General features: G+C 41.7%; 1 protein-coding gene and 2 long non-coding RNA genes across 4 annotated transcripts in view; 2 read left to right on the top strand and 1 right to left on the bottom strand.

Annotated features, from left to right (window-relative positions):
- The first annotated feature begins 22,831 nt into the window (after positions 1-22,831).
- Positions 22,832-75,314, top strand: LOC142656164 (uncharacterized). The gene is made up of 4 exons (XR_012849599.1): positions 22,832-22,952; positions 24,512-24,626; positions 52,243-52,280; positions 75,166-75,314. It is a non-coding gene; the product is annotated as an uncharacterized LOC142656164 (long non-coding RNA).
- On the bottom strand, positions 58,278-77,123 carry LOC142656165 (uncharacterized). Of its 2 annotated transcripts, none has more exons than XR_012849601.1 (3): positions 77,004-77,123; positions 75,136-75,268; positions 58,278-58,410 (listed from the first exon to the last, which is right to left on the bottom strand). It is a non-coding gene; the product is annotated as an uncharacterized LOC142656165 (long non-coding RNA). The 2 variants fall into 2 exon arrangements; XR_012849600.1 differs by lacking the exon at positions 58,278-58,410 and adding an exon at positions 66,728-67,167.
- Positions 77,124-131,417: 54,294 nt separating this feature from the next.
- The window catches only part of XRCC5 (X-ray repair cross complementing 5), a 39,185-nt gene continuing 35,380 nt past the window's right edge, over positions 131,418-135,222 (top strand). The window contains exon 1 of the mRNA XM_075831026.1: positions 131,418-131,521. Within this exon, the coding sequence (XP_075687141.1) occupies positions 131,418-131,521 (104 nt within the window). The remainder of the gene's footprint in view (positions 131,522-135,222) is intronic.

Genomic DNA, 135,222 nt, shown 5'->3' with positions numbered 1-135,222 from the left:
CGAGTCTTCCGTGGAAGAGCGAAGCAACGGGACCTCAGGAGGCATCATGGGGGAGTCCGAGGGGAAAACACAAAAACGTTCAAGCTGTCGTTCACTGAGACGTCGGTCAAGTCGTACCGCTAAAGCCATAACCTGGTCTAGGGAGTCAGAAGAGGGATAGCTAACTAGCAGGTCTTTCAGGGTGTTCGACAGACCCAACCTAAACTGGCACCTTAAGGCAGGGTCATTCCACCTAGAAGCTACGCACCACTTCCGAAAGTCAGAGCAATACTCCTAAACAGGTCTCTTACCCTGACGTAAGGTCACCAGCTGACTCTCGGCAAAGGCAGTCCTGTCAGTCTCGTCATAAAGGAGTCCGAGAGCAGAAAAGAAACGATCAACGGAGGAAAGTTCCGGGGCGTCGGGAGCCAAGGAGAAGGCCCACTCTTGGGGCCCTTCCTGGAGCCGGGACATAATTATACCCACCCGCTGGCTCTCAGAACCTGAGGAATGAGGCTTTAAGCGGAAGTAGAGCCTACAACTCTCCCGAAAGGAGAGAAAAGTCCTCCGGTCCCCTTAGAACCGGTCAGGCAACTTGAGGTGGGGTTCGTGAGGTGAGGGGCACTACCATGGTAGCGTCAGGCTGGTTGACCCTCTGAGCCAGGGCCTGGACCTGTAGGGAGAGACCCTGCATTTGCTGGGTCAGGGTCTCAAGGGGGTCCATAGTAGTGTCAGGGACCAGGGTAGACTAGGTATATGGGCTTGTGATTATGTAATGACGGGGGTAGGGAAACGGACAAGTCAGCCCTAATCTACCCGCCACTCTGTCCCTGCCTACTTGCACCGACCCGCCCTAGGCGACGGGGTACAACTTGGCGGCGGTCCCTACGCTCAGTAAGTGCACGAGACAAACAGACAAGGGAACACAAAGCAAAGGGAAAGGGGCAGTTGCCCACGGCAACACCGTGAGAATCACAAGCAAAGGAGGAACAGGAAAGGAGGTATAAATAGACAGAGGGCGGGAGCTAGCTCCGTCTGGCCAGGCTGCGATAGGCTCTCTCACTCCTAAGCCTGCCATCCTGAGTGGTGGAAGATGGAGTCAGTCTAAGAGACACAGACTCAGGTGCAGACTGATAAACTATGGGAGTAAACACAGAAGTTGTCCTGGCAGATCCTTTACAAACTAACTATATTCTGGCTGATTGGTAATTTTAGGTGGGTTTTCTACAAGATTCATAGCATGTCACTCATGGTATTCTCTTGGAGTCTCTCCTCCCCAAAACGAATTTCACTTATAAATGCCACTAACATGGAAGAAAATTGAATGAAGGAGATGGACCTCGCAATACGTGTGCACCAGTGTCTTGATAATTTCTTCACTTTTTTACCTGTAACTTTGGGTCATCTCCAAAACGCGTGGCATTTCACAAAAGGTCAACTCCCCACTATGTCCAATTCTGGATTATAGACCCACAGACTTAGCCCTGACCAGACAATCCTTCCAATACGTTTTCATTATCGGGAAGCTCATCCATAACCGGAGTCTGTCACTGGAACTTCTAGAAGACGCTCTCGTACAGTTGAGGTTGTCAGAGGCGTAACTTAAAGGGGTATCCGGGAAGTGAAAATTTTATTTTACGGGCTACTAATGAAATAAATTAAATTAAAAAGCGTTACTTGCCTATCCTTGCCCTCGGTGGTCCAGCGCTGACGCTCCAGTGGCAGTTCCGGTGGTTGTACAGGACTGGCACCGAAGCGTCAGCGCTGGATCACCAGGGGCAAGGTTAGGTAAATTATTGTTTTTTTGTTTTGTTCTGTAACCGGACCCCAACTTTTAGATTTTACTATCCATGATTTTCGGGCATTAGGCCCCATGCACACGACCGTATTTTTCATCCATAATTACGACCCTTTCATTTCTATTGGCCACGGGCATCTTTCAGTATTTTTACTGTTGGGCGTCCGTGCTGAAAAAATGATAGAACCGGTCCTGTTCTTGTCAGTAATCACGGCACAGACTCTCCCATAGAAGTCTATGGGCGCTTCCGTATATACGGACGGCTACTGAGGTGCATCCATATACCATCCGTATTTACGGAAGCGTTGCTATGCAACATGCTGATGACATCATTTGAATCCTACCTCCTTTTTTTTTTTTTTTACGGAACCGTGTATACGGATGGAATAGGGATGCAATACGGACCGTATTTACGGACAGTGTTTCGGGATACATGGAAATACAATCGTGTGCATGGGGCCTAAGGCTATGTTCACACGCGAAACAAAAAAACGGTTGTAAAATACAGAGCTGTTTTAAAGGGAAAACAGCCTCTTATTTCCACCCGTTTTTGAAGCATCAAGCGTCTTTTGATGCGTTTTTTACGGACGTTTTTGGAGCTGTTTTTCTATTGAAACAATGAAAAACGGCTCCAAAAACGACTCAAGAAGTGACATGCACTCCTTTTTACGGCCCGTCTGAACAATATGCTGTCTTTCCCATTGAAATCAATAGGCAGATGTTTGGAGGCAATTCGCTTCCGTTTTTTCAACCGTTTTACGGGGCGTTTACGCTGGAAATAAGCCGTGTGAACATACCCTTAGAGCTGCCCTGACTACTCTGACTTGGCAGCGTACGGCAGATATGTGGCAGCGTTCCCCTCCGGTACCGGGTCCCCTGACCTTTTCTGATTAGCAGCTATTATACTGTGAAGTGAACCTGTGCGTGCGGAGTGCTGAAAGGCGGCCGTCACTGTTGCTTATGTTACCCGGGTGGAGGAATGAGCTATGATGAGGGTGATGGGCATGAGAGCCAAATCCCACAGTGATAATCGCAGATTCCCCCTAATACAGGGGCTGGCGAGGCACCAAGTCCGGGCTCTCCGGTGATGGCAGGAGGTGTGAAGAGAGATCTGTGCTGGATCATATCCTGCGGCGGCTCACGAGACTAGAACCTCCGAGGGAAAAATGCTTAAATGGTAATTTCCTAATATAAGGCAATTATTGGAATGAATCCTTTTAGTTGCAGGGTGAAGTATACAGGCTGCCATAAAACAGCCCACAATCTGCACGACAGCCCTGGAGGTTATCTCATTGCTTTTGCCAATTTCAAATCCAAAGTAACCTAAATATTACATAATGTTATTATATATAACATAATAATATAATTACTCTCCTGGCTCCTCCCCATTTTGAGGCTCCTCCCTTATGTGCGGCAGTTTCCTGATAATCTTCTTTTCTCACTGCTGGTTTAGTTACTTGTTGTCTATCATCGTCTGTCTTTGCTGTAATACAAATTAATTCTCTATACACGGACTTCCTGCAGAGCTTGTGCTTATACACAGCAGCCAACCTGAACAAGCAGAGCTGCAGTGTAAAGCATGGGGAGGTACAATGTCTCAGGCTTGAGTCTCTGATAAGACAGGAGATAGATTTTAGACTACTCCAGACTCCATGTAAGTCACATATGTCAATAGGAGGACTGGTAGGGGTCCAGCTACTGAGCCACTCACTGATCTGGAGAATTAGAGGGTCCCCTTTCCTGTTCTGCAATGACCTGAAGAAGATTTAAAGAGATACCGCTCTGACGATACCGGTCCATCACCTCACTGCCCCTATCAGACATCCCTGTGTTATGGGTGAGGGGGCTCGTTCAGGCTTGTAGGCGTCTTATCTGGACTGATGTCTCCCAATGTAAGGACTTGTTATTGTGAACTTGAAGAACTTTATTGTATTTTATCACTTGTGTGTTTCTGTTTGAGGATATTTGACAGTCCAAAGACACCAGCGTAAGAAGTGACAGCCGCAATGATAGGATAAACCGCGACGACCTCGCTGAGCCCCCCACTCCTGTGTATAGACGGAGCCATTCCCATGATAACACTACTTTATGGATTTGCTCTTTGATGCAATTTTCTGATTCCAGCTTCCCAACGTACCTGGGGCGATCACCTGCTGGAGGACGGCTGTGTCCTGAATTAGAAAAACATGGCTGCTTGCTTGTGAAAGCAGCGCCACACCTCTCCATGGGTTGTGCTTGGTATTGCAGCTGAGTAGACATAAAAACAACAATAACGCTATGGCCGATAGAATGCGGCGAATCAAAAACAGGAAACCTCCTGTGGTCCTTAAAGGGAACCTGTCACCAGCATTTCACCTATTAAATGAGCGTAAAAGAGTTAGATCTTCATTCCTCAAGCCTTTTTCTGAGTTCACCCCGCCTCCTTTCTTTTGATTGACAGCTGCTCGCCTCCCACAAGCAGACACGAAATCCCACGATTGCGCATCGATGTCCTGTTATGGTGCGCGCGCGCACAACGGGACACCTAAGCAACGCATGTGCAGTGACTAGATTTGAGGCCCGGATGAAGCAGGGAAGGGTCTCGGATCATACGTGACGGGCGCATGTGCCATAACTCGGACGAGATTTCAGCATTTAGGGCGGGACAGTTTTTGGCGGTGGGCGGGCATAAGAAGAGGAAAGAACGAGACTGACGGATTATTACGCAAAAGGCGCAAAATGTTTGCAGACTGTTATTTACGGTCGGAGGAGGAGTTTAGGAGTAGGGATAACGGCAATGAACTTTTGACAGCAGCGCCCAGTGAGGGGTGAGGAAAGTTTTAGGTGAAATGCTGGTGACCGGTTCCCTTTTAAGGCCAAAATTGCCTCCGTCATTAAGGGGCTAAAGCAGGGGTTTTCCCACAATCATTAATTATCACCTATCCACAGGAAGAGTGATACATTTCTGATCGTGAGGGGTCCGACCATTGGGACCCCCACCGATCATCAGAATGGGCTTACCTTGCAGTTTCTGGGAACGCCAAAGGAATGGCGGGGTAGTGCACATGCTCGGCCACTGCTCCATTCAATTCTATAGAGCTGCCAAAGATAGCGGATGGATGGAGCATGTGCACTTCCACTACTTTGGAGCTCCTAGGAACGGCAAGCTAAGCCTGTTATCGTGATCGGTGGGGGTCCCAACAGTCAGACCCCTAACGATCAGATATTTATCACTTTTCCGGTGGATAGATGATCATTAATGATTGTGGGAAAAATTCTCTAATAAAGCATATTAATTGTATAATAAAATGTTGTGCAACTTTGTTTTCTGCAAATCCTCACTATTTTTAAGACCCCTGCTTGCTGTCAGTGAATGTGAAAACGTTTGTTTACATTTAGAGGCTGGAAATCTGTAGAGACCTAATACTTCACAGATGAGGATTTGCTACAGCTGTATCCAGGCAAGACAATCCCCTGTCAGCTAAACAGTCTGGACTCCAGACTGATATATTTGACTTGCACTGATACATTGTACCAAACTATATAAGGACAGGAGCGAGATTTGTGCTGCTGGTGTGTTTAGCTCCCAGAGGATTGTCTATGCTCTATACAATACAACAAACCCTCGGATGTGAGAAGTATTAGGTCTGTACAAGTTTTCATTCTCAAAATGTAAACAAGAATATTCCCATTCACTGACAGCAAGCAGAGTATTGGGTATGTACATAATCTGAATGTAAAGAATTCTGCAGATTCTCCTGATCATGTGCAGTGTCAGTAGGTCCATTCCCCTCTATAGTGAGGTTGGAGCAGCCGCCCCGTCGTGAGTCACCGCATCATAATGGCTTTTACATTTCATAATCTCGACCACAATTACTGTGTAACTAAATTGAGTTGATCTTTTTGCTTCCTGAAAGAATCTGAGATGAAAACCCCCCTGACCGAGGCCGAGATCCCGTTCAGATATAATAATGTATTTACATGAGACTCCGAAAACAAGAGGAAGAAACAGTCACCGCTATATCCGTATCTATCGTATTATAATAGTTATATATTTATACATAGGGGGCAGTATTATAGTAGCTATATTCTTATATGTATAGGGGGCAGTATTATAGTAGTTATATTCTTGTATATAGGGGCAGTATTATAGTAGTTATATTCTTGTATATAGGAGACAGTATTATAGTAGTTATATTCTTGTATATAGGGGCAGTATTATAGTAGTTATATTCTTGTATATAGGGGGCAGTATTATAGTAGTTATATTCTTGTATATAGGAGCAGTATTATAGTAGTTATATTCTTGTATATAGGAGCAGTATTATAGTGATTATATTCTTGTATATAGGGGGCAGTATTATAGTAGTTATATTCTTGTATATAGGAGACAGTATTATAGTAGTTATATTCTTGTATATAGGAGCAGTATTATAGTAGTTCTATTCTTGTATATAGGAGCAGTATTATAGTAGTTATATTCTTGTATATAGGAGCAGTATTATAGTAGTTATATTCTTGTATATAGGGGGCTGTATTATAGTAGTTATATTCTTGTATATAGGGGGTAGTATTATAGTAGTTATATTATTGTATATAGGGGCAGTATTATAGTAGTTATATTCTTATATATAGGGGGCAGTATTATAGAAGCTATATTCTTATATGTATAGGGGGCAGTATTATAGTAGTTATATTCTTGTATATAGGGGCAGTATTGTAGTAGTTATATTCTTGTATATAGGAGACAGTATTATAGTAGTTATATTCTTGTATATAGGAGCAGTATTATAGTAGTTATATTCTTGTATATAGGAGCAGTATTATAGTGATTATATTCTTGTATATAGGGGGCAGTATTATAGTAGTTATATTCTTGTATATAGGAGACAGTATTATAGTAGTTATATTCTTGTATATAGGAGCAGTATTATAGTAGTTATATTCTTGTATATAGGAGCAGTATTATAGTAGTTATATTCTTGTATATAGGGGGCAGTATTCTAGTAGTTATATTATTGTATAGAGGGGCAGTATTATAGTAGTTATATTCTTGTATATAGGGGCAGTATTATAGTAGTTATATTCTTGTATATAGGAGCAGTATTATAGTAGTTATATTCTTGTACATAGGGGCAGTATTATAGTAGTTATATTCTTGTATATAGGAGCAGTATTATAGTAGTTATATTCTTGTATATAGGGGCAGTATTATAGTAGTTATATGCTTGTATATAGGGGCAGTATTATAGTAGTTATATTCTTGTATATAGGGGCAGTATTATAGTAGTTATATGCTTGTATATAGGGGCAGTATTATAGTAGTTATATTCTTGTATATAGGGGGCAGTATTGTAGTAGTTATATTCTTGTATATAGGAGGCAGTATTGTAGTAGTTATATTCTTGTATATAGGAGCAGTATTATAGTGATTATATTCTTGTATATAGGGGGCAGTATTATAGTAGTTATATTCTTGTATATAGGGGGCAGTATTATAGTAGCTATATTCTTATATGTATAGGGGGCTGTATTATAGTAGTTATATTCTTGTATATAGGAGCAGTATTATAGTGATTATATTCTTGTATATAGGGGGCAGTATTATAGTAGTTATATTCTTGTATATAGGGGGCAGTATTATAGTAGCTATATTCTTATATGTATAGGGGGCTGTATTATAGTAGTTATATTCTTGTATATAGGGGGTAGTATTATAGTAGTTATATTATTGTATATAGGGGCAGTATTATAGTAGTTATATTCTTATATATAGGGGGCAGTATTATAGTAGTTATATTCTTATATATAGGGGGCAGTATTATAGTAGTTATATTCTTGTATATAGGAGCAGTATTATAGTGATTATATTCTTGTATATAGGGGGCAGTATTATAGTAGTTATATTCTTGTATATAGGAGACAGTATTATAGTAGTTATATTCTTGTATATAAGAGCAGTATTATAGTAGTTATATTCTTATAGGGGGCAGTATTATAGTAGCTATATTCTTATATATATATATAGGGGGCTGTATTATAGTAGTTATATTCTTGTATATAGGGGGTAGTATTATAGTAGTTATATTCTTGTATATAGAGGGCAGTATTATAGTAGTTATATTCTTGTACATAGGGGGCAGTATTCTAGTAGTTATATTCTTGTATATAGGGGGTAGTATAATAGTAGTTATATTCCTGTATATAGGAGCAGTGTTATAGTCTTTATATTCTTGTATATAGGAGCAGTATTATAGTAGTTATAATCTTGTATATAGGGGCAGTATTATAGTAGTTATATTCTTGTATATAGGGCAGTATTATAGTAGTTATATTCTTGTATATAGGGGGTAGTATTATAATAGTTATATTCTTGTATATAGAGGAGCAGTATTATAGTAGTTATATTCTTGTATATAGAGGAGCAGTATTATAGTAGTTATATTCTTGTATATAGGAGGCAGTATTATAGCAGTTATATTCTTGTATATAGGGGGCAGTATTATAGTAGTTATATTCTTGTATATAGGAGCAGTATTATAGTAGTTATATTCTTGTATATAGGGGCAGTATTATAGTAGTTATATTCTTGTATATAGGAGCAGTATTATAGTAGTTATATTCTTGTATATAGGGGCAGTATTATAGTAGTTATATTCTCGTATATAGGAGCAGTATTATAGTAGTTATATTCTTGTATATGGGGGCAGTATTATAGTAGTTATAGTCTTGTATATAGGGGCAGTATTATAGTAGTTATATTCTCATATATAGGGGCAGTATTATAGTAGTTATATTCTTGTATATAGGAGCAGTATTATAGTAGTTATATTCTCGTATATAGGAGGCAGTATTATAGTAGTTATTCTTGTATATAGGAGCAGTATTATAGTAGTTATATTATGTATATAAGAGCAGTATTATAGTAGTTATAGTCTTGTATATAGGGGCAGTATTATAGTAGTTATATTCTTGTATATAGGAGCAGTATTATAGTAGTTATATCCTTGTATATAGAGGCAGTAATATAGTAGTTATATTCTTGGACATAGGGGGCAGTATTATAGTAGTTATATTCTTGTATATAGGAGCAGTATTATAGTAGTTATATTATGTATATAAGAGCAGTATTATAGTAGTTATATTCTTGTGTATAGGAGGCAGTATTATAGTAGTTATATTCTTGTATATAGGAGCAGTATTATAGTAGTTATATTCTTGTATATAGGGGCAGTATTATAGTAGTTCTATTCTTGTATATAGGGGGCAGTATTATAGTAGTTATATTCTTGTATATAGGAGCAGTATTATAGTAGTTATATTCTTGTATATAGGAGGCAGTATTATAGTAGTTATATTCTTGTATATAGGGAGCTGTATTATAGTAGTTATATTCTTGTATATAGGGAGCTGTATTATAGTAGTTATATTCTTGTATATAGGGGCAGTATTATAGTAGTTATATTCTTGTATATAGGAGGCAGTATTATAGTAGATATATTCTTGTATATAGGGGGCAGTATTATAGTAGTTATATTCTTGTATATAGGAGGCAGTATTATAGTAGATATATTCTTGTATATAGGGGGCAGTATTATAGTAGTTATATTCTTGTATACAGGGGCAGTATTATAGTAGTTATATTCTTGTATATAGGAGCAGTATTATAGTAGTTATATTCTTGTATATAGGAGCAGTATTATAGCAGTTTTATATTCTTGTGTATAGGAGGCAGTATTATAGTAGTTATATTCCTGTATATAGGGGGCAGTATTATAGTAGTTATATTCTTGTATATAGGGGCAGTATTATAGTAGTTATATTCCTGTATATAGGGGGCAGTATTATAGTAGTTATATTCTTGTATATAGGGAGCAGTATTATAGTAGTTATATTCTTGTATATAGGGGCAGTATTATAGTAGTTATATTCTTGTATATAGGGGCAGTATTATAGTAGTTATATTCTTGTATATAGGGGGCAGTATTATAGTAGTTATATTCTTGTATATAGGAGGCAGTATTATAGTAGTTATATTCTTGTATATAGGAGGCAGTATTATAGTAGTTATATTCTTGTATATAGGGAGCTGTATTATAGTAGTTATATTCTTGTATATAGGGAGCTGTATTATAGTGGTTATATTCTTGTATATAGGGAGCAGTATTATAGTAGTTATATTCTTGTATATAGGGGCAGTATTATAGTAGTTATATTCTTGTATATAGGGGCAGTATTATATTAGTTATATTCTTGTATATAGGGAGCAGTATTATAGTAGTTATATTCTTGTATATAGGGGCAGTATTATAGTAGTTATATTCTTGTATATAGGGGGCAGTATTATAGTAGTTATATTCTTGTATATAGGGAGCAGTATTATAGCAGTTATATTCTTGTACATAGGGGGCAGTATTATAGTAGTTATATTCTTGTATATAGGGAGCAGTATTATAGTAGTTATATTCTTGTATATAGGGGGCAGTATTATAGTAGTTATATTCTTGTATATAGGGAGCAGTATTATAGCAGTTATATTCTTGTACATAGGGGGCAGTATTATAGTAGTTATATTCTTGTATATAGGAGCAGTATTATAGTAGTTACATTCTTGTATATAGGGGACAGTACTATAGTAGTTATATTCTTGTATATAGGAGCAGTATTATAGTAGTTATATTCTCGTATATAGGAGGCAGTATTATAGTAGTTATTCTTGTATATAGGAGCAGTATTATAGTAGTTATATTATGTATATAAGAGCAGTATTATAGTAGTTATAGTCTTGTATATAGGGGCAGTATTATAGTAGTTATATTCTTGTATATAGGAGCAGTATTATAGTAGTTATATTCTCGTATATAGGAGGCAGTATTATAGTAGTTATTCTTGTATATAGGAGCAGTATTATAGTAGTTATATTCTTGTATATAGGGGGCAGTATTATAGTAGTTATATTCTTGTATATAGGGGGCAGTATTATAGTAGATATATTCTTGTATATAGGGGGCAGTATTATAGTAGTTATATTCTTGTATATAGGAGGCAGTATTATAGTAGATATATTCTTGTATATAGGGGGCAGTATTATAGTAGTTATATTCTTGTATATAGGAGGCAGTATTATAGTAGATATATTCTTGTATATAGGGGGCAGTATTATAGTAGTTATATTCTTGTATACAGGGGCAGTATTATAGTAGTTATATTCTTGTATATAGGAGCAGTATTATAGTAGTTATATTCTTGTATATAGGAGCAGTATTATAGCAGTTTTATATTCTTGTGTATAGGAGGCAGTATTATAGTAGTTATATTCCTGTATATAGGGGGCAGTATTATAGTAGTTATATTCTTGTATATAGGGGCAGTATTATAGTAGTTATATTCCTGTATATAGGGGGCAGTATTATAGTAGTTATATTCTTGTATATAGGGAGCAGTATTATAGTAGTTATATTCTTGTATATAGGGGCAGTATTATAGTAGTTATATTCTTGTATATAGGGAGAAGTATTATAGTAGTTATATTCTTGTATATAGGGGGCAGTATTATAGTAGTTATATTCTTGTATATAGGGAGCAGTATTATAGCAGTTATATTCTTGTACATAGGGGGCAGTATTATAGCAGTTATATTCTTGTACATAGGGGGCAGTATTATAGTAGTTATATTCTTGTATATAGGGGGCAGTATTATAGTAGTTATATTCTTGTATATAGGGGGCAGTATTATAGTAGTTATATTCTTGTACATAGGGGGCAGTATTATAGTAGTTATATTCTTGTATATAGGGAGCAGTATTATAGTAGTTATATTCTTGTATATAGGGGGCAATATTATAGTAGTTATATTCTTGTATATAGGGAGCAGTATTATAGCAGTTATATTCTTGTACATAGGGGGCAGTATTATAGCAGTTATATTCTTGTACATAGGGGGCAGTATTATAGTAGTTATATTCTTGTATATAGGGGGCAGTATTATAGTAGTTATATTCTTGTATATAGGGGGCAGTATTATAGTAGTTATATTCTTGTATATAGGAGCAGTATTATAGTAGTTATATTCTTGTATATAGGGGCAGTATTATAGTAGTTCTATTCTTGTATATAGGGGGCAGTATTATAGTAGTTATATTCTTGTATATAGGAGCAGTATTATAGTAGTTATATTCTTGTATATAGGAGGCAGTATTATAGTAGTTATATTCTTGTATATAGGAGGCAGTATTATAGTAGTTATATTCTTGTATACAGGGGCAGTATTATAGTAGTTATATTCTTGTATATAGGAGCAGTATTATAGTAGTTATATTCTTGTATATAGGAGCAGTATTATAGCAGTTTTATATTCTTGTGTATAGGAGGCAGTATTATAGTAGTTATATTCCTGTATATAGGGGGCAGTATTATAGTAGTTATATTCTTGTATATAGGGGCAGTATTATAGTAGTTATATTCCTGTATATAGGGGGCAGTATTATAGTAGTTATATTCTTGTATATAGGGAGCAGTATTATAGTAGTTATATTCTTGTATATAGGGGCAGTATTATAGTAGTTATATTCTTGTATATAGGGGCAGTATTATAGTAGTTATATTCTTGTATATAGGGGCAGTATTATATTAGTTATATTCTTGTGTATAGGGAGCAGTATTATAGTAGTTATATTCTTGTATATAGGGGGCAGTATTATAGTAGTTATATTCTTGTATATAGGGAGCAGTATTATAGCAGTTATATTCTTGTACATAGGGGGCAGTATTATAGTAGTTATATTCTTGTATATAGGGAGCAGTATTATAGCAGTTATATTCTTGTACATAGGGGGCAGTATTATAGCAGTTATATTCTTGTACATAGGGGGCAGTATTATAGTAGTTATATTCTTGTATATAGGGGGCAGTATTATAGTAGTTATATTCTTGTATATAGGGGGCAGTATTATAGTAGTTATATTCTTGTATATAGGAGCAGTATTATAGTAGTTATATTCTTGTATATAGGGGCAGTATTATAGTAGTTATATTCTTGTATATAGGGGGCAGTATTATAGTAGTTATATTCTTGTATATAGGAGCAGTATTATAGTAGTTATATTCTTGTATATAGGAGGCAGTATTATAGTAGTTATATTCTTGTATATAGGAGGCAGTATTATAGTAGTTATATTCTTGTATATAGGGAGCTGTATTATAGTAGTTATATTCTTGTATATAGGGAGCTGTATTATAGTGGTTATATTCTTGTATATAGGGAGCAGTATTATAGTAGTTATATTCTTGTATATAGGGGCAGTATTATAGTAGTTATATTCTTGTATATAGGGGCAGTATTATATTAGTTATATTCTTGTATATAGGGAGCAGTATTATAGTAGTTATATTCTTGTATATAGGGGCAGTATTATAGTAGTTATATTCTTGTATATAGGGGGCAGTATTATAGTAGTTATATTCTTGTATATAGGGGGCAGTATTATAGTAGTAATATTCTTGTATATAGGGGGCAGTATTATAGTAGTTATATTCTTGTATATAGGGGGCAGTATTATAGTAGTTATATTCTTGTATATAGGGAGCAGTATTATAGCAGTTATATTCTTGTACATAGGGGGCAGTATTATAGTAGTTATATTCTTGTATATAGGGAGCAGTATTATAGTAGTTATATTCTTGTATATAGGGGGCAGTATTATAGTAGTTATATTCTTGTATATAGGGAGCAGTATTATAGCAGTTATATTCTTGTACATAGGGGGCAGTATTATAGTAGTTATATTCTTGTATATAGGAGCAGTATTATAGTAGTTACATTCTTGTATATAGGGGACAGTACTATAGTAGTTATATTCTTGTATATAGGAGCAGTATTATAGTAGTTATATTCTCGTATATAGGAGGCAGTATTATAGTAGTTATTCTTGTATATAGGAGCAGTATTATAGTAGTTATATTATGTATATAAGAGCAGTATTATAGTAGTTATAGTCTTGTATATAGGGGCAGTATTATAGTAGTTATATTCTTGTATATAGGAGCAGTATTATAGTAGTTATATTCTCGTATATAGGAGGCAGTATTATAGTAGTTATTCTTGTATATAGGAGCAGTATTATAGTAGTTATATTATGTATATAAGAGCAGTATTATAGTAGTTATATTCTTGTATATAGGGGGCAGTATTATAGTAGTTATATTCTTGTATATAGGGGGCAGTATTATAGTAGATATATTCTTGTATATAGGGGGCAGTATTATAGTAGTTATATTCTTGTATATAGGAGGCAGTATTATAGTAGATATATTCTTGTATATAGGGGGCAGTATTATAGTAGTTATATTCTTGTATATAGGAGGCAGTATTATAGTAGATATATTCTTGTATATAGGGGGCAGTATTATAGTAGTTATATTCTTGTATACAGGGGCAGTATTATAGTAGTTATATTCTTGTATATAGGAGCAGTATTATAGTAGTTATATTCTTGTATATAGGAGCAGTATTATAGCAGTTTTATATTCTTGTGTATAGGAGGCAGTATTATAGTAGTTATATTCCTGTATATAGGGGGCAGTATTATAGTAGTTATATTCTTGTATATAGGGGCAGTATTATAGTAGTTATATTCCTGTATATAGGGGGCAGTATTATAGTAGTTATATTCTTCTATATAGGGAGCAGTATTATAGTAGTTATATTCTTGTATATAGGGGCAGTATTATAGTAGTTATATTCTTGTATATAGGAGCAGTATTATAGTAGTTATATTCTTGTATATAGGAGGCAGTATTATAGTAGTTATATTCTTGTATATAGGAGGCAGTATTATAGTAGTTATATTCTTGTATATAGGGAGCTGTATTATAGTAGTTATATTCTTGTATATAGGGAGCTGTATTATAGTAGTTATATTCTTGTATATAGGGAGCAGTATTATAGTAGTTATATTCTTGTATATAGGGGCAGTATTATAGTAGTTATATTCTTGTATATAGGGGCAGTATTATATTAGTTATATTCTTGTATATAGGGGGCAGTATTATAGTAGTTATATTCTTGTATATAGGGGGCAGTATTATAGTAGTTATATTCTTGTATATAGGGGCAGTATTATAGTAGTTATATTCTTGTATATAGGGAGCAGTATTATAGTAGTTATATTCTTGTATATAGGGGGCAGTATTATAGTAGTTATATTCTTGTATATAGGGAGCAGTATTATAGCAGTTATATTCTTGTACATAGGGGGCAGTATTATAGTAGTTATATTCTTGTATATAGGGAGCAGTATTATAGTAGTTATATTCTTGTATATAGGGGGCAGTATTATAGTAGTTATATTCTTGTACATAGGGGGCAGTATTATAGCAGTTATATTCTTGTACATAGGGGGCAGTATTATAGTAGTTATATTCTTGTATATAGGGGCAGTATTATAGTAGTTATATTCTTGTATATAGGGGGCAGTATTATAGTAGTTATATTCTTGTATATAGGAGCAGTATTAGGGCGGGTTCACACATGGCGGAATTTCACTTAAATTCCGCTGCGGACACTCCGCAGCGTTAATCCGCAGCGGAGCCGTTTCTCCATTGACTTTCACTTTAATTTAGCAGTGTTCGTTTACACGATGCGTACAATTCCGCTGCGGAGCATAGGCTGCGGAGCGGAATTTGGTGTCCGCAGCATGCTCTGTCTGTTGCGGAGCAGTGGCGGACTCATGGCGGAATTTCTCCATTGACTTCAATGGAGATTCAAAGTTCCGCAATGAAGTCCGCAGCTGTCATGCACATGTCATGTGTGCTGCGGATGCGTCTTGCTTTTTTAACTTGACATTTCTTCATTCTGGCTGGACCTATGTATTTCTAGGTCTACAGCCAGACTGAGGAAGTCAATGGGGCTCCCGTAATGACGGGAGCGTTGCTAGGAGACGTCTGTAAATAGTCACTGTCCAGGGTGCTGAAAGAGTTAAGCGATCGGCAGTAACTGTTTCTGCACCCGGGACAGTGACTACCGATCCCAATATACATGTATCTGTAAAAAAAAATGAAGTTCGTACTTACCGAGAACTCCCTGTTTCTGTCTCCAGTCCGGCCTCCCAGGATGACGTTTCAGTGTAAGTGACGGCTGCAGCCAATCACAGGCCAAGCACAGGCTGCAGCGGTCACATGGACTGGCGCGTCATCCAGGGAGGTCGGGCTGGATGCCGAAGGAGGGACGCGTCATAAAGACAACGGGCGGTAAGTATGAATTTCTTTTACTTTCACTAGGGAAAGTGCTGTCCCTTCTCTCTATCCTGCACTGATAGGGAGAAGGGAAGCACTTTTCCCGCAGTCCGCAGCAGCTAGTCCGCATCAATTTTCTGCACATTTTGTGCAGATCCGCAGCCGTAATCCGCAACCCGGATTAGGTGCGGCATTGATGCGGACAGTTGCGGAGGAATTCCGCCATGTGTGGTCATGCCCTTATAGTAGTTATATTCTTGTATATAGGAGCAGTATTATAGTAGTTATATTCTTGTATATAGGAGGCAGTATTATAGTAGTTATATTCTTGTATATAGGGGCAGTATTATAGTAGTTATATTCTTGTATATAGTAGAAGTATTATAGTAGTTATATTCTTGTATATAGGAGCAGTATTATAGTAGTTATATTCTTGTATATAGGGGGCAGTATTATAGTAGTTATATTCTTGTATATAGGGGGCAGTATTATAGTAGTTATATTCTTGTATATAGGGGGCAGTATTATAGTAGTTATATTCTTGTATATAGGGAGCTGTATTATAGTAGTTATATTCTTGTATATAGGGGGCAGTATTATAGTAGTTATATTCTTGTATATAGGAGGCAGTATTATAGTAGTTATATTCTTGTATATAGGGGCAGTATTATAGTAGTTATATTCTTGTATATAGGGGGCAGTATTATAGTAGTTATATTCTTGTATATAGGAGCAGTATTATAGTAGTTATATTCTTGTATATAGGGGCAGTATTATAGTAGTTATATTCTTGTATATAGGGGGCAGTATTATAGTAGTTATATTCTTGTATATAGGAGCAGTATTATAGTAGTTATATTCTTGTATATAGGAGGCAGTATTATAGTAGTTATATTCTTGTATATAGGAGGCAGTATTATAGTAGTTATATTCTTGTATATAGGGAGCTGTATTATAGTAGTTATATTCTTGTATATAGGGGGCAGTATTATAGTAGTTATATTCTTGTATATAGGGGGCAGTATTATAGTAGTTATATTCTTGTATATAGGGGGCAGTATTATAGTAGTTATATTCTTGTATATAGGGAGCAGTATTATAGCAGTTATATTCCTGTATATAGGAGCAGTATTATAGTAGTTATATTCTTGTATATAGGGCAGTATTATAGTAGTTATAGTCTTGTACATAGGGGCAGTATTATAGTAGTTATATTCTTGTATATAGGAGCAGTATTATAGTAGTTATAGTCTTGTATATAGGGGCAGTATTATAGTAGTTATATTCTTGTATATAGGGGCAGTATTATAGTAGTTATATTCTTGTACATAGGGGGGAGTATAATAATAGTTATATTCTTGTATATAGGAAGCAGTATTATAGTAGTTATATTCTTGTATATAGGGGGCAGTATTATAGTAGTTATATTCTTGTATATAGGGAGCAGTATTATAGTAGTTATATTCTTCTATATAGGGGGCAGTATTATAGTAGTTATAATCTTGTATATAGGGGGCAGTATTATAGTAGTTATATTCTTGTATATAGGGAGCAGTATTATAGCAGTTATATTCCGTGACTGAAGTTGCTCAGTGTTTATCTGGACTACACTCAGTAATTGATATGTTGGTATCTGTCTTGTTGGGGTAGCTGCTATAAGTAATTGCCCCTGTAATAATGTTTGGACGCTGTAATGTCCCTCTGTCTGTAGGGGTGTAATTAGACAGTAATTTCATTTTCACAGCTGTGTGTAATGAAGTGGAAGCCGTTCGCTGTAGATAAAATTGTATTGACACATCTGTTAGTTACAGCCGCGGTTTACATATTATAGGGAAACCATATAAAGATCGTCCCCTTTTTGTTAATTCTTATATGGGCCGGTCCTCATATAGTAAAATCTGTCACATATCTCGGGAGACGCTTCATTATGAGTTGGCAATCAGTGATTACATTGATATTATTTAACATTCCCATGCTCTGGAACACCCCTATTTTGAGAAAAATGTATAGCTATGTTCATCCTGAGCTTGCTGATTCATGATAGTAAGAGCTAAAGACTGAGTGCTGAGGAGAAAAGTCAACAGTAAGGGTATGTTCACACAGCTTAGCAAAATACGTCTGAAAATACGGAGCATGTTCGGTCCGTAATGGACGGAACGTATTTCGGCCGCAAGTCCCAGACGGAACACAGTGCAGGGAGCCGGGCTCCTCCCATCATAGTTATGTACGACGCTAGGAGTCCCTGCCTCGCTGCAGGACAACTGTCCCGTACTGTAATCATGTTTTCAGTACGGGACAGTAGTTCCACGGAGAGGCAGGGACTCCTAGCGTCGTACATAACTATGATGCTAGGAGCCCGGCTCCCTGCACTGTGTTCCGTCGAGGACTTCCGGCCTAAATACGTTACGTCCTTTACGGACCGTATCCCCTGCAAATCATTTATATATGAACATACAGATAGTCTGATTAATATATGAAAAACTGAACACATCCATGGGTATTTATTGGTTAATGTGGGGGAGTGGGGGTATTTATGAGCCATTTAGAGCCACAGTCCATACACAGCAGGGCATCATTTGGAATGTAATATAATAAATACATAATATAAAATAAGGAGAGAAATAACTGATCAGTCAACAGCAGCGTATAGACTGTTTCCGTATCCTTTTGCATGCAGTGTACTAAATAAATAAGTACATAAAAATAATATATAATAAGAATAGGCATCTCTTCTGGTAACTGATCAGTCAACAGCTGCTTGTTGATGGTTTCCATGTAGTATCTTTTTCTCCATACTTCACTGAGAACAATAAAGATATTTATAATATTATATTATAAGACAGAAATGCTGGATTTCACATTTACTGACTTTACAGTCAGCTGATTAATGTTGTAGTGTCACTTTAAGAAAATTGAATGAAGGACTTATGGGAAGGAAAGCAGCTGGGCCGGATCACTGCTTATTATGTCCTTGTAGAGAACATTCATTTTGGTTCCTTGTTGAGTAATCTTCATAAATCATATTTTCGTACTTCTGCAAAATCGCAGCACTCGTCTACTACCCCACAATTTTTCTTTTTTTAAAGGAGTATTTTAAATTGAGGAATGTTGTCCATGGTTCACACTGTGTCCAGTCTTTGGTATCTAGTGGTATATGCAGTGTCCAGTTTCACTAACAATCTATACTGATGTAGCAGAGCTGAATCTATCATTCATCTGCATTGTTATTGATGTAGCAGAGCTGCTTCTTCCATTCATCTGCATTGTTACTGATGTAGCAGAGCTGCATTTGTCATTTATCTGCATTGTTACTTATGTAGTAGAGCTGCATCTGCCATTCATCTGCAGTGTTACTGATGTAGCAGAGCTGCATCTGTCATTGTTACTGATGTAGCAGAGCTGCATTTGTCATTCATCTGCATTGTTACTGATGTAGCAGAGCTGCATCTGTCATTCATCTGCATTGTTACTTATGTAGCAGAGCTGCATCTGTCATTGTTACTGATGTAGCAGAGCTGCATCTGTCATTCATCTGCATTGTTACTGATGTAGCAGAGCTGCATTTGTCAATCATCTGCGGTGTTAGTGCCTCATGAATAGGACAATGGACTGGGTTTTTTTCTGCAGTCCTATGTAAAACCCACTGAAACAAGTTGCTCCTATTACCACAAATTGTGCTAAATGACCAACTCTGCTCTGCTACATCTCTAAGGTGAGCTTATAGATGGGGGTCATTCAGGTAAAAAGTTAATAATATAAAGGTCCAGTATTATCAGTAACCCCTGCCGTTCCTGTGGTATATCACCCCCCTCCTGCGGTTTACAGCGTGGTCTTTCCCATTTCAGCTGGGATCCAGATGTCATTAATAAGGGAAATCGGAACCAGAGAACTTGGGTGGTCTCAGACAGGACAGCGGAAGGGGAAGGCACTGGGGGGGATACAAGGGGTGGGATTGTCCTTTAGCCTTTAATGATTTCATCGAGTAGTTTCATTGAATAAAATCAGAGACTGAGACAATGAAACGCAGCGATGGGCTCCGGTCCAGGTGCGCAGGATACAACCACGTGAGCTGACACTCATTAACCAGTGCACTGCCGGCCTGAGATTATTATGCAGATGATAAATCTGAAGGATGCGAGGACAGAAAAAAAATTAAAAAGGCTCTGCAACTTTCCAAAGGTTTTTATGCTTCAATTCTTCGCTATTTTCCAGTTTCCTGCTTGCTGTCAGTGAATGTAAGAATTATTGTTTATATCCACCGTTTTGAAAATCAGCACAAGCCTTTTACTTCTCACAGCTGAAGCTTTTCTATAAGGGTACGTTCACACGCAGCCTAAACACTGTGGAACGTCCGTCCGGGTTTTTAGTGCAGATTTTTTGCAGGGTATTACAGTAGAAGCGAAGTGGATGAGATTCGAACAAATCTCACCCACACGCTGCCGAAAAAAACCTGCAGAAAACACGCGCGGAAATTTAACCTGTGGTGCGGATTCTCAATCTGCAGCACGTCAATTTTTCTTGCGAAAACGCTGAAAAATTTCCAAACGGAAAATCCGGACAGCGATTCCGCAGGGTTTACTGGACTTGAGCGAACCCTTATTGTATCCAGTCTAGAAAATCCTCTGTGAACTAAACACCCTGCACTCCGGACTGATACATTTTATCTGCACTGATACATTGTAACAAACTATCTTAAAGCCTTTCCCTCCAAATGTAAAAAATGTCCCGTAACTATAAATTCTCGATTCATCCTCTAGTCTCCGGTCTAGTCTCCGGTTCAGTATGGGGAGGGCAGATGACCACCCCCTGGAGAGCTGTAATGGGGGCTCTTTGGATGGTTTCTCCGCTTTTCCATGGCCAAATTTTTAATAAGGGATTTGCTGAGAATGCAAGAGACTCCGAGGTGGAGCTCCATTGTCCGGCTGAGGGTAACGCCACACGGAGCGGCCCTGACTGTCGCGACGCGGCCAACAACCACGCCGGCACTATGTTTGGTGCGGCTGCCAAATACCCTGTTATTGGCCGCGCCTTAATGCGGGTAGAACGCCACTTTATCTGCAAAATCCTGCGGCCGTTAATTAATATACCCTTTATGGCCAAATGATTTTGCAGGTAATGAGACATTATACCTGCAATTACGCGCGGCCAATAACGGGGTATTTGGCAGCCGCACTGAACATGGTGCCGGTGCGGTTGTTTGCTGCGTTGCGACTGTGTCATGGCCGCTCCGTGTGGCGTTACCCTTAGGGCATGACCACACATGGCGGAATTCCTCCGCAACTGTCCGCATCAATGCCGCACCTAATCCGGGTTGCGGATTACGGCTGCGGATCTGCACAAAATGTGCAGTAAATTGATGCGGACTAGCTGCTGCGGACTGCGGTAAAAGTGCTTCCCTTCTCTCTATCAGTGCAGGATAGAGAGAAGGGACAGCACTTTCCCTAGTGAAAGTAAAAGAAATTCATACTTACCGCCCGTTGTCTTTATGACGCGTCCCTCCTTCGGCATCCAGCCCGACCTCCCTGGATGACGCGCCAGTCCATGTGACCGCTGCAGCCTGTGCTTGGCCTGTGATTGGCTGCAGCCGTCACTTACACTGAAACGTCATCCTGGGAGGCCGGACTGGAGACAGAAACAGGGAGTTCTCGGTAAGTACGAACTTCATTTTTTTTTACAGATACATGTATATTGTGATCGGTAGTCACTGTCCCGGGTGCAGAAACAGTTACTGCCGATCGCTTAACTCTTTCAGCACCCTGGACAGTGACTATTTACTGACGTCTCCTAGCAACGCTCCCGTCATTACGGGAGCCCCATTGACTTTCAGTCTGGCTGTAGACCTAGAAATACATAGGTCCAGCCAGAATGAAGAAATGTCAAGTAAAAAAAGCAAGACGCATCCGCAGCACACATGACATGTGCATGACAGCTGCGGACTTCATTGCGGAACTTTGAATCTCCATTGAAGTCAATGGAGAAATTCCGCCATGAGTCCGCCACTGCTCCGCAACAGACAGAGCATGCTGCGGACACCAAATTCCGCTCCGCAGCCTTTGCTCCGCAGCGGAATTGTACGCATCGTGTAAACGAACACTGCTAAATTAAAGTGAAAGTCAATGTAGAAACGGCTCCGCTGCGGATTAACGCTGCGGAGTGTCCGCAGCGGAATTTAAGTGCAATTCCGCCATGTGTGAACCCGCCCTTAGACTCCACAGCGATTATGTGACCGTCATTCAAAATCAATGGGGCAGATGAACTAAACTGTGTAAGATTAAGGCCCCATGCACACGACCGTAGGTTTCATCTGTAATTACGGATCAGGTAATAACGGATGAAATTGCGGACCCATTCATTTCTTTAGGCCACGGACATCTTTCCGTATATTTACAGATGTGTCCGGGCCGTAGAAATATTCCACAAAATATAGAACATGTCCTATTCTTGTCTGCGATTGCGGCACGGACTCCCCATAGAAGGCCTCATGCACACGACCGTATTTTTTCACACCCGTAAATACTGGCGTAAATACGGGTCCGGTGTCACACGTATTCCACCCGTTTTGCACCAGTATTTACGAACCCGTGCTCGTAAATATGGGTCCGGTGTCACACGTATTCCACCCGTATTTACGAGCACGTTTTTGGCAGCAAAATAGCACTGCACTAATCGGCAGCCCCTTCTCTCTATCAGTGCAGGATAGAGAGAAGGGACAGCCTTTTCTGTAATAAAAGTTAAAGAAATTCATACTTACCGGCCGTTGTCTTGGTGACGCGTCCCTCTCTTCACATCCAGCCCGACATCCCTGGATGACGCGGCAGTCCATGTGACCGCTGCAGCCTGTGATTGACCTGTGATTGGCTGCAGCGGTCACATGGCCTGAAACGTCATCCAGGACGTCGGCCCGGATGTCGAGAGGGACGCGTCACCAAGGCAACGGGCGGGAGACCGGACTGGAGAGTTGTCGGTAAGTATGAACGTCTTTTATTTTTATTTTTTACAGGATAGGGGATACATGTCTTGTTTATGGCAGAGCGGGGAGATACCTCCCCGCTCTGCCATAGTTTTCATTGTAGTCCCGGCGGTAGTTACGCCACTGGGCTGTGGCCTGCAGACCGGGTAGTCCCCTGACCTCGCCTCACCTCGCAACGCTCCCGTAATCACGGGTGAACACACGCAGCCACCCATGATTACGGGAGCCCCATAGACTTCTATGGGATGCCCGTGCCGTTATTACGGCATGAAATAGGGCATGTTCTATCTTTTTTAACGGCACGGGTACCTTCCCGTGAGCAAACGGGAAGGTACCCGTGGCTAACAGAAGCCTATGAGCCCGTTATTGCGGGTCGTAATAACGACCCGCAATAACGGGTGTTTTTACGGTCGTGTGCATGAGGCCGAAGTCTATGGGCACTTCCGCAATTGGGGACGGCTACGGTATTTGCAGATCCGCATTTGTTAATAAAAACCCGTCCGGGTTCCCACAGGACGGATACAAGGTGTAAAAATCACGCAGCGCGTCCGACCTGGAACCCGCAGGACTTTACGGAGCGATTTTTCAGATGGAAATTTGACTGTGGAAGAAAGCCGTTAATACTTGCCCCCCCCCCCCCCCCTCCTCTGACGTCTGCTCCGGCCTCCTTGGGTGATGTTGCAGCCTGTGATTGGCTGCAGTGGTCACATGGAGGGCGTTCTGGGTAAGTAAGATTTTTTTTTTTTTCTGGCATTGTGAATTTTGCGGCGTAAATGCTGCATTTACGTCGCAAAAGTCGCAATGCTTGGCTTTCTGTTGCGTGTTTTGAACAACATTGAATTCAATGGAGAAAACCCGCAACGGAAAATCAAGACAAACGCAGCAAAAATTGACACGCAATTAAATTCCGCACCGCAGGTCAATTTATTAACGTTTACACTGCGTTTTTTCCCCGCAGCGTGGACATGAGATTTTCTAAATCTCATCCACTTTGCTGCTACTGTAAACGCTGCGGAATCTCCACACACAATTCCGCTTCGTGGCGTGAGGATTCGTGACTGATTGGCGCAGCCTTGAACTTGTGTTTGGCCTTGAGAATTGTGAATTTCTATGGGAAAGACTTTGCTGCCCTCTGCTGGACATTAGGAAGACGGCATGGCCAGCCAGACACCTCCGCTCGTTATATACTCTGTATAAAGTTCAGTAAACAATAGACGACTATTAATAAAATCCTATAACGTGAATTGTAGCAGAGGTAGAGTATATACAAGGCATTGTCATGGGTAATGAACTACATCTTCCAGAATGCAATACTTTAGCTGCTTTTGGTGTATCTATGTTGGTATAGCAGTGGCCTGCAGAATTTTTAATGCAGCTTTGGTTGTGACTGGAGTATAAAACATCATTATCTGTGCATACTATAGTATTTGCAAAGTTCTAGAACTGCAATATGATAAGCGAATCAATAAAGTGACTTGGCGATCGCGGTTGGTTAGAAGTTTTTGTCCGTTACGTATAATAAATTTTGACCGTTTTTTGTCGTCTTTTCACAGCCTGAAGATCTGGAGGGGCAGAACTGTCACACGTTCAAAATAAAGAACTTTAAGAAGGTGAAGTCTTGCAGCGTCTGTAAACAGGCCATCACCCGGGAGGGCAGCGCTTGTCGAGGTGAGCGGAACGGGACTGTGCCGACTTTCTGAAATGATCAAAACTTATCAGCCATAAAGGGGTTGTCCAGAATTAAAAAAAAATGTCTGCTTTCTTCTGAAACAGCGCCACCCCTGTCAACAGGTTTTGTGTAGTATTGCAGTTTAGCTACATTTACTTCAAAGGAGATGAGCTGCAAAAACAGACACAACCTATGGACAGACCTTAATACTTTTCACAACTGAGAGTTGGTTACAATTGTATCCAGTCTAGACAATTCTTTATACGTCACAGCAGAAATGGATACAATTGTAACATACCTGCAGCTGTAAGATATATGAAGTCTGAACTGGTTTTCAGCCCCTGTATGTAAACCAGAATTTCCCCATTCACTGACAGCAAGTAAAGATGTTGAAATGGTGAGGAATCAGAACACGAAACAGATTTGTGTTACTGATGTATTTAGTTCATAGAGGATTGTCTAGACTGTGGATCTCTATGGGTTTTCAGGCTTTGGATGTAAAAAGGAATGCCTTGATTCACCAACAGCAAACAGAGATATTGAAATGGATAGAGAAATGCAAAATATATTCGATTGCAGATCCCATTATACGATGAATCCATGACTGATATAAAACTGATGTTGATCGACTTTACTGACTTGAATGGGGTCCATCAGGGATTTTTTTCCACCCCTGGTGGCCCGATGACCAGTGCCCGTCTATTATTGGGGTCTTCTCATGACATTAGATAAATCCTCGGCTCATTCTTACCTCAGGTGGAAGGTTCAGAATTAATGTGGTTATTTATTCGTCTTCCTAATAAGATACAAAGTGACTGGAGATGTTTCTATTGTAGTGCACCCCTCCTCCATTATTCTTGCACGTGACCTGCGGATGCTCAATGTACAGTGAATATCTTGTAGTGGTCGCTACGGCTGCTGCAGGAGGCCACCGCCTTGTAGATGATGAATGGCGTATACCAGACAGGGGTATATACAGTATGTCTGTGCTCCGAGGAGAGGAAGGGGACATCACTGGCGCCATAACCATCTTTACCTCTCGGTGACCTGAGCCCCGGGTGACTGTCACCTTGTCTATGAGACCTGGACTTGTCTCGCCCGCTCAGCGCTGCGTCCTCTCGGTTAATAATAGTCGCAGTGTGAAGCTCAGGAAGTCCCGTATCAGGACCAGATATGAACCAGCGCCAGGTAAAGACTCAATATCACAAGCGTTTCCTCCAGTCGGTCAAAGTTCAGGTGTTCAATAGTGATGCCCCGAACCACACACAAGACCCATTCTATTGAGATTGTCCTGGAGCAATGACACTGACACTCAGGGTAGAGGATAATGACACTCGGGGTAGAGGATAATGACACTCGGGGTAGAGGATAATGACACTGGCACTCGGGGTACAGGATAGTGACAATGACACTCGGGGTAGAGGATAATGACACTCGGGGTAGAGGATAATGACACTCGGGGTAGAGGATAATGACACTCGGGGTAGAGGATAATGACACTCGGGGTAGAGGATAATGACACTCTGGGTAGAGGATAATGACACTCTGGGTAGAGGATAATGACACTCTGGGTAGAGGATAATGACACTCTGGGTAGAGGATAATGACACTCGGGGTAGAGGATAATGACACTCGGGGTAGAGGATAATGACACTCGGGGTAGAGGATAATGACACTCGGGTAGAGGATAATGACACTCGGGTAGAGGATAATGACACTCGGGGTACAGGACACTGACACTCGGGGTACAGGACACTGACACTCGGGGTACAGGACACTGACACTCGGGGTACAGGACACTGACACTCGGGGTACAGGACACTGACACTCGGGGTACAGGACACTGACACTCGGGGTACAGGACACTGACACTCGGGGTACAGGATAATGACACTCGGGGTACAGGATAATGACACTCGGGGTACAGGATAATGACACTCTGGGTACAGGATAATGCCACTTTGGGTACAGGACACTGACACTCTGGGTACAGGACACTGACACTCTGGGTACAGGACACTGACACTCTGGGTACAGGACACTGACACTCGGGGTACAGGACACTGACACTCGGGGTACAGGATAATGATACGGACACTCGTGGTACAGGATAATGACACTCTGGGTACAGGATAATGATACACTGACACTTTGGGTACAGGATAATGATACACTGACACTTTGGGTACAGGATAATGATACACTGACACTTGGGGTACAGGATGATGACACTTGGGGTACAGGATAATGACACTTGGGATACAGGATAATGACACACTGACACTCGGGGTACAGGATAATGACACTTGGGGTACAGGATAATTATACACTGACACTCGGGGTACAGGATAATGACACTTGGGGTACAGGATAATTATACACTGACACTCGGGGTACAGGATAATGATACTGACACTTGGGGTACAGGATGACACTTGGGGTACAGGATAATGACACTTGGGGTACAGGATAATGACACTTGGGGTACAGGATAATGACACTCGGGGTACAGGATAATGACACTTGGGGTACAGGATAATTATTCACTGACACTCGGGGTACAGGATAATGACACTCGGAGTACAGGATAATGACACTTGGGGTACAGGATAATTATACTGACACTTGGGGTACAGGATAATGACACTTGGGTTACAGGATGACACAGACACTTGGGGTACAGGATAATGACACTTGGGGTACAGGATAATGACACACTGACACTCGGGGTACAGGATAATGACACTTGGGGTACAGGATAATTATACACTGACACTCGGGGTACAGGATAATGACACTCGGGGTACAGGATAATGACACTTGGGGTACAGGATAATTATACACTGACACTCGGGGTACAGGATAATGATACTGACACTTGGGGTACAGGATAATGACACTTGGGGTACAGGATGACACACTGACACTTGGGGTACAGGATAATGACACTTGGGTTACAGGATGACACAGACACTTGGGGTACAGAATAATGACACTTGTGGTACAGGATAATGACACACTGACACTCGGGGTACAGGATAATGACACTTGGGGTACAGGATAATTATACACTGACACTCGGGGTACAGGATAATGATACTGAGACTTGGGGTACAGGATAATGACACTTGGGGTACAGGATGACACACTGACACTTGGGGTACAGGATAATGACACTTGGGGTACAGGATGACACACTGACACTTGGGGTACAGGATAATGACACTTGGGGTACAGGATAATGACACTTGGGGTACAGGATAATTATACACTGACACTCGGGGTACAGGATAATGATACTGAGACTTGGGGTACAGGATAATGACACTTGGGGTACAGGATGACACACTGACACTTGGGGTACAGGATAATGACACTTGGGGTACAGGATGACACACTGACACTTGGGGTACAGGATAATGACACTTGGGGTACAGGATAATGACACTTGGGGTACAGGATAATTATACACTGACACTCGGGGTACAGGATAATGATACTGACACTTGGGGTACAGGATAATGACACTTGGGGTACAGGATGACACTTGGGGTACAGGATGACACCCGTGCTGTTTTCGATGATATAATTTTCTTCTCTGTGTTTTACATTCGTGGCTCCTGCGCGCGTGGTTCCGGAGCGGTCAGGGAAGATAACATTAGGGCCACATTTGCTTTAGTTCCGGATGATTGACTGGAAACCTCTTCCCTTCAGGTCACTAATTCTCTGTAGAGTAAAGTTGCTATTATTATTATTATTATAGGGTCTGATTTGGGCCTCGTTGATCGGCACTCGTTTCACAAGGAGCAATGATCAGTGATGTACGGGGGGGGGAGGACGGGGACGACATTGTCACTCGGATCGCTCGTTCCTGTACAATACCGTCATGTCGGCAGCACATCGCAGGTTTACACAGGTAGCGGCGCTGCCGACGTCCATCATAATTTCTGCTGCATAAACAATGTGATCAGCCAATGAACGAGCAATCATGTGATCGCTCATTTTCCAATCATTGGTCCGTGGTAAAGGGCCTTTAGGGTTTGTTTACACACAACGGAATTTCTGCAGCATTTCCGTTGAAAAACGCAGACATTCCGCTGCAGCAAAAACACACTATTTCCTGCGTTTTTTACAGCAGAAAATAGTGCAGATTTTGCGGCGTTTTTTATAATGTTGGGGGATGGTGACCAATCCTCTAAAAAACGCCGCAATTCTGGACACTTTCCACAGCAGGAGTTGACGTGCTGCGGTCCGAATAATACGCACCACAGAACAATTTCTGCTCTGAATTTTTCCGCGGCGTGTGAATGAGATTTGTTACCTCACCAACTTTGCTGCTTTTGTATTCTGCTGCGGTTTTTCCGTCCGAATTTCCATCCGGAAAAAACATGGCAATTCCGCATTATGTGGACGAGCCCTTAATGTCCAGCTCCTTCTCTTCTTAGTTTCCCCATTAGGAGATCCGGGCCATCCAGCACATGGTGGTCACTGGTTGTCACGGCGTCGGGCATCTTGGATAGAGGCACAACCCAGCCGATCGATGGCCATTTTTCCCTAGGACGGAGCAGAGGCAGCAATTGAGGCTCTGAAAAGTTTCTTTGAAAGTTTTCTTTTATTACTGCTGCAGTTCTGCTTTTCTCCACTATGTGTCACTGTTTCTCCTATATTTGGCTATATGGAGACGTGCGCTGATCCTCGGTGGTTCGGTGATGTCCCCCATGTGGGTGACAGAGTAATTAGCAGCACAACTACTTTTATTGTGTCTGTGGTAATACAATGATTGATTCTGACCAGTAAAAATCTCTTCCACGGGTCAGAGATTCTTAGAATTTTTCTGGCTGATGGTTTTAGAAATTCCAATTTTGAAAACAAATGACCACATTCCTCAATTAAAGGCTATGTTCACATTCTGAAAGGCATTTTTTTGTATAAAAAGGTCAATCAATGTGATTTGGTGCAACTTTATCATTTAGTTTTTATTAAAAAATTATTTATACTTATTGAGATACAGCTACTTTGTAACCTGTATATAGAACAGCTGTATCTAAGCTCTAAATCCTGCTCCTGTCAGGTCTGCGGGACTGACGGGTTCAGTGACAGAGGGTCCTGCGCGTGTCTGACATGCAGGATCCACCGTAATCGATCACATCTAAGAACTTATATATGATATTACAGGTGGGTCCTGCGTGCATGGACGATTTTAGACCAAGTGTGGCCCTGGGCAAAGTTAAAGTCGGGCCCCAAATGCTGAATTACTGTATCAATAATGCAATCAAATCAGAAGGCGGTGTGCAGAGAACTACAGCTCTGATTTCTAGCGCATCCAGGAGTGTCGCAAACCCCAAAGCAAATGTCCCCCTCACACCAAAAAATTATCTATATACAAATAGTTATTAAATCATACACTATATATACACCACTATACCAGATGAAATCTTCGCCCCATACTGTTACTGGACACAACTATAAGACCAATATTGGCAATAATAACACAATGTAGGGTCCAAATAATACCGCCACACCATAACCACATAGTGACTGCATAATACCCCCACACCATAACCACATAGTGACTGAATAATATCCCCATACTGTTACTGAATAATACCACCACACCATAACCACATAGTGACTGAATAATACCCCCATACTGTTACTGAATAATACCACCACACCATAACCATATAGTGACTGAATAATACCCCCATACTGTTACTGAATAATACCACCACACCATAACCACATAGTGACTGAATAATACCCCCATACTGTTACTGAATAATACCACCACACCATAACCACATAGTGACTGAATAATACCCCCATACTGTTACTGAATAATACCACCACACCATAACCACATAGTGACTGAATAATACCCCCATACTGTTACTGAATAATACCACCATACCATAATCACATAGTGACTGAATAATACCCACATACTGTTACTGAATAATACCACCATACCATAACCACATAATGACTGAATAATACCCCCATACTGTTACTGAATAATACCACCACACCATAACCACATAGTGACTGAATAATACCCCCATACTGTTACTGAATAATACCATCATACTGTTACTGAATAATACCACCACACCATAACCACATAGTTACTGAATAATACCCCCATACTGTTACTGAATAATACCTACACACCATAATCACATAGTGACTGAATAATACCCCCATACTGTTACTGAATAATACCCACACTGTTACTGAATAATACTACCACATCATAACCACATAGTGACTGAATAATACCCCCATACTGTTACTGAATAATACCGCCACACCATAACCACATAGTGACTGAATAATACCCCCATACTGTTACTGAATAATACCACCACATCATAACCACATAGTGACTGAATAATACCCCCATACTGTTACTGAATAATACCACCACACCATAACCACATAGTGCCTGAATAATACCCCCATACTGTTACTGAATAATACCACCACACCATAACCACATAGTGACTGAATAATACCCACATACTGTTACTGAATAATACCGCCACACCATAACCACATAGTGACTGAATAATACCACCATACTGTTACTGAATAATACCACCACACCATAACCACATAGTGACTGAATAATACCCCCATACTGTTACTGAATAATACCCCCATACTGTTACTGAATAATACCTCCACACCATAACCACATAGTGACTGAATAATACCCCCATACTGTTACTGAATAATACCTCCACACCATAACCACATAGTGACTGAATAATACCCCCATACTGTTACTGAATAATACCACCACACCATAACCACATAGTGACTGAATAATACCCACATACTGTTACTGAATAATACTGCCACACCATAACCACATAGTGACTGAATAATACCCCCATACTGTTACTGAATAATACCACCACACCATAACCACATAGTGACTGAATAATACCCCCATACTGTTACTGAATAATACCGCCACACCATAACCACATAGTGACTGAATAATACCCCCATACTGTTACTGAATAATACCCCCATACTGTTACTGAATAATACCGCCACACCATAACCACATAGTGACTGAATAATACCCCCATACTGTTACTGAATAATACCCCCATACTGTTACTGAATAATACCGCCACACCATAACCACATAGTGACTGAATAATACCCCCATACTGTTACTGAATAATACCACCACACCATGACCACAGTGACTGAATAATACCCCCATACTGTTACTGAATAATACCACCACACCATAACCACAGAGTGACTGAATAATACCCCCATACTGTTACTGAATAATACCCTCATACTGTTACTGAATAATACCCCCATACTGTTACTGAATAATACCTCCACACCATAACAACATAGTGACTGAATAATACCCCCATACTGTTACTGAATAATACCACCACACCATAGCCACATAGTGACTGAATAATACCCCCATACTGTTACTGAATAATACCTCCACACCATAACCACATAGTGACTGAATAATACCTCCATACTGTTACTGAATAATACCACCACACCATAACCACATAGTGACTGAATAATACCCCCATACTGTTACTGAATAATACCACCACACTATAACATCATAGTGACTGAATAATACCACCATACTGTTACTGAATAATACCTCCACACCATAACCACATAGTGACTGAATAATACCTCCATACTGTTACTGAATAATACCGCCACACCATAACCACATAGTGACTGAATAATACCCCCATACTGTTACTGACTAATACCACCACACCATAACCACATAGTGACTGTATAATACCCCCATACTGTTACTGAATAATACCACCACACCATAACCACATAGTGACTGAATAATACCACCATACTGATACTGAATAATACCACCACACCATAACCACATAGTGACTGTATAATACCCCCATACTGTTACTGAATAATACCACCACACCATAACCACATAGTGACTGAATAATACCACCATACTGTTACTGAATAATACCTCCACACCATAACCACATAGTGACTGAATAATACCTCCATACTGTTACTGAATAATACCACCACACCATAACCACATAGTGACTGAATAATACCCCCATACTGTTACTGAATAATACCTACACACTATAACCACATAGTGACTGAATAATACCCCCATACTGTTACTGAATAATACTGCCACACCATAACCACATAGTGACTGAATAATACCCCCATACTGTTACTGAATAATACCGCCACACCATAACCACATAGTGACTGAATAATACCCCATACTGATACTGAATAATACCACCACACCATAACCACATAGTGACTGAATAATATCCCCATACTGTTACTGAATAATACCACCACACCATAACCACATAGTGACTGAATAATACACCCATACTGTTACTGAATAATACCGCCACACCATAACCACATAGTGACTGAATAATACCCCATACTGTTACTGAATAATACCGCCACACCATAACCACATAGTGACTGAATAATACACCCATACTGTTACTGAATAATACCTCCACACCATAACCACATAGTGACTGAATAATACCACCATACTGTTACTGAATAATACCGCCACACCATAACCACATAGTGACTGAATAATACCCCCATACTGTTACTGAATAATACCACCACACCATAACCACATAGTGACTGAATAATACCCCCATACTGTTACTGAATAATACCACCACACCATAACCACATAGTGACTGAATAATACCCCCATACTGTTACTGAATAATACCACCACACCATAACCACATAGTGACTGAATAATACCCCCATACTGTTACTGAATAATACCACCACACCATAACCACATAGTGACTGAATAATACCCCCATACTGTTACTGAATAATACCACCACACCATAACCACATAGTGACTGAATAATACCCCCATACTGTTACTGAATAATACCACCACATCATAACCACATAGTGACTGAATAATACCCCCATACTGTTACTGAATAATACCTCCACACCATAACCACATAGTGACTGAATAATACCCCCATACTGTTACTGAATAATACCTCCACACCATAACCACATAGTGACTGAATAATACCCCCATACTGTTACTGAATAATACCCCCATACTGTTACTGAATAATACCGCCACACCATAACCACATAGTGACTGAATAATACCCCCATACTGTTACTGAATAATACCCCCATACTGTTACTGAATAATACCGCCACACCATAACCACATAGTGACTGAATAATACCCCCATACTGTTACTGAATAATACCCCCATACTGTTACTGAATAATACCGCCACACCATAACCACATAGTGACTGAATAATACCCCCATACTGTTACTGAATAATACCACCACACCATGACCACAGTGACTGAATAATACCCCCATACTGTTACTGAATAATACCACCACACCATAACCACAGAGTGACTGAATAATACCCCCATACTGTTACTGAATAATACCCTCATACTGTTACTGAATAATACCTCCACACCATAACAACATAGTGACTGAATAATACCCCCATACTGTTACTGAATAATACCACCACACCATAGCCACATAGTGACTGAATAATACCCCCATACTGTTACTGAATAATACCTCCACACCATAACCACATAGTGACTGAATAATACCTCCATACTGTTACTGAATAATACCACCACACCATAACCACATAGTGACTGAATAATACCCCCATACTGTTACTGAATAATACCACCACACTATAACATCATAGTGACTGAATAATACCACCATACTGTTACTGAATAATACCTCCACACCATAACCACATAGTGACTGAATAATACCTCCATACTGTTACTGAATAATACCGCCACACCATAACCACATAGTGACTGAATAATACCCCCATACTGTTACTGACTAATACCACCACACCATAACCACATAGTGACTGTATAATACCCCCATACTGTTACTGAATAATACCACCACACCATAACCACATAGTGACTGAATAATACCACCATACTGATACTGAATAATACCACCACACCATAACCACATAGTGACTGTATAATACCCCCATACTGTTACTGAATAATACCACCACACCATAACCACATAGTGACTGAATAATACCACCATACTGTTACTGAATAATACCTCCACACCATAACCACATAGTGACTGAATAATACCTCCATACTGTTACTGAATAATACCACCACACCATAACCACATAGTGACTGAATAATACCCCCATACTGTTACTGAATAATACCTACACACTATAACCACATAGTGACTGAATAATACCCCCATACTGTTACTGAATAATACTGCCACACCATAACCACATAGTGACTGAATAATACCCCCATACTGTTACTGAATAATACCGCCACACCATAACCACATAGTGACTGAATAATACCCCATACTGATACTGAATAATACCACCACACCATAACCACATAGTGACTGAATAATATCCCCATACTGTTACTGAATAATACCACCACACCATAACCACATAGTGACTGAATAATACACCCATACTGTTACTGAATAATACCGCCACACCATAACCACATAGTGACTGAATAATACCCCATACTGTTACTGAATAATACCGCCACACCATAACCACATAGTGACTGAATAATACACCCATACTGTTACTGAATAATACCTCCACACCATAACCACATAGTGACTGAATAATACCACCATACTGTTACTGAATAATACCGCCACACCATAACCACATAGTGACTGAATAATACCCCCATACTGTTACTGAATAATACCACCACACCATAACCACATAGTGACTGAATAATACCCCCATACTGTTACTGAATAATACCACCACACCATAACCACATAGTGACTGAATAATACCCCCATACTGTTACTGAATAATACCACCACACCATAACCACATAGTGACTGAATAATACCCCCATACTGTTACTGAATAATACCACCACACCATAACCACATAGTGACTGAATAATACCCCCATACTGTTACTGAATAATACCGCCACACCATAACCACATAGTGACTGAATAATACCCCCATACTGTTACTGAATAATACTGCCACACCATAACCACATAGTGACTGAATAATACACCCATACTGTTACTGAATAATACCTCCACACCATAACCTCATAGTGACTGAATAATACCCCCATACAGTTACTGAATAATACCACCACACCATAACCACATAGTGACTGAATAATACCACCATACTGTTACTGAATAATACCGCCACACCATAACCACATAGTGACTGAATAATACCCCCGTACTGTTACTGAATAATACCGCCACACCATAACCACATAGTGACTGAATAATACCACCATACTGTTACTGAATAATACCACCACATCATAACCACATAGTGACTGAATAATACCCCCATACGGTTACTGAATAATACCCCCACATCATAACCTCATAGTGACTGAATAATACCTCCATACTGTTACTGAATAATACCTCCACACCATAACCACATAGTGACTGAATAATACCTCCATACTGTTACTGAATAATACCCCCATACTGTTACTGAATAATACCACCACACCATAACCACATAGTGACTGAATAATACCCCCATACTGTTACTGAATAAAATCCACTATACAAAGACAAATATTTGCAGCATATAGTGACCATATAATTGTAGATATGCAGGAGTTGTGCAAACGATCTAAGTGATTACAGCACATTTATATCCAGTGACTCACAGGTGATGTTTTCTCTGATTGGAGTCGATCACTTTCACTTTTCTTCTCCATCCGGCCCAGACCACTGTGACGACTTATTCCAGCCGCGACCTGTCTCTGCAGAATTTGACACACAGACATGTTGGTTTCTCGCTTTTCCAGCACCCTCCCCTCCTATACCCCATCCTCTAAACAAACTCATAATCCACCGTGCCCCAGATGGTGGTAATGATCCCTTAGTGCTCGACACAAAAAAAGTGTCCCAACAGTAACTGTGCCCCCACACAATAATAATGCCCCATGTAGATAGCGCCACAGCCTCCCCCGTATTTATCGCCCCGCACACAGCCCCTTGTAGATAGCGCCACAGCCTCCCCCGTAGATGTCGCCGCACACACAGCCCCCTGTAGACAGCGCCACAACCTCCCCCGTAGATATCGTCACACACACAGCCCCCTGTAGATAGCGCCACAGCCTCCCCCGTAGATATCGTCACACACACAGCCCCCTGTAGATGGCGCCACACACACTGCCCCCCTAGTAGATAGCGCAACACACATGCAGCCTCCCCCTAGTAGATAGCGCCACACATCCCCCCTAGTAGATAGCGCCGATACAGCCCCGCCTAGTAGAGAGTGCCCCACACAGTCTTCCTAGTAGATAGCTCCACACAGCCCCCCCTAGAAGATAGCACCACACCGCCCCCCTATTTTAGATACACAGCCCCCCTAAAAAAAATACATTGTACTTACCTAGCCCTCTTCCCGTGACGGACGGAGCGCTCCACCATCTCTAGACAAGTCCTTTCGTAGACCAGTGTTATGCAATAACTTAATTACGTCGGCCTGTGCAGGGACTCCGTGACCTGCAGCCTATACTATTCAATTGTATCTACATCACGAGGACGCAGATACAAGTGAATGTGGCGGTCGCTAGCACCGGGGCCCAACGATGCTAGCGATGCCACCGGGCATGAAGGGGCCTGTGCCATCCCGCCCATAAATGTTTGTGCCAGGCGGCATGGGTCCCCTCATGTCGCGGACCCCTGAGGGAACGGGGGCCCTGGGAAATTGCCCTGTTTAGCCCCCCCCCCTAACACTGGTGCTGCCTCCATGTCCGAGACTAAAGACCCGCGGTCAGGGAACCCGTCAGGTCCACGGGACTGACGGATTCAGGCCATAGCGAACGATACAGCTGCTCTATATACAGGATACAAAGCTGCTGTATCTCAAGAAGTACAAATCATTTTTAATAAAAACTATTTATAAAGTTGCACCAACCACACTGATAATTATTATATATATAAAATTGCCTTTCCAAGGTTTACGTAGCCTTTAAAATCTGCACAAAAGTTTGAATCAAACCTTTGGCTTTACTTCTTTGGAGCTGATTGTTCGTTACATGAAAATGTCTTTTTAGGTCTAAAGCTTTTTCTAGAATTGGGCAGTGTCCTGTTATGAGAGCAGTGCATTGTGGGAGCTCAGATGACCGTTACACTATTAGGCCCTGTTCACACAGAGTTTTTTTTGCAGGCAGAAAATATCTGCCTCCGAATTCCTTCAGGAATTTTATGCAGATTTTGAAGTGCTTGAATGTATTTTTAAGCATTTTTTCACCCGCGGCCATTGAAGCTAATGTTTGGGCAATGGACGAAAAAACATTGCGCAAAACGCTCAGAAACTAGCGCTGTGTGTTTTTCCTGCCGGTCAAAGGCGAAAACCGTGGCACGAAAGGAAATGCCGCTTTTTTTTCCCCGTGAGTGGCCAGAAGCCGCCCGGTAAAAAAACGCCTCTACCTCCCATTGAAATCAATGGTGGGGGGGGGGGGGCGCGGCGATTACGGAAGTTTTATGTCGCTGATTCCAATGCGGTTTTTTTTTGTCCAAATAGGCGCCAAATAACTGTGTGAGCTGACCTGTTACAGTTTGCTCGGTCATATGTCTGACATTGGGGTGGAGCTAAACTGCTGTCTTTTTCATTGTGAAGTATGCAGAATTTTGAAAGCAGCTCTGGATGTGAATGGAGAATAAAGTCATGAATAAAATCAGTAAAGCAAAATATTTGTAAAGTTACTCAAATTTTTTTGTAGATTAGGCTGGAAACACACATTTTAGTTTCTGTTGCAGCTTTTGAAGCAGTTTTTGTGCCAAAGTCTGAAGTGGATCCAGGAGGAGGGGGAGGGGGAGGTATAAATTCTTTCTTTATATTTTCCATTCCTTTTTAATCGACTTCTGTCTTTGTCTAAAAAAAATCTGCTCCAAAATCTGTAACAAAAACTTGATGTGTTTCCAGCCTCCGTGTAATTTTTTTGGTTTAAAGTTGAGATTACGCTCTAATGATCGGTTGTGAATTTCCTGATGACGCGTTCTGTCGGTTTTTCGCTCACACTCGGTATTTCTATATTAAAATCCGTTCTATGAGCAGTTCCTGCCAGTTCAGTGACCGTCTCCCCCGAGAGCTGATTTATGATACAGTCACCTGAGTAACAATGTCACAGAGGGTACTGTACTATAAACCGACAACAGCGCCCCCTGCTGAGTGAAGGACAGAAAAGAAGAAGGGGTCAGGATGACCGCTAAATTAAGGCTAGAGCTCTCCCTGTTATGTGAGGGGAAAAAACAGGCACATACAGATATAACAGAACTCAATTTGTCAAATGCAGCAGAGCTGAGTTTGTCATTTTATCCATTTATGGCGTCTGATGTAATGAGAACTGAAAGTTTAGTTTTCCTTAATATTCAAGAAAGTATTGAACCGATAACTCCAGTCAATAATTTAAAAATTAAACCTCTCCTGTGCTCTTGACTAATTATGTGCCGTAACTGTTTGTTGTCTAAAGTAAACTGTTGTCAGCCATATTGGCTCTTATATGGCTGATTTTTCTGTCACCCGGTCACCCATGGGCTCATTGTCCCTCAGTCTCTCAGATCTCCCTGGCAGTCCATCACAGTAAGAGAAGACCCCCCCCCCTTCCCTCTCATCCCTCTTACTGTGCAGTGACCTGCTTGATTCAGTTGGCCCCTGTAGAGTATAAAACCTGATCTGGTGTCAGTGACCAAATGTTTATTGGTCATTCAGGGAGGTGTCAGACAGTCTTCTCCCTACAGTATAGAACAATGATGATGTCAGCGAGGGAGGAAGTAGCTAACTTCTTTTCCTAATTAGGTTTCAATAGAAATCAGTATAGCTGCAGCCTGGGAGATTTTTGTAGGGTCACGTTTTGCAATGGCTCTTGTTGCTCAGGGGCGTACCTTTAGGGGGTGCAGAGGTAGCAGTCGCACTTGGACTTTAGTACATAAGAGGGTTCGTCGGCTTCTCTGCCCCATAAAGAAGACACCTCTGAGGTTGGGGACTGTTAGAGATTTTGCATTCGGTCCCAGGAGCTTCACGTTCTGTCTCCATCGTTGCTTGATCGTGATCACAGTTTCTGGGGAACAGGCCCTGGAAGTGATATAGGGGGCAGGCTGGAGACCAGGGCTATAAATCTCCATAATGACTGAGGAGATGAAGGAATGTGAGAGGAAAACCTGGCAGTCGGGGGGGAATGTTCTGCAGCTTTGTTTACAAATCCAACTCCTGCACTTCCAAACAAGGCCTGGAATCGGCCGCGCTGCGTGTTCCCTCCACATCGCCCTTTATGGCCTGTTCATCAGACTGCGCTCACGCTTTAACCCCTGCTCTGCTGGAAGGAGCTTGTGGACCGGCCCTACATAAAGGTGCCTAACGTGGGATTCAGGAACAGATTCATTTTGGAGGTGAACACATTTTTCTGCAAGTGCTGTAACTTGACCATAGAAAAAAGAGTTGCATCCACGAGAAGTAATTCTGTATTGAGACACAGAATAGAATTTTGTGACAAATATTTTTTTACTTAAATCACTATTTGGCAACATTTTAATATAATTTTGTGATACAGAATGTAGTTTTGTAACACACAGAATACAGTTTTTTGACACAATATAATTGTCTCAAATGTTCTTTTTGTAACACAATCCAGTGTTGTGCGATATCTATTATATTCTAATGTACCCTTTACAAAAAGCACCCCAAAGAAAATAGGAGAAGTATGGGGCGCTGTTTACACAGAATTCTGTTTTGTGATACAGAATATCATTTTGTCACACTGGATATGATTTTGTCACAAAAATGTGTGTGCCAGTTATCACTATTTTTTGTGAAATTGAATATCATTTTGTGATACGTAATGTCGTTTTGTGATGCACAGTATATAGTTTAGTGACGGACACCACAATTTTGTTACAAATTCTATTTTTGTGACCATGTCCATTATTGTATAAGTTTTTTGTTAAGAGTTTGTTTACAAATGACACCCTATAAAAATAGTGTCTTGGCTTAAGAATACATCTATATTGTTAACATTGTCACCTGGCATAGATCAATCTGCAATTCGGTTTGGTGTACTGGATCCAAAGGAAGTGTCTAAGCTGGCAGAGGCGGGAAGATTTACCCCCGATTCATTACACGGGACGCTGGTCATTAAAGGGGCATACACCGCAATAAATCTGTAGCAATGGGAATGATCCTTTATGTGAAATGTTGTTTCCATTGTTACAGAGATCAGTCGTGTGTGTGTGTGTGTGTGTGTGTGTGTGTGGTTGTGGATGTATTTCTCTCATCTTAGATCTGATATAAAGCTACAAATGTAACAACCAAGTACTAATTGAAAAAATTTCTATACTCGTCTAAACCGATGGAGCCAATTTTCATTATTCAGAAACGATAGCAATCGTCCTTTTAGTATCAGACCGTTAATTGTCATTATTCTGTTACAACAGATCCCAACCATAGACTGGATGTGGCTCAGCCAGTAAGATAGCTGCTAATATCAGGGTATCAGCCTGGAGTCCAGGTCAGCTGCCTACACTGATACACTGTTACAAGCCTAGCAGCTGTATGTGCAGGACTAGATCTGGACAGGTTTTCAGCCTCTGACTGTAAACTTGATGGTTCCTATTCATTGACCGCAAGTAGGGATCTTGATAATGGTGAGGAATTGAAACGCATAGTATATTAGAAAGTGGTAGAACATTTCATTATACGATGATTACGCTTTATTTACATTAAACTGGACGTCTCCTTTAAGTGGGGGCTTTAGAAGTTTCCCAAGTACTTTATTATCTTGACCAATAATATCAGTTATAGAGATTATGATCCCGGGGCAGATCGTTCTATTAACGCGCTACGCCTGTGAAGATGGATACAGCAATTGCCGTCACTGAGTGGATGTCGCTGCAGCTTTCCCTTTAAATGCCGCAGCGGCCGGCTCTGCTGTAAGGTCTTTCCTCACCGGGCAGTTTCCGCACTGAGACCCACAAAGACGGCAGGAAGTTCGTATTGTCACAACCTAAATGGATTTTTCCTCCTCAATGAAAGATCGGAAAGTGAGCGCGCGGCACGGAGAACCTGACAGTCTTGATAACGCCGCTTATCCATTGCTGGCCAGAGAGTGACCTCACCTTTTAACTCCTCCTTTGCTGCAGATCATTAAATCTGCTTTAGGAAAATGCAAATCTGACTGATACAACGTGTGGAACTAAAAGTCAAATGCTCGTGAATAGTGACCGCCTTTTCTGTGATAGTTTCATGACTTCTAGGTACTGATCCTGAGTTACATCCTGTATTATACTCCAGAGCTGCACTCACTATTCTGCTGGTGGAGTCACTGTGTACATACATTACATTACTTATCCTGTACTGATCCTGAGTTACATCCTGTATTATACTCCAGAGCTGCACTCATTATTCTGCTGGTGGAGTCACTGTGTACATACATTACTTATCCTGTACTGATCCTGAGTTATATCCTGTATTATACTCCAGAGCTGCACTCACCATTCTGCTGGTGGAGTCACTGTGTACATACGTTACATTACTTATCCTGTACTGATCCTGAGTTACATCCTGTATTATACTCCAGAGCTGCACTCACTATTCTGCTGGTGGAGTCACTGTGTACATACATTACATTACTTATCCAGTAGTGATCCTGAGTTATATCCTGTATTATACTCCAGAGCTGCACTCACTATTCTGCTGGTGGAGTCACTGTGTACATACATTACATTACTTATCCAGTACTGATCCTGAGTTACATCCTGTATTATACTCCAGAGCTGCACTCACTATTCTGCTGGTAGTCACTGTGTAGATACATTACTTTACTTATCCTGTACTGATCCTGAGTTACATCCTGTATTATACTCCAGAGCTGCACTCACTATTCTGCTGGTGGAGTCACTGTGTACATACATTACATTACTTATCCTGTACTGATCCTGCATTACATCCTGCATTATACTCCACAGCTGCACTCACTATTCTGCTGGTGGAGTCACTGTGTACATACATTACATTACTTATCCAGTACTGATCCTGAGTTACGTCCTGTATTATACTCCAGAGCTACACTCACTATTCTGCTGGTGGAGTCACTGTGTACATACATTACATTACTTATCCTGAGTTACATTCTGTATTATACTCTAGAGCTGCACTCACTATTCTGCTGGTGGAGTCACTGTGTACATACATTACATTACTTATCCTGTATGATCCTGAGTTACATCCAGTATTATAATCCAGAGCTGCACTTACTATTCTGCTGGTGGAGTCACTGTGTACATACATTACATATCCTGTACTGATCCTGAGTTACACCCTGTATTATACTCCAGAGCCGCACTCACTATTCTGCTGGTGGAGTCACTGTGTACATACATTACATTACTTATCCTGTACTGATCCTGAGTTACATCCTGTATTATACTCCAGAGCTGCACTCACTATTCTGCTGGTGGAGTCACTGTGTATATACATTACATTACTTATCCTGTATGATCCTGAGTTACATCCAGTATTATAATCCAGAGCTGCACTTACTATTCTGCTGGTGGAGTCACTGTGTACATACATTACATTACTTATCCTGTACTGATCCTGAGTTACAGGCTGTATTAAACTCCAGAGCTGCATATACAATTCTGTGGTGGTTTTTGGAAACAGTCAGCAGTCTTGTCAATGAACATCCCCATAACATCTTAGCACAGTTCCTACAATGCAGGGGGGCTGTTTATTTCTTCTACATTAAATTACTGTACACGGTTTGGTGTGAAGACCACACTTCCCGGAATACAAGTCCCCAGAAGAAGCGCTGTGCAGACCCTGAACAAGCAGGGCATGCTGGCAGATTTTAGCTTTGTAACCTGCAGAATTGGGAATGTAGACTCTGAACAAGCAGCAAATGCTAGGATGTTTCTGCCTGGAAGCCTACAGGATCGTCATTGCAGACTCTTGTGGGTAATTTTATCTGTATTGGACTATAATATACTTTTTATGTAAATAGTTTGTGTGAAGGTAGACATTCACTTTAAGGTGAAATTATACTTTGATGATACTGAGCTCAACGATAATCAACATTTAATAATTAAAGTATTATTTATCGTGGGTGAAATCTAATATACATGTGTGTGTTACAGTCCCTTTATTTGATATAGGTGGGGGGGGACGGGACTGGACTGCTGAGAGGAGGGTGACACCGTGTCAGGGAGAATAACATCGACCATTGCTTTAACAGATTATTAGTAAGCGGAAACCGAACAAAGACCCCACCTAGCGAGAGCAGAGGAAACGCAACAATGAACTTGTGTTATTTCATCACACTTCACCTCAAAGGATTCTTAAAGGGACAGTACATCAAATTTTTTGGTTTGGTTTGATTTTGGTGCTAAACAGTCGTGTCGCTAGGGTTTGCAATCTGCGGGGACTTTGCCAGGGTTTAGAGGTTTGTCCCTGCTTTCTCCTTACAAAAACAGATACTGAGAAATGACATACATAACAAGTCCCTTATTTATATTCAGTATGACAATTGCGCCCACTAACAGCGTCACAATATAACAGTCGCTAAAAATGTATGGCCTATCCTCAATAGCTGATCGGTCTGGGTCTGACCCCCGCCCCAGCTGTTTAGAAGGAGTGCAGCGCTCGTACGTGCGCTGCTTCCCCTTCTTTCCTACTTGCTCACTGTGAATCATCGACCTGGATTTAGCGGCGATTCACAGGTATTGCAGCATTTTCTCCCATTCGCTTCAATGGAAGAAAAGGCTGCTGCGAATACCTGTGAATCGCCGCTACATCCGTGTCGACTATTCACAGTGAGCAAGAAGAAATTAATGCACTCCCTTCAAAACAGCTGATCTGCGGGGGGTCCCGGGAGTCGGACCCTGTCCCATCAGCTATTGATGGCCTATCCTGAGGAAAACCTCTTAAGGCCTCATTCACACCAGCGGGAATCACGTCCAGGTGCTGTGCGTTGAAACAACGCACAGCACACGGACGCATTGATTTTAATGGGGCCATTCACACATGCGTGATTCTTCATGCAGCGAGAGTCCGCTGCGTAAAACTCACTGCATGTCCCATATTGGTACGTTATCACGCACCTACGCGCCCATTGAAGTCAATGGGTGCGTGAAAACCACGCACCGCACACGGATGCACATCTGTGTGCGGTGCGTTACTTACGCATCAATTCAATCATAATTCTAAAATTCTGGCTGGCTGCAGCCACCATTAGGGGGAGCTCAGGAGTCACCTGTTTAATTTATTGAATTCAATGTATATACAGTATGCAGTGAGCTCCCCCTAGTGGTGGCTAAAAGTAGACCGCATTTTATCATTATGCTCTAAGTCTTGGCAGGAAATTTGGAACTCTGTATCAGAAAAATGGACCTCAATAGGAAAAAATGTAAATATGGTGTGAACTTTAATAATACCAAAGTTACAAAAACTTGGGCAACGTTTTGTTGTCCAGACTTTGCAGGGACTGGAGCTGGCAGCTTGGGGGTTAATTTTTCATGCGCAGATCTTTGTTTAGTTACTTCCGTTGATTAAGTGGAATGTTGTGATTCAATTACAGCTACAATTATCTGAGCTCGACTCCCTCTGCTGCTACTGTACATGTGGAGAATTCCCTGGAGTCAGGTCCTGCGTCACCAGGGACATCACTTAACATATATGGTCCTGTCTCTGGTCCTCGGAGCCTATAATACAGAACAGAAGCCATGTCTGGATGTGACACCCGGGATCCTGGGGAGGACATGACACAGGGATGACTATATGTGCGAGCCTGCAAATTCCAAATCATGACTCCCATCTTGGCGTAGCACCAGGCTGGGGGGCGGAGGGGTCCCACATTAGTCATTCACAGGGGACAGACGGTTTCTATATACAATGGAGGCGTGTACAGGTCATACTCTGTCTCTGACTCCTGCCCTGTACATTTGCTTGGATTAACGTAGATAAAATACACACTAATCATTCCCTAATATGTGTATTTTTGCAAATTGTTATAATTGCCTAAAAACACTTTAAATGAAAGGGGCTGTGGCAGAAATCTATGACCATCCAATGCTGATCTTATACTGATTGTGAGTAATATCTGTATTCTGCTCCAGTACTGCATTCACAATACTATGAGCTTTAGAATTGACATTTCCTAGAATTCCCTGCTTGTTCAGTGTCTGCACAGAGCTTGCTCTGGTGATTTGCATTGTGTAAAGTTTTGTCTATACACCAGGCACTGAGCAGTCATTATGTAGGGGAAACGAATTGCCCCCCCCCCCCCCCCACCTCCACTGCATTACAGTAATTTATGTACATAGTCACTCCACCAGCAGAATAGTGAGTGCAGCTCTGGAGTATAATACAGGATGTAACTCAGGATCAGTACAGGATAAGTAATGTAATGTATGTACACAGTGACTCCACCAGCAGAATAGTGAGTGCAGCACTGGAGTATAATGCAGGATGTAACTCAGGATCAGTACAGGATAAGTAATGTAATGTATGTACACAGTGACCCCACCAGCAGACTAGTGAGTGCTCCTCTGGAGTATAATACAGGATGTAACTCAGGATCAGTACAGGATAAGTAATGTAATGTATGTACACAGTGACCCCACCAGCAGAATAGTGAGTGCAGCTCTGGAGTATAATACAGGATGTAACTCAGGATCAGTACAGGATAAGTAATGTAATGTACACAGTGACTCCACCAGCAGAATAGCGAGTGCAGCTCTGGGGTATAATACAGGATATAACTCAGGATCAGTACAGGATAAGTAATGTAATGTATGTACACAGTGACTCCACCAGCAGACTAGTGAGTGCAGCTCTGGAGTATAATACAGGATGTAACTCAGGATCAGTATAGGATAAGTAATGTAATGTATGTACACAGTGACTCCACCAGCAGAATAGTGAGTGCAGCTCTGGAGTATAATACAGGATGTAACTCAGGATCAGTACAGGATAAGTAATGTATGTACACAGTGACTCCACCAGCAGAATAGAGAGTGCAGCTCTGGAGTATAATACAGGATGTAACTCAGGATCAGTACAGGATAAGTAATGTATGTACACAGTGACTCCACCAGCAGAATAGAGAGTGCAGCTCTGGAGTATAATACAACATGTTACTCAGGATCAGTACAGGATAAGTAATGTAAATTATTTACAGACAACTAGATCAGATTATAGTTCTATATAAACTGTAACTTTGTTTTAGGTGTTCATGCTTTTCATTGATTTATATTAGGACATTCAGAGTCATGTAAAATATAATGTAATTTCTGGGCCTTTCGTTTTGACAAGACGTCCGATACTGGTGAAGCTGGCCGCTCTGCAGCCGTCATTGAGTGATTTCTTAAATTGCAGGAAGTTTCAGAACGCAGCGTACAAGTTACATTGAAGTAACTGGCGCCCGCTCTGCGTGAACCAGAAGGGGCCTGTTCTACCAGTGTGTGCCTGGCCTGTCATGTAAGGAGCGCAGGGCCCAGCCTAACCTAAACTTGTTATTTCCTGTGCGAAATCTCTGCCTTATGTCAGGTGCAGCCACTAAAACCAAGGACAAAGCATGGATTGTGAGGGCAGGACTGCGGCTGCCGTACATGTACAGGGCAGAACACGTATAAGGGGTATTAACAGCGCCCTCAAATATTGTGGCTCTCTTGAAAAATCGATTGAACGCGGCCCAAGTCCTGCTCTGATTACACTTTAAAGAAATACTCATACGTCAAGGAGCGAGGATGAGGGAGCGGTGGCTGGAAGTCGTCCATGGGTTTTCTTATTAATTACTTGTTAAAATCACATTTAAAAGATTTCAGGCCGTGAAATGAATGGAAACCTTTCATCTTAGTCTACTAGGCAGCAATTGGTGTGAATTTCTATTTGATTTTCACTGTCTTTGAGGATGCTGAGAGTTGTAGTTGCAGAAAGGTATTGAGATCCTAGTAGTGGATAGGAATGAGAATCGTCTGTGTATAGTATAAAAACAGACCCAAAAATACAGAAGACAACACAATAACCCAGCTATACAATATCAAGTAAATCCCGTAGTGATGCTCCGCGCCCAATGAGAGACAAATGTAGAAGAAACCACAGGACTGTTCTTTGGGCAAAAAAAAGCTAAGCACTCGAGCCAGGACAAATCATATCAAATTATAAATGTTGTGCTTTATTATCAAAATTCATATTAAAAAAAAAGGACAAAAAGTTCATAATAATCAAAAAATGAAAAAGTACAAACATCGTTCCCAGAAATTCACTGGCCGGTAAATGTGATCTCCATGATGGAATAAGTCAATGTTATCAAAATGCAATATACATGATCTGCCGTAAAATATGGACTAAATTCATCAATACGTAGACCTGGTATAAATTCATGTAATAAATACGATATCAAATACATGGAAAATTACCATCGCAATAGCCAAATAATTGAATACAGTTGACATGGAGCAAAATTGAGGAAATTGGCCCAAAAAATAATCCAGCCCCGTAATAGCAAATGTAGGAAGTGCCCATATAGTGATACTGTAGCCTAATATCTAGAAATGTCCAAACGTGTACATGATATGCCATAGATGTCTCCGTTGGGAATATCCCTTTAACAAAAAAGGTCTTTTTACCAGATGAATCAGAAAATGTTGTTTATAGTTACAGAGAAATAATGGGGGAAAGTTTTCAGCTGCCGAAAGTAATTAATTATTTTTCCTGAGAAATTAGAAATTACTTGTGAAGTGCAGAGGCTCATTCTTTGGCGCGTCACGTCTCTCACCTTATGTATGATCTGAGATCAACATGTCAGATAAGATCCGAGTTCTTAATGAGAATCACCTGTGTATTTATTGTACATGTGATGGATGGAGAATCTCCTGGGTATGGCACATGATGGAATGAGAGGAATGTTCTGTGCATGCTATATGTGTCGGAAATGGAATCTGTATCTGATGAATGAGAATAGTCTGTGTATACTTTGTCATGGAATGAGAACGTCCTGTGTATTGTACATGTGCTGGAATGAATGTCCTGTGTATTCTACATGGGATGGAATGAGAATGTCCTGTGTATTGTTCATGTGATAGAATGAGAATGTCCTGTGTATTGTTCATGTGGTTGAATAAGAATGTCCTGTGTATTGTAGATGTGATGAAATGAGACTGTCCTCTGTATTGTACGTGTGCTGGAATGAGAATGTTCTGTGTATTGTACATGTGATGAAATTAGACTGTCCTCTGTATTGTACATGTGATGGAATGAGAATGTCCTGTGCATTGTGCATGTGATGAATGTAGGATCTACTGTGTATTGTACATGTGATGGAATGAGAATCTTCTGTGTATGGTAAGTATGAAGCAATGAGAATACACGGTGTATGGTTTATGTAATGCAATGTATGTGCTGTAATGAGAATGTCCTGTGTATTGTAAATATAATAAGTATGTCCCATGTTTGGTGTACATGATGAAATGAGAATCTTCTGCGTATAGTATATGTGATGAAATGAGAATTTGTTGCATGATGTGATATGGAATGAAAATCTCCTGTATATGGTGCATGTAATGGAATGAGAATCTCCTGTATATGGTGTATGTAATGGAATGAGAATCTCCTGTATATGGTGCATGTAATGGAATGAGAATCTCCTGTATATGGTGCATGTAATGGAATGAGAATCTCCTGTATATGGTGTATGTAATGGAATGAGAATCTCCTGTATATGGTGCATGTAATGGAATGAGAATCTCCTGTATATGGTGCATGTAATGGAATGAGAATCTCCTGTATATGGTGCATGTAATGGAATGAGAATCTCCTGTATATGGTGTATGTAATGGAATGAGAATCTCCTGTATATGGTGCATGTAATGGAATGAGAATCTCCTGTATATGGTGTATGTAATGGAATGAGAATCTCCTGTATATGGTGTATGTAATGGAATGAGAATCTCCTGTATATGGTGTATGTAATGGAATGAGAATCTCCTGTATATGGTGTATGTAATGGAATGAGAATCTCCTGTATATGGTGTATGTAATGGAATGAGAATCTCCTGTATATGGTGCATGTAATGGAATGAGAATCTCCTGTATATGGTGCATGTAATGGAATGAGAATCTCCTGTATATGGTGTATGTAATGGAATGAGAATCTCCTGTATATGGTGTATGTAATGGAATGAGAATCTCCTGTATATGGTGTATGTAATGGAATGAGAATCTCCTGTATATGGTGCATGTAATGGAATGAGAATCTCCTGTATATGGTGCATGTAATGGAATGAGAATCTCCTGTATATGGTGCATGTAATGGAATGAGAATCTCCTGTATATGGTGCATGTAATGGAATGAGAATCTCCTGTATATGGTGTATGTAATGGAATGAGAATCTCCTGTATATGGTGCATGTAATGGAATGAGAATCTCCTGTATATGGTGTATGTAATGGAATGAGTCTCCTGTATATGGTGCATGTAATGGAGAGAGTCTCCTGTATATGGTGTATGTAATGGAATGAGAATCTCCTGTATATGGTGTATGTAATGGAATGAGAATCTCCTGTATATGGTGTATGTAATGGAATGAGAATCTCCTGTATATGGTGTATGTAATGGAATGAGAGTCTCCTGTATATGGTGTATGTAATGGAATGAGAATCTCCTGTATATGGTGCATGTAATGGAATGAGAATCTCCTGTATATGGTGTATGTAATGGAATGAGAATCTCCTGTATATGGTGTATGTAATGGAATGAGAATCTCCTGTATATGGTGTATGTAATGGAATGAGAATCTCCTGTATATGGTGCATGTAATGGAATGAGAATCTCCTGTATATGGTGCATGTAATGGAATGAGAATCTCCTGTATATGGTGCATGTAATGGAATGAGAATCTCCTGTATATGGTGCATGTAATGGAATGAGAATCTCCTGTATATGGTGCATGTAATGGAATGAGAATCTCCTGTATATGGTGCATGTAATGGAATGAGAATCTCCTGTATATGGTGTATGTAATGGAATGAGAATCCCCTGTATATGGTGCATGTAATGGAATGAGAATATCCTGTATATGGTGTATGTAATGGAATGAGAATCTCCTGTATATGGTGCATGTAATGGAATGAGAATATCCTGTATATGGTGCATGTAATGGAATGAGAATCTCCTGTATATGGTGTATGTAATGGAATGAGAATCTCCTGTATATGGTGTATGTAATGGAATGAGAATCTCCTGTATATGGTGCATGTAATGGAATGAGAATCTCCTGTATATGGTGCATGTAATGGAATGAGAATCTCCTGTATATGGTGCATGTAATGGAATGAGAATCTCCTGTATATGGTGCATGTAATGGAATGAGAATCTCCTGTATATGGTGTATGTAATGGAATGAGAATCCCCTGTATATGGTGCATGTAATGGAATGAGAATATCCTGTATATGGTGTATGTAATGGAATGAGAATCTCCTGTATATGGTGCATGTAATGGAATGAGAATATCCTGTATATGGTGCATGTAATGGAATGAGAATCTCCTGTATATGGTGTATGTAATGGAATGAGAATCTCCTGTATATGGTGTATGTAATGGAATGAGAATCTCCTGTATATGGTGCATGTAATGGAATGAGAATCTCCTGTATATGGTGCATGTAATGGAATGAGAATCTCCTGTATATGGTGTATGTAATGGAATGAGAATCTCCTGTATATGGTGCATGTAATGGAATGAGTCTCCTGTATATGGTGTATGTAATGGAATGAGAATCTCCTGTATATGGTGCATGTAATGGAATGAGAATCCCCTGTATATGGTGCATGTAATGGGAATCTTTGTAGCAAAATAATATTTTAGTCGATATGCTGTATATGAGAGGTTTTAGAATTCTATACTGTATATACATTCACAATATAGAAGGGTATACACATATATGAGAAGGAATAAGAGACTGCACTGCTGTATACGTGGTCATGAATGGAGTTGTAAATGATCGTGTGTAGGAAATAAGGGGATTTTGCTCACTAAGATCATGGTGGATGAGATGAGAAGTGGTGCTGCGTGCAGTATACGGGATATATTGCCATTGCTTTGTGTAGCATGTGCTAGAATGTTAGATTGCTACATGTGATATATATTTGGGAATGTAATTGTGTGTGAGCGATGCAATGATATCCTAATAACTCCGGAAGGGACAAAGATGTATCTTATAGAAATCTCTCTGGAACTGGATTCCCGGGGCGCGTGGGAGAGATTACGGAGCTCGTTTGTCTTTGCTTTAAAACATTTCGTTTGGAATGGAAATGTGAGGCCCCGGCAGCCGAGACTGAAGCATTCACTGATACTGTACTGTGCATGTAGTGCGCCTCACTGACTGTAGTGCCCCCAACAGGCCACACAGGGAAGGAGTTTATTGGGCACATGCGCTAAATGTTCATTTTTCTTGAAGATGCTATTCCAGCTTGACATTCTTCTTTCTCTGTCTTTCAGTCTGCCGACTGTCATGTCACCGCAAGTGTGAAGCCAAGGTAAGAGATCCTTCCATTGTTAACGTGATCATGTCGCAGACCAATAACAATGTCTACACATTGTGTAAAATCTATTCTATCCGTTTAATGGATTTGTTAACTTATGTGGGGTTTATAAATTCTGACATTTTGTAATCGGTTTCTTCCACGTCCTAACATTTTCTGTTTTTATGGGGTCAATGTAATGGCCCATTTTTTCCCGTAGAAGTTAATACACGGAAATTAATTTATGTCAATCAAATGAAGCAATTTTGCAAATCGTCTTGATTAAAACCCTCAGACCGTTTTGTGTGTGCAGCTCCTATGCATACAAATATGCAGTAGGTTATTGCAAATTCCTGTGTGTAGTCAGATCCTGAAGTCAAGTGTCGTCCCCCCCCCCCTCTCTGCTGGTCAGGCTAGTGTTATTAACTCACAGTAGGTCAAATATCCCTAATGAGACTTAGGCATTTTCTCAGAAATCCCAGTTTGACCAGTCATGTCAGCGTGAAAGAGAGTGAGGGCAACTTTACAGGGAATGTCCAGTGAGCTATGAAACTGCACAAACAGGGAACACCCACTCAGCCCTAAACCTGCAGCTCTGCAAGCGGGGAACACCCACTCAGCCCTAAACCTGCAGCTCTGCAAGCAGGGAACGCCCAATGAGCTCTAAATCTGCAGCTCTGCAAGCAGGGAACGCCCACTGAGCTCTAAATCTGAAGCTCCATTAGCAGGGACAGGGCTGGCCTTTGGATAGATGGTGCCCCATGCAAAATTTTCTTTCAGCGCCCCACCTCATCATATAAAATGCCTTTTTTTTAATGCCCCACACAGTAGAATGCCCTTTATAGTGCCCCGCACAGTATAATGCCCCCCACACAGTATAATGCCCCATACCTGCCCCATACAGTATACTATTAATATTTAATATTAAATTATAACCCTTTAAGGACACCGTATTTTGTCCTCTAAGTGTGCCCACACAATATAATGTCCCCTAAGTGCCATACACAGTATATTGCCCCCTGTTGTGCCCCTACACAGTAAAATTTTGTCTTACTGTCCCCCACACTGCATAATGCCCCCTCTGTGATCCCCCACAATATAATGTCCCCCTCCCCTGGTTGTCCCACACAGCCCCCCCTTGTAGATGGTGTCCCTTGTAGACTGTGCCATACAGCCCCCCTGTAGATTCTGCCATACAGGCCCCCCCACCACCCCCTTATTGACAGCACCCCCTTAACAAATAAAATAAAACTTTATACTTCCCGTGACGAACGGAGCTGCTTTACAACCTGATGGGATCGTTGCGTAGGCCGGCGGGATCCAGTGACGTCATCGTGCCAACCCGCGCAGGGATCCTGTTCCTGCGCCTCATAGGCTCCAGGCCGATCGTCCTGACTAGTAAATAGCAGGGCAAGGAGATGCCTCCCTGCTCTGCCGTAGTGTTCAATAGTAACCTCGTCTTTTGGAGCAGATAATATTGAATGTGGTGTCGCTACAGCTGTAGCAGCCATAGCGACTGCTAGTGGCACCACCAGCATTGGAGTGCCTGTGCCGGCAGGCGGCACGGGCCCCCTCATGCTGCGGGCCCCGTAGCAACTGCTATGGCTTCTACATCGGTAGTTACGCCGAGATCAGAGAAGGAGCGCCCGGGCCCGCTGACTCTGCAGCTGCCTTTCAGCCCAGGCGCTCCTTGTCTGCTCTTGGCGTATCTGCCACTTCAGAAACACAAGCAGGGGAAGGGAGGCAGTGCAGCGCCCCCTTCCACCTTCTGTAGTAATGCGCCCTGTGCGGTGGCACAAGTCGCAAACTCCAAAGGCCGGCCCTGAGCAGGGAACACACACTCAGCCCTAAACCTGCATATCAACAAGCAGGAAACACTAACTGAGCCCTAAACCTGCAGCTGCACATGCCTGAGCAAAGTCAGAGAAAACCGTTTTGAACATATGTTGTTGTTTTGTTCATGGGAATGGTGCATATATTCAAGTAAATTTAATCAGCATTTCCCCCTAGTTCTTGTTTCGTTATCGTTACACAGCTTGACAAAATTGGCGTCTAGGAAATCTTGAGCGGCAAAGGCAGCCATACTGGAAAGGACGACTCCTAGTTAGGAGCTATGTTTACCGTGGGTTGTTGTTTTTTATACTTTAGGGATAACACTCTCTAATATATAAAGTATAGGAAAAAGTGGAATTGTGGGTAACTGGTAAAATGAATGGTTTTATACAGATTGATAACTGATACTTGTGCAGAAAAACAGTGAAGAGCTGACGCTTCTCTCGTCAAAACATTCATAAGACTGACAGGAAGTACACTTGACCTGCAGCCTCATTATTAATGTTTAATTTAGCGTGACCCCCTCTGACCCCTCCTAATAATTCTCAGACATAGAATCATCTGTTATGTTCTGCTGGTAATGGATCATTTGTCCAGGGTGTGATTCACACAGTCCAGATTCTGCATTCCTGTACGTCTGTCATCTGATCAGTTCAGAGCTCCGCGTCCGCAGACAACTTTGTTTTGAAATCAGAAGTGTTTGTTGAGTCCTGTGCTGAGGCGCTCCGTGATTGTAGGGGCGCCCCGTGCTTGTAGGGGCGCTCTGTGCGTTCCAAGATCTGTGGGGCATCACACTGGACACTTTAAGAGAGGGCGGAGCAAATGGAAGGTGGAGCAAAAGAAAGGCAGTTCTTTGGAAGATGTATAGGGAGTATACAGCACTATCTGTGGTGCCAGGGCGCCATATGCCAATCAGAAATGGCAAGACGATGCAAGGTTTCCTGCAAAGTAAAACTTTGGATACCAAAATGTTGGCGTCAGATATATTTATAAGATGGTCCAAAATAACGACGTAATGGGGAGTTGGGTCAGATTTACTAAGCTATAACAACGTTTTGGGCACACCATATTGGTTTGATCTAGGTGCTGATGTTTATTCGGGATATGCCTTTTATGTATGTCAGATATGCAACAAGCTTGCGAAGTGTCCTGCAACATTTTGATACATTTTATAATATTGCACAATTTTTGCTAATTCACAAGCAATTACAATAAGGAGTTTCCCTTTTAAATAAGCTCTGTCACCACATTATAAGTGGCCTATATTGTACATGATGTGATCGGCGCTGTAATGTAGATAACAGTGGTCCTAGTAATAAAGCGTCTCTGACACCACATTATAAGTGGCCTATATTGTATATAATGTGATCGGCGCTGTAATGTAGATAACAGTGGTCCTAGTAATAAAGCATCGGTGTCACCACATTATAAGTGGCCTATATTGTACATAATGTGATCGGCGCTGTAATGTAGATAACAGTGGTCCTAGTAATAAAGCGTCTCTGACACCACATTATAAGTGGCCTATATTGTATATAATGTGATCGGCGCTGTAATGTAGATAACAGTGGTCCTAGTAATAAAGCGTCTCTGATACCACATTATAAGTGGTCTATATTGTACATGATGTGATCGGCACTGTAATGTAGATAACAGTGGTCCTAGTAATAAAGCGTCTCTGATACCACATTATAAGTGGTCTATATTGTACATGATGTGATCGGCGCTGTAATGTAGATAACAGTGGTCCTAGTAATAAAGCGTCTCTGACACCACATTATAAGTGGTCTATATTGTACATGATGTGATCGGCACTGTAATGTAGATAACAGTGGTCCTAGTAATAAAGCGTCTCTGTCACCGCATTATAAGTGGTCTATATTGTACATGATGTGATCGGCGCTGTAATGTAGATTAGAGCAGTGGTTTTTATTATAGAAAAACAATCATGTTTGACGGAGTTATGACCTATTAGCTTTATGCTAATGAGTTTCTCAATGGACAACTGGGCGTGTTTTACTATATGGCCAAGTGGGCGTTGTACAGAGGAGTGTATGACGCTGACCAATCAGTGACCAATCCGTGACCAATCAGCGACCAATCCGCATCATACACTTCTCTCCATTCATTTACTCTGCAGATCGCGATATAGCTATATCGTTATGTGCAGCCACATAAACACACTATAACGTTACTGCAGTGTCCTGACTATGAATATACATTACCTCCAGCCAGGACGTGATGTGTATTCAGAATTCTTCGCTAACACAATCCCGACACCACAGCACAGCAAGCGTAGTCTCATTTTAAATGACCGTTTACAGCGTAATCTCGCGAGATAATAAGCGGTTCAGAGTTGAGTTGGTCATTGGCACCGCTCATCATGATATCACATTGGGGCAGATGTACTGATGTGCATGCAGCTCGAATGTGCCGTAATTTGCACCAAAATCAGGCGCATCTTGGCACAGTTTGGCGCATTTCTTTGTAAATCAGATGTTTGCGCACCATTATATACTTTTTAAGTGTCCTAAAAAAGGGTATTACTTATCGTGAAAGAGGGTGGGGCTTACATCATCACGCGCCATTGTGCACCACAAAAACTGGCCCAAAATTGTGTCGCAAACTAAGCGGGTGTTCACACGGGAATTTTTTTTTTATGCGGAAACCACGATTTTTTTGCTGCGAGTGGGAAAAAGAAGCGTCATGCCCTTTCTTCGGGCGTTTCCATCTCTGACCTTCCATTGACATCAATGGGAGGCAGAGAAGGCGGTTTTCACTGTGTTTTATGCTGCGGCGCTCAATAGCTGCGGATGAAAAACGCCCCAAGAAAAACACGGCAAAACGTGTGCAGACAGGTCAAAATGTGCTTCAAAATTTCTGAAGAAATTTGGAGGCAGATTTTTCCGCCTGCATAAAACTCTGTGTGAACAAGGCCTAAGAAGGAGAAAAGTGTCTAGAAGGTCGTTAGATGCGCCAAACTTCTCCTACAACATTCACCACTGTGATGAATTTGGCGCATTTTCTGACTGACTAATCTTTAGACTGTATTAGTACATCTGCCCCAATGTGTTCTCCTTGGTTTTACATAGGACTGCAAGAAACCTACTGCATTATCCTAACACAGAGACTTCTCCTGATGCAGCCCTACAGAATTAAAAGGGGTTTTCTTGCTTCATGCATCTAAAGCCACATAGATATTTACAGACCTACTCACTTCTCACAGCTGAGAGTTTGCTACAATTGTATCCAGTCAGACAATCCTCTGTGATTTAAACAGTCTGGAGTCCAGAATGATAAGTTTTACCTGCACTGATAACCTGGTTTGATACAATGTTTCAGACTTGAGATGAAAAACACGCATGCTCCCATTCACTAATAGCAATCAGAGATCTTGAAAAGAAGGTGCGGAATTGAAATACAACGTCTATTGGGAAGTTGCAGAAAAGCTCTATAAATGACAAATTCAGCTCCACTACATTAGTATAGATATATTTGTGCGCAGTATGTACATGGACTCCTGGCTTAGTCACAGGGGGGTGTTTGTACATGTGGAGCAGTTCTCCAGGCTTTTTCTTTGCAGCGGTCTTCGAGGTTTCCATGAAGTTGTCTACGGCCTCATTCACGACGCGTTTGTGCTATCCGCCGAGCGTATACGTTTTCGACCATTGAAAACGTATACAAACGTGTACCATTTTCTGTTTACATTTGTGTTTTTTTTATAGCGTGTACGTTTAGCAAATACTCATACATCGGTATACGTTTGTCTGTTTTTTACCTAAAAAAAAGTATACGTTTTTTTAAAGTGAACACTGATAGAAAAAAAAAAACACAAAACACGGATAGATTTACTGTATGTAAACGCATGCAAATGTATAGCATTACGTTCGCTTATGTCGTCCATTGAGATCAATGCTAAAAAGTTACGTCGCGTACACCTGTTTTTTTTTAAGTACAGAATATCGCAGCAGACTCCGCTATTCAGTACTTTCAAAAAAACTGCCTTCCAACGTAAACCATGACAAACGTAGACCAAACGGACGCTATTTTGGTCTACGTTTGACCCATTATAGTCTATAAATACGCCGAGCTGTACGTTTCAATACTTTTCTAGTGTTTAAAAAAACGTATACGCCCGGCAGATAGCACAAACGTAATGTGAATGGGGCCTTACCTCCCCGCGCAGTCATCCTGCACCGAACCTGCTGACACACGACGAGCCTCCGACCGGTGAATTGGCTCAGAAAGCCGCCAGTGTCTGAATGCCGATATGACTGGCATCTGGTCAGCGTTACCGAGGAATGGCACCGACCTGTAGGGTATAAAAAATAAAGTGAGACCCTGGGGGGAGGGGGGGGGGTATAAGCTACAAACACAGGGTCTGTTGAGAAGCGGCGACTCCCCCCAAGTTTACACAACGCCGCTGCCAGTGACGGCTCCATCTCCCGTTTCATCCAAGCGGTTCCAAATTAGTCATTTTTATGTTTTTCTTCAGTAAATCTATTTTTGGAAGCTCATACCTTAGATATTTAACTCTTCGACATCTGGAGAGCTGCTTTAAATCTACATATACAGGAACGCTGAGAAACTTTTCATATACTTTTGCTTTGCACTGAACTTGACTAAATGTCTTTTTAAACTCCAGTCACATCCAGAGCTGCATTCAGAATTCTTGGAATGCTGTGACATACACAGTCCGCTTAGCTCAGGTCCTGTCACCTACTACACTCCGCTTCAGTGAATTGGGGCAGTCTACTGTACAACACTACATCTCCCACTATGCACCACTGAAGAGCATCCTCTGTATGGACAGTGGGCAGCAAAAATATGTGACCTCATGTAGCCTGGCAGTCCATAGCAAACCTGCATAATTCTTAATGCAGCTTTTGATGTGACTAGAGCATAAGTCATGATGCCACTCTACATCTCTATAGAATAAGTATTTTAAAGTTATAAGTAGACTTTAACAGTTATATGATGCTCAAAAGGAGTCAAGTGTTATCGAGGGCAACTCCTGGATGATGGGAGTTGTAGTATCTGAGCTAATTGACAAAGTAACCCTATGTTAATGTTATTTTGAGCTCTTACATGTCATTGGAAGTTGTCTTTTAATACTGACCCTTAATATGAATTGTAAAGAAGTAGCAGAGCTAAGGTTGTAGTTAGGCATAAATCATGGTAGCCTATCTGTGGTTTTACATAGGACTGCAGGCAAAACCTCCTGCGTTTTCTTAACGTAGATCGATCATGAGAAGTAAGAGATGCAGCGCCAAAAAATTAAATGACAAATTCAGCTCTGCTACATCTATATGTGTATTCTGCCAAGTGCCTTGTGCAATTAATTGTGGCTTATTTCAAAAGAAACGTTCCTTTTAACGTCTCGCTGCGTTGAGTTTATGGAAAGTCGGGCTCGCAGACGGGACGCAGAGCAAATGCTAATGAATATTTTTCCAGTACAAGTCCGATCTTCCCATCGTTCCACGTTCTAGGCTCCGGCACATGTGGGCGCCACACCCCTCCCCCATCCTTCTCGGGACCAAGTAGCATCATGGCCGACCATGGTCTGTATAATGATGACTGTGGACTCATGAAACATAACCAGGAACATACACTTGGCACGTTGTGAGGCCAAACTGCGCCACCCTGTACATTTACGGAACGCCAGCCTGACTCACAGCATCGGCAGCAGGTCCACGGGACACTCTGTTCTCTCTAAGATTAATTTATATAAAAAGTTTAAGTAGTTTCCATTGGTTTTGGGAGTCTTGGACGCCTCCTGTTTGGTTTCTTGTGAAATTCCTGGATGGTCCCACCCTGTGATCAGTTGGTGCCCATTCCAAAATCCTGCCCAAACTTTCCAGCATTGACTCAGAGCCCATGGAAGAGAATTGTTTTTTTTTTTCTTCTATCGTCCGGGTTCCTGTAAATTCTGTAGAACATCATCCAATAATTGCAGAACAATTTAAGACCCGTCCCCGATCCCGCAAAGGATGCCCGCAAAGATTCAGAAACACCCATTTTGGGGCAAATTTGCAGAACTTTGTCCATTCAAAACCCATTTGTTGGGACAACTCCACACAAATATATAATACTGGTGTCTTCTTATGTGGCAGAGGAGCCTTTGGGACCCCCTCCGGCATCAGAGCCTGTGTGCAACTGATACCTCTGCAAACCCTATAAGCAAGGGGGTCCAAAAATGCCTTAAAGGGGTAGTCCAGTCTTTTTTTCAAATATATCTTATTCATTGTCTGATAAAAAGTTCTTCTTATTTTTAAGATCTCTGCTTGCTGTCAGTGAGGCTGAATATTTGTCCTGACCTCCTTCTGCTCGTACAGTATACAGCTTGTTACAGTGTTACACAGTATTTAAAAACTGAGCAGAGCCGTAACTTTACGCTCTCGGGCCCCAATGAAAAATCTGTAACGGCCCCCACCTACCATGTGCCATTTACAATACTGGTGTCTTCTTATGGGGCAGGTGGCCTTTGGGGCTCCTCAGGCACCAGGGTCTGGGTGCAACTTCTACGTCTGCACCCCATATACACCCCTCCTTCAGTTCTCCCCTAATAATGAGACCCTCTGATCACATGCCCCTCTGCCGGTGTTGTAGGAGGGAATAAGATGTAAGAAGCGGCTGGGGAAAACATTGCGTTCTTATGAAGGATGTAGAGCAGGATTGCAGGAGACGGAGGGTTAATGATGTAGTGTGTGGGACTCCTCATCTGGTAGCGATTAGCGGCTATAAATGCCCATGTAGGGCTCTGCTGTTCTCCCTGTCGCGGGGTGATGTGCTCAACCCTCTGGAGGAAACGTCAGGGTCACTATGGTTATGGGAAACCAGAGGAAAACTTAAATCGTCCTTCTCGTCTGACAAGGCGGGAGCAGCGGCGTCCACACAGCAGCCGGGAGCCAACATTAGGGCTTTGTCGATTCCATGTAATTAGTTTCGGAAATACATAGTTTCGATGAAGAAATATTCATTATATTGCAATTTTCCCTTTTAATATAAAACATGTTATTGGTCATGACCTCTTCTTGATTCATTCCGATATATTGTTTATAAAATCAAGCCAGATACACAGGTTTTGTTGTTGATTATTTTTTCTTTTTTTTGGGGGGGGGGGTTGTGCTTATACACAGGAGCCGGTCAGAATAAGCCGAGCTGCAGAATGCAAGAGGTTGATTTCAAACTAAAACAGATGGTGTAGTTAAGTTGACCTCACTGATCGTAGTTGTGCTATGAAAAGAATAAAATGCAGAGATCTACCTAGAAGTGATCCGAGAGGAACCGATTCATCCACCAGACCCGCAAGCCGCCATTTGGGATACATTAAGTAAATCGATTTCACTGTTTGAGGTTGAAGATAATGGATTAATAGGCCTATTGTATTCTGGTAGCTGCGGGATTAGCGCGTTGGGTGGGCTCTTGTAATTGAATATAAAGACCCCAACTGGCCATAGTGTGTAATATATTTATTATATCATTCTAACAACATTTCCATCACAGATGCCCTCCCAGTACTGCAATAATATTCATACACCGCGTTCCAAATTATTCTGCACATTGGATTTAAGTGTCATAAACATTTAATTATTAGTTTTTCAATGAAACTCATGGATGGTCTTGTGTCTGTGTCTTCGGGCTTTTTGGATCATTGTAATCAATCTCAGACACCTGTGATCATTAGTTTGCCAGGTGCGCCCAATCAAAGGAAAACGACTTAACTAGTTGCCGACACAGGACGAGTATGCTCCTCCTGAGCGGCGAGCACTTCGCGCATTAGGACGAGCATACTCGTCCTGTGTGACAGCCGTCCCTGCCGTCTCTGTGTGTGCGATCGAGAGCGGGGCAATACACAGCAACGGCCCCGCTCTGACAGCGGAGAGGAGAGAAACCGCTTCTCTCCGCTGTTAACCCTTTGAACGCCAACTCAGCTGCTGCAGAACATCATTATACACCCTGGCTGCTGAAGAACATCATTATACATGCCTCAGATGCTGCAGAACCTCATAATACACACCTCAGCTGCTGCAGAACATCATTATACACCCCTCAGCTGCTGCAGAACCTCTTAATACACACCTCAGCTGCTGCGGAACATCATAATACACAGCTCAGCTGCTGCAGAATATCATAATACACATTTCAGCTGCTGCAGAACATCATTATACACCCCGGCTGCTGCAGAACATCATAATACACAGCTCAGCTGCTGAAGAACATCATTATACACCCTGGCTGCTGAAGAACATCATAATACATGCCTCAGCTGCTGCAGAACATCATAATACACACCTCAGCTGCTGAAGAACATAATACACACCCCAGCTGCTGCAGAACATTATAATACACAACCCAGCTGCTGCAGAACTTCTTTATGAAAAAGCTGTGGGCTTTTCATATCTGTGAACCTGAATCTCCCCCTTACTCTTAAAAAAGAGTTTCCGCAGCAGCTGAGGTGTGTGCGCCATAATAAGCTAATGATATTCGCCCTCCTATAAATGATGATAATATTAGAAGTGACCTCAGTGTCTGTGACCTGTGCGCGTGTCCTTAGCCTGCGGCCGTATGCATACACATGGCCACGTAACTCTTTGGTGTCTGATAATCTTATATAATTTACAGTGGGGGGGGGGGGGGACGACATTATATATATATATATATATATATATATATATATATATATATATATATATATATAACCTCCATGTGTGGATCACTTTTTTTTTTTTTTTTATAGCAACAATTAAGATTAAGAGGATTTGTTTCTACAGGACACAAGGCAGGGACAGGCAGAGAACAATGCGGTGATTAGCGGTGCAGGGCCTGTTGTCGTCATGTAATCTGCTTTATCTAATAAGGAAGCAGCGAGTTACCATAGAGCCTATAATGTGCTGCATCACGTGCGCTGGTGGGGTCACCACACTCCGCAAGGAAGCTTCAGATACCTGGACATGACCGGAGGGATTGAATTTGTATTAAATAGATAATGTATTAGTGATGGAGGCCGATCAATAGGAGATCAATAATGTGATGCCCTGCTCTTTACCATTAGCGCACTCAGCAGAGGAGGAGATGTGCGCCCATTATATTATATAGGACCATTACATTGTATATGAAATCACCAACCTGCTGATGCTCCAAATAGGAATCTAAGAGCGTTTATTAAAAGCAACAATAAGTAATGTAATGTATATACATAGTGACTCCACCAGCAGAATAGTGAGTGCAGCTCTGGAGTATAATACAGGATGTAACTCAGGATCAGTACAGGATAAGTAATGTAATGTATGTACACAGTGACTCCACCAGCAGAATAGTGAGTGCAGCTCTGGAGTATAATACAGGATGTAACTCAGGATCAGTACAGGATAAGTAATGTAATGTCTGTACACAGTGACTCCACCAGCAGAATAGTGAGTGCAGCTCTGGAGTATAATACAGGATGTAACTCAGGATCAGTACAGGATAAGTAATGTAATGTATGTACACAGTGACTTCACCAGCAGAATAGTGAGTGCAGGTCTGGAGTATAATACAGGCTGTAACTCCGGATCAGTACAGGATAAGTAATGTAATGTATGTACACAGTGACTCCAACAGCAGAATAGTGAGTGCAGCTCCGGAGTATAATACAGGATATAACTCAGGATCAGTACAGGATAAGTAATGTAATGTATGTACACAGTGACTTCACCAGCAGAATAGTGAGTGCTGCTCCGGAGTATAATACAGGATGTAACTCGGGATAAGTAATGTAATGTATGTACACAGTGACTCCACCAGCAGAATAGTGAGTGCAGCTCTGGAGTATAATACAGGATATAATTCAGGATCAGTACAGGATAAGTAATGTAATGTATGTACACAGGGACTCCACCAGCGGAATAGTGAATGCAGTTCTGGAGTATAATACAGGATATAACTCAGGATCAGTAATGTAATGTATATACACAGTGACACCATCAGCAGAATAGTGAGTGCAGCTCTGGAGTATAATACAGGATGTAACTCAGGATCAGTACAGGATAAGTAATGTAATGTATGTACACAGTGACTCCACCAGCAGCATAGTGAGTGCAGGTCTGGAGTATAATACAGGCTGTAACTCCGGATCAGTACAGGATAAGTAATGTAATGTATGTACACAGTGACTCCAACAGCAGAATAGTGAGTGCAGCTCCGGAGTATAATACAGGATGTAACTCAGGATCAGTACAGGATAAGTAATGTAATGTATGTACACAGTGACTTCACCAGCAGAATAGTGAGTGCTGCTCCGGAGTATAATACAGGATGTAACTCGGGATAAGTAATGTAATGTATGTACACAGTGACTCCACCAGCAGAATAGTGAGTGCAGCTCTGGAGTATAATACAGGATATAATTCAGGATCAGTACAGGATAAGTAATGTAATGTATGTACAAAGTGACTCCACCAGCGGAATAGTGAATGCAGTTCTGGAGTATAATACAGGATGTAACTCAGGATCAGTAATGTAATGTATATACACTGTGACACCATCAGCAGAATAGTGAGTGCAGCTCTGGAGTATAATACAGGATGTAACTCAGGATCAGTACAGGATAAGTAATGTAATATATGTACACAGTGACTCCACCAGCAGAATAGTGAGTGCAGCTCTGGAGTATAATACAGGATATAACTCAGGATCAGTACAGGATAAGTAATGTAATGTATGCACACAGTGACTCCACCAGCAGAATAGTGAGTGCAGCTCTGGAGTATAATACAGGATGTAACTCAGGATCAGTACAGGATAAGTAATGTAATGTATGTGCACAGTGACTCCACCAGCAGAATAGTGAGTGCAGCTCTGGAGTATAATACAGGATGTAACTCAGGATCAGTACAGGATAAGTAATGTAATGTATGTACACAGTGACTCCACCAGCAGAATAGTGAGTGCAGCTCTGGAGTATAATACAGGATGTAACTCAGGATCAGTACAGGATAAGTAATGTAATGTATGTACACAGTGACTCCACCAGTAGAATAGTGAGTGCAGCTCTGGAGTATAATACAGGATATAACTCAGGATCAGTACAGGATAAGTAATGTAATGTATGTACACAGTGACTCCACCAGCAGAATAGTGAGTGCAGCTCTGGAGTATAATAAAGGATGTAACTCAGGATCAGTACAGGATAAGTAATGTAATGTATGTACACAGTGACTCCACCAGCAGAATAGTGAGTGCAGCTCTGGAGTATAATACAGGATGTAACTCAGGATCAGTACAGGATAAGTAATGTAATGTATGTAGACAGTGACTCCACCAGCAGAATAGTGAGTGCAGCTCTGGAGTATAATACAGGATGTAACTCAGGATCAGTACAGGATAAGTAATGTAATGTATGTACACAGTGACTCCACCAGCAGAATAGTGAGTGCAGCTCTAGAGTATAATACAGGATGTAACTCAGGATCAGTACAGGATAAGTAATGTAATGTATGTAAATAGTGACTCCACCAGCAGAATAGTGAGTGCAGCTCTGGAGTATAATACAGGATGTAACTCAGGATCAGTACAGGATAAGTAATATAATATATGTACACAGTGACTCCACCAGCAGAATAGTGAGTACAGCTCTGGAGGATAATACAGGATATAACTCAGGATCAGTACAGGATAAGTAATATAATATATGTACACAGTGACTCCACCAGCAGAATAGTGAGTGCAGCTCTGGAGTATAATACAGACTATAACTGGACATTAGTAAAGAATAAGTAATGTATATACTCAGTAACTCCACGGATGTAGGTTTATTCTATATGTAACATGGTAATCAGATGTGGACATAAATTCCTATTTATTAGTCTAAAAAAGGAGATTAAATTAGACACTTGTTACTGACGTAGTTGGGGGGGGGGGGGGTCACTGACCATTCATCTGGAAATATAGATCTAGTTGGCAGAAGTTATAGGGAAATCCTTCTACAGACAATTACAGATCAATAAAGGCGTCTTGACTCACGTCTGTGTGGAGGGAAGAAAGTCTCGGAGCTCTCATGTTATTACTGACTGTATATACAAACCGCCCATCACTTCCAGTAACCAGGGAAAGTAAAAAACAACCCCCAAAACAGGAGACACGTGGTGTCTGCGGCCAATCATTTATCCCTGTGGAGTATGAAGGTTGTAGTTTGGTGCTGTTTCTCCAGCTAATGTAAATCATTGATAGGACACAGAGCGGTGACTCCCCGGCTGTTGAGAGTTGTTGTTGCACAAGAGCCGGACAGACACAGGTTGAAAGCTTTGGACATAGAGTTTAACGACAGCATGCAACACTTCACCGTTTAGAAATACAATGTACCCGCATAATGTCAACATATTGGCTGTCCATTCCTAAAAATGCCCCCCCCCCCCCAACTGGCCTGTGTGTGAACTAGGCCTCGGTGAAGTTTTGTCTATGTTGACGTAACGTCACGTACATATGTTGTCTAATCACTGCAAAGACCATGGAAAGTGAAGCTCCACCTTTGATGAACATAAATAACTCAAAGGAAACCATCAGCAAGCTGCTGTTTGTGGTTGTATCCTTACTATATCCTTATTATGTGTTTCTGTTTGGAACTTTCTGTAAATTTATTGTTGGTCTGAGTGTAAAGAACAAAAAAAGTCAGTCATGGAGATATTTTACGGAGATGCTGGACTCGACATGACATGGATGTGGGACTTTATACCGGAGCTGGATCCATTATCAGTGTGGGGAATGACATTTTCCTGAATGGGGAGTTCGTTACTTCGGGTCACATTGGGGCCTCTAACTCTTAAAATAAGTTTCCCACAATACCTTTTAAGATCTTAATTCTAAACAAATGCTGAGGTTTTATGCTGAACATCCGACATCAGCATTAATCATCTGATTCCTCTCTGGACGTAGTCCAGGCGATTGTATAACTCTCCGTTATTGCTCTGATCAGACTCCGCGCACTTGATCTCTCAGGTGAATTGTGATGTTTTTTATTTTTTGTATATTCTGACCAGGACAGGATCAAGATTGGTGGGGGCCTCTGGGCTGAGCGTATATGGGGTGGTCCCTATAGGACAAAGGTGAAATTAAGAGTTGTACTGCCATGATGCCTGTGCATTGCTCTGCCGGAATAATATCGCCACACATGCCGAAAATGCAACAAACGCAATGCCCACATAATAGTACCATACAGTATTCAAACAGTGCCCACATAATAGTACCTTATAGTACCCAAATAACAGTGCCCACATAATATTTGGGTGCTGTATGATACTATTATGTGGCCATTGTTATTTGAATAATGTATGGTACTATTATGTGGGCGCTGTTATTTGGGTACTGTATGGTACTATTATGTGGGCACTGTTTGGGTACTGTATGGTACTATTGTGTGGGCACTGTTATTTGGGTACTGTATGGTACTATGTGGGCACTGTTTTGGTACTATATGGTACTATTATGTGGGCACTGGGTACTGTATGGAACGATTATGTGGGCACTGATATTTGAGTACTATATGGTACTATTATGTGGGCACTTATTTGGGTACTGTATGGTACTATTATGTGGGCACTGTTTGGGTACTGTATGGTACTATTATGTGGGCACTGTTTGGGTACTGTATGGTACTAACAGTGCCCACATAATAGTACCATACAGTACCCAAATAACAGTGCCCACATAATAGTACCATACAGTACCCAAATAACAGTGCCCCCATAATAGTATCCTACAGTACCCAAATAACAGTGCCCACATAATAGTACAATACTGTACCCAAATAACAATGGCCACATAATAGTACCATACAGTACCCATATAACAGTGCCCACATAATAGTACCATACAGTACCCAAATAACAGTGCCCACATAATAGTATCCTACAGTACCCAAATAACAGTGCCCCCATAATAGTATCCTACAGTACCCAAATAACAGTGCCCACATAATAGTACAATACTGTACCCAAATAACAATGGCCACATAATAGTACCATACAGTACCCATATAACAGTGCCCACATAATAGTACCATACAGTACCCAAATAACAGTGCCCACATAATAGTATCCTACAGTACCCAAATAACAGTGCCCCCATAATAGTATCCTACAGTACCCAAATAACAGTGCCCACATAATAGTACAATACTGTACCCAAATAACAATGGCCACATAATTGTACCATACAGTACCCAAATAACAGCGCCCACATAATAGTACCATACAGTACACAAATAACAGCGCATACAACCAGAACTGTCCCCTTTTGAGATGGACTGCCTTATAAATTCATGGGGTTTTCCCACAACCCCTCAGACATTGAATGGCGCGGCAGTGCAAATGCATGACCGGCGCTCCATTCAAAGTCCCCCTCACTGCAATTGTGCGTTCTAGAGATCGGTGGGTCCCAGTGGTGGAGCCCCCAGCAATCATACATTTATCACGTATACTGTGGATAGGTGATAAAAGTTAATTGTGGGAAAACCCCTTTAGAAGTAGACTGAATGAGGGAGGTGTGGGATAGTGAAGATCGAGCAATGATGGAGGTCTGAGGCATTTTACACCTCTGAGAGCAGCTTATCTCCCGTCAGAACAAAGGGTCCATTTGCCATGGGGGGGGGGGGGGGTCCTAATGTGTTTACTGTGTGTGGGATTCCTTTTGGAGAAGCCCCATTAATTTCCGTGGGACAACTCATGAACAAAGCTCGGAGACCCCAAAAATCTCCTTCTAGAAGCCCAGTAGTAGAAGTTGGGTGACACTTATGGATGCCTTTTGTCAAGTGTATTTTGAATTGTACAACAGAATTCTGATACAGTGTAACAAACAGTGCACCTGTGTGAGCAGCTAATGATCCGGACCAGCTTTCAGTGTCTGGACATAAACAATAATGTCTTCATTCACTGACAGCAAGCCAAATATCTTAAAAAAGAAGAGGAATTCAAAAAGTTCAAGAGCTTTACAGTCTACACTGAATAAGCTTTATTTACATATAAGTAGAAATCCCCTTTAAATGAGCCAGGAAGCCTTCGGTGTCCTCCGCACAGTCACTGGCTTGGCTTGGATACTCACTTTGTGCCTCTGGACTTTTCTTCAGGACCTGACCCTCCGCAGATACAATGTAACAACATTTTTCCATCCTCCTCAAGTGTTTGAGTGGCTACATAAGTGATATCTTTAGTAACAAGTGGGACGCGGGAATGTCCAGAGCTGATACTTTGTGGCACTCATGTCCGGTCATGATTTGGCGATGGGTGGGAGGTCGAGGTGATCGCATTTCTAGATGGACGTGGACTAAACCTCTTTCTCCTGGAATTATTACACCTTGGGGGTGACCTTAATACGCTCCTTCCTTCAACATGTCGTGATGGCCTCCTGCTCCCCAAATGTCCATGGCTTCCCATACTGGTGACCATACTCACTATACATATATTACACACAATCTGTGGTCCGGTAAGGAAGAGGGTGACGGCTCCTTGTATAAGGTGGGAGGAGAGGAACCAAACCAAGAGAGAAGGGTCTGAATAATAAAGAATGCCGGTGGGTGACCTAACGCTAGGGCGTAGGCATCATTGCACATGATAGGACTTAGCAAGCCCATGGGTGATGCCAACCTGTCTTTTTTTTTTTAGATCTGCTCCAGGGCACAGCTATGACTCTAGCTTAGCTGCATTGTCCGTTATAGTCTCTGGTAGTCTGAAATCTACTTTCTGTCTCATCAGTAATTCAGGCTGCTGCTCTGTCCTTCCCCCATGCTTTACACTGCAGCTAAGTTCTATTAGTTCAAAGTTCTGATCAGGTCTGTAATTCACCTCCTGTATTATCAAAGGCCCAGGCTGCTGGTCCCCCCCCCCCTCCCGATACTTTGCACTGCTTGTTCTGATTGACTTCTGTGTATAAGCACAAGCCCTGCAGGAAGTCAGTGCAAGGAGAGATGATTTCTTATTACAACAAGGGCAGAATGGTCATAAACCCAAGCAGTTAAACCTCCGTTAGAAAAAGATGACCAGGAAAGTGCGACACATTTACTGAGGGGAGGAGCCTCAATAAGGGGAGGGGCTAGAGATTTGTACATATATAGAGCAATAACAGATTGGATCCTGGGAAATTAGCTATTTCGTAGCTCACGGCGATGATATCGATGTGGCAAAGTGATGTTTTTGAACATTCTGAAGTTATTTTTAGCCTTAAAATTTGGATTAGTATATAGCAGCCTATGTACATAGCAGATCATGTAAACCACGGCTTCCTGCACTAGGTCTGATGTGTGCTGGGACCTTCAGAGCATGACAAGTATTATATAGAATTATATCAGGAGGTCCAGGTCCTCTCACGTCTGACTGTGCTGTTTCCAAGGGCAACCAGCCGAATCTTGAATGCAGCTCTGGATGTGACTGGAGGATAAGCCATGATGTAAAGCAAAGTGACTCAATATGTTATACAGACAGAAACGTAAAAGTTGTATTAGTACGCGCTCCGCAGTATGTTAGCGCGTCATAAATAAACGCTTGCGTTTACCGCTACAAAAAGCGTCTTTACCATATATATCCTCAGCAAACTCATGACCAATGCTCCAAGAATTCTGGGAAAAAGCCAAATTCTAAGCTTGTGTTTGAAGATATTTTTTTTTCATTTGCTCTAAATCTCAAGTTAATGGCTATTTTGTACAATATTTAACATGCCGATGGCGGGCGCCGAGCCAGAACAGATACAGGACGCCAAGATTTATAAGCGCGAACACCATGTTCTGCTCCTAACAAAAGCCAGAGCCATTGTCAGAGGAGGAAAGTGAAGCAGAAATGGAGGGAGTGGAGGCCGAACGTGGGGCGCACTGCAGGAAACGGTTGTAGTGTGTGTCTGACGGGGGCACCGGGGGTGACAAGGCGGTGATCGCTGTATCCAACATTATAGAATCCTCTACAGGGATAGTGTGATACTGAGCCAATGTATCTAAGCCTTTCAAGTGTCATACGGTCTGCTAAACCAGGGTATCTAAGCCTAGCATGTGTGATACTGTCTGCTAAGGCCCCATGCACACGACCGTAAAAAACCTCCGTTTTTTGCGGACCGCAAACGCGGTCCGCAAAAACGGACCCATTTACTTTCATTGAACGCGGACACCTTTCCGTAGCACTACGGAAGGGTGTCCGTGCCGCGGAAATGTTCCGGGAATTATGGAACATGTCCGTTCTTTCACATTTTGCGGGCCGTGCTCCCATACTTAGTATGGGAGCACGGCCCGAAAATGCGACTGTCAGTCGGCGGCCGGCCGTGCCCGCAATCGCGGGCCGTGATTGCGGGCACGGTCGTGTGCATGGGGCCTAAACCAGGGTATCTAAGCCTAGCATGTGTCATACTGTCTGCTAAACCAGGGTATCTAAGCCTATCATGTGTGATACTGTCTCAAAGAACTAAACAACACAAATTTACAGAAAACCCAGGTGGAGTCCTTTTCAGGTGACATTTTGACCTTGACATTGGGAACTTTGCTGGTGTATGTACGAAATCGCTGTCCTGTGGTCATGTGACGTCTTCAGAAGCCCCGCCCCCTCCCGGATTATTAGTGTGTGTGTGTATATATATATATTTGCTGTCAGGTTGAGCTTTTGTTTTGTTGTGTAAGTTTCTTCCGTGAGGGCAAGTTTGTTGTTTTTAAGCAAACCATGACGATCGTTACTGTTCAGCCCCAGACAAGTGTCCAGTAATCTCCTGTGATGAGAACGCTGCAGCCGCACAAACCCTCAACACCGCGGAATACAGCGCCGGAGGCCGCAAAAATCCCCCGAGCGACGGCATTACCCTGAAAATAACACTAAAAGCCGAATAGTCAGAAAAATGTATCCGCTCATCCAACCCCAATTTATGATACAAATTATATGATTCTGGATTCTGTCCCCCAAGTGTCATTTTCCTGTACCCCAAGTGTCAGTGTCATTATCCTGTACCCCAAGTGTCATTATCCTGTACCCCGAGTGTCAGTGTCATTATCCTGTACCCCAAGTGTCATTATCCTGTACCCCAAGTGTCAGTGTCATTATCCTGTACCCCGAGTGTCAGTGTCATTATCCTGTACCCCAAGTGTCAGTGTCATTATCCTGTACCCCGAGTGTCAGTGTCATTATCCTGTACCCCAAGTATCATTATCCTGTACCCCAAGTGTCAGTGTCATTATCCTGTACCCCGAGTGTCAGTGTATCATTATCCTGTACCCCGAGTGTCAGTGTATCATTATCCTGTCCCCGGAGTGTCAGTGTATCATTATCCTTTACCCTGAGTGTCAGTGTATCATTATCCTGAACCCCAAGTGTCAGTGTATCATTATCCTTTACCCTGAGTGTCAGTGTATCATTATCCTGAACCCCAAGTGTCAGTGTATCATTATCCTGTACTCCGAGTGTCAGTGTATCATTATCCTGTCCCCCAAGTGTCAGTGTATCATTATCCTGTACCCCGAGTGTCAGTGTATCATTATCCTGTCCCCCAAGTGTCAGTGTATCATTATCCTGTACCCCGAGTGTCAGTGTATCATTATCCTGTCCCCCAAGTGTCAGTGTATCATTATCCTGTACCCCGAGTGTCAGTGTCATTATCCTGTACCCCGAGTGTCATTATCCTGTACCCCAAGTGTCAGTGTATCATTATCCTGTACCCCGAGTGTCAGTGTCATTATCCTGTACCCCGAGTGTCATTATCCTGTACCCCAAGTGTCAGTGTATCATTCTCCTGTACCCCGAGTGTCCGTGTACATAGTTGTGGTGACCGGTATATTGGACAGACGTTGTTCTGTTCCATGTTGTCGCCTCTTCCTTTAGTTTGAGTGTTTTGCAGTCGCTTTGTTGCTATGAATTTAAGCCCAGAATCTCATTAATATAAGCAGATCTTCGGTTTTTTTGCCCTGGTCGCCCTAGTTCTGCGCACCGCATGTTGACTTGTATTCGGGACGTTCACTGCATTGGTTCTGGGCCTCTGTATCTGATCTGTTTTTTTGGTACATTTTTTAAATCCCTTTGGGGCATTTCCTTGAAAATGTATCTCCATGGTATTAATGCAAAAAACGAGACCACCCGGAGGAGACGCCGCCTTGTTATTTTTAGCTTATAATAGACGTGTAATGAATATTCTGTACAATTTTTGGCTCCGCTCGCTGTACCTGTTTGTCGCCGACCCTGACCCCACGCAGCGCCCTCGGAGCCAGGTCATGATTTACTGACGTTTCTTGGCCCATTTCACAAACATAACTGGACATGTTTTTTTTTTCTTAAATTATTTTTTTTCGCTTCAGGTAAAGTTCTTGAAACTAATTGTGACCGTGAAGATCTCTGTATAAAGTCGTCCTCTGGAACGTGAAATATTACAAGAACTGATCATACACTCAGGTCTCTCCTTGTCCCATCCGAAGCTGCTTTCAAAATCAATTTATTTACCAGAATAATTGTGTACTAAAAGAGTGTATCTAAACCATGTGTGATACTGTCTGCTGAGCCGCTGTATCTAATCCTATCGTGTGATACAGTCTGCTGAGTCACTGTATCTAATCCTATCATGTGATAGTCTGCTGAGTCACTGTATCTAATCCTATCATGTGATAGTCTGCTGAGTCACTGTATCTAATCCTATCATGTGATACGGTCTGCTGAGCCACTGTATCTAATCCTATCATGTGATACGGTCTGCTGAGCCACTGTATCTAAGCCTATCATATGTGATACGGTCTGCTGAGCCACTGTATCTAAGCCTATCATATGTGATACGGTCTGCTGAGCCGCTGTATCTAAGCCTATCATGTGTGATACTGTCTGCTGAGCCAATGTATCTAATCCTATCATGTGTGATACTGTCTGCTGAGCCACTATATCTAAGCCTATCATATGTGATACAGTCTGCTGAGCTGCTGTATCTAAGCCTATCATATGTGATACAGTCTGCTGAATCTAAGCCTATCATGTGTGATACTCTTCTTGCCTGTTCCAGCGCGGCGAACAGCAGAACGTTCACATCTGGAGTATTCTTGCATCCTAAGCTCTTTTCCTTGCACCCCTCACCCCCTATAACCTGCTATTTTTCGGGTGGGCTCCGGCTCTATGGCGCAGAGTTGGCCTTGACGGCACATGTCTTAATTCACAGACGGCCTCTGTTATAGGACTCCACGTTCCGAGCATGGAGCTGCCCTGAGCTAATTACATCAGCGTGTTTGTCAAGTGGCCTGAAACCAAGAAGGTGTTTGGAAAGAAATGAAATATAGTCGGCACCCCGAAGCGTTTAACCCCCGAGTACTCTGCCTGGTGATCGGCATCTTTAAGGAATGCAACCGTATCGTGGACTATTTCAATTAAAGTCTAGTGTTACCTTCTGTGAACCTTTAATATTGTGTTTTCAGTAGAAGGTTATAATGAGAATCCCCTCTTTTTGCAAGCGAGCACTTGTTTATGGCAGCCTGTATTCTGCTGATGGGAAGCTGGGTATAATATTGCAGCGTGCTTTATGAAATGGTGGAAAACAGATCACTGGTTCTAGGAGAAAACGCGATCCATGATGCGGCACCCCGCACAAAAGTGTGTGGCCCGCAGTACAGTGCACTACATGGTCCTGTGTTCTGTATGGCTCCACGAAATGCAGATGATCGGGACCTCACATCATAATGTGCTCTTTGCAGACACTGAACAAGCAGGAGCTGAAGATGGACATGAGGTCTTACAGTCTAAGAGCTCACAGAACATAAGCAGAATTATGAATGCAGCTCTGGATGTAAATGCAGCACACTAACTAGTGATGGAACGGTAATTAGTCCACTAGTTGCAGGATGTATAAAACACACGATCACGTCTCACCCACAGACTATCCGTATAAGTAATTGCCTATAATTAAGGGATTAACGTTCCAGGCCCTTGGGTTCTTGAAACGTTCTGCTGCTTTCTATCTTCCTGTGTATTATTTCACAGACTTGTCAGTAAGGATTTGGAGACGAAGGTAAACAGTATAAGAAAAATGTTAATCCTGCAAATACTTGTAAGCAAGAGATACATGAAACCGTCACCTCTAATCCGGTCTGTTCTCCCTCTGACAGGGATGAGAAATGCTGCAGGTAGTCGTGCCATTCACCACATCTCCGATGATGCCGCGCAGCAGCTCAGGACATCTACTGACACTATGGAAAATGATCGATCTTCCTGGAAGGAGAAATTGTACCAATAATGTCAATAAAACACTAAGAAAGGCGCTGCTAAATCCCTTTATTCTCCTTCCTTCTCCTCCCATCATTCCTCCGGATTGAGCACAGATATACATTTTGTTCACCCTCGGAGGGGCTTTTTTCTATGCTCATTGTTGCCCTCTACAGTGCTGAGCTGCCAAGAGGAGAGGAGGAAGGGAAGTGGCACACCGTGGAGCACATTTCTACCTCTCTAAATCAATATATATATATTCCGCTGCAATTACGTCCGCAATGGACGCCGTGAAAAACGCGAGTACTTGCAAAAACATTGTCTGTCATTAGGCTATGTTCACACGGAGTATTTTGACGAGTTTTTTGACGCGGAAACCGCGTCGCAAAACTAGGCAAAAACGGCCCGAAAATGCCTCCCATTGATTTCAATGGGAGGCGTCGGCGTCTTTTTCCCACGAGCAGTAAAACTGCCTCGCGGGAAAAAGAAGCGACATGCCCTATCTTCGGGCGTTTCCGCCTCTGACCTCCCATTGACTTCAATGGGAGGCAGAGAAAGCGTATTTCGCTGTGTTTTATACTCAATGGCCGCGGGCGAAAAACTCCGCGAAATTCGGCGTGCGGTGAGAGGAAAATCTGCCTCAAACTTCCAAATGGAATTTTGAGGCACATATTCCTCCTGCAAAATACTCCGTGTGAACATAGCCGGAGCTATTTTAAGGCGAAAACCGCTCCTGAATTTCAGACGTGTTTTGCGTTTGCGTGTGAACAAACCCGAATGCTTCTCGATCTCCAACCTAATCTAGTAGGCGCTTTGATGTAGAGAACTACTGTTTGTTTTGTTTTTTTTTAAAGTTTTTATTTTTGACCAAGTTATGAATATTTTAAAGATTTATGCAAATTTGATCTTCATGCCCCACTGGGCGTTTTTTTACTTTTCTTTACAACGCCCACTTGGTGAAAGGAGTCGTAAAATGCATCATATTTAGGGCTTATTCACACGGACGCATATATATCAATGGGGCCGTTCACACAACCGTTGTTTCAATGGGCCATGTGAAGGGCCTGTTGAAAAATAGAACATGTCCTGTTTTCTTCCGTTTTCACGGATCCCTCAATAGACTCAAGTGTATTGGGATCCGTGAAAACGGTCGCACACGGGTGAAACACGGACGTAAAAAACATAAAATTTGTGTGAATAAGCCCTTAAAGTCGGATTTAGGCGACATAAGAAAAGGGAACATGTTTAATCAGATGCGCCAAATGTCTTAAGTATCATGCGCCATCGTGATGTATTTATTGCAGTTTCTGCCAGTCTGGTCTAGTTTAATCCTGTGCAACTTTAGGACAGATGGAATAAATCTCCCCCATGTGTCTGCCCAGTGCCAGTCTACCACATAAACATATCCTGCGCACATTACCCGGCTTATAGGTTTTGCCAAGATACAAATTCTAGGTTTGTAAGAGACAAGTTGCGTCTTGAAGCGTTTTTTTGTTACGTTCAGACGGTAGCAGTAATGATTTATGTGTCTTTGGGGAGGGACGTTTGGCACAGGTTGGCACTAGATTTTGGCACTGACCGCTTTGGAGATTTACGTTCGTCAATGGGACTGTTGATAAGAATTAAAACTGGTGGAGCCGCCTTTTGTTCACGTGAGTTCAATGGCAGTTTAATTTCACCAGCTGGTCTGAGGGCACCGTGTGAGGTAAGATGGGCGAAGTCATTCAATGCCATATCATACCATTGTGTGCCACCCTGTAGTCTATGGTTTCTGCATACGTCACAGATCTAGGGGGCACATGTGGTGTCTCCAGGACATGCTGCTGACCTAGATGTATTTCTCCCTCCTCCTCTGTTGCAGGCTGCTTCTGTTACGGTAGGATGGCTCTGTTATGGGGTCACTGTTGCAGGCTGGTTCTGTTATGAGGTCACTGTTGCAGTCTGGTTCTGTTATGGAGTCCCTGTTGTAGGATGGTTATGATATGGGGCACTTTTGCAGGCTAGCTCTGTTATAGGGTCACTGTTGCAGGCTGGTTCTGATATGGGGTCACTGTTGCAGGCTGGTTCTGTTATGGGGTCACTGTTGCAGGCTGGTTCTGTTATGGGGTCACTATTCTAGGATGGCTCTGTTATGGGGTCACTGTTGTAGGATGTCTGTTATGGGGTCAATATTGTAGGATGGATCTGTTGTGGGGTCACTGTTGTAGGATGACTGTTATTGGGTCACTGTTGCAGGCTAGCTCTGCTATGATTTTTTTGTAGGATGGCTTGGTTATAGGATCGCTGTTGTAGGATGGGTATGTTATGGGGTGACGGTTGCAATCTAGCTTTGTTATGGGGTAACTGTTGCAGATTGCCTCTAAATGGGGTCACTGTTGTAGGATGGCTATGTTATGGGGTCACTGTTGTAGGATGGCTATGTTATGGGGTCACTGTTGTAGGATGGCTATGTTATGGGGTCACTGTTGTAGGATGGCTATGTTATGGGGTCACTGTTGTAGGATGGCTATGTTATGGGGTTACTGTTGTAGGATGGCTATGTTATGGGGTCACTGTTGTAGGATGGCTATGTTATGGGGTCACTGTTGTAGGATGGCTATGTTATGGGGTTACTGTTGCAGGCATACTCTGCTCTGAGATAAGTGTTGCAAGCTGTCTGTTATAGGGTCATTCTTGCCAGCTGGTTCTGTTATGGTGGCATTGTTACCGGGTAACTTTGTTATGGGGGCACGGTTACCAGTTGGCTGTATTATAGGAACACCTTTGCCAGCTTACGATGTAGGGCCATTTTGACTGAATCTGTATGGGGCGCACTATTATGGCATTTTTAGGGAGACAATATGATTGGTTAGATCGCAACTGGACACTTATGTCTCTCTTCGCCATCTCTAACTTTTGGAGAAATGCACTTAACCCCCTCCACACCGAAACCTCTTAACAGCGTGGCTTATTGCCAATAAATCACTAATGGCGTGTTTTCAGACGTGGCAGAATTTTTCTACTGCAAATGTTGCTGCATATTTATATATTACATAATTGCGAATCTGCAGCAACATTTGCATATTTGACAGGTAATTCAGACGTTGCGGATATCACAGCGGACTTGCCACAGGTTTCCGTTTTTGCATTGCAAAGGCTGAAATCCGCAGTGAAATTCCGCTTCTTCTCCACAACAGACAGTGCATGCTGGGAGGGAAAATTCTGCACCGCAGCCTATGGTCCGCACAGTTATTTTCTGCAACGTCTGAACTAAGTTTCCTAAAAATGTATAGAAAGAAATGTAAAAAACGGCTGCTGCAGAATTCCACTGCGGACTGTCCGCCTCGTCTGAACATGACCTTATTGCTTTGTGTGAGGCTCCTGATGACCAAGTTGTTTAAGATCCCACATGAAACTCATTATAAAAGACAACTAGATTTGACAATTTACCCACATTTTTTGGGACCCCTAGGTCTTTACGCTGATCACCAATTCACACAGAATTTTTTTTACATGTTTGTTGAAGCGGAAACCGCGTCGAAAAACGCACCAAGAAACATCCAAAAATGCCCCCTATTGATTTCAATGGGAGACGGAGGCGTTTTTTCCAGTGTGCGGGAAAACGATCTCGTGGGAAAAAGAACCGACATGCCCTATCTTCGGGCGTTTACGTCTCTGACCTCCCATTGACATCAATGGGAGGCAGAGAAAGCGTATTTTTCAGCATTTTTGCCCATCGGCGCTCAATGGTCGCAGGCGAAAAACGCGGCAAACGGCGTGCAGGCAGTTCAAAAACCTGCCTCAAAATTCAGTTTTCTGCCTGCAAAAAACTCAGTGTGAACATACCCTAATGCTCCGTGGTTGTCCACGGTTGTTCTCGGGTAGAGAGACTTACCTGCTGGGCCTTCTGAGCTCTGCGGAAACTGGTCCCTATCATCGGTCAATTGTGATAGGAGGGATAGTGGACCCTCTGGGCCCCTTTGCAGTGTGAGAGTACAGATGTAGCCATCTTTATCTTAAATACACAGTGGCGAGAAAGTTTAATTTGACTTTTTTCATTGGCTTTTGTTGTGTGATATCGCGCAGCAGCAAGTTATCAGAGTCCAGATAAACATGGCTACATCGGTCTGCCTCTTCAGGACACCGTCCGTATCTTGGCCAATGTGATGCTGATACTTGTAGAGAGCGGCTCTTCTGTTTCGTATTACTCTCCTTCCCCTACCTGGGCCCTGGAGAGATCTACCTATTGTCAGGCTGATATGGAGTAGTTGATACATAAGACTCTACGTCTATTCCGCTTCCTCACTTATCCTTCTGCTGAGACTTTGACAGCTCGGAGGCGATGAGTGTCTGACCTGAGGAATGAAACCGCTGTTCTTCCCAGAGCTCAATATGAGGACATTTCATTTGGCTTCTCACACGGTCACCTCAAGGCGTTAACACAAATCTTCATATTCTAATTGTGATACTGAGAAGGAGAAGACAGGGCCCCAATCTTAGAATTTCACTTTTGTAACCGGAGTGTCAGATTTATTACACGTCATGAATCCCTTTCCCTGCCGGGCTCCTGTTTCTTCAGTAATAGAATCTGCAGTTCACCTCTGGCAAGATCCTAGATCCTATATGTTTCCAGCCTGATCTTATATTCTTATATATAGCAGCAGTATTATAGTAGTTATATTCTTGTATATAGGGGGCAGTATTATAGTAGTTATATTCTTGTATATAGGAGCAGTATTATAGTAGTTATATTCTTGTATATAGGAGGCAGTATTATAGTAGTTATATTCTTGTATATAGGAGCAGTATTATAGTAGTTATATTCTTGTATATAGGGGCAGTATTATAGTAGTTATATTCTTGTATATAGGAGCAGTATTATAGTAGTTATATTCTTGTATACAGGGAGCAGTATTATAGTAGTTATATTCTTGTATATAGGGGGCAGTATTATAGTAGTTATATTCTTGTATATAGGGGGCAGTATTATAGTAGTTATATTCTTGTATATAGGGGCAGTATTATAGTAGTTATATTCTTGTATATAGGAGGCAGTATTATAGTAGTTATATTCTTGTATATAGGAGGCAGTATTATAGTAGTTATATTCTTGTATATAGGAGCAGTAATATAGTAGTTATATTCCTGTATATAAGAGCAGTATTAGGGCATGACCACACGTGGCGGATTTCCTCCGCAACTGTCCGCATCAATGCCGCACAGAATCTGCGTTGCAGATTCTGCTGCGGATCTGCACAAAATGTGCAGTAAATTGATGCGGACTAGCTGCTGCGGACTGCAGGAAAAGTGCTTCCCTTCTCCCTATCAGTGCAGGATAGAGAGAAGGGACAGCACTTTCCCTAGTGAAAGTAAAAGAATTTCATACTTACCGGCCGTTGTCTTGGTGACGCGTCCCTCTTTCGGCATCCAGCCCGACCTCCCTGGATGACGCGCCAGTCCATGTGACCGCTGCAGCCTGTGCTTGGCCTGTGATTGGCTGCAGCCGTCACTTAGACTGAAACGTCATCCTGGGAGGCCGGACTGGAGACAGAAGCAGGGAGTTCTCGGTAAGTATGAACTTATATTTTTTTACAGGTTGCTGTATATTGTGATCGGTAGTCACTATCCAGGGTGCGGAAACAGTTACTGCCGATCGCGTAACTCTTTCAGCACCCTGGACAGTGACTATTTACAGACGTCTCCTAGCAACGCTCCCGTCATTACGGGAGCCCCATTGACTTCCTCAGTCTGGCTGTAGACCTAGAAATACATAGGTCCAGCCAGAATGAAGAAATGTCATGGCAAAAAAGCAAGAAGCATCCGCAGCACACATGACATGTGCATGACAGCTGCGGACTTCATTGCGGAACTTAGAATCTCCATTGAAGTCAATGGAGAAATTCCGCCATGAGTCCGCCACTGCTCCGCAACAGACAGAGCATGCTGCGGACACCAAATTCCGCTCCGCAGCCTATGCTCCGCAGCGGAAAGTTACGCATCGTCTAAACGAACACTTCTAAATAGAAGTGGAAGTCAATGCAGAAACGGCTCCGCTGCGGATTAACGCTGCGGAGTGTCCGCAGCGGAATTTAAGTGAAATTCCGCCACGTGTGAACCCAGCCTTATAGTAGTTATATTCTTGTATATAGGGGCAGTATTATAGTAGTGATATTCTTGTATATAGGGAGCAGTATTATAGTAGTTATATTCTTGCATATAGCAGCAGTATTATAGTAGTTATATTCTTGTATATAGGGGGCAGTATTATAGTAGTTATATTCTTGTATATAGGGGCAGTATTATAGTAGTTATATTCTTGTATATAGGAGCAGTATTATAGTAGTTGTATACTTGTATATAGGGGACAGTATTATAGTAGTTATATTCTTGTATATAGGGAGCAGTATTATAGTAGTTATATTCTTGTATATAGGGGGCAGTATTATAGTAGTTATATTCTTGTATATAGGGGACAGTATTATAGTAGTTATATTCTTGTATATAGGGAGCAGTATTATAGTAGTTATATTCTTGTATATAGTGGGCAGTATTATAGTAGTTATATTCTTGTATATAGGGGCAGTATTATAGTAGTTATATTCTTGTATATAAGGGATAGTATTATAGTAGTTATATTCTTGTATATTGGAGCAGTATTATAGTAGTAATATTCTTGTATATAGGAGCAGTATTATAGTAGTTGTATTCTTGTATATAGGGGGCAGTATTATAGTAGTTATATTCTTGCATATAGCAGCAGTATTATAGTAGTTATATTCTTGTATATAGGGGGCAGTATTATAGTAGTTATATTCTTGTATGTAGGGGCAGTATTATAGTAGTTATATTCTTGTATATAGGGGGCAGTATTATAGTAGTTATATTCCTGTATATAGGGGGCAGTATTATAGTAGTTATATTCTTGTATATAGGGGCAGTATTATAGTAGTTATATTCTTGTATATAGGGGCAGTATTATAATAGTTATATTCTTGTACATAGGAGGCAGTATTATGGTAGTTATATTCTTGTATATAGGGGGCAGTATTATAGTAGTTATATTCTTGTATGTAGGGGCAGTATTATAGTAGTTATATTCTTGTATATAGGGGGCAGTATTATAGTAGTTATATTCTTGTATGTAGGGGCAGTATTATAGTAGTTATATTCTTGTATATAGAGGGCAGTATTATAGTAGTTATATTCTTGTATGTAGGGGCAGTATTATAGTAGTTATATTCTTGTATATAGGGGGCAGTATTATAGTAGTTCTATTCTTGTATGTAGGGGCAGTATTATAGTAGTTATATTCTTGTATATAGGGGGCAGTATTATAGTAGTTATATTCTTGTATATAGGGGGCAGTATTATAGTAGTTATATTCTTGTATATAGGGGCAGTATTATAGTAGTTATATTCTTGTATATAGGGGCAGTATTATAATAGTTATATTCTTGTATATAGGGGCAGTATTATAGCAGTTATATTCTTGTATATAGGAGCAGTATTATAGTAGTTATATTCTTATATATAGGGGCAGTATTATAGTAGTTATATTCTTGTATATAGGGGACATTATTATAGTAGTTCTATTCTTGTATATAGGGGGCAGTATTATAGTAGTTATATTCTTGTATATAGGGGGCAGTATTATAGTAGTTATATTCTTGTATATAGAGGCAGTATTATAGTAGTTATATTCTTGTATATAGGGGGCAGTATTATAGTAGTTGTATTCTTGTATATAGGGGGCAGTATTATAGTAGTTATATTCTTGTATATAGGAGCAGTATTATAGTAGTTGTATTCTTGTACATAGGGAGCAGTATTATAGTAGTTATATTCTTGTATATAGGGGGCAGTATTATAGTAGTTATATTCTTGTATATAGGGGGCAGTATTATAGTAGTTATATTCTTGTATATAGAGGCAGTATTATAGTAGTTATATTCTTGTATATAGGGGGCAGTATTATAGTAGTTGTATTCTTGTATATAGGGGGCAGTATTATAGTAGTTATTTTCTTGTATATAGGAGCAGTATTATAGTAGTTGTATTCTTTTATATAGGGGGCAGTATTATAGTAGTTATATTCTTGTATATAGGGGACAGTATTATAGTAGTTATATTCTTGTATATAGGGAGCAGTATTATAGTAGTTATATTCTTGTATATAGTGGGCAGTATTATAGTAGTTATATTCTTGTATATAGGGGGCAGTATTATAGTAGTTGTATTCTTGTATATAGGGGGCAGTATTATAGTAGTTATATTCTTGTATATAGGAGCAGTATTATAGTAGTTGTATACTTGTATATAGGGGACAGTATTATAGTAGTTATATTCTTGTATATAGGGAGCAGTATTATAGTAGTTATATTCTTGTATATAGGGGGCAGTATTATAGTAGTTATATTCTTGTATATAGGGGACAGTATTATAGTAGTTATATTCTTGTATATAGGGAGCAGTATTATAGTAGTTATATTCTTGTATATAGTGGGCAGTATTATAGTAGTTATATTCTTGTATATAGGGGCAGTATTATAGTAGTTATATTCTTGTATATAAGGGATAGTATTATAGTAGTTATATTCTTGTATATTGGAGCAGTATTCTAGTAGTTATATTCTTGTATATAGGAGCAGTATTATAGTAGTTGTATTCTTGTATATAGGGGGCAGTATTATAGTAGTTGTATTCTTGTATATAGGGGGCAGTATTATAGTAGTTATTTTCTTGTATATAGGAGCAGTATTATAGTAGTTGTATTCTTGTATATAGGGGGCAGTATTATAGTAGTTATATTCTTGTATATAGGGGACAGTATTATAGTAGTTATATTCTTGTATATAGGGAGCAGTATTATAGTAGTTATATTCTTGTATATAGTGGGCAGTATTATAGTAGTTATATTCTTGTATATAGGGGGCAGTATTATAGTAGTTGTATTCTTGTATATAGGGGGCAGTATTATAGTAGTTATATTCTTGTATATAGGAGCAGTATTATAGTAGTTGTATACTTGTATATAGGGGACAGTATTATAGTAGTTATATTCTTGTATATAGGGAGCAGTATTATAGTAGTTATATTCTTGTATATAGGGGGCAGTATTATAGTAGTTATATTCTTGTATATAGGGGACAGTATTATAGTAGTTATATTCTTGTATATAGGGAGCAGTATTATAGTAGTTATATTCTTGTATATAGTGGGCAGTATTATAGTAGTTATATTCTTGTATATAGGGGCAGTATTATAGTAGTTATATTCTTGTATATAAGGGATAGTATTATAGTAGTTATATTCTTGTATATTGGAGCAGTATTATAGTAGTAATATTCTTGTATATAGGAGCAGTATTATAGTAGTTGTATTCTTGTATATAGGAGCAGTATTATAGTAGTTATATTCTTGTATATAGGGGCAGTATTATAGTAGTTATAGTCTTGCACATAGGGGCAGTATTATAGTAGTTATATTCTTGTATATAGGAGCAGTATTATAGTAGTTATATTCTTGTATATAGGGGCAGTATTATAGTAGTTATATTCTTGTATATAGGGGGCAGTATTATAGTAGTTATATTCTTGTATATAGGGAGCAGTATTAGGGCGGGTTCACACATGGCGGAATTTCACTTAAATTCCGCTGCGGACACTCCGCAGCGTTAATCCGCAGCGGAGCCGTTTCTCCATTGACTTTCACTTTAATTTAGCAGTGTTCGTTTACACGATGCGTACAATTCCGCTGCGGAGCATAGGCTGCGGAGCGGAATTTGGTGTCCGCAGCATGCTCTGTCTGTTGCGGAGCAGTGGCGGACTGGTTGCGGACTCATGGCGGAATTTCTCCATTGACTTCAATGGAGAGTCAAAATTCCGCAATGAAGTCCGCAGATCTTATGTGTGCTGCGGAGCGTATTGTTTTTACTACCATGACATTTCTTCATTCTGGCTGGACCTATGTATTTCTAGGTCTACAGCCAGACTGAGGAAGTCAATGGGGCTCCCGTAATGACGGGAGCGTTGCTAGGAGACGTCTGTAAATAGTCACTGTCCAGGGTGCTGAAAGAGTTACGCGATCGGCAGTAACTGTTTCTGCACCCGGGACAGTGACTACCGATCTCAATATACATGTATCTGTAAAAAAAAATATAAGTTCATACTTACCGAGAACTCCCTGCGTCTGTCTCCAGTCCGGCCTCCCAGGATGACGTTTGAGTGTAAGTGACGGCTGCAGCCAATCACAGGCCAAGCACAGGCTGCAGCGGTCACATGGACTGGAGCTTCATCCAGGGAGGTCGGGCCGGATGCCGAAAGAGGGACGCGTCACCAAGACAACGGGCGGTAAGTATGAATTTCTTTGACTTTCACTAGGGAAAGTGCTGTCCCTTCTCTCTATCCTGCACTGAATAGGGAGAAGAGAAGCACTTTTCCCGCAGTCCGCAGCGGCCAGTCCGCATCAATTTTCTGCACATTTTGTGCAGATCCGCTGCAGAATCTGCAACGCAGATTCTGTGCGGCATTGATGCGGACAGTTGCGGAGGAATTCCGCCATGTGTGGTCATGCCCTTATAGTAGTTATATTCTTGTATATAGGGGGCAGTATTATAGTAGTTATATTCTTGTATATAGGGGGCAGTATTATAGTAGTTATATTCTTGTATATAGGGAGCAGTATTATAGTAGTTATATTCTTGTATATAGGGGGCAGTATTATAGTAGTTATATTCTTGTATATAGGGAGCAGTATTATAGTAGTTATATTCTTGTATATAGTGGGCAGTATTATAGTAGTTATATTCTTGTATATAGTGGGCAGTATTATAGTAGTTAATTTTTCAATGTTAGAATTGTCATGTGCTTTACTCCGCAGGGGGTAACCATGAGCATAGGATAATTTTCAGAAAATGTGAAATCTTTTTGTTATTTTTATGTTCGTGTTAATGGGTTCTTCTGTAGACCGGTTTATTAGTATTTTGCCTTTTCATGTTTAATTACATACCTGTGTAGGGAATCCTGACTGGTGGTAATGGGAATTATGTGCCAAACCAAACAGATCCTAGACAGTCGGCTCCTGTAAATTAGGTTAGATTCACTTTACCCATTTCAGAGTTTTTTGGTACTGGTAATGGGGATTTTGGCTGTACACCTATATAAACATTACCAATGTATCGAAGGCTTTAATCATAAATCCATTGCGGTCACGTTGGCGTTGTCTAACATTACTTTGTGACCACACAGGGTTAGACATGATTCAGCGCTCCCCAAGTGTAGATCTTCCCAAGAGTTTTTAATTTGCCCGAACCCTTGAGTCACAATAAGTCTGTAAATGTAGAAAGAGGCGTTCCTGGGACTGATCCCTGGTGAGACACGTGACCGTGGATTATACTTGGCGTTAATGATCCCCAGTCATTTCAGTGCTAGTGGAGACCTCCCTCGAAGTAGCAGGTTATTATGTGGTCAATGATTGTTAATCTGTATGAAGTCTTACATGTAGTAGCAAATATTAATGATGTACTATGTGTTTTATACTAAGCAACACGACAATGTATAAAGTTGTAACCATCGTTGTGACCTTGTAGGGGTTCCCAGGTTTAGAAGAACATTGCGGCTTTCTTCTAGAAACAGCGCCACACTCGTCAATGGGTTGTGTCTTTTATTGCAGTTCTGCTTTTTTGAATTGAAAGGGGCTGAGTTGGAATACCACACACAACCTGTGGACAAATGTGGCGCTGTTTTTGACAAAAAAAAAAAAAACAGCCATGCTTTTCTAACTTTGAATAACACCTTTTAGTTAGAAAGTTGTCCTGCTGCTGAGAGTCCAGGCACTAAACTTTGGGGGAACCCAACAGGAAGAGCCCAATTTCCTTGCAGCGCTTCCAAAGGTTAAAATAAGTATTACACAATTCTAATTGAAATAAATGGTCACTTTCGTGCAATACATAGACGTGCCGGGTCCTCCAGAGTGTGGCCTCTTTCTGCTCTGATCCTGTACTGACCTGCAGAATTAAAAAAGAGCATCTTCCCCTAAAAATCATTAGTCCCCAGTAAATATGTGCTGGATCTGCCCTCTGTCAAGTTGTAAAAATTCTACTCAGAAGTTGATTTTTTAGATCTGCTTCTAGGAAAGCTGGGTGACGGCCATTTCAGCTTGCATGAGGGTTGGTACGTAGCTTCTTCATACCCCTGAATAGAAAATGTACCTAGTTTTTCACTGGCACAAGGTTAAAGGGTAATACTTCATAACAAGGTACAGTTTCCATTCAGGACCTAGTAAAGCTGACTCTCAATCACTGTGGGAGCTGTAAGGGCAGCCATATTGGTGGTCACCCAACTTTCCCAGACCCCTGAATGGAAAATCTGATTAGTTACGCAGATGGGGTTAAAAGGAGTAACTTTAACCAGGTAGATTTGCGTCACAGGTTTTGCATACCATGGCTTTGGGCTTTTGTTATTGCCCTACGTATACATACATTATGGAACTGCCCTTTAAGCTATGTTACATGCAACCCTACAGGCGGGTCTTTGTCCACTTCACACCTCCAGTACTGGGACTTTTATTAGAATTCGCATGTTTTCACGTTGGTGAGAGTTCACCTTTGGCACGGACGGTTTATGGTTCTCGGTACGTGTGTTAAGCGCAGTTTTACAATTTCCTTCTAGCGCTTGTGGACGGCCTCTTGGCCGGGATGTTTGGCGAAGAAGATAAACACGGTGTTGTGATATCTGTGATTTATTGTTTTTGGGAAGGATTCTTGACAAACCAGCAGAGATGTTACAATTTGGTATTTAGAACTTTGTTCAGGGTCTCTTAAAGGGGTGTTCCATTTTTTTTTGTATTGGATTTTTTTTTTTTTCTGGGAATCTCACTTTACGGACCGACTTCATTTAGGTGCAATCCTCCATGTTCTTGAACTTCAGTAGTTCACCTTTGTAGACACCACATACTATATATATATATATGTTTTGCCCCTTACCATTTTTCAATTTGGATTTTGCACTGTCCTAAAAAAATGGTTCGTTACTGATCCTTTAATCCGGCATTTTATAACCCAGCACTTGTCCTCCGCATAGACCTGCCATATAATATTAACTTTCACAAGTCCGCAAGAAGACAACCAACTAGAAAACCACTAATAGAGCTGTAACATTGTTCACATTGGTTGTCACCCAGCTTTCCTAGAAATAGATATTTCACTACCCCTGCAGGATATGCCGTTCATGTTTATTCTCACCCAGCTTTTCTGGAAACTGATAAACAACAATATCTAAAGAGCTGTAATACCAATCATGTTACTTTACACCCAACTTTCCTAGGAACTGATATATGACCAATAAAGAAGCTGTAATGATGTTCACAATGGCGGTCACCCAGCTTTCCTATGAACTGATCTACAAAAACCTCTGTAGGAGCTATAATGCTATTCATGTTACTTCTCATCCAGCTTTCCTAGAAACTGAAATACGACAACCTCTAATGGAGCTATAACATTGCTGGTGTGAACATTGCTGGTTGTCATCCAGCTTTCCTAGGAACTGATATATGACCACTATAGGAGCTGGACTGCTGTTCATTTTGATGTCACCCAGCTTTCCTAGGAACTGATCTACAACATCTTAAGGAGCTGTGATGCCATTTATATCACTTTTCACCAAATTTTACTAGATACTGATATATAACAACCTCTATAGGAGCTATAATGCTATTCATGTTACTTCTCACCCAACTTTCTATGAAACTGAAATACAACAAACTCTAATGAAGCTATAACAATATGCATGCTGGTTGTCACCCAGCTTTCCTAGGAATGGATATATGACCTCTATAGAAGCATTAATGCTGTCCACGACGGCTGACACGCTGTAACCCAGCTTTCCTAGGAAATGATATATTAAGGAGCTGTGTTGCCATTCATATCACTTTTCACCAAACTTTCCTAGAATCTGATATGACAACCTCTAAAGAAGTTATAACATTCTTCATGCTGGTTGCCACCCAGCTTTCCTAGGATTAGTCCTACAGTAATTAAGAAATGGCTGAAAGGAAAGTGACCCGATGAATGACATTAGTGGGATATACCCTATAATTAGAAGTCCAGACCCCCTGTGGCTCGGAGCGATGGGTCTGACACTCACCGTCCTGAATTACAGCAGAAATGTCGCTCATCCACTTGACCCCGAAAGGCGTAATAATAATGATTGTCATTAACACTGAGCGGTGTAGTGGTCTGCGCTGAATGATGAAGAACAGGATGAAGACAGAAGACTGACCCCCCCCTCCAGTGATGAGGGGGCACATGATGGCGGCCACCTCTAACCCGGCTGTGTTATTGGAATATGGAGGAATTTCACCTGGGGGGTGGAATGCCACTGAGATTATTCTCCTTTCTCTCCCACAGGTCGGAATTTGTCCATAAAGGAGCGCAGGTGCTCAGCTGGGGGTAGACGTGAGCGTCGGGTGTGTCACTTCCCTGCCAATATTTTACTGCAGTTTTTCCAGGACACTTTGCTGCTGCTCAGGTTTATACTCAGACTTGTAATGATTTGTGACATTCTTTTACAATTTCTAATATACATTAGGGCAGATTTACTATTCATAATGAGCCAGAATTGCACCACATTTATTAACTGTTTTAGACACTTTTTGCTCCTCGCTTGACAAGGGGGAGTGGCCTAGTGGAAAGGGACATGGCTTAAAATGTGCCACATTCTGCCAAACTTTTGCCCCAAAAAGTTAGTTTAAAGTAAAACGAGCAAAAAAGTGTCTAAAGGTGCACCAAATTGCGGCCGTATACCATCCACAATTGCGGATAGTATAAAATGCATGATTGCCTATGGGCCAATGAGCACGGCCGTGGTTTCCATGCATTGCTCGGAGCCCGGACCTCAAAAAAACAGCTCATAGGAATCAATGCACATCTTCTGTGTGTACGGTCTGTGATTGCGGACGACCTGCGGATGATACTCCGTGGCCTGTCCGTGGCTTAAGGAAACAGTAAATTATTAGAAATTAGTAAACAAGAATGTTAATATTCACTGGGGCTGTGCTGGGCTGTTGAACCAATGTTAGTCAAACTAAGCCCTAGAACAGTCTTACAATTTTCTCCTTACCTGAAATGGCTTGTTTTACTCTTAAAATAATATGTAGACTTTTGCAATAAAATTTTTTACTACATTGAATCTCAAATAAAAAAAATGAAACAACTCTACAAATAGCCTTGATTAAAAATCTTCGAAACCGTTTTGCGTATACAGCTACTATGTAGACCTTTCTGTCTCCATGGTTACAGACCTCAAACAAATTTGTGTAGTCCGTTTCTGAAGTTGTCGCTCCCCTGCTGCTTCATAACCTCCGCCTGCTGTATCAGTGCTCAGAGCAGGTCAGTGTTATTCACACTAGCAGGTTGTGTGAAGAGACTTCTGAGCTGCATTTTCTCCCAGATTGCATGTCCGTGTGAAAGACAGGGGGTGACATACAGCCAAACACATTGAGAGACAGGAGGGAAAGGGAGCTCCCTCACAGATAACATCCACTGAGCTCTGAACTTGCAGCTTCACGAGCAGGAATCACCCACTGAGCTCTGAACCTGCCACTCCACAAGCAGGAATCGTCCACTGGGCACTGAACCTGCCTCTCTACAAGAAGGAATCACCCACTGAGCACTGAACCTGCAGCTCCACAAGCAGGAATCACCCACTGAGCTCTGAACCTGTAGCTCCACAAGCAGGTATCACCCACTGAGCTCTGAACCTGCAGCTTCACAAGCAGGTATCGCCCACTGAGCTCTGAACCTGCAGCTCCACAAGCAGGTATCACCCACTGAGCTCTGAACCTGCAGCTCCACAAGCAGGTATCACCCACTGAGCTCTGAACCTGCAGCTCCACAAGCAGGAATCACCCACTGAGCTCTGAACCAGCACCTCCACAAGCAGATCCTGTAAATAAAAGAATCAATACAAAAATCACTCAACAACAAAGAACATGTCAATCTCTTAGACAAATTTATTGGGGTTTGATCCATAGCAGGTGTAGATTTGATCATCACATAGACCAATCCTAGTAAATGTGGGCCACTGGCTTATTTATTTACAGAATCTGCTTTGTGCGCCATCTTGTGGCAGGGGTTGTCACTTTCCTTCCCACACACATAGCAGCAAAGAGCACCGAGGAAGTTTCTCATTTTGTGGATATTAATTGTATTTGAATTATGGAACAAGTGACACCAATAGCGCCGGTTTTCGGCAGTTAGACACTTTCCACTCCACATGGATGACAGACCCCAATGGTAGACCACTGCTTGAAGCTGTCAGTGGAGCATTTGCTGATCACTTGACAGGCTCACATGAAATAACCAGATGGGGTGATGTCACTAGTCCCAGCTGGGGTCACCCAGTTCTGTTTCAGTCCATTCCTTACCATTGGTCCAAAAGCAAAAAACGCAAAATTTGCAAAAAACAAAAAATGTTCTAAGTGAAGCGTTTCCGCTGGCAGCCCCGCACTCTGGGCAGTGCGAGGGTTAACAGACAGGAAGCCGGCTGCATGTACAGTTTTTATTTTATAACATGTGGAAGAGAACTGGAGAAGGGATTTCTGGTGAGGCCCCTCCTCCCTCCACCTCTCCCAGCTGTGCTCCCTCCCACCTGGCTGCAGTACACCCCCCTCCCCAGCTCCGGCAATCCTGCTGTTCTCTTCTGTATGTGTGTTTTAATGTTATTTCCCCCCCTCCTGGATTCCATGCCCTTTAAGGCTGCACTGATCAGTAAAGCAGCCAGGAGTTGCTGTTGGGTGTGTATGTGTTTTGCTTGGAGTGAGCAGCTCAGGAAAAAAAAGAAACCAGATTGAAGCAAATGGATAGAAAGAAATAAGAGCCCCCCTCCCCTCCCTACATCACTTTTCAGCTTTTTTTTCATACACAGTGTTTGCCTCAGCCCCACGCGGCTCACACACAGGGACAGAGCTTGCGCTGCTTACACTTCTGCTCCCACATTCCCACTTTTTTTTTTTTCCTGGGAACTTTCTCCACTTTTTTTTGTTTTTGCTTTTTTGCAACATTGTTTCTATTTGTTGCAAATATTGACACTTTGGTTGCCGCTTGATTTATTGTATTTATGCTTCTTGCACTCCTCCCTGGTATCACTGTGCCCCCCTCCTCAACAACCCTGTGTCCAGGTGAGAAGAAAGGAAGGAGGGAACAAGATAAATTTTTTTTTGTTTTTCCTTTTTGATTTCCTGTTAATCTTTGGATTTGTACAAGGGGGGAAAAAAAACACCAAGGAGCGGCGGTGGCACCTGGAGGAGGCTGAAACACTGGGATCTTGTTGCTGCTGTGTAAGGTGAGACAAGGGACAAGTGTGCGGCTTTGTACTGGTGGAGTAAGTGCATCCAGACTATGAGAGGAATGAGATTCATGGCACGGGTAGGAGGAAGACTGGGAATTGTGGGTTATCGATTTATATGGGAATATTTATCATCCCAAATACCCCTATAGATAATGCGTCACAGGGTCATTGGTATATTTTACTTAATAGATTTATATACTGATGTAGCAGAGCCAGGTTTGTAATTTAGCACCGTGTGTTGTGTGATATGTTTTGTTATTTACGGTTTTCTTTAGCTTTGCCAATAAACCTTCTGCATTATTAGTACGTTTTCATAGTGCCCATAGAGAAAGCTGAATGGTAAACTCAGCTCTGCTACATCTGCACAGAAACCGTATTTAGTTCTATATTCCCTATTAAAAGGCTAATAGCGGGATATTAACAAGTTTGGATTAAAAGACAATCCAACCGTCTGTGATATGGAAACAATGGCGACACATTTTGGCCACGTATTTGGCAGTGATTGAGATGATTGTATATACAGTAGCATAGTCCAGAGGGTACAGTGGTTGACAGGTGAGGATGCTTGGTGGTGTTGTAGCACTGAGGTGACAGGACATGCTGGATTTTGTAGTCCACCAGACTCTCTTGCATTGACACGTTGTATTATATTGTGACTTGATACAATTTTATAACATACAATGAGATTCTTGTGACAATCTGATCCAATCTGGGGGCGTGGCTGAAAAGTGAAAATATTGCAACATTTGTATCATCTCATTCTGTCATTTCTTTGTATTACACATATCAGGAACTTCTTCATACAAATGTATCAGATCCATGGCCTCCAATGTTCATGAATTATAGTGTCGGTTGCGGGTTTATAGTTGTGATCATTGGCCACAGCAAAGTCCCCTGGACAGTCGTTTATTTATTAAATAGAACCATTAAACAGGTTACATTTGCCCTATTCTTTCACAAATGGGAGTTGGTCAGATGTAGCAGAGTTGAACTAGTAAAATTAAGAAGCCGCAGAACTGCTCACATGTAACAGAGCTAAAATAGTGAGATGTAGCAGAGTTAAACTGATCTGGTTTAGCAGAGCTGAGCTAGTCAGGTGAAGTATAGCGGAGTTTGTCCATGTCACAGAAAAGTATGTAAATGTATCAGAGCTTCGTCTGTCAGATATAACAAGACTGAGTTTGTCATGCAGCAGACATGAGTGCCATTTGACACAACTCAATGATATTATAGTGTTTTATTTGTGTGTTTTTGTTTTTTTTTACATAGGACGGCAGGTAAACTCACAATATCACATAAACACAGACTTAAATTACTATTTATAGTTGTACTTTTCTAATATATATTCAGCTCTAAAAATATTTCAGCATTCTAAAAATGTGGACACTATGAAATGTTAAATACCAACATGGCAACAATGTATCAATATGTGAACACCATAAAATCTAATGTGAATCATACAAGAAATGATGACTACACCCTGTATTGTTGTTACCGTAGTATCTGTTGGTCAGTCCAGACCCATGGGCAGAATGAGGACAAGAAGTCTGGAACTTGGTCAATCAGATTCCTGTTTTTTTTTTCAGACTTCTGTATGTTTACAAATAAATGACCATGTGGCCCCTGTCAGTCACCGACCAATGGGCTCATAGATACAATAGTTCTATTCACAGAGCAGAAAAGATTGTATCATAATATAATGGAATATAAGAAAACGTTATTGATAATAATAGTAAATCTTGAAATATATATAAATATATATTATACCAACATATTATCACAATGAATGAATTGCATTTTATTATTTAATGTTGGAAACCCTGCAGAATCCCAAGCAGTGAATCTGTATACTTGTCCAGAGCGGTCACTGTATACATATGAGTCTCTAGAATATGATATCATTATAAATTATTATAATAAAATATTGTGCAATAATTCTATGGGTGCAATGTCATTAATATCTTATAATAACTGTAATCTACATATAATAATTTATAATCTACGTTATCGTGTTAAAGGGATGCTAAGCCTGCAGTCTCCTCGAGAAAGATTTATATTCATATGTGTGACAGATATCAGAGGCTCCTCTTATAACGCTACTGCACTATTATAAGCTACTAATTTAAGAATTACTGGCCCTTTAATAATTGCCATAAATAATTGGATGCTTTTATTTCCTTATAACGATATATTCCCATGTTGCGGTCATATGTCGCTTTTCCCACAATTTGTGAAAAAAACACTGTAAAAGCGTGATATGACATCAATGTGTGTGTGTGTGTATATATATCTATCGGTGGTTTGCAATATGTGGCTCTCCAGCTGTGGTCAAAACTGCAAAGCTATCATGTCCGGCAGGGAATTCTAGTTTCTCAACAGCTGTAGAGCTATAGGTTTCTGTCTGTAGAGATTTCAACGCGTTTTCATATTGCACATTTTTGAGCGCAAACCATGGAGGAGAACAAGAAGAATGTGCAGTATCTGTAAATGTAAGATTTACTGAAGGCAACATGTTCACATGTCAAGTACCCTTATGTCCACCTCTAAACACCTGTTTACACCTAAGTTACAGCCTGGAATATACTCCGGAGCTGCACTCACTATTCTGCTGGTGGAGTCACTGTGTACATACATTACATTACTTATCCTGTACTGATCCTGAGTTATATCCTGTATTATACTCCAGAGCTGCACTCACTATTCTGCTGGTGGAGTCACTGTGTACATACATTACATTACTTATCCTGTACTGATCCTGAGTTATATCCTGTATTATACTCCAGAGCTGCACTCACTATTCTGCTGGTGGAGTCACTGTGTACATACATTACTTATCCTGTACTGATCCTGAGTTACAGCCTGGAATATACTCCGGAGCTGTACTCACTATTCTGCTGGTGGAGTCACTGTGTACATACATTACTTATCCTGTACTGATGCCGAGTTACATCCTGTATTATACTCCAGAGCTGCACTCACTATTCTGCTGGTGGAGTCACTGTGTACATATATTACATTACTTATCCTGTACTGATCCTGAGTTACATCCTGTATTATACTCCAGAGCTGCACTCACTATTCTGCTGGTGGAGTCACTGTGTACATACATTACATTACTTATCCTGTACTGATCCTGAGTTATATCCTGTATTATACTCCAGAGCTGCTCTCACTATTCTGCTGGTGGAGTCACTGTGTACATACATTACATTACTTATCCTGTACTGATCCTGACATACATCCTGTATTATACTCCAGAGCTGCTCTCACTATTCTGCTGGTGGAGTCACTGTGTACATACATTACATTACTTATCCTGTACTGATCCGGAGTTACATCCTGTATTATACTCCAGAGCTTCTCTCACTATTCTGCTGGTGGAGTCACTGTGTACATACATTACATTACTTATCCTGTACTGATCCTGAGTTACATCCTGTATTATACTCCAGAGCTGTACTCACTATTCTGCTGGTGGAGTCACTGTGTACATACATTACATTACTTATCCTGTACTGATCCTGAGTTATATCCTGTATTATACTCCAGAGCTGCACTCACTATTCTGCTGGTGGAGTCACTGTATACATACATTACATTACTTATCCTGTACTGATCCTGAGTTATATCCTGTATTATACTCCAGAGCTGCTCTCACTATTCTGCTGGTGGAGTCACTGTGTACATACATTACATTACTTATCCTGTACTGATCCTGAGTTACATCCTGTATTATACTCCAGAGCTGCACTCACTATTCTGCTGGTGGAGTCCCTGTGTACATACATTACATTACTTATCCTGTACTGATCCTGACATACATCCTGTATTATACTCCAGAGCTGCTCTCACTATTCTGCTGGTGGAGTCACTGTGTACATACATTACATTACTTATCCTGTACTGATCCTGAGTTATATCCTGTATTATACTCCAGAGCTGCACTCACTGTATTTAGCTAACCAGGAATTGTTTAGACTGGATATTGGAACAAACCTTCAGCTGTGAGAAGTTTTAGGCATGTACAGGTTTTCAGTCTCTGGATGTAAAGAAGTATGTTCCCATTCCCTGAAGGTAAGCAGAGATCTTGAAAATGGTGAGGAGTTGAAACAAAAAGTATATTAGAGAGTGACAGAACTTACAATGTATAATCTTTCCTTACATAATAGACAATTTTTGGTCACTATGGACGCAGCGTTTACCGGTTAATCGTCTCTTATATCGGTCTGAGTGATCCCCGTGGATTGTGCGGTTTATATTCGATGTGTGCGGGGTCCTGGATTATAACAGTGTTTATCTCTAAATCAGAGTCTCCGTCCCAACATGTTTTTATGTATAAGCTGAAAACATTTTGGAATTTCTAAACATCTGGGATTGTTATCAGCTCCGGCTTCCAGGAGGAGTAATCGTGTGAGGAGCAGCGTCCATGAGCCTCAAACCTCCCGGATAATGATTCTAGGAAACGACTGTCAATGTTACGAGGGGGAAACCACCGAAAACATGGCACTGCTCTGAAATAGATTTAGTTTTAGTTATATCTGATACTGGGAAAGCTGGGTGGCAATCGATATGGCTATGATGGGTTTCCATCCAACTTTTCAGGAGTGCTGAATGGGAATCTAAGCAGTTTTGCAGTAATACATCCCCCTCCAGTATTACTGAATACCTACGTTGGCCGTTCAGGAATCTTGGAAAGCTGTGTGACAACCAATGTGGGAGCTGTAATGGCAGCTATAATTGTCACCCAGCTTTTCCAGAAACTGATATAACCAAGAAATGTCTGAAAATATAAATTTTTGTAATGTAGCAGAACAGGACAGTTACAAAAAGGTTTTTTCTTCATATTTTGGCTCTTTAAAGGAACTCTCCAGATAAAACTGATATACTCTGTCTAGTGTAGGGTCTGAGGGGGCGGAGCATGACACAAGGATTTTCTCTTTGTTGTTCTTTCAATCCCTGTGTCATGCTCCTCCCCCTCAGGCTCTGGTCATAATACAGTATATCAGTTTGGCCGGGAATATACCTTTTAAAGCCAAACTCCACCCAAACCCTGTAAATGTATTACAATACCCCGCTCCAGAAAGCTGAGATATATGCAGCTGTTTGATGGAGTTCTCACACAGTAGATCACCTTGAGCTTCCCCTTTTGCTGCCAATGACCTGGAGGGAAGAGGTGGCCACCAGAGGTGTAACTTTAAGTCCCTGGCCCCCAATGCAAAATTAGTGATAGGGCCCCCCAACTATCACACATTATTTATAATACTAGACTTCTTATATGGGGAAGTGGCTCAAGATCTGGATGTTGCCTCAACTTCTGCACCCCCTATAGTTACGCCCCTGGGGGGTCACTGGTGGATTACTTTGCCCTGACAAAATTCTAGCTCTATAGGGTCAACAATAAACTGTTTTTGAGTTGTCGACCCTGGTGACTACTTTGTTCCCTCCATCTCACAGGCAGCACAGCTTTAGCAGCTCTATCATGTGATAAGAACAGCTCCCTATATCTCAGCTTCCTGAACCCCCGTGAGTGTGACATGGGACGAGGGGGATTTTGGGGTTCTCTACAGCCACCTCTGAGTATTTAAAGTTAGGGTGGAGTTACCCTTTAAATCCTTGATATTCCCCATCCTCCTTTTCTGCGCGTGTGTCGTGCGCTTATCCCTGGTACCATATACGTTATTAAAGTTCTTGGCCGCTGGATTCATCATCCGTAGCCGGTAACATAACTCCTTGTGTTCCCTTCTTCATAGATAAAGGAGTCTTTGTCAGGATCCTTCGAAGTGACATTTGCCAAATATAGTCGTGACGGTGCAGCCGAGCGCTTAGAAAAACAAACGCTTCTTCTCGCCTGAGTCCGCTGAGGGTGATTGTGCCAGACGACCATGCATGGAATTCATTCCTCTTGCCGTCAGATGTATAGATTCTTTATTTGCCTGATAAAACATGAAACGCAAATGACCGGCGTAACCGCTTATCTGCGCTCGCTGATTATATAACGTAAACCGTATGTATGTACCGCCAGGCCTGGTATGATAGCGCCAATCTCCGCACATGCCTGGAGTATAGCGTCCTTTGTGTCTGGGTCGGCACTTCACTTGTTGGCTGATACCTGGAGAGGACGGCTGTGAGATTATAATAGTTTTTGGCACTGCTCTATGCATGGATGTAGCAGAGCTGAGTTTGTTAGATGTAACAACGGTGGTCTTTCAGAAGTAGCAAAGCTGATTGTTAGATCTAGCAGGAATGAGTCTAGCAGATATAGTAGAGTTAGCTCTGTTAGATGTAGTACAGATAAGTGGGTTAGCTGTAGCAGTGATGAGTTTGTTAGGTGTAGAAGAAGAGGCATGGGGGCCCCAGTGCAAAACCTGTTACGGGGCCACCCACTTACTATGTTCCTTTTATTATGCTGGTGTCCTCTTATGTGGCAGAGAGGCTTTTGGGCCCCCTCAGATGCTAGGGCAACCTATAGCTATGCTCCTGTGTAGAATGCTGCAAACCAGACACTGTTAGATGTAGCAGAGCTGCCTTTGTCAGATGTAGCAACGGAGAGTCAGACTCCTGAATGGCAAGCCTTCCTAGTTATATAGTGATATATCTTATGTTCATACATAAGACTGCTACATAAGACTTATTGCCATTCTGGGGTCTGAGAAAGCTGGGTAGTAACCCCTGTGCGGGCTGGAGTGATAGCCATATTGGTCGTCATCCAGCTTTCCCAAGAAATATCAGAGTAGAATATTTAAGAATTGGTCAGAAGAGGACGACACAAAGTCTTGCCATAATATTATAGATGCTGGGGGCCACATGGAAACTAATAGGGGGCCCCTTGCTCCAGTTCTGAGGGTTAACTACCTAAGGCTATGTTCACACGGGGTATTTTGCCGAGTTTTTTGACGCGGAAACCGCGTCGCAAAAACGGCCCGAGAACGCCTCCCATTGATTTCAATGGGAGGCGTCGGCGGGAAAAAGAAGCGACATGCCCTATCTTCGGGCGCTTCCGCCTCCGACCTCCCATTGACTTCAATGGGAGGCAGGAGAAAGCGTATTTCTCGCTGTTTTATGCCCGTGGCGCTCAATGGCCGCGGGCGAAAAACGGCGCGATAATCGCCGCGAAAATCGGCGTGCAGGGAGAGGAATATCTGCCTCAAAGTTACAAACGGAATTTTGAGGCAGATATTCCTCCCCCAAAATACTCCGTGTGAACATAGCCAAAGAACGCCAGAGCTACCCCCAGTAAAAGTTTGTGGCGTATGGTTGTACCCGGTTGTACCCGGATGCCCCCTCTTCCACTAATACCAGTTCTCCATTGGATGATGGGAGTGGTGGACGGCGCTGCTCATATGATATATATTCTTTGTAGACTGTATACATTATATGGGCCGGATGGTTTACTAAGTGCGTTATAATGGAAGAAAAAGGACCGCCAGCCACGTCATACAGTATAGCCCATAGGCGGAATGTAAATGTCTATATGTGGACATCGTCCAACAGGAGCTGCAGCCAGCGCGGATTATGACAAATTTATACATAAGCGCAAATGTTAAATCGGTTGATAACGTGCAACGTAAAGTCGGCGTACAAGTGGGGAGGACGTATTGTTGCGTCACTGTTGCTTTATGTATCATTCTCTTCCGTCAAGATCCTAAAAGTTCTTAGGTCTATCTGTCTCTGGGAAAGCTGGGTGACTGCTTATTTGGCTGCCGTTACATTTACCACATTGGTTGTCCTCCAGCTTTTCCGCAGATCTGCCCAATATACAGTAATGTATGGGATGTATTTAGGCATAATTAAGACATTTGCCATTCAGAAGTCTGGGAAAGCTGTGTTTCCTGTTTGTAATCGAGACCGATACAGACTTCTTATAGTTGGTCTGAAGCAATTAAAAGTCAATCAGAAAAATCCCTTATGTCATATCCACTTTATACAGGGGCGACTGGAGGTGCAGAGGTGGCATTCGCTCCCGGTCCTGGTGCCTGAGGGGGTCCCAAAGGGCTCTCTGCCAGATAAGACTCCAGTATTATAAATGGCACATGGTAGGTGAGGGGCCCTGGTACAGATTTTGCACCGATGCTTTGGAGCTTCAAGTTACGACTCTGAATATATTCTTTAAAAATCAGATTATTGGGGTCCAACCACCAAGAATAGGGGTGCAAGGACCCTGATCCTGGCAGGAAATGGTACCGAAGTGCGGTCACTCTCCGTTAAAGCCTCTGGGAGACGCAGAAATCCTCAATTCTTCCTCTTCTATCTATTTCTTAAGTTATTCTGCAGCCTCTAAGTTAGATCTGTTCTGGAGAAGCTAAGTGACAATCAATATAGGTAAAAGACCTAAAACTTCTCACAGCTGAGGGTTTGTTACAACTGTATTCAGTCTAGACAATCCTCTGTGAGCAAAACCCATCAGCAGCACCAATATCTCTCCTGTGCTGATAGCTTGTTACAATGTATCAGTGCAGGTAAAATGTATCGGTCTGAAGTCCAGGCTGTTGAACTTGCATTGCCTAGCCTGGATACAATTGTAATAAACCATCTGATGGGAGAAGTATTGGATTTATGAGTTTTTATCCTCTGGATGTAAACAAGAATGTTTCCATTCACTGACCGCAAGCAGACATCTTGAAAACGGTCAAGAATTGAAACACGAAGTACATCAGACGGTTTGATTATCCAATGATTAATAACGAGTTCCTTTTGAAGCTTTCACGTCTTGGTGTTTTTTACCCTCCTTGCAGTCAAGTGTCGGACAATGCAGCGCGTTCTACCTCCAATCTGGTAAATCATTGACAGAGGAACCGGTGGCAAAATATTTGTCGTTTGTTACCATGGCAACACTGACACCTCAGTTTATGGCACAGCAAACACTCCTTACACTATGACCCTGACCCTACTGCACAGAATTCTGCCCTGGAAGAGTTCAAATTAAATTCATGGCGGCAATTCCGAAGAAAAAAATATTAAAGCGGGAAGAAAAGGTGGATAAGATCCGAACCAGTGCCCAGGTGGCATGAAAAGTTGGTTATAATGTTTTACTACGGCACCAGGCGTTCTGATATTTATTCATTATAAACATATCTGGTGCCAGGAAAGCTGGGTGACGAGCAATATGGTGTCCGGCTCCTACCGCGGCTCTCCTAGAATCCTGACTTTTTAGCCGGGGTGTTAGAGATGAGTACATTTTTACCAATTGGATTTGGTCTTAATAATTTGCTGCAAATCGCCAGTGGTCATGTGTCTTTTGGTGATCTGTAAAATAGCGGCTGATTTGATGCAATTTGTGTTTTGTCAAAATGTTCAAAATTAAACATCCGAAACTTTTGGGAAATTCAGACCGAATTCGATTCCTGTAGAATTGATTTGTTCATCTCCATTGGGCGTCTTACAGATGTCTTAGGCCTCATGAACACGACTGTAGCCATGGGCACGGCCGTGATTTTTGGGTCGGTCGGCCGCGGAGTCACCCGCGAGCCGCCCGCAAATCGCGGGCCGCGCACATGGCCGCGTGCATTCATTTCTATGAGCCTGGACAGCAAAACTTGGCCGTATTAAGACGTCCGTTCATTTTGCGGTCTGGGCAATGCACGGTCTGTGGAAACCACGGTCGTGTTCATGGGCCCATAGAAATTAATGGGGCCGCAATTCACCCGTAGATTTGCGGGTGAATTGCAGCCGCAAAAATACGTGAGAGTCCATGGGGCCTTAAAGGGGTTTTCCCAGTCATATAAATATCTACGTACAATAAAAAGTTAGGTGGGGTTTCATTATTGCAGAATATAGGCAACTAATCCAGTAAAGGTACCCCCCTAACTGCAACGCATTAGATTATTAAAATGTAATGTTATTTTCCATTTTCATGAAAAAAGTATTTCCCTCGAAGAAAATATATGTACTCCTAGAATTGGTGTAAGTTACTCCTAGAACGGGTGTAAGATACTCCTAGAACTGGTGTAAGATACTCCTAGAACTAGTGTAAGATACTCCTAGAACTGGTGTAAGATACTCCTAGAACTGGTGTAAGATACTCCTAGAACTGGTGTAAGATACTCCTAGAATTGGTGTAAGATACTCCTAGAATTGGTGTAAGATACTCCTAGAATTGGTGTAAGATACTCCTAGAACTGGTGTAAGATACTCCTAGAACTGGTGTAAGATACTCCTAGAACTGGTGTAAGATACTCCTAGAATTGGTGTAAGATACTCCTAGAATTGGTGTAAGATACTCCTAGAACTGGTGTAAGATACTCCTAGAATTGGTGTAAGATACTCCTAGAATTGGTGTAAGATACTCCTAGAACTGGTGTAAGATACTCCTAGAACTGGTGTAAGATACTCCTAGAATTGGTGTAAGTTACTCCTAGAACTGGTGTAAGATACTCCTAGAACTGGTGTAAGATACTCCTAGAACTGGTGTAAGATACTCCTAGAACTGGTGTAAGATACTCCTAGAACTGGTGTAAGATACTCCTAGAACTGGTGTAAGATACTCCTAGAACTAGCGTGCGTTACTCCTAGAACTGGTGTAAAATACTCCTAGAACTAGCCTGAGTTACTCCTAGAACTGGCGTGAGTTACTCCTAGAACTGGTGTGAGTTACTCCTAGAACTGGCGAGAGTTACTCCTAGAACTGGCGTGAGTTACTCCTAGAACTGGCGAGAGTTACTCCTAGAACTGGCGTGAGTTACTCCTAGAACTGGCGTGAGTTACTCCTAGAACTGGCGTGAGTTACTCCTAGAACTGGCGAGAGTTACTCCTAGAACTGGCGTGAGTTACTCCTAGAACTGGCGTGAGTTACTCCTCGAACTGGCGTGAGTTACTCCTAGAACTGGCGTGAGTTACTCCTAGAACTGGCGTGAGTTACTCCTAGAACTGGCGTGAGTTACTCCTAGAACTGGCGTGAGTTACTCCTAGAACTGGCGAGAGTTACTCCTAGAACTAGCGTGCGTTACTCGTAGAACTAGCGTGAGTTACTCCTAGAACTGGCGTGAGTTACTCCTAGAACCAGCGTGCGTTACTCCTAGAACTAGCGTGCGTTACTCCTAGAACTAGCGTGCGTTACTCCTAGAACTAGCGTGCGTTACTCGTAGGACTAGCGTGAGTTAAATCCTGCAGATAAAGGGATTCTCATTCAATTTGGGCAGCAGTTCTTTTCCCTTCTATTCACTCGTAACATTCAGGCCCCATGCACACGACCGTATTTTTTCCCTCCCGTAAATACGGGTCCTTTGTCACGCGATTTTTAACCTGTATTTACGGACCCATAAAAAAAGGGGGGCTGGAAATGATGTCACAATCATGTCCAAACCCCTTAAATGGGTCACACAATCGCTCAGACGCAATTTTCTCTGCTTCTCTTTATTCAAAAATTGAAATCCCCTGACGTCGCCTAGCAACGCTCCCGTAATTACGGGTGCACACACGTAGCCACCCATAATTACGGGAGCCCTATAGACTTCTATGGGCCGGCCCGCGCCGTAATTACGGCCTGAAATAGGACATGTTCTATATTTTTCAACGGCCCAGGCACCTTCCCGTACGCAAACGGGGAGGTACCCGTGGCTAATAGAAGTCTATGGGCCCGTAATTACAGGCGTTTTTACGGTCGTGTGCATGGGGCCCCACTGTGTCCGTTTTAACACGATGTATCATTCACACTCTCTATTTAGAACCGTTTGTATCAGTATTTGTGTAAATTTGAAAGTTAAAATACAAGCTCCAAAACTGCAATTACACAACACCGACATCTGAAAACTTAAGGTGCCCATAGACTCGCATCCGTGCCAGGGCTCCGTTCATGGGTCCCATCGGATCTTTCTGTCAGGGGAACCCATGAAGGGAATCCAAACCGAAACAAACGGAAACCAGAGGTTTCCATTTTCATCACCATTGATTTCAATGGTGACGGATCCGGTGCAAATTGTTTCCGTTTGGCACCGTTTTTTAAGACGGAATTGACGTTTTGACGGAATCTATACCGTAGTCGACTGCCCTATTCATTCCGTCAAAGTGTCCTTGCAACCTGTCCTCCTGGGATGACGTTTCATCCCATGTGACCGCTGCAGCCTGTGATTGGCTGCAGCAGTCACCTAGGATGAAACGTGATCCGTGGAGGCCGGCCTGGACGCAGAGCAGAGAGATGTGGGTGAGTATACGGATTGTTTTTTTTTCTTTTCTGATTTTATAATTTTTGTGTCCGAATCGCAGCTTTTCTGCTGCAAAAATCGCAACATCTATTTGTTGCGGGTTCATTGAATTCAATGCGGAAAACCCGCAACAGAAAAGCAAAGATTCTGCAACATAAATTGACGCGCTGCGGACTGAAACAAATGCACCGCAGCTCAATTTATGAACGTTTCCTCTGTGGATTTTTTACGTAGCATGTGGAGGAGATTTGTTCACATCTCATCCCTGCTGCTACCGTATTACGCTGAAATACATTGTGGAAAATCTGCAGTATTTGCGCTACGTGTGAACATTCGTTTCTCTTCATGTTTCACCGCCAGCAGCGCCCTCAGCAGCAAATAATCGAATTTTAATTGGTTTTACCGATTATCGATCACATCTAAGTTTTGAACTGTCAGAGACACGCAGGACCCGCTGACACTGAACCCGTCAGTCCCGCTGATCAGACGGATTCAGGTCTCAGCGCAAGATACAGCTGCTCTATATACAGGATACAAAGCAGCTGTATCTCAAAAAGTACAAATAATTTGTAATAAAAAGTAATTCGAAAGTTGCACAAAACACAATGATGGACTGTTTTTTATTTTATTTGTAAAAAACTTTTCCAAGGTCTACGTAGCTTTAATGATGATTCGACGGACAAACGATCATTCGAACATAAACCTACTATTTTTTAATTTGTATGGCCGGCTTTAGAGGAGAGTAGGAGACGAGATAAACCTAATCTCCCTCTACAGCCTAATATACAACGCAAGTGATTACAGTACAGGAAACATTAGCTTCTCAACATGTTCCACCGCCAGCAGCGCTCTCAGGAGAAAATAATCTCATTTTAATTGGTTTTACATTAAATTTTAATAATCTAATGAGCTGCAGTTAGTAGGGGTAACCAGAGGTTGAACACCAGTTTAGATCAAATACACAGCTGAGGGTTTGCTACAATTGTATCCAGTCTAGACAATACTCTGTGAGCTAAACAAATAACAAATCTCTTTCCTGATCTGATGGTTTGCTCTCATGTATCAGTGCAGGAAAAATGTGCCTGGAGTCCAAGTTGTTTAGCTCACAGAGGATTTTCTAGACTGGATACAATTGTAACAAACCCTCAGCTGTGAGATTTATTAGGTCTGGACATTTTTCGACTTCAGGATACAAACAAGAATGTTCCCATTCACTGAGAGCAAGCATAGATCTTGAATATTTTTTAAACTTATAAGCAAGCCAACACAACTTTTTTTTTTTCTCTTGTTTTCATAACTTGTTTTTAAGTCGTACTTAGATCTTGAAAAATGGTCCCATGAAAATGCAATTAATAATTAGACTAAACCAGTCGTGTCTTCCGTGGTATCGTATCTCTGTTCTCACAAAGAGTCCCATTCATTAAAGTCAAACAGTGGCATTTTCATGTCTGGCAGAAAGAATTAATAAGTTTGAGTTCCATGACATAATGATAATTTATAAGTTTGTGCACCCTGTAAGTGGCCTATAAAACGCGGCGCTTTAGTGTCATCCGGGTCATGGGGTTAATGGGGTTGATAGAGCTGAGTGAGCGGTAACGTTTTAATCAGAGTGTAACCCCCTAAGTGGTTCAATGGGCCTCGCTGGACATAAAGTCACCTTTATACAATATCCACAATAGGGTTAATAATTTCCCCAAATATATTTCCTGTAGAATTAACGGAGAGAAAAAAAAAATCTATTTTGGAAATAAAAAATACATGAAGGGAGTAAAATGTAACTCTGCGAAAACTGAATTCTGTGTCACGAATCAATATGAGATGCTGCAAAATGTTATTCCGTGCCACCAAATAGTAGCAGCAATAATAATAGCAATCTCGAATCCGTGGTATTGTGCATTGTAGAATTGCAGTTTTGTCATAAAATGTTATTGTATCTCACAAAATGGTATTTTTATTTATTTTTTTAATCCGAGAATGGCAGGTTTGACACAAAATTGTATTGTATGTTACAAAATGGTATTCTGCATCACAAAATAGTTGTCATAAAATATATTCTCTGTTACAAAATATGTATCGTTTTATACCACAGAATGCAAACAGAATACAGTTTTGTGGCATAGATCACTGTTTTGTATCACAGATCACTATTTTGTGGCACAGATCACTATTTTGTGGCACAGATCACTATTTTTTTTTAACACAAATCACTATTTTGTGGCACAGATCACTATTTTGTGGCACAGATCACGATTTTTTTTTAGCATAAATCACTATTTTGTGGCACAGATGACTATTTTGTGGCACAAATCACTATTTTGTATTATAGATCACTATTTTGTGGCACAGATCCCGATTTATTTTTTTTAGCACAAATCACTATTTTGTATCACAGATCACTATTTTGTATTACAGATCACTGTTTTGTATTACAGATCACTATTTTGTATTACAGATCACTATTTTGTATTACAGATCACTATTTTGTATCACAGATCACTATTTTGTATCACAGATCACTATTTTGTATTACAGATCACTATTTTGTATTACAGATCACTATTTTGTATTACAGATCACTATTTTGTATTACAGATCACTATTTTGTATTACAGATCACTATTTTGTATCACAGATCACTATTTTGTATCACAGATCACTATTTTGTATTACAGATCACTGTTTTGTATTACAGATCACTATTTTGTATTACAGATCACTATTTTGTATCACAGATCACTATTTTGTATTACAGATCACTATTTTGTGGCACAGAATTCTTCTTTATAATGACGTTTGGGTATAATACCCTGCAGGGTTTCCAACTTGATTTATTCTTTCTTTCCTGGACAATATACGCAAAAATCATGGACAGCCAACATTTGTTTTGGACAAACTGAAAAACCAAAATCAATGCTAAAGATCAGTAAAATCCGGCTATCGCTCAGAATACTGATATGAACACATTAGCTGCATGTAATCATCGTAGTTACAATCCCAATAATCGATTAAAGTTTCTCCAACCCTAAAAAAAAAAAATCACAGGTGCATCCATTTGTTTTTACGGACACTGGAGAAAAATAATTTTTTGGTCCCATGCACACGGCCGTGCCCGTAATCACAGCCCACTATTGCGGGCACACAATACGAAAAATAGGACATGCTCCATAATTCCCGGCACGGTCCTACGGCACGGACACCCATCCGTAGCGCTACGGAAAGGTGTCCGCAACCAATAGACCCTAATTGCTCCGTAAAACCGCGGACCGTGGTACAGTCCGCGGTTTTACGGTCGCGTGCATGGGGCCTTTTACTATGAAATTACGGACGGTTGGCAACCCTGATACCCTGTGTACAAACCAGATCAAATATAGAAGGGGACAAGAGTGGTTCTGAAGTTTGGGACGTCTATTCTTTGGGTCTTCCTCCCAGGATAGATTTCTGTTCCCCTTTATTTCTCTATAGAGGAAGGGCAGTTCCAACCTCTTTACGGGGCAGATTTTAAAGAATGGGGGGAATTTTTAGTTGTGTTTTTCCATAGTGAAGGCTCTGCCCTTCTCCTTCCGTGGCTTCTGACGTTTTCGTGGGAACAGAGGACCGTACAGCTGAGTCAGAGGGTTATGCCGACAACTATCCCAGCACCGTGGGACTGGATAAACCTTGTTCCAGCCGACCCTTTCCAAATCTCCTTTCCAAGTGCGGAGACTCCCATGCAATAGGAAATGACACATTCTGTACAGACGGCACATCTGCTGATGGTGCATGACATGCCCATCTCTCAAGGCTGCCGCTTAATAATGCCAGACAGATGTGTAGTCTACATCTACCCCCATAACTCCTAACAGAAGCCCCGGTGACTACGCCACAATATGGAGACCACCAGGAAAGACCCAGATGGAGCAGGAGACATCATACTATTTTACCGTATATAAATCCTCCTCCTACCAAGACAATGAGCGTTGCCTATCGTTTCTTAGTTATATCTGTTCCTGGGAAAGCTGGGTGATTGCCAATATGGCTGCCAATACAGTTCCCACAGGGGTTGTCACCCAGTGATCTCAGCCTATTTTGCTGGTTATACTGCCCCTCCCTTTGCACCCATATTACTGTATAACTAAACAGATGGGCCATTCAGGTATCAAGAAAAGCTGGGTGACTACCCCTGTTGGGACTATGTACAGCGGCTTCAATCCAGTCAGTTCTCCAGGGATATCATAGATTTGTGATTGACACCTCATCAGAGGTTCTGCAGTGCTGGCGCTCTGTGGTTCTGGCTCACAGCTATTCCTGTTGCTGGATCTCATTGTCGTACCTGCCTCTCTTACATTGTTATGTAACATACTTGAACCCAGCGCTCACTTCCCTCTGTTCTCCACACACCCTTTCCCCTCACGTATCCTAATGCCATAAAAACCTGGAACGACACAACCAGTCAGTTCTATTTAGTGTACATAAAATCATAACATTATTCAGTGGCTTTACAAAGGCTGACTGACCCTTTTTACTGAGCAGTGAGCCGGGATCCAGGGGCTATTAGGCGAAGTTCACGCGGCGTGGATTTCTCCGAGATTTTTTTTGCGGATTTCTAACTAATAATCTGCTACAATTACAGTACAATGCATGTCACAATCCACGTGTAGCGGAAATAATCCATATGAAAATCAGGGATTCCTGTGGATCTTTAAATATGAAGCATGGGAATAGTCACAGATTTTCACAACGGATTTCAACCTTTGCAATGCATTGTGTGAAATCCGCCACAAAAACGGCACATGGATTTTGCCAAGGATCCGTTGCAAAATTTCACTCCAGAAAATATCCGCCACTTCGGAACTCCCCACAATAACAAGAATTAAAATCGACATAAAAAGTTCAGTAACTTTTCGAATACTTTGCAGTTTCTGTTCCAATGTGCAGTTATTTTAGATCTTCTTCTCCATTCACATCCAAAGCTGCTATCAAAATATCATTAGTCACCCTTATAAACAGACAACAGATAGTTGCCCCAGTGTCAGACATGTGACCTAACAGCTAATAACTATGTCATTGTAATCTCAGTCCTTATAATACACTGCTTTATGGTAAGCTGGATTCACACGAGCATGTTCGGTCCGTAAAGGACGGAACGTATTTCGGCCACAAGTCCCGGACCGAGCACACTGCAGGGAGCCGGGCTCCTAGCATCATAGTTATGTACGACGCTAAGAGTCCCTGCCTCGCTGCGGGACAACTGTCCCGTACTGTAATCCTGTTTTCAGTACAGGACAGTAGTTCCACGGAGAGGCAGGGACTCCTAGCGCCGTACATAACTATGATGCTAGGAGCCCGGCTCCCTGCACTGTGTTCGGTCCGGGACTTGCGGCGGAAATACGTTCCGTCCTTTACGGACCGAACATGCTCGTGTGAACCCAGCCTAACAGGAAACCATCAGAATTCAAAATTTAGCATTTGAGATGGAGGATAAAGCATCATGTACAAAATTAATTGTTGTGGGCTTGAAAGTGTAGTTTTACTATAAGGTGAGGAAGAGTCAATCAGACCCATCCTTATCTACTCAAAGCACAAAAATGATAACAGATCCATCAACAGCAGCTTACTGATTTTCTTAGGCTTAATAGTTTTTTTATGTTCTTCATATACATAACGAATAAAAAAGCGGACTATAAATACATGAAAATAGCAAAAATATGTATGATAAGATGCTGGAGCTTTACTTTTCAGGACTATAGGGAAGTGTTTAAGGTGGAGTTTCCCTTTAAGGCGTGTAATAGGTCTGTACTAGGATCTCGTCTCCTCTGGGAGCTGCAGCAGAAAATCACTGTTTATAAGAGATGCTTTCAGCTGGAGGAGAGACTCATTCCTCCTAATGATGGGAATGATTACACTAATAGCGAGGGGTTACTAGAAGCGCGGACCCTCAAAATAAATCTGTCTGGACAGTAAATGTCAGCGAGACCTGCAGAGGAAGTCTCTGCCCCCCAAACCAAAATATCTGCGCCCATGTAATAGTGTGCACAAAATGAGCGGAGTCTACATGCAAGTACAGTGTCTAAAATAGTTAATTTTTTTTCCCCAAATGGACAGAGGCTTAGTTTAAAAGTTTTGTCTGGTTTTGAAACCCCATTTTCAAATACCCTATTAGAGCTTTTTGACTTAGTAGAGGAGTCCCTCATTCTTAGTCAGGGTAGGAGAGAGTGGCGTCTGTTTCTGGAGTACCCGGTACGTCTATGCATTATACAGACCATATATTACAAAGGGCACTATGTAATCCTTCACTTCTCCTGTGGTGGCGCTGCAGGGAAATTACATGCAATGTAGTGGTTTCCTTGCAGATTACAGCTGATCGCTTGAAGTGCCAGCAGTTGGAGATCTTGTGATCAGCCTTTTTTTTTTTGTGGGGACCCTTCTAATTGAACAGGATTATCAAAATTGGACTTCACTTTTAAACTCCTTGGATCCTATGCAAATTCCGTTCTCAATAATCCCTAGTAGAGCTTGCAATCTTATTTACCTCTTGTGTAAACGTATTGTGTAGACTGGGTACAATTGTAACAAACCCTCAGATGTGAGAAATATTAGGTCTGTATACAGATGTATCCGTGTTTATCTTGACTTTTTCAATGGCTTTTGTTGTGTGATGTCACGCTGCAGCATGTTAGGTATAAACAATGTTTCCATTCACTGACTTTAAGCAGAGATCTTGCTCTGATGCATTGTAATAAAATCCCTGCTGAGGGTTTGCTACAATTGTGTCCAGTCCAGATGCTCTTCTGTGATTGGACTCCAAGCTGATATATTACCTGCACTGATACATTGTAGCAAACTATCTGGGCAGAACAGAGATTTGTGCTGCTGCTGTGTTTTAAGGCCCTTTTACACGGGCCAATTATCGGGCAAATGAGCATTCACAGAACTCTCGTTGCCGATAATTGCCATGTGTAAACCGGGCAACGACCAGGAGATGAACAAGCAAACGCTCGTTCATCAGCTGATTGAATTGTTTTAAATACTGAATATATTATAGTTTCAGGCAGCACGTGTGTATTCAGGGCGACGCGCTGCCGGCATGATAGGATTATATGGGGACGAGCGATCGTAGTAACTCCATACTAGCTCCCTGTCAAAGGTGCAAACGAGCCCAATTTATGAGCGTTTTTATCCGCTGTGTTGGGATGAGATTTGTTGAAATCTCACCCCCTCTGCCTCTACTAATACGCCGTTGATTTTACGCAACAAAATCCGCTGCAGAAAATCCAGGGTGTTCCTACCCTAATATCTGGATAAAGAGTTCTGCAGCTTTCTAATATACCTTGTGTTTTAATTCCTCACTTTTTTCACGATATTTATTTGCTGTCAGTGAATGAGAACACTCTTGCATACCAAGTCCTGCTCTCCGCTGAGAAGTGGATACGATTGTCTCCAGTCCAGGCAATGTTGTGTGAGATAAATACATTTAACATAAATACATCTGTGCTACAATGTATCAGTCTGGATTCCAGGCTGATTAGCTCACAGAGCATTGCAGAACTAGCTGTGTGCAGGTTTCCAGCCTCTAAATGTAAACAAGGGTGTTCTCATTCTCTGACCGCAAGCAGAGATCTTGAAAATGGAGAAGACTTGAAACACAAAGTATATTAGAAAGTTGTAGAACATTTCATTTATACAGTGATAATTCTTCATTTACATAAAAATTGAAAATTCCTTTAAGCCTTGTGTATATGATGACCAGGGAGTATATAGCAAATAATACCATGCCGGACATTATACTGGAGTTATGACTGGTCCGCTGTAATACCTCGTCTTTTTCCATCTTGCATTCGGTCAGAGAAGCCGGCGTTTCCCACGGTATTACCTGCGCAGAGAGGCCGATCAGTATCACTTGGTAAATATTTGTGTATTTGTTTCAGGTGCCATTTTTCACATTGCGACGGATAGCTGCTTCTCCCATCCTGCTATTAAAGGGAACTTACGGTCTTCTGTATCGAAAGCTTTTTTTTAAAAACAAAAAACAAAACACGTCTGCAGGTTTCTATTAAGCTTTGTCTTTCATTTTATCACAATTTTAAAGTTTTCTGCTTGCTGTCAATGAATGGAAACATTCTTATTTGATTCAGAGACTGAAAAACTGTACTGACCTAGCACCGCTAAGGATTTGCTACAGTTGTATCCAGTCTAGACAATCATCTGTGCGCTACACAAATCAGCAGCACAAATCTCTCTCCTGTCCTTTGATACATTTTACCTGCACTGATACATTGTATCAGCCTGGAGTTCAGTCACATTTGGATTGTCTAGACTCAATACATTTGTTGCAAACCCTCAGCTGATTGTTTGTTACAATGCATTTATGTAGGTAAAAGCTATCAGCCTGGAGACCAGGACAGAAGAGATTTGGGCTGCTGCTGCTTTTACCTCACAGAGGATTGTTTACACTGATACATTGTAACAAACTGCAGCTATCTGAGTAAAACTAGGTTAGGAGAGATTTTTCAGCCATATCTGTTTCTAGGAAAGATGTGTGATAACCAATATGGCTGCTATTTCGTTCGCATAATTGTTGTGACCCAGTGGTCCCCAAATTCTTAATGGCAAATTTTCAGAGCATTCAATATATCTTTTGCTCCTGTATCACTGCATAGTGAGGCAAAATGTCCATTCAGGACTCTACAACTACAGTATATGTAGGCATGGCCGGCATCAGCACCCAGCGTACCTGGGCAAGTGTCGGGGCCCACTACCCTTAGGGGGGGGGCACTCAGCCGCCGGGTGCTGTACGCTGCCGTCATGTCTCCTTCACGAGCGGAATCACCGGCCAGAGTGTTGCTAACGCTCTTTCCGGGTATTCCACTTCAAGAGGGAGCCCCTCTCCTAGAGTAGAATCCACCGAGAGTGTTGCTGGCACTCTGGCCGGTAATTCCGCTCCTGGAGGAGCCCCTAATGTCGCTTTCCTTATATGGGCAGTGACGTTAGGGGCTCCCCCTGGAGCTAAATCCCCGGCTAGAGCGTTGTCGACGCTCTGGAGGGAGCTCCTGATATCACTGTCCATATATGGATAGTGACGTTAGGGGCTCCTACACGAGTGGAATCTATGGGGGTGTGTATCATAATCTACAGAGAGCGCAGTGCATTATCTACAGAGGGCACTGTATATATGGGGGCACAAACTAGGAGCCTAACTTCTATAGATGGCCTAACTTTTATATGGGGGCACAAACTGGGGCCGCAACTTCTATATGGGGGTACAAACTTCTGTTTTCTGTCGCCGTGAGTTCCTCCGCAAAGGGGTCTACTAAGTCTGTGTTGCCCAAGGGCCCGCATAACCCTGGAGCCGGCCCTGTGTGTAGGTGACATATTCCAGGGCTGCTCTCTGTGACTTCTACCCTCTTAGGATTTCTGAGTTGTCTCCTCTACCATTGAATGTATTACAACACCCATCATCCTCCCGTCTACCTCCCTCCCTTCATGTCCACATTCATATTGGTTTAGAAGTTGCCACTGAAAATAACTTTTGAGTAGATTGTAAACATACCATATGATGGCGTCTGGAAACGCTAGGGGTTAGTACCATTAAGCCCTAAAAGATCATGCCGCGTCCTTCTACCCATAATCCCTTGAGGTTGTATTTAGACCTTATTTATGTTGTTTGTCATTGGCTCTGGGCAGGTGATTACATTTGACTGTACACATAGTAGCTGCGTGTGGCCATAAACCGCATTGCAAAACTGTGGTAAAACCGCATGGCACAGTACCGGCACACAGCCGCTACATGTATAGGCACCAAAATAATTGTTATTGTGTAGGAGACATTAGCATAAAAAAAAAAAAATACCTGGATGGAGGTGTGCACTAAAACCTGGAGGAATGGGGGGAGGGGCAAAATTGTCTGACTCATTTAAAGGAGTACCACCTTATTAGAGTGTATGTTTTAAAAACTGTTCAGAGATTGCTATGAGACCCAATGTCCCAATGCTGACACAGAATTTCCATATTATGAGGCAGGAGGTGTTGTCGTGGGGACAAATACTCAGAACCTCTTCCTCCATGAGGTCTGTAACTGCAATATCAACACAGATATTTAAAAAAAATGATGAAACCTGCTAGGACGGCTTTGGTATGGATCTTCTGGTAGTTCTCCTTTAAGATGGGATACATATATAAAGGTTTTTGCGACTATTTGGCAATGTCTGGGGTACAGCTGCACGTTGCGCTTATCAGATCGGAAACGTTTCTCGGGAAGTAGAACTGATCTTCATCGCTATGATTGATGTTAAATTGCTGGAAAATGGTAAACTTTTCTAAAGTGCTATTGTTTTCTAATAAAGGACTGACGTAATATTCAGGGTGGACTGGGACTTGTAGTTTTCCATCAGGGGCAGTGGAGATCTACTACGTAATTGTAAAAAGTTCATTTTGTAGAAGAAAGTTTATTTTGTATCGTGTGAACACAAAACGTAACAGGTTGAAGCCTAGATTTAACCCAAAAAATTGTCATCGCAAAATAAAAAAAATTATACTCACAAAAACTGTATATCCTACAATGCAAAAATGTTCGAGTTCTTGGGACCTGGTGGTGGTTCATTGGTTTGTTTTCTATGCAGGAGCTCAGACCGTCTCATTATCCGTGGTTGGGTTGGGAGTCTTGAAGTGGTCACAAATCCTATTCTCGGCTTTCCGTGTGGCCTCACTTCACCTTCTCTGCCGCAAACTTATAAATCAAGGGTTAACTTGACCATAAAGCACTCGGCACAGTCCGGGATCTCACAAACTTGTACTTTAGGACACTGACTCATCGCTGCAGAATTATTGTGCCAGTCTTAATTGTGTAGTGATAAATTTAGAATCCTCTCCCATATAGGGTCCCTGTGGCAGGTGTTCTTGGGAGGACCCCCCCCCCCCATACGCACCAATTTACCCCGAAATACACAGAATTTGGGAGCATGATACCTGAGCAGCAAAGGGATGTATTCCAGCCTTGCATGGGAGTAACCATAAAAGGTGTAGAGGTTGCAATTGCAACTGGGCCCTGAGGTCTGAGGGGGCCCAAGGTCCTCTCTGCCATGTAAGAGGTTAGTGGTACTGTAAATAGTGCATAACGGTTAGGGAGGGGGCTCTGGACATGTCTTGCATTGGGCCCTGAAGCTTCAAGTTATTCCTCTGAGACCTTGCGCTTGGGTCGATTGATTAGAGTTTCCCCCTTCCCTCCCCTGCTCCTGACCATTACCAGGTCCCGAATACTGACTTTGAGGGCCACAATTCAAACTGGATATATATCAGGCGAACATCATTTCAACCAGCTAAAAGGGACTCTCCACTTTGGACAATACCTACTTGTTAGAAGGGTCCCTTGACAATAAACAGATTACAAAGTGTCCTCTGGCTGAACCCCCTGCGATCATCTGTAATCTGTGGGAAACCTGGCAGTAAGTGTTCAGTTTCCCTGCAGCACCACCACAGGAGAAATAAAGTATTACACAGTCTCCATTGATATCAATGTGTTGTCTGTGTAATACAGGACAGGACAGGTCCTCCAGAGAGAGAGACGCTCTATGTAACCGCTGGCCAAGAGATGAGGATACTGAACAGAGGACCCCCCCCCCCTCAATTAACTCCTAATTCCCTAATAGGGTATATGACAATGATTTTTCTAACCTGGACAATTCCTTTAAAAGAAGATATATTAGAAAGTTGGAGCAGTAGAGCTGCCTAGAACCTAACCCCATTTATGTGATTCTGGAGACATTGCTCCCCCATTTTAATGGGAATTTCCATATACTGAATTAGTCCGGGTTAATGGGGTAATATAGGTCCTCTGTTAGGGTTCCCCCTCAATTAACCATAGTGGAGAGCTACTGCAAAGAGTGTCTCCTGCTCTGAGAATGTAGCCTGTCCATATATTACATGGGATGTCCACTGACCACATATTAGGTGTTTTTTCCTGTAATGGTCCCTAATGGAAGCGGCTGCCACGGATTTCACAACTGCTTCTATGAGCACGTCAATGAGAGGGCAATTTATACATCCTCAGGTTAATATTGGGGCATCGTGGTCCCGATCCCTGGATTCTACTGGGCATCCCGTAACTTCTGCACATTATTGTATATAATTCTGGTCCCTTCACATCCCGGCTCTTCTATTTCAGACCTGGTCTTTGGGGAGCAATGACTCAGACGTCTGTGAAGTTCGCACATTGCGGGGACTCCTCTGAATTTTGAGTTTCTCTTTTTTTTATGTTTTCTGTGGAATGGAATTAAAGGGGCGGCGGGCGGGCGAGGCGGATCTTCCTTCTCTTCCCTGACCCTGGATCTAAACATAGGGAGGGATGAGAAAGTTAACAGAGGGGGGCGTCATGTCTGGTAACATCTGGGGATGGTTAGAGCTGGATCCGCCAGTGGGAACATTTTGTATCATGATGAATTATGTTGAAGAAAAAAAAAAGCAAAAAGTTCAAATATTCCATGAAGTTTTATACGATGAGCGTCATGAATGGAGTCTGGAATCCAAGTATTTATATCCTTAGTAGAAACAGTTTAGATGACTCTGTCCCTTTAATTCAAGTCCAGGTCCTGTCACATTGTTAGATATACAGTATATAGGAATGTAACTAGGTCTGCAGACCACATGATATAGGAAGATGAGAGGTACTAATGCAAGTGCTGTAATATAAGGGTATTCTATCTATCTATCTATCGCATATCTATCTATCTATCTATCTATCTATCTATCTATCTATCTATCTATCTATCTATCTATCTTATTGACTTTCAGGGGATGATAACTCATGCACATTCACATTTTATATTTTTTGTCTTATTTATTGTGATGAAAAAAAATTTGCACTTTCAAAGTGGTAGTTGTGTAAATCAAAGGGTACAAACCCCCCAAAATTCAATTTTAAGTCCAGGTTGTAATGCAACAAAACAGGAGAAACACCAAGAAGGAAGAATACTTTTACAAGGCTAATTATCTCTGTTATTATGTTACAGATATTTGCCACTTTAGGAAATATAAAGTGCAAAACTATTTATTAATGCTCTGTGTCATTGCTTAAAGCAGCTCCAACAGTATTTCCTTTTCTAACATGAAAGTCCACCCTAATTCCAAAATCCCCTGTCTAGACATATCTGTCATTTTATCATTAATTTCTATCTTCAGCCACCACTAGGGGGAGCATAGGAGCTTACTGCATACTAATTTTACATTGAACTCAATAATAACATAGTATGCAGTTAGCTCATCAGCTCCCCCTAGTGTCGTCTGCAGGCAACCAGAATTATATTATGTAACTCTGCGGCTATGCAGGGGATTTGGAGCTCTGTATCAGAGAATCAGACCGCTATAAAGATATATTAGATAATCAGCATAAAATGTTGGACCTAAAAATGACATGGTGTTAAATGATGGAGATTCACTTTAAGCAGTGTGGCTAGGTAGTCACAATGTTATATGCTACGAACAAATGGCGCAGACTGGAGCTGCCATTCAGCGTTTCCCCTTCAGTTTAAGCTGCGACCAATCTGTTAAATAACGTGCACAATTTTAAAGCTTTGTGGCAGAATCCACATTTTTCAGACGTCACAAAGCTGCATGACCCCCATCGTGTTTCCATTACAGCAGCGGTGATAGATCTAAGGTGACTTCTAGCTGTCATAGAACATGTGTAGCTGTTATTAAGCCCAGATGAGGAGTCCTCAATGGCAGATGTAGAACGCTGAAGTGCAAACTCCACCCGACGTCTTGTCTTAAATGCTTACGATTTTCAGCGTTTTACGTGATATATATGTATATGCTGCTGTATTTGCAGAAAGTGTAGAGAGCTCTCAGTGCTGGATAATGAGTCATTATTAAATGGCTGAGTGAGCAGAAGAGAACGCATACATTATATATAGACATACTAAGTGGAAATTAAAGGGATATCCAGCCTAATTTATCTTCTTCTCTGCCATTGTAGCTCCCACATGGGGATGTCACCCAGCTTTCCCGGAATCCTGTATTACCAATATGCCCTTTTATCTAGCAATATGGGAGCAGCGGATGTATCGCTACAAAACTAGGCATATTTGCCATTCAGGGCTATAGAAAGTTGGGTGTCAATCTCTTTGTGAGCTGTAATGACAGTCATAAGGAGATAGATTTAGCTAGAGAGGTAATGTTCTGAACTGGCCCAAGTACGTAAACAAGACGGATTACATGTTTCTAATACATATCGTACCCCAATTCTGCCTCCCAGCACTGATCACAGGGTGGCATGATGACTGGTATATTAGTTGCCAGCAGAACTGGGGTGTAAGTGTAATATCTAGGATGGGAAAATACTCTGGTGTGAGGCCCCTTTAAGACAAAATCTTGATACATTTTATTATTGTATCAACAGAAATAATAAACAAATAAGTAGATACATAAATATGTATATATTTTTTTAGACAGTTCATTTATTTTCATTAACATTGTACTACAAGACACCGTATCTCTCCACTCCCCATAGATTTCTAAGATATACAACATACAACTTTAACTTCAAAGAGAACGGGATCTACAGGGGGTTAAGTCTACATCATATTTCAGTCATATAGGAATTTTGATGCCGGAAGGATTGAGGCTAGAGCTGCATTGCTGGGATTGCATAGAAGACAAGACGGAGAACTGAAATGATGAATCTCCAGGTCGTAGATTCTGTATCTCTGCAATGTCCTGATACAACATGTAAGTCTAGTGATGACCCCCTATGGAAACTGGAAACCCCTTTCTATGTATCCTTTTAGAATATATGGAGGTCATAAAGGGGGACCCCTATCTATCAGTCACAGTGGGGAGCAGCTACTATGGTCATTTAGTGGCCCCTTCCCCCTAGCAGTGCCCCCCCCCCCATGTGCTGACCATTAGGGGACGTGCCAATTAAAAAGGAGTTGCCCAAAGGGAATAACCCCTTTAAGGATTTATTTCACCCAAGAGAAGTATATACATGGATACAGTCAACTACACATTAAGGGTAGTCAGGCCCCGCAGAACCCTTGTAGGCCCGATGGGAGCAGGGAGACCTGGGACAAGTTCACGTTCTTTCCAGTTGCACAATATAGATATAAAGAAGAAACATTTCCAGTACGATGGTAGTCCGTCTCAAAGATAAAATAGCTGGGAAGTTCCGAGAGGCAATTTTCTATTTTTTTGCACCATTTGTGGATTTGGAAGAATCAAATGTCAGATGAGACGCTGTATATGACCCTCCTGGGATCATCATTTATGTTTGGCTTCTGGATAGTGCGCAGGGTATTGTCAGTGAAAGGATCCAATAGTGTTATGGCACATTAAAGTGAAACTCCAGCTCTGATTTACATTGGCAAGTAAGAAAAAAAATATATGTTGCTACCTGGAAACAATCAACAAGCAGGCTACCTACTGTTGACAGATCTTGTTATGACTTTATTTATATTCTTATTATGTCTTCTATGAATATCCACTGGTGGCTCAGCTCATTAAAACACAGATACTCGATACTTATAAATACGTAATGAATATCCACATAAGTTGATTTACATTTGAGGACTTAAAAACATTAGGTATTCATGTAATAATGACCTGGGCTACAGGAGTTACTAAGGGGTTAATGATCCAATCGGAACCACAGCCTATTTGCTGCAGGACACCATTATACAATCAAAGTACTAGACATAGACACATAATAAAAAGAAAAGATCCACCAACAGCTACTTGTTGACGGTTTCCACGTAGCAAAAGGAGTTTTTTTGTTTGTTTTCTATACCGAATAGCGTAAGACTGAACTGAAATGTAAGGGAAAACCTCGTTTTATGATATTACCGATGACATGGGTACCACAGGAGCATCCCGAGTACTGCTATAGGGCTGACGTTGACCTCATACCTTTTCCTATGGGCACTGTGAATCTAACCAGGACTATTCTTCTTCACAACCATAGTTAAGAAGGGAATGGGGAACAGGGTTAGGCCATTTTCCTACTCTACAAAGAGAACGGGGAGGACATATGTTCATTAACCGTTGGCGACTCTTCATATGTGACAAGCTGGTGACACTTTTGTAAATGCCTCAGGGCCTCATTCCCACCATCCTGTGCTGATCCTTTAAATCCCTCCACTTGTTACTCCCATCTCTCATCAGTCCGGATCTTAATTCTGGGACTGCAGAGCTGCCACTTGGATGAGGCCGTGATCCTCCGAGCGTCCAAGACTGCGGCATTCCTGCTCTTGCTTGTATAATGTCGTGCAGGGACAGATCTGCGGTTGCACCATTTCCAGCTTGTATGGCTGCTGCGGTCTGTGAAGAACAATTCTGCCAAGCAGAGCTCATATATGAGTGACGTGCCCGCGTCTTCTGCCCAGAGCCACCACACAATAAATCACTGTAAATCCTATAATGTACAAACCAGATTCAGCTCTATGGGCATGGAAAAACATTCAGTCTGGGACATTAAGAGTCAGGGGCATTTAAAGGGGCGCTAAACCGGCGAACTATTATAGGTCTAGTGAACTGCAAACTTTCTATTTTTCTCTGTTTGCAGCCATTTCAGTCATAGGAGAGGCAGACAGTGATATTCTTCAATGGGAGGACTGATGTGGATATAGAAAATGTCCAATCCGTAATACTACCACTTTTATATGCTGACAATTTTAGGTGTAGTGGCCCTTTAAATACCAGTGAAAGTGGTCATGTACAGCGTAGAAGAGAATAGATAAAAGCTATTAGTGATGTCTTCAACTCCATTTCCTTACAAGAGGATACATTATTAATTGCACAGAGCGCTTAGCTGTTTCCATGGCTCGCTGCGTAATGCCAGAAGACCTGTGCGTCATGATAGAAAGTAAATCCCAATTATGTACTCAAAATGTTCCACTGCTGAGAAATCAAGCACCCAGTGTAGTAAAGAGGACGACTTCTGAAAGATGAGGTGATTTATCATTTCACAGAATTCCCAGGCCTCTTTATTCTACTAAAGGGGTATTCCGACCATAGACATTTATGGAGTATCTATCACCTATCCATAGGACCTCACTTCTTGGACCCCACCTATTGGAAGAATAGAAGGTTCAACAACCTTCATTTGGTAATCCAAAATGTCTATGGTCGGAATTTCCCCTTAATTGGTGAAAGTTTTAACTCATTGGTCCCCGCTCGTGTTGTTTTGGACAGGTCTGAGGGAAATGTGTACTTCTCCTTTAAATGTTATCAGACAGGTGAATTGAAATATTATTGGATTTTGGGACATCTATGCGACAGGCCCCATGGTTCTCCCAGAATGTGGTGACCCAGTAAGGGTATGTTCACACGCACTAATTACGGACGTAATTCGGGCGTTTTTGCCCCGAATTACGTCCGAAAATAGCACTGAAAAACATCTGCCCATTGAAAGCAATGGGCAGACGTTTGTCTGTTCACACGAGGCATATATTTACGCGCCGCTGTCAAATGACGGCGCGTAAATAGACGCCCGCGCCAAAGAAGTGACCTGTCACTTCTTTGGGCGTATTTGGAGCCGTTATTCATTGATTCCAATGAATAGCAGCGCCAATTACGTCCGTAATGGACGCGGCGTTCAAGCGCCTGCACATGCTGATACGGCTGAAATTACGGGGATGTTTTCAGGCGGAAACATCCCCGTAATTTCAGCCGTTACGGACGATGTCGTGTGAACATAACCTAAAGATGGCCATTCAGGGCTTTATTTTTCTAGCCAAATAAGATAGACCCAAAGAGGCTAGATGGAAAGTTCTCCACACGGCTGGATGACCCAGGAGGTTTTGGACCTCTGTGCCGGCAAATGTCCACGTAACGTCTCCAAAGTCCAGTCTTCAGGCTTCATCATTGTCTAATGAAAAGTTCTACAACTTTCTAATATACTTTGTGTTTCAATTCCTCAGCCGTTTTCCCCCTCAAGAACTCTGCTTGCTGTCACTGAATGTAAACATTCTTGCTTACATCCTGAAGCTAAAAATAATTCCGGTTACCACATGTGAGGGTTTGCTACAATTAAAAGTACATGTGGTAGACGGGTCTTTGGACCCCCTCAGGCACCAGGACCTGGGTGCAACTGCAAACCCTGCACCTCCTATAGCAGGGGTGGGGAATGTCTGGTCTGCGGGCTGTATAAGGCCCACGAGATCATTTGGTCCGGCCCGACCTCACTTAGATCGCGCTGCTGCGTCATTTGCTACTTGGCTCTGTCCGCCCTACTCACTCGCATTTAGGAGCAGGGCAGACAGAGCCAAGTGTGGCGACGGCGGCGGTCTGAGTGAGGTCGGTACGTGCCAGCCCAAGAGTGGACCAGTCAGTGATGTGAGGTCAGGTGACTGGACCACTACCGTCACAGCACCCTCCCCCCGACCTCACTCTGACCGCCGCTGCCGCCGTATCATTCCCTCCTTGGCTCCGCCCACCCCACTCACTCGAAGTGACGTCAGGTTAATTAAAGATTTTTTTTTCATCAAGGGCATTTATAATCTATCCACAGGATAAATCATAAATATCAGATAGATGCGGGTCTCCCCTCTAGGACGGGGTCCCATAAGCCCCGTTCTACCTCGGCTGATTTCCGACCATGGAGAAGATAACCGCGTAACTTGCTGAGCTGCGCTGTTTCCGTAAGTCCCATAGAACTGAATAGTAGTAACGGAAACAGAGTAGCTCGCATGCTGCGCTTCTTCCGTAATGGTCATTCACTACTATGGGAGTTACAGAAACCGCACATATCAACTAGCTACGCTGTTATCTTCTTCATGGTTGGAAATCAGCCGGAACACAGAAAGGTAGAACGGGATTTAGGGAGAGATAGGAGCGGATCCCAGAGCTGGGACCTGCATCTATCTGACATTTATGACCGCTCCTGTGGATATGTCATAAATGTCCCTAATAGGAAAATCCCTTTAAGTAAGTCGGAACATCTTCCTGCTGCGTTCAGTTCTTTTCAAAACTTACCAAAGAGTCGACCGCTCCAGACTGACCGACGCAACATCATCAATACCGGCAAACATCACCCGCCGCGCCAAAGAGAAGCAGCTCCGGCCATCACGTCCATAGGATAGGTCATCTATATCAGATCGGTGGGGGGCCCAGCAGCCCCACGATCAGCAAATTGAATGGCCTGTGGCCAGTGGCGTAACTACCGCTATAGCAGCCGTAGCGGCTGCTACGGGGCCCGCGGCATGAGGGGGCCCGTGTCGCCCGCCGGCACAGGCCCCCACTATGCCCGGAGGCTTGGCTGCTACAGCGGGACGCCACTGAACACTACGGCAGAGCAGGGAGGTATCTCCCCGCTCTGCCATTAAACAAAAGACATGTATCCCCCCCCCTCTCCACAGGACATGTATCCCCTCTCCACAGGACATGTATCCCCTCTCCACAGGACATGTATCCCCTCTCCACAGGACATGTATCCCCTCTCCACAGGATATCCACAGGACAGGGGATACATGTGTGATCGCTGGCATTGATAGGGAGAACGGGGGACTGAAAGTCCCCTGAAGTTCTCCATCACAAACCTCGGACTTCCGGGGTCTGTATCGGCAGCTCCATGGAAATGAATGGAGCACCGGTCACGCTTGTGCGCATGCGTGACCAGCGCTCCTTTCATTTTTATTGAGCTGCGCAGACGCCGGAAGTCCGAGGTTAGTCATGGAGAACTTGGGGGGACTTTCAGTCCCCCGTTCTCCCTATCGCTGCCAGCGATCACACACTGTGGAGAGGGGATACATGTCTTTTGTCTTTTCACACTGTAGGTCGCATTTTTTTGGGGGGGTTGGGGACGCTGTATGGCGTTCCCTACAGGGGGGGCTGTATGGCGTTCCCTACAGGGGGGGCTGTATGGCGTTCCCTATAGGGGGGTGCTGTATGGCGTTCCCTACAGGGGGGGGCTGTATGGCGTTCCCTACAGGGGGGGCTGTATGGCGTTCCCTACAGACCCCCCCTGTAGATAACGCCATACAGACCCCCTGTAGATAGCGCCATACAGCCCCCCACTGTAGGGAACGCCATACAGTCCCCCTGTAGATAACGCCATACAGTCCCCCTGTAGATAACGCCATACAGTCCCCCCTGTAGATAAAGCCATACAGTCCCCCCTGTAGATAACGCCGTACAGTCCCCCTGTAGATAGCGCCATACAGCCCCCTTTGTAGATAACGCCATACAGCCCCCTCTGTAGATATCTACAGGGGGGACTGTATGGCACTATCTACAGAGGGGGCTGTATGGCGCTATCTACAGGGGGGACTGTATGGCGCTATCTACAGAGGGGGCTGTATGGCGCTATCTACAGGGGGACTGTATGGCGCGATCTACAGAGGGGGCTGTATGGCGCTATCTACAGAGGGGGCTGTATGGCGTTCCCTACAGTGGGGGGCTGTATGGCGCTATCTACAGGGGGGGCTGTAAAAAAGGCACGATCTACAAGGGGGGGGGGTTGTGTGACACCCAGGGGAGGGGGGGCCCCAGTCAAAAGTTTGCTATGGGGCCCAGCCTTTCCTAGTTACGCCCCTGCCTGTGGCGCTCTCGCTTCTTACTAGGCACAGCAACGTACATTTGGTAGTGGCTATGCCTGGTACTGCAGCTGAGACTGAGCTGCAGTACCAGGCACAGCCACTACTAAATATACAGCACTGTGCCTGGTAAATAAAGAAGAGACCGGAGCGCCGCTGCCCCTTTAATCTGCTGATCAGTGGGGGCGTCGGGAGTCGGCCCCCACCTGTCTATTGATGATCTGTCCTAAGGCTATGTCATTAATATCAAAGTCACGGGAAACCACTTCTATACATCAGCAGTACAAATCCCTCTCTTGTCCTGATATTCTGCTACAATGTATCAGTGCAAGTACAATGTATCAGCCTGGAGTCCAGTCACATTTGGATTGTCTAGACTAAATACATTTGTTGCAAACCCTCAGCTGATTGTTTGTTACAATGCATTTATGTAGGTAAACGCCATCAGCCTGGATACCAGGACAGAAGAGATTTGGGCTGCTGCTGCTGCTTTTACCTCACAGAGGATTTTTTACACTGATACATTGTAACAAACTGCAGCTATCTGAGTCTAGATTTAATGCATTTGTAGCAAACCCTCAGCTGTTACCTGTTGTATTGGGTCAGGACGTGTTTTTGAGCCTTTGAATATAAACACGAATGTTTCAATTCACTAAAGAAAGCAGGGATCTTGAGAATGATTATGAATTGAAACTCAGTCTATTAGAAAGTTGCGGAACTTTTCACGATCCAGAGTCTGCACTGGATAACCCTTTCTAGACTGGCTGCACAGACTGCCCTACTAGTTATATGATCCTATATAATACATACGATCCATCGCATACTGTCCTATATATGAAAGCGGAATGTTCTCAGGCTGCGTGCAACAGGACTGAACTTTTTCCCTTATGGTTACATAGGTAAAAGTGATGTGACGTGGGACTGCTCTGTATGTTGTCTGTCACTCCTGCCTGTCACCCCTGATTAACTAGTTACATGCCAAATGCCCCTCTGGAAATGACGGGGTTAATGGAACAGTCTTTGTCTGTCGTGTAAACTTCACATTCCAGGCCCCAGACAAGATCCCTGGCAGGATAAGTAGGGGTGAGGGTTTGGAATGAGACTTGGAAGCTCTCTGGGTGAGGGACAGCGGGTGATTTATCATGTTTGGCATTTTGCAATATTCTGTGAATGTAACACTGCGGCCTGGGACACGGATCCAGCCTCAATCTAAACTGGCAGAGTGATTGGCAAACTCCATGTAGCCTCTATATTTAGCAAGTCAAACATGAATGTTTAGTAAATTAACACCGTGAGTGATATTTCTCTGAAGCCCTGGCCGGAGTTCTTTACATTCCTGCAGATGACTGGCGGTTCATTGCCTCAAGAACCTCATGAGGAGACGACATACTGAGATGAATGATGCCAAGATGATTGGCATGCCTGAGAATGATCCAATCAAATTGTCAGGTTGGCATGCTGGTAGATGACCATTATATAATATCTGACTAAAACCACCAAAGAACTATATGGTCCTCTGGAATGCGCTACCCCGGACAATCAGATTAATTCCCAATATCCACAGTTTTAAACGTGCCCTGAAAACACATCTTTTTAGACAGGCCTATAACATTCCCTAATCTGACTCCTTTCCATGGCCCCCCTTATAGATTAGTCATCAGAATAAGATTCCCTCACACTCCTTCTCTTCATGTCCGTCATACACGGATACCGGCTGGTGACCGGCTCATGCAGCTTTAGGGTATGTGCACACACACTAATTACGTCCGTAATTGACGGACGTATTTCGGCCGCAAGTCCCGCACCGAACACAGTGCAGGGAGCCGGGCTCCTAGCATCATACTTATGTACGATGCTAGGAGTCTCTGCCTCGCTGCAGGACAACTGTCCCATACTGTAATCATGTTTTCAGTACGTGACAGTGGTCCTGCAGCGAGGCAGGGACTCCTAGCATCGTACATAAGTATGATGCTAGGAGCCCGGCTCCCTGCACTGAGTTCGGTGCGGGACTTGCGGCCGAAATACGTCCGTCAATTACGGACGTAATTAGTGTGTGTGCACATACCCTTATGTTACCACCGCATGTGTATAAAAATGGCCGGACCATTGTACAGAACAAACACTGTTACACTTTGTGTCTCCCTTATGTCCTCATAGATTGTAAGCTCTTGCGAGCAGGGTCCTCACTCCCCAGGTTTGAATTGTAAATGAACTTTGTCACTATGTAATGTCTGATATTGTTTGTTTCATGTAAATTGTAAAGTGCTGCGTAATATGTTGGCGCTATATAAATAAATATTATTATTATTATTATTATGGTACCCAGCTGCTACCTATGGGAAAAGTCTGGTGTCAAGACCTTGAATTTTAAACAAAGGTATTGAAAACACTCTAACTAACTGGTAAAAGTAGCAAACGTTACCTACTCTTATAAGTAATGTTTCATCCAAGCGATTACATTGTAGCATCAGGTAAAAATAACTAATAATTATCATATATTATTGCAGTTATATTCTTGTACATAGGGGGCAGTATTATAGTAGTTATATTCTTGTATATAGGGGCAGTATTATAGTAGTTATATTCTTGTATATAGGGGGCAGTATTATAGTAGTTATATTCTTGTACATAGGGGGCAGTATTATAGTAGTTATATTCTTGTATATAGGGGGCAGTATTATAGTAGTTATATTCTTGTATATAGGGAGCAGTATTATAGTAGTTATATTCTTGTATATAGGAGCAGTATTATAGTAGTTATATTCTTGTATATAGGGAGCAGTATTATAGTAGTTATAATCTTGTATATAGGAGCAGTATTATAGTAGTTATATTCTTGTATATAGGAGCAGTATTATAGTAGTTATATTCTTGTATATAGGGAGCAGTATTATAGTAGTTATATTCTTATATATAGGAGCAGTATTATAGTAGTTATATTCTTGTATATAGGAGCAGTATTATAGTAGTTATATTCTTGTATATAGGGGCAGTATTATAGTAGTTATATTCTTGTATATAGGGAGCAGTATTATAGTAGTTATATTCGTGTATATAGGGGCAGTATTATAGTAGTTATATTCTTGTATATAGGAGCAGTATTATAGTAGTTATATTCTTGTATATAGGGGCAGTATTATGGTAGTTATATTCTTGTATATAGGAGGCAGTATTATAGTAGATATATTCTTGTATATAGGGGCAGTATTATAGTAGTTATATTCTTGTATATAGGAGGCAGTATTATAGTAATTATATTCTTGTATATAGGGGGTAGTATTATAGTAGTTATATTCTTGTATATAGGGGGCTGTATTATAGTAGTTATATTCTTGTATATAGGGGGCAGTATTATAGTAGTTATATTCTTGTATATAGGGGCAGTATTATAGTAGTTATATTCTTGTATATAGGGAGCAGTATTATAGTAGTTATATTCTTGTATATAGGAGCAGTATTATAGTAGTTATATTCTTGTATATAAGGGGCAGTATTATAGTAGTTATATTCTTGTACATAGGGGGCAGTATTATAGTAGTTATATTCTTGTATATAGGGGGCAGTATTATAGTAGTTATATTCTTGTATATAGGGGCAGTTATAGTAGTTATATTCTTGTATATAGGGGCAGTATTCTAGTAGTTATATTCTTGTATATAGGGGGCAGTATTATAGTAGTTATATTCTTGTATATAGGGGGCAGTATTATAGTAGTTATATTCTTGTATATAGGGGCAGTTATAGTAGTTATATTCTTGTATATAGGGGCAGTATTCTTGTAGTTATATTCTTGTATATAGGAGCAGTATTATAGTAGTTATATACTTGTATATAGGAGGCAGTATTATAGTAGTTATATTCTTGTATATAGGGGCAGTATTATAGTAGTTATATTCTTGTATATAGGGGCAGTATTATAGTAGTTATATTCTTGTATATAGGGGCAGTATTATAATAGTTATATTCTTGTATATAGGGGGCAGTATTATAGTAGTTATATTCTTGTATATAGGGGCAGTATTATAGTAGTTATATTCTTGTATATAGGAGCAGTATTATAGTAGTTATATTCTTGTATATAGGAGCAGTATTATAAGTAGTTATATTCTTGTATATAGGAGCAGTATTATAGTAGTTATATTCTTGTATATAGGGGCAGTATTATAGTAGTTATATTCTTGTATATAGGTGCAGTACTATAGTAGTTATATTCTTGTATATAGGGGCAGTATTATAGTAGTTATATTCTTGTATATAGGGGCAGTATTATAGTAGTTATATTCTTGTATATAGGGGGCAGTATTATAGTAGTTATAATCTTGTATATAGGAGCAGTATTATAGTAGTTATATTGTTGTATATAGGGGCAGTATTATAGTAGTTATATTCTTGTATATAGCGGACAGTATTATAGTAGTTATACTCTTGCATATAGGGGCAGTATTATAGTAGTTATATTCTTGTATATAGGGGGCAGTATTATAGTAGTTATATTCTTGTATATAGGGGCAGTATTATAGTAGTTATATTCCTGTATATAGGGGCAGTATTATAGTAGTTATATTCTTGTATATAGGGGGCAGTATTATAGTAGTTATAATCTTGTATATAGGAGCAGTATTATAGTAGTTATATTCTTGTACATAGGGGGCAGTATTATACTAGTTATATTCTTGTATATAGGGGGCAGTATTATAGTAGATATATTCTTGTATATAGGGGGAAGTATTGTAGTAGTTATATTCTTGTATATAGGGGCAGTATTATAGTAGTTATATTCTTGTATATAGGGGCAGTTATAGTACTTATATTTCTGTGAACTCGGGGAAGTATAGTAGTTAATGTTGATGAAATAGATATTTTTTGTCAGGGCAATGGTCGAAGAGGCTTCCACTATTATGATTATTTTTTTATGATCCAGAAATGTGCTCAGAACTGTTGTCAGTTCCCTTCCCCCGCTCTTTTTGGCAGTTTATACTATCTGTATGACTCGGCAGGGAGGACAATGCGCTCTGGATAAGTGTTGTTGCTCTCAGTCATCTGGATCAGTGGTTACTGAATTTCTCAGCCAAATCCAATCTACAATGAAACAAGGTCCATGATCTTCCACCTTTTAGATTAATATTCATTGTATTCTCTGGATAAACATTGTTGTTTTGTTGAGAATGTTTGTCTGCCGATATCACGTCAAGGAAACTTTAAGACGATCCTGAAACTATTAATAATTTCAGATCCTTCCTTCCTACAAAACAGAAGTTAACAAACAGGGAAGTGCATTTATTATCCGGAAGATCCGTCATTTACATTACTCTCCCTGTCTGTGGCTTCTGACCCTTTATTTAGTAGCCGGGGATTGTAAACAGTTGCAGGTTTGCAAGTTATATAGAATCTGGAAACTTCCTCCCTCTCTGTGCATATTAAAGGCTATGTAAACCTTTGAACAGTTGCGTTTTTTTTAAAAATAAAACAATGTATCAAAGTATTTTAAGCAACTTTTGAATTGTTTTTTTTTTTATTTTTTTAAATTAAAAAGTTGTGTTTTACAGTTTTAGATACAGCTTTTATATATCCTGGATACATAGAAGCTGTATCTTGTGATCAAACCCGAATCCGTCAGGTCAGCGAGACTGACGGCTTCTGTGACCACGGGTCTCTGACACGCAGGATCCACCTGTTATCGATAGCATCTAAGTTCCTAAGAACACGCAGGACCCGCTGTCACCGAAGCCGTCAGTCCTATGTATCCTGGATTTATAGAAACTGTATCTCAAAAAGTATATATTTTTATTATAAAAAAAAAAAGTATTAAGAATTGTTAAAATGCCATAATGCATTGTTTAATAAAAAATGTGTTCATAGGTTTACATGGCGTTTAAAGCATGATCATTTGTAATATGTATTTCACTGAATACACAGCAGCACAGAGTCTTTAAGGAAGGAAAAGTGCTAATCTTCTGGGGGTCAGCGACCTCTCCAATCGAATCATGATTTTAGTGAGATTCGAGGGCATGTGTCATGATGTAAAATCAGTGGTGTAGCTGGGAGGGGGAGCCGGCAAGACAAGTGTTCTGGGTGCAGGGTGCCAGGATGGCACTAAAAAGCCACTCTACATTGGCCAGAGTAGATCTAGGGATATGGTAGTAAACTGAATCTGAAAAGAGGAAGAAAGACTAGGAAAGTGACAACCTTAGAAACCATGGAAAGAGCAATGTCTCCAGCAGTGCAGAGTATTTCAGAGGCAGAGTTTTATGAACTTGTTATTGACAAAAAGGCTGCATCCGGCGGAGCTAGTGTCACGATGTGATAAGGGGAACAGACCTATGTACATCTTTATACTACAAGGACCTGATTCCGTGGGTCGGTCCTGTAAGAAATTCGATATAGAATCTGTAGGAGGATCCGTTATCTAGCACCAGACTTTGGCGGATGGGATTTTTCTTATCGGACTGGTTGGTGGTTTCAGGTCCTGACGGTTGCACACATGATGTTCAGATGTGGCTGTGTCTCTGCAACAATAGTAGGGACGCTGCCAGAAGCCAATCCAGCTTGTAAACAGCGGGTCCAGCTGATGCTCCGCTCCTTCTTTTCCTTCCTAGAAATCAATCAGCGATTAGCAGGACACAATGCGGCCGTGTTCCTGTGGAGCTGGGAGATGTTTTGGGTTAGAAAGACAGGGCGTCCCCTAAATAACGAAAACATGTGACCGCGAAACTGCTCCCGCGTGCCAGCTACGAGGAGTGCGGACAGACGTGGGACCGAGGACGCATCTTGTATCACATTCTCTTGGCTGCGACATAATCACAGTGCATGAAATGTTCTCGGCTATTGTGACGAGAGGGGCTGCTCTTCATTAGATGCTGCAGATAACACTGATTTTTCAGCCAAGAGACTTTTGCCAAAGGATTTCATCAGGGCCCAATTATTTTGTGAGAAACAATGTATCATGAATAACATGGACGGAGCTGAATGTTCTTACCTGCTTCCTGTACAGATCAAAATAAAAGTTAACCTGACCCTTAAAGGGGTTATCCACAATTTGGGCATTCCCTACCAAACCTGTAAGAAGTACGAAAAAACGTAATTTATAATTTTTTTTCATCTTTTAATCTCTTTTTAAGTAATAGTATTAATGCATATAAATGGAATAAAAGCAGGGATAACAGAACAAGAGAAGGACCCAAGTATTCTAAGAATAGGTAAGCTAAGCAGCAGTACTCAATGTCAAGCAGCAGCTGCAAAAGCAAATAAGATTTTAGTGTGTATAAAAAAAAAACAAATGGAATATTACCTCTCTGTAAATTTCTTGTAAGGTCACACGTCAAGTATAGGAGTCAGTTTTGGGCTCCAAATTATAAAAAGTATATAGGAGAGCTGGAGAGGATTCAAATGTGGGCGACTAGATAATCAAATGGGATGGTCGGTCTCTTGAGAAACTCGAAAAATTGGGCTTGTAGGAAAAAAGACGCCTTAGAGCTGATTTAAAAAAACTTTACAAAGGACCAGGGACATTCATTGCGTGTGAAGGAAAGGTGATTAAAACATTAATATAAGAAAGGGTTCTTTACAGTTAAAGCAGCCAAACTATAGAATGCCCTACCCCAAGATGGCAGATACAATGAGATGCTTATCAGATGACAAATAATTCATAATTTAACAATAAATGATGTATTATTGATCTTGGGTTGTACTTGATGGCCGTGTCTTTTCTCAACCTAGGTAACTATGACACTTTCTAATTTACTTACTGGTGACGTTCCCCTCCGGTCCCCGTCTCTTGTTTATTCCTGAGGCCTCATTCTCTTTGCTCCTCATCTGCTCTAGCGTGCAGCACTAGGACCAGTCTCATAGGAAACCACTAATGGGATGTATATTTTTGGGCTGTAGGAGGAAACTGGAGCACCTGGAGTAAACCAAAGGCAACATAACTCCTTACAGATGGTGGAAGGGACCCGGACCTGGCAATGTTAACCACAGGAGCTCTGCTTCATGTTAAGTTGCACCTTAAAATCTTAAAGGGCTATTTCACTGTAGATAATGATGGCCTATCGCTAGGATGGGCCATCACTTTCTGATTGGTGGGGGGTATAACTGTGGGGACCCATAGGGTCCAAACCAGTGCTGTGGCCTCTTCATAGTTTTCCCTGCACAGCGGCGCTCCGGCTGTACAGGGGTCTGCAGCGCGGCTCCATTCACTTGAGTGTTCCCGGCACAGTTGGTGGCGGTGAGCCGTTTCATTCTCAGGATCGACGGGAGTCCCAGCAGTCGGAACCCCTCCAATCAAAAGCTGGTAGCATATCCTAGCAATATACCGGTTTAATGGCTGGACCTTCAAATGTTATTGGTGTAGAATATATACAGTACATAAAGAGGTATAGTATGAGGATCCTGGGCTCTGATACAAAATTTGTACCATCCCCCCACCCCATCTGCTGCCGTTGTCCTCTTATCTGGCAGAGAAGCATATGGGCCCTTTAGGCACCAGGGCCCATGTGCAATTGAGTTATCGCCTATAGCTAGCCCACGGAATGAATACAATGCTGTAGTCTTGGTCTTTCATTGGAGGTCTGAAACTTTAGCCTACTGGAAATTTATTCTATAAAGGAAATTTCTGCATTTTTTTTTACTTGCAGTCAGTGAATGGAAACATTATTGTTGACCTACCAAGGCTGAAAAACTCGTGCTGACTTGAGCTGAGGGTTTTGTGTCTATTCTAGATAAACAAACTGTCTGTATACTAAACGATCACTATGTATTTAGCTCACAGAGGATTGTCTAGACTGGATACATTTGTAACAAACCCTCAGCCCTAGAAATATCAGATCTGTACAGGTTTTCAGCGTCTGGATGTCTCCATTCACTGAGAACAAGCGCAGATCAAATGGTGAGAAATTGAAAAACCAAGTATATCACAAAGTTGCAGAAGATTTTACACTTTATTCAATGATTGATGAAGGTCACGTGGAAATCTGCATAGAATCGCATATGTGTAACTGAGAAACACTGAAGCCTTTGACTATTCGGATTGCACGCTTCGGTCACACAGCATCGCTTTTGTCGCGGTATCCTGCTACATTGTTACATTTTATGGGGGTCAGAACTTGTTGTGTCACACACATGTATCTAAAAGGGTATGTATCATCCCGCTGCATCGCATTGCGTGACATGTAGCCTTGGCCTGGGTGCATAGACCGCACCTTTTTTTGCTCACTAGACTGCTTGGATCCTGCTGTCTGCGCTGGTCTCTCCTGTCAGTCCTTCTCAAGGACTGACGGAGGCTCCAGGACTCTCAGTACATTCCAGCGCAGCTCACAACATCAGACGGGAGGTATTTAAAGTGGATTTAGAGGAATGTAAACAGTTCAGAGGAAAGAGGCTGGGTGGGGCGGGGGAGGAGAGGTCAGGTAAAGTGGGCCCTCGGAAGGGGAGAAAGGGTACGGGAAGAAGGAGGAATCGTTCCTGAGATGTTCTTGTACATGGCAAACACCAGGGCACAGATGGATGACCTTAGGCAAGGGGTGGCCGGTTATATTTGACATTTGTGGGTACTTCTGTCTCGGGGGTTAGGGAACAGTTGGGGGCCCTTTCTCCTCTTCATTCTTGTACACTATTTTTGTGATTCACTCATTGAGAGAGAAGGGAAACACTAAGTTAAGGATGCAGCTTGGGTCTTATTCTTCGTTACAGATACTCCATAATCTCGAGAATCCAACAGTCCTGTATCATTAAGGTACCTAATTTGTTTACAGCGTTCCAGAATTTATTGTGTAATGAGATTGTCTTATATACTGTGTACCTACAGTATAAGTGTCTCCAGGGGATGATACAGAGAGGTTCAAACTTGCAACTGCTGTATCCACAACTGAGATCCTGCTGCACCTGACACCCTCGACCAGTGGCCACATTTGAGATTAGTGAGCTGCAAATCCACTCTCAGTGGTGTGAACTTTCCCCAACTCATAACTTTCACACCAAGTCTTATAGGATACATCACAAAGGATCTG

The sequence above is a fragment of the Rhinoderma darwinii genome, chromosome 6 (genome assembly GCF_050947455.1).
Source record: "Rhinoderma darwinii isolate aRhiDar2 chromosome 6, aRhiDar2.hap1, whole genome shotgun sequence".
Lineage (NCBI taxonomy): Eukaryota > Metazoa > Chordata > Amphibia > Anura > Rhinodermatidae > Rhinoderma > Rhinoderma darwinii.
Note: the sequence above shows the minus strand (reverse complement) of the source record. Positions and strands in the feature narration are given on the sequence as shown.